General features: G+C 53.8%; 4 protein-coding genes across 11 annotated transcripts; 3 read left to right on the plus strand and 1 right to left on the minus strand.

Moving 5' to 3' along the window:
* Positions 1–21,786: 21,786 nt before the first annotated feature.
* Positions 21,787–48,449, minus strand: PGPEP1 (pyroglutamyl-peptidase I). Of its 6 annotated transcripts, XM_074939455.1 has the most exons (7): positions 48,365–48,442; positions 44,905–44,957; positions 36,537–37,827; positions 35,810–35,954; positions 31,939–32,055; positions 29,962–30,194; positions 21,787–28,039 (listed from the first exon to the last, which is right to left on the minus strand). In XM_074939455.1, exons 4-7 carry the CDS (start codon positions 35,813–35,815, stop codon positions 27,847–27,849), a joined length of 549 nt encoding a protein of 182 aa, XP_074795556.1. In that variant the 5' UTR covers positions 35,816–35,954; positions 36,537–37,827; positions 44,905–44,957; positions 48,365–48,442; the 3' UTR covers positions 21,787–27,846. The 6 variants fall into 6 exon arrangements, with proteins under 6 accessions (XP_074795556.1, XP_074795558.1, XP_074795555.1 ...); XM_074939457.1 differs by lacking the exon at positions 35,810–35,954; XM_074939454.1 differs by having other exon boundaries at positions 35,810–37,827.
* A 261-nt stretch (positions 48,450–48,710) lies between these two features.
* Positions 48,711–67,233, plus strand: LSM4 (LSM4 homolog, U6 small nuclear RNA and mRNA degradation associated). Of its 3 annotated transcripts, none has more exons than XM_074939460.1 (5): positions 48,711–49,033; positions 59,892–59,933; positions 61,714–61,812; positions 63,624–63,807; positions 66,558–67,233. In XM_074939460.1, exons 2-5 carry the CDS (start codon positions 59,931–59,933, stop codon positions 66,644–66,646), a joined length of 375 nt encoding a protein of 124 aa, XP_074795561.1. In that variant the 5' UTR covers positions 48,711–49,033; positions 59,892–59,930; the 3' UTR covers positions 66,647–67,233. The 3 variants fall into 3 exon arrangements, with proteins under 3 accessions (XP_074795561.1, XP_074795559.1, XP_074795560.1); XM_074939458.1 differs by lacking the exon at positions 48,711–49,033 and adding an exon at positions 58,439–58,561; XM_074939459.1 differs by lacking the exon at positions 48,711–49,033 and adding an exon at positions 59,113–59,222.
* Positions 67,234–104,397: 37,164 nt separating this feature from the next.
* Positions 104,398–105,416, plus strand: JUND (JunD proto-oncogene, AP-1 transcription factor subunit). Its single transcript, XM_074939878.1, has one exon. It carries the CDS (start codon positions 104,493–104,495, stop codon positions 105,360–105,362), a length of 870 nt encoding a protein of 289 aa, XP_074795979.1. The 5' UTR covers positions 104,398–104,492; the 3' UTR covers positions 105,363–105,416.
* An 8,362-nt stretch (positions 105,417–113,778) lies between these two features.
* On the plus strand, positions 113,779–125,267 carry CIST1 (colon, intestine and stomach enriched 1). The gene is made up of 4 exons (XM_074939473.1): positions 113,779–113,917; positions 122,395–122,760; positions 123,851–124,011; positions 124,821–125,267. The coding sequence occupies exons 1-4, from the start codon at positions 113,860–113,862 to the stop codon at positions 124,866–124,868; spliced, it is 633 nt and encodes a 210-aa protein (XP_074795574.1). The 5' UTR covers positions 113,779–113,859; the 3' UTR covers positions 124,869–125,267.
* Positions 125,268–139,641: the final 14,374 nt, after the last annotated feature.

The following is a 139,641-nucleotide window of genomic DNA, read 5'->3' on the forward strand; positions in this document are numbered from 1 at the left end:
TGTCGAATAGAGGGGAACGATCACATCCCTCGATCTGCTCGCTATGCCCCTACTTATACATCCCAAAATGCCATTGGCCTTCTTGGCAAGAAGGGCACACTGCTGACTCGTATCCAGCTTCTCGTCCACTGTAACCCCTAGGTCCTTTTCCGCAGAACTGCTGCCGAGCCATTCGGTCCCTAGTCTGTAGCTGTGCATTGGGTTCTTCCGTCCTAAAGGTAGGGTAGGTTGGGTCTGCTCAGTCTGTCCCTGAGCCTGGGGCACTGGGTCCGTACGTGGCCTCTCTGGCCACAGTGATAGCAGCTCAGGTCACGTTGGTCCCCTCGAGCGGGTCGGAGGGGCCCGACACCAGGTGTTCCCCTTTGGAGGGGGTTCTCCATATTTCCCCGCTGGGAGGCCCCATGGTGACTCTCTCTCTGCATCGGGGGGGGCCTGTTCTTTTGGGATTCCTCCCTGCTACCCCCTGACCGACTGTTCACAAACTCGTCGGCCAGCTGCCCTGCGTGCTGGGGGTTCTCGAGCTTTTTGTCCACCAGCCACAGCCTCAGGTCGGAAGGGCACTGTTCATACAGTTGCTCCAGTACGATCAGGTCCAGCAGGTCCTCTTTAGCTTGGGCCCCCGCTGTCCACTTGCGGGCATATCCCTGCATTTGGTTGACCAGTTGTAGGTAGGTGACCTCAGGTGTTTTACGCTGACTCCGGAACCTTCTCCGGTACATCTCGGGGGTCAGCCCAAACTCACGGAGCAGGGCCTGTTTGAACAGTTCGTAGTCCCCTGCCTCCGCCCCTGTCATTCGGCTGTACACCTCCACGGCTTTGGGGTCCAGTAAGGGGGTGAGAAACTGGAGCCTGTCTGCAGGGTCAACCCTGTGCATCTCGCAGGCATTCTCAAAGGCCGTCAGGAAGCTATCTATGTCCTCCCCCTCCTTCCACTGGGCCAGGAAGCACTTATCAAAGCTCCTTGCAGTCTTGGGTCCCCCCTCACTCACCGCAGCCGGGGCCCCACTGCTCCTCAGCCTGGCCAGCTCCAGTTCATGCTGTCTTTGTTTCTCCTTCTCCTGATGTTCCCTCTCCTTCTCCTCCTGCTCATGATGATGTTGTTTTTCATGATCCTCCAGCTCCCTCATTTTCATCTCCCTCTCCCATTCCATCCGCTCCAGGGATGGGGAGCTCCGCCCGGAGGATCCCCTGCTGGCTGCCGGGGTCAGGGCGCCCTCGGTATTCGCTGGGCTTCCCCCAACCGCTCCCCCAGGCCTAGGTAGGAAGGGTCTCTCAGCAGCAGTCTGACCCCTCCCAGCCCAGTCAGGCTCCAGGGCCCACACTGCATCCACCGGGCAGCTTCCCTCAGGGACAGGGATCGGGTCATCCAAACGATCCCTCTCCTCCAACTGGGCAATCAGCTGTTCCTTGGTGGACCTCCCGATGCGCAGCCCCCTCTGCCTGCACAGCTCCACCAGGTCGCTCTTAAGGCATTTAGCGTACATCTCCCTGCTGGCCACTCGCAGGCCGGGCAGCTGTCCATGGTTTCCAGGGAGAACTCCTAGGGTGCCAGTCCTTCTTGAGGTCACCACCTCTTTGCCAAGGTCGAGCTGCAGACTCCTCCGCCCCTGGGACCGCTCGCTGCAATCCCCCGGGGGACCCTGTTACTGCAAAAGTCCTTCTCTCTGGTCACACACTCCCAGGGGTTAACCACCCCCTGAAACCATCTCTCTGACTCTTCAGCACACCTGGTCCCCGTCAATCCCCCTTCGTTTTATTGTTCCCCAGTCACTTACTGCAGGAAGCGCCGTTCATGGGGTGCAGTAGATCCCACCTCTGCCACCAGTTGTCACGGAGTGTGGGGGAGTCTGCGGGAGTCTGCGGCCTGCACCCCTCTTCCTAGGATTCACTGTGACTCTCAGCCAGCCAGTAAAACAGAAGGTTTATTGGACAACAGGAACACAGTCCAAAACAGAGCTTGTGGGTATGACTGAGGGGTCCTGGTTAAGTCCTTCGGGGGGTGGGGGGGCAGGGGGCTTAGACCCCAGCCCTGGGGTTCCCTGCGTTCCACCACCCAGCACCAAACTGAAACCAAAACCCCTCCAGCAGGCTCCCTCCTGCAGCCTTTGTCCAGTTTCCTCAGGCAAAAGTGTTACCTCCCTTCCCCCCCTCCCCCGGCTCAGGGTACAGGCTCTCAGGTCTCCCATCCCCAGTGAAACTCCCCTGCCACATTCCCAGGTCAACACTCCCCCTCCCTGCTGCGTCACAGGGGTTTACAACCAGAAGGGACCAGGAGCTCAGAGCTTCACATCGCCCCAACACTGTAGGAGAAGCCTGATGATCTCTGGTGACTCCTGGCTTCACTGAATAAACGTGGCACATCTGGAAGGTGGGGGGGAATACGTGCCTGTTCTCAGGGGACAAGGGGGATCGGCAGCGATTCAGTCAGACTCTGCTGAAAGGCAAAGGATTGTGACTGAAGCCATGGTCCACACCAGCTGCGATGCACCGAGATGGAGCCGGACAATTCCCTCCACAGAGATTACACTGAACTGGACAAAGCATGAGCCCAGCCCAGCTCCCCACTGCTCAGACCAGGGCAGATGGCTGGGATGGGACTTGGACAGTATGCTCCCTCGGGCGGCGCACGGTGGGCCTGCATCAACCATGGGCCTGGCCTGGGCGCTTGCAAGCAGCAGGAGAGATCACTGAATGGGGGAAATCTCTCAGCTCAGCTCACACGTGGGACAGAACCGCAGAACCACACTAGAAGACAGACACTGACTGAGCAGAGATCTTGGCAGGTTGGTACTGGACATTGCTAGGAAATACACTGGCAGGGGCTTCACTCAGCCCAGGTTGTGGACTCTTCCCCCTGCTTTGAACCTCCAGCTGCTTCAGTTCTAGTTCCTCTGGGCAGAGCAAAATTTGTGGTTGCTGATGAAGCCTCAGAGCCTGCTTCTCCCCTGCCACAACTTCCCTGAGCTCTGGTGAGTTAAAGTGAGAGGAACCAGAGCTCCCAGCCAGCCGCTGCTCTGCTCCACGGCCATTGTCACCAGCAGTGGCACTAGCTGGGCTCCCAGCCCCTTGGGGAGCGTTATTTGGCTGGAGGTTTGAGTGATGGCACTTGTGGGGGTGCAATACTTAGCACCAGGTACGTCTCTTAGGGACGAGGGGGTTTGTGACATTGACATGAACTGTGACCGTATAGATCATTGTTGCAACCAAGGTCCTATAGTTGCACCACATCTTGTACAAAGGAGGTCAAGTAAGGTGTCTACAGCCAGGTTGTAATTTGCTGGTTATGATTATGCTGTCTGTATGTGTGTATCATTTTTGTATTTGAAATTACAAGTACATAGCCAATATTTATATCTCAATGTGTTTGACTCTAAGTAACCTCAATGAAGCATTTGGTCAGCTTCTTGAGAAGGGACTATTCTCAATAAGTGCCCAATCAAGAAACAAACAAACACTTAGCTGACAATGAACTTTGGGAGACACCAATCCACATCTGAGCTTTCCTGGGAACGATCAAAACTAACATGTAAACAATGGTGTCGGCTTGCAAAAAGCTGAATCATTCATGGACATGACTTGCCCAGATGGCTACAGACTCCATCTTGTTGCTGTGACTTTGCACAGAAGAACAAAGGGGTTTCTGCCCACAAGAGAGACTATAAAAGGCCCTGGAAGCCTCTCCATTTTGTCTTCAGCTAGCTTAAGAGATGGCCTCTTCACCCCAAAAAGATTCCTGAAAGAATCTGGGACAAAGGACAGTAACTACAGGGGTGTGAGCGATTGCTGGATCCAGGCCATAAACTACAACGTTGGTCTGTAAAGGATTGGGTGCAGACTAGGAAGGAGTCCAGTCTGTGAAAGAAGCTTACTGGAACATCTCTGAGAGTGATTTACCTGTATTCAGTTTCATACTGTATTTGTCTTAGACTTAAGTGTTTTGTTTTATTTTGCTTGGTAACTTACTTTGTTCTGTCTGTTATTACTTGGAAATACTTAAATCCTACTTTTTATATTTAATAAAAATCACTTTTGTTTATTAATTAACCCAGAGTAAGTAATTAATACCTGGGGGAGCAAACAGGTGTGTATATCTCTATCAGTGTTATAGAGGGCGGACAATTTATGAGTTTACCATGTATAAGCTTTTTACAGAGTAAAACGGATTTATTTGGGGTTTGGATCCCATTGGGAGCTGGGTGTCTGGGTGCTAGAGACAGGAGCACTTGCTAAGCGCTTTTCAGTTAAGTCTGCAGCTTTGGGGGCGTGGGTCAGACCGTGGGTCTGTGTTTGCAGCAGGTTAGGGTGTCTGGCTTAACAAGTCAGGGTTCTGGAAGCCCAAACTGGCAGAGAAAACGGGCTCAGAGGTAATCTCAGCACATCAGGTGACAGTCCCAAGGGGTTCTCTGTAACCGAACCTTTCACAGGATTCACCCACAGAAGGCAAAGGGCAGGTACCGGGCAGGAGTTCCCTGACAATGCTGGCCAAGGAGCTGGTGGCAGAGAGGGATGGAGAACAGGTCCAAGGAAGGACAGGGCCTCAGGACAGGGGCTCCCTCCAGTATTTTTGTTCAGGAGACACTGGGCAGTTCAGGGCTCATCGCCCTTGATCACTGAAGGGAACACAGCTTTTGATATGGTCTCCCACAGTATTCTTGCCAGCAAGTTCAAGTATGGGCTGGATGAATGGACTATAAGGTGGATAGAAAGCTGGCTAGATTGTCAGACTCAACGGGTAGTGATCAGTGGCTCCATGTCTAGTTGACAGCCAGTATCAAGCGGAGTGCCCCATGGACCTGCTTTGTTCAACCTCTTTATCAATGATCTGGATGATGGGATTAATTGCACCTTCAGCAAGTTCGCAGATGACACTAAACTGAGGGGAGAGGTAAGGGTAGGGATAGAGTCCAGAGGGACCTAGACAAATTGGAGGACTGGGCCAAAAGAAATCTGAGGAGGTTCAACAAGGACAAGTGCAGAATCCTGCACTTAGGACGGAAGAATCCCATGCACCGCTACAGGCTGGGGACTGACTGGCTAAGCGGCAGTTCTGCAGAAAAGGACCTGGGGATTACAGTGGACGAGAAGCTGGATGAGAGCCAGCAGTGTGCCCTTGTTGCCAAGAAGGCAGACGGCATATTGGGCTGCATTAGTAGGAGCGTTGCCAGCAGATCGAGGGAAGTGATTATTCCCCTCTGTTCGGCACTGGTGAGGCCACACCTGGAGTATTGCATCCAGTTTTGATCCCCCCCACTACAGAAGGGATGTGGACAAATTGGAGAGAGTCCAGCGGAGGGCAATGAAAATGATCAGGGGGCTGGGGCACATGACTTATGAGGAGAGGCTGAGGGAACTGGGGTTATTTAGTCTGCAGAAGAGAAGAGTGAGGGGGGATTTGCTAGCCACTTTCACCTACCTGAAGGGGGGTTCCAAAGAGGATGGATCTAGACTGTTCTCAGTGGTAGCAGATGGCAGAACGAGGAGTAATGGTCTCAAGTTCCAGTGGGGAAGGTTTAGGCTGGATATTAGGAAAAACTTTTTCACTAGGAGGGTGGTAAAACACTGGAATGCGTTACCTAGGGAGGTGGTGGAATCTCCTTCCTTAGACGTTTTTAAGGTCAGGCTTGACAAAGCCCTGGCTGGGATGATTTAATTGGGGATCGGTCCTGCTTTGAGCAGGGGGTTGGACTAGACGACCTCCTGAGGTCCCTTCCCACCCTGATATTCTAGGGTTCTAATGGCAGAGTCTGCAGCATGGGGAGCACCCAGAGCCCTGGCTGCTTAGGGGGCCCCCAAAATAGAAGAGGCAGCACCTTGGGTCTTTGCCCCACCCCATCTCTCGGTTTCAATCTGTGCAGAACAAGCAACGTTTCCTTCCTCCTCTGCCCCTTGCACTGGGCACTCCATTGCCATCCAGCCTCTTCGGGAATCGCCGCGCCTTGGCGATAAATGCAGGTGAAGGAAGGGGAGGCAGGAGGAGATGAAAGGCAGGCCTCCCTTCCCGCTCAAGCCCCATAGCATGGTGACAGTGGAACCCCAAAGCTCCCCACATTTCCTGGGAGTTGGATCTCACAGAGGAGCACGCAGTTTCCAGGCAAACTGGGCCCTGGTTTCACATGAGCTTGGGGAGTTGATGCCTTGGCCTGGAGACCTTTGCCAAGCTTTGGGTTTCTGTGGGTGGCTTGGTGATCTTTACCCGCTTCCATCTGGAAAGGTTTTGCTTCCTTCAAACCCCCAGTCTCAGCACAAAGGCAAGGGGGCCAGGAGCTGCCCATGGAGCAAACCTGAAGGAATCTCTGCATGAAACTCCAGCAGCGAAGCCAACCTGAGTTTCACCAGCCGTAGCATTGGTACGCAGCACGGCGTGGAAGGAAAGTGCTGTGAAGTTCGCCAGCATGTAGCGAGGGAGGTTTCCTGAAATCCCTGGGTGAGTCAAAGGGAAGCTGGAAAGGGGATCTCCACAAGACACCAAGTTCAAGTCCGTTTGCGTGGCAAGCCCTTTGTCATGGGAGGTTAAGAATTTGGGTTACCAGCCCAGCTCCCCAGGGTACAAACAGGCCCTGGGTCACGAGCGGTTTATGTACAACATGGGAAATTCTTATCCATTGAGGTGACAAGCGCTAAATATTTTAGCTCTGTTTTTCAAACCATTTTCTGGCTGCTGAGCTCTGCTCATTGGTCCTAGTGCTTCCTGTCCCATGACAGACGCCTGGTGACTAAAGCCTGGGGCACTTCAAAGTTTACGTCAAGCCAGCTGGTTTCCTCTGAAAGGCTCCAGCCGCTGAAGCGGATTATTTACAATCCGGGATCAGCAATAAAACTTCTGTGTTTTAATAGCTGCATTTGCAATTGCTCAGGGACCAGTTAAGAAATTCCCGCATCTATCCTGACCAGAATGGGAGCCGAGTTATCCTCTTCTGTGATGTGTGCGCACTCATAACGAATCTAGTGTCCTGGATACCCTTCCGCTCCGAGGCCCAGCGGTCTAGGATGTTTGTATCCAGGAGTCAGAGATTTACCCAGCACCATCACCATCTTGTTGGATGCTGATCTTCCGAGTGTGGCTGGGAAACGGGTGGAAGAAAGCAACTCTGCAACTAGTGCACTTGTGAGGGCTGCAGGCAGGACCGGCTAACGCCCTCCCTTCTTTGGGGGGAAAGGTGGTAGTGGAAATAGGGAGATGGCTCTAAAGTTTTGTTCTGATGGAACAGCCCAGTGGCATGTCTGGTACACCCAGGCTAACGGCCTAACGAGCGACGAGAGGGAAGTTCAGAGGGTGCACTCAGATACATCGCAGCTCGCAGGGCCTCAAACACCGGCCGAGCAGGGAAGACTCTAATGAGCTGTGTGCCCCACCAGGATACATTTACCCAGCCTCTCTCCAGTTGGAGTGTTCCCCAGACAAGTGCATTAGAGCTAGGGTTGCTAGGACAGTGAGAGATGACAGAGTGATTCTGCATGCGATGTGGGAGGGGGCTGCTGAGCCGTTACCAAACCCTATTTGCTGTCGAGGGAAGCCGGCCAGGTCTTAACTGGGTCAACAGACTCAAGAGGTCCCCGCAGCTCGTGGAGCAGGTGCAATCAGACAGTCCCAGGAGCTGGTCGAGCCTGTCTTCTGACTAGACAAGAACAGTCTGCAAGGGACAGCGCCGGTTGTGCAAACGGACAACCGTGTGAACCACCACAAAGATCTTCCTCTCTATGAACCTTTCACTGCTCTCACTTGTGTGTCTAAACATACTGCTCAGGGCCAACCCCAGCCCTTCCTCCCGCCTGCCGGGCAGGACGAATCTGCGCCCAGAGGGGTTGTGCTGAACAGAGAGCGATCAGATACCAAACAGGCAGCAATAGGAACAAACACTTAAGTACTTCCCCATTAAATGAAACATAAGCCAGCCATCCACCGTCACTAAACAAACCATTAGCATGTAAAGCAGTTCATGCACTTCGCCAGTGGTTCCAACGTGGTGGGCAGGCCCAGGAGAGCAGGACGTCATTCTTCTAGCCTTCACTCCCATCATGTGCACAGGGCACCTTTCTGCCTTGAGTGCTTCTAGGAGACACGCACCTGCCAACCTTAGGAGATACCAGCTCCGTGGCTGGACAAGGAGCTTATTCCTGGAACCTCCGTGCAGAAGAGACCTGCCTGAATCATAGAATATCAGGGTGGGAAGGGACCTCAGGAGGTCATCTAGTCCAACCCCCTGCTCAAAGCAGGACAAATCCCCAATATTTGCCCCAGATCCCTAAATGGCTCCCTCAAGGATTGAACTCACAACCCTGGGTTTAGCAGGCCAATGCTCAAACCACTGAGCTATCCCTCCCCCGTGGCCGGCTTCTGAACGTTCCCGAGAGCCCGAGGCCACGCAGGAGAGCTCAGCCCTGGAACAGTGACTGCGACAGCTGGCAGGAGGGGACCAGAAGAGCAACGGTAGGAAGCCCGCACCAAAGCCATGCCACACTCAGTCTCCTGGACTCAGCGAGCCGCTCGGATGAGGAGGAAAAGCAGAGAAACCTGGTCATCCCCGAAGCTGGGAACCTCCCTCATTGCAGCCACATGCCCCAGCACGAAGGTGCAAAGGGTGCTAGCTGGAGAGGATCACTGGGCCCGGGAAGTTTGGCCACCTCTGCATTCCCACAGTCACCAGCAGAGCAGTCGGGAAGCCCTGCAAGATGGAGACATTCTAGCAAATAGACTCCCCAAAGACAATGGGAGCCTGGACTCCCTTGATTTCATGGGTAACCCTTCTGCCAGGGATGAGAGCAAGGGCTGGGTCAATACCTAGGGGTTCCTCTTAACACCCAACACAACCAGCTTGAACCCCAGCCAGTGACCTGGGAAAGGAGCCCCTCCCCCAGCACCTCACAGAGATGATACCGCCCCTCGCACAAGCACCGAGGCCAGGTGCAACACAATAAAGGTCTTATTCAAAGGGAAAAGGGGCCCCAGCGGTGATCAGGGAATACAGCACAACACTCAAAAGCACGTGACCCCAGGCAAACAAACACCCACCCCACAGCACGCTGGGCAGTGCCCTCTGCCTCAGTTTCTCACCTTGCGGGGTGAAAATCCAACAAACGAATGTCCCTCAACACACCACTCCCCAGAGCAATTCCTCTGCTGCTGACCCTCTGCACCCGGCTCACCGCTGCCCCGGGCAGTCTCTGCCACCGCCAGTCTGAGGTTCCACGCCGAACCCAGCTCTCAGGGAGAGGGGAACCCTGCCGCCGGTGCAGCTTCTGGCTGGCCTTTTGCTGCAACGCGATCCCCACAGAAGGCCCAGGGCGAAGCCCCCAGACCTGCTCAGCGAGGGAGTTCAGCTCAGGAGAACTGGGCTCTGCTGCGGGGGTAGCTGAACTCGCTGAGTAGCCCAGTTCAGCTGCCCTTTGCTTGTACAATGAGACCAACATTTCATTACCCCGCATGCGAGTAGGAGAGTACTGGGAACTCAGCACCAGCCGACATTGATCCTTTGGGCTCATCTGCTGGGCACTAGGCAGGGCAGGCATGTCTATGCAGACAGGGCCGGTTCCGGAAGTCTTAATACCCCCCGCTCGTCATTAGCCATCGGGGGAGAGCTCATGCAGATACTGTGTACCAATGCAGCAAAACGGGCCCTCAGCATGCTACAGGCTCAACGGGGACCCTGAGTTGTCAGAATAGGAGGCGGCAGCCTGAGCTGGGAAGCGTCTGTGGGTTCATGTGCTGGGGACTTGCAGCTGGCTCTTGCATTGTGCGCAGTTAAAAAGGTTTGGAAGAGCAGGAACCGGCCACGGGGCCACCTAGAGGCACCAACTGGGCTTCACACGGCTCCTTCTGAACTTGACAGCCATTGGGTTTCTTTCGGCTGGAAACGGTCTCGTAAGAGGAGACTGTCTAGTCCCATTGTCACCTGTCTCCAGCCTCTCCCCACTTGCACCGTGACACACCAGAGCTGCAGGAAAGTCTCCAGGGAGGAGGCGGGGGCAAGAGAGGTGGGGAGGGGTGCAGCATCTGCGAAGCAAAGGGTCGCGGCCTGCAGTGACCCGCACCAATTGGAAGGTGCATGTATTCAGTAGAAATGTTTGCTCCAGCACCAGCTATTTGCTGTAGTTTCAGTGAGGGAACGTTATTTTCTTTGACTCTTGGGGAGGTTACACAACTGGCCTCAAAGCATTTATTCAAAGCCTGCATCCGAGTGCCTTAGGCCTAGCAGGCAAGATGCATCTCTGACAGCGGGATATATGGATGAGCATCCACACACAGAGATATTAGGCTATGGCATTGTCTCTCAAGGGAAAAGATAGGGCCCAGGAAGTTTAAAACCAGGCTGGACGAAGCCAAGGGAAGCTGTAATGCAGAGCTGTGCATGGACTTGCAGAGGAACTAGACCACCTACAAGACCTTTCGCAGCTCAAATGTCCATGATCTAGGACTTCAAAGGCCTCTTTGGACTCATTTGTGAAAGGAAAGAAAATAGAAAATGAAGGGACTATGCCCCATGTTTGTATTGACCGGGCAGAGAACTTGGGGTCACATCAGTGGGCATTTTGCCTGCAAGACCACCAGAACTGGGCAGTGAAGGCAGATGTACTCTACTGCGCTTGTCTTCACTCCCTCCCCAGTGAGAGCCATGCCTGATGGACAGAATTCAGATGGAAGCCCACCCTTGCACTTTAGCAGCATGGACACACTTTAGCGCATACTCAATGTGATGCCCTAAAGAATATTCTAAACCCCAGGCTCATGGGGCATCACCCTACCTCCTCCTGAGGAAGGATGTTTCAGTCGAGGAATAAAGCCGTTTTCATGTAATGCTTGAAGCCAAAAGTAGTGAGGCGAGTAACATACAAGAAAGTCCACGCTGCCAAGAGGCAGGAAGACTGTGCTTTGCCTAACAAGACCCCAGATAAGCCTCATGGGCTAGACGCAACTTGGCAGTTTTCTTGGTCTTTTACTGTCCTGTGGATTAATTTACTGGAGGTGGCTTTAGCAGATTCCCTAACTATAATTCTTCTTTAAAACCCCCACAAATTAAAGAACATCTGAGTCTGCAAACTGGTTAGTCTCCTTCACTGCTTGTGAACAGACTAGCAAAGGGTAGAGAGGCCCTGCCCTCTGCCCTCTTGCATAAAGCCGAGGAAAAAGCAGGGGGTGTTTTCACCTTCTGTCCAGAACTATGCGTGAAGAATTAAGGTTTGAGAAACAGAACATTTCTTCCTCCTTTGCCAGCTTGGGAGACAGTTACACTGGAGGTTTTTCTAGCACTTGCTCAGTCATAATGAATCTCCACAATGGAATCCTCGCTGACCTTTAGGCAGTTCTAAAGCAACCAAACAAGATGAATCAAAGTGGGTGCTAAACAGTTTTGTTCCTGCTGCAGCAGGAATCTGTCTGCTTTCTTTTCCTTTCCAGCAGGTTGACAGCGTTTGTCCAAGACAAAGCTTACGCTTTTTCCAAGTGGAACATTTCTCACTTAACCGCACTAGCCATCAAAGAAATTAACTGTACAGTAACCCCCAGCATTCCAGGTCCGTGCAATGCAGAGGAGCATGCTTGAGCTTCCAACCACCAAAAATAGAAATCTTGTCTAATGTGTCCCCTCAGCTGCTGCCTGAAACCCCTTTCTGCTATTAACTCCTTCACACGGGAAGTCTCTTGCAGCCACGGTCAGCAGCGAACGTCCTTCCTGGGCTCTGACTTCGGCCAGGACTGCACCAGAAGGGGTGCTGCGCTGTGCCAGCCCATCCTTAGGATATGCTGTTACAGGAGGCCTTCACTCCCCATCCCCAGGTGTTACTCCTTTTGGGCCTGAGCAGTTAGCCAGCACTGGGGGTGGGGGTGTCTTACAGGCTAGAAGTGGATGCTGGAACAGGTGTTCATTGTATGCAATCTGATTTACTTCCAAAGAATGCATAAAAAGGCCTGATTTGTGCTGTGTTCAGGGAAAGTAGACAGCAGGACCCAGGTTCAAGCCCCTTTCCAGCCAGCCCTTTACCCGAAAGGTCTCTCAGGGTCTTCCCTAGTGGTCTCTTTAGCTTGCCCCTTTCACAGATACACAGCCACCCCAATCTCCCCCTTCCCCTTAGTTATCTGCCATCACGGCCCAGCCACTGCCCAGGCTTGCCAGGCTGGGCCGGGTCTTGAGTGGAGGTTTCCATTGGTTCGGCTATCCGTCAGGAAACAAAGAGACAGTTAATGAGTCTCTCCCTTAGCTGGAACGGCTGGTGCTTCGTAGAATCATTGGCCCACGCAGCCTCCGGCGCTGCTCAGCATAACAAGTCGTCACTCTCATCCCATCTTCCCAAGGATCTGGCAATGCTGAGAGCTCCCCACAGCTGGCTGGAGAGCAGCTGACAAACGCAGCCCAGGCAAGGCCCGGCTGATTGGGATAGGGACGCACTGCCCATCCTAGCCCTCCTTCCATTGACCGTGCTGACACTCCCCCATTTGTTGAACTGGTACGAAGTCTCAGGACTCTGTCTGACCTGGCACATAGCCTAGATCAGCGGTTCTCAACAACTGGTCCCCGGCCTGGCGCCGGTCCCAGAGACCGTTTGGGGACACGTTTGGGAAGGCAGCGAGCCAGTCCCTGGTATCAAAAAAGTTGAGGGACACTGGCCTAGACAACCAGACCGCATCTGTGGAGAAAGGTCATTGTCCACCTCTGACCCTCTAGGAAAGGCTGCCCCTCCCTCCCAGACAAGGACCCGGCCCCAGCAATCCATCATCTCCAGGTCGCTGTAGCACTGTCTGGGGCCAAAGGTGGAAGCCAGGCAGAGGCTCCGGATCATGCAGAACATGGCAGCCAGCCCATCTCCTTGATGGGAGATGCTGCCACGAACACACAGGCTGGGTGCCAGTCTGCTTCCAGGGCCTGGGCCAGATCTCCCAGAGCCATCAGCAGGCCAGCACCCAGCTACCTTAGCAGCCAGGACACCCCCAAGGTGGCCACGCTCCTTTGGGACGACGCAGAGCGCAATGCCCAGGAGTAAGCATGAGAAAGCCAGAGAAACTGCTCTCGGTCACGGCAGCTCGACTGCAGAACCAGCTCCCAGGGGAGGTCAGCGCGGCCCAGAGACCGACCACCCGCTGGCCGTGCTGCAGGCCCCTCCCAGGAAGCTTTCCCCCTGGAGCCAGAACAGCAGGAGACGGGAGGAAGGGAACAAGACAACTAGCGCACGTCACAAAGCGCCGCCTGCTTTGCCTGGGAAGGGATGAGAGCAGAAGACTCCAAGTCAGCCGGGCTCCCGGCCACGAGGATCTATTTACCCACAAGCACTTGGCCACTATGGTCATGCTGCCGTTTGAAAACCCAGCGACAGCCTCAACCGCCGCCGGCAACGCGAGGGAGAGCTGTGGTGCTTTGGGACCAGTCCTGTGGGATATTTTTATTGGGTTGGTAACCCAGCATCTCGGGTGCAGAGATCACCAACTGTAGCCCCACGTGCAACAGCAGGGTCCCTTGGGATGAGCCGAGGATGGAGCCAGGAGCGGAGTCTCTGCATTTCCAGCAGGATTAGCCCAAGGTGACATATTGCGTCTATTCTGCAGTGCGTACACACACGGCTTACCCATTTCCATGGCCGTGTTCCGCTACTGAACTGCATTGCCTGGTTCATTTCTATGCAGAGACTCCAGTCCAGAGCAGACTGGGTAGCTTTGGGCAGGGATTTTCAAAGAAGGGAGGCACCTAAACCCCACAGAATTGAGTGGGAACTCAGTGCATAACTCCCTTAGGCTCCTATGAAATCCCAGCATGGACCCCATGGGCTGGCATACCCTCTCCATCCCCACCTGACAACAGGACAATCCATGATGTTTGAATATTGACTCCTGGAAAACACACAGATAATCATCTCATTCTAAATCCAGTCTGACTGATTAATAACACAGCTGTTCAAGGCTACATGTCAAGTAAGACTGGGGGATCCAACCCAACAGCCAGGGAACAATATAACCCATCATCCACCGCAGTCCTTGCAGCTGTACCAAGAGGTGATGCAGAGTGAGGGAGCTGGCACTGCCAGGGGGCATGCTGTCTCTTTTCTAGATGTAACAAGAGCGCTCCAGTCCCCAGCGACATCGGGCTGGCACCCTTCCACCAGCAAGAAATTCACTGGAAAGAATCAGACTCCATTCAGAAGTTGGAGCCGACAAAGAGCGTACCCTTAAGTACCAGGGCGGAGACAGAGACACACGCCTGCAGAGGGGTGAAGTATTTATCTTTCAGAGAGGACAGGAGCCAGACAATGAAGGTACCTCAGCGGCGTCAGGAAAGTAATGAACAGGCTGTTGAAATGTCACTGCACAGAGCCAAGGAAGAGGCAGAAGTGGGAAATGTACAGTCAAAGCCTGTCTCCCAAGGATGAGCTCAGGAACACTCAGCCCACTGGAACAGGAAGCAAATACCAGGAATTCCTTTCCAGTGCTTCAAAATCTGTCAGTCATCTGGCTGAGCAAGGGATGGGGCCAGAGCCAGTGGCCTGTGAAGCAGGACTGGCTTGCTAGGAGTGAACAGCACTTCAAGTACTTGCAGGCTAAACTCTGTTCCCTGAGGCATGTGCACACACGTACCTCCAGGAACAGGTTTATCAGAAGCTGGGGACCCAAGGAGGCAGGAAATTCCAGCCATTCCCAACTCCAGATCCTATAGCTGTATTTGCCTTATTGAAATCTGGGGAGCCCTTCTCTTACATTGCAAAGAGGGTTTGCACCCTTTGCCTAAGGTCAGCTTTGACTTGCAAGCCAGTGGAGTTTAATGAATAAACCCTCCTCAGTAAAACCCTCAGCTAACAGAATAAAATCCAGCAGGAACCAATGCGCAGGTTCTCCCACTAGCTCCCTGCACCCGCTGCTAGAAATCGACTCAGGATGCACTCCAAAAATCCAGGTAGTTTCCCAGCTAGATGCCCATCTTTATTGGCTTGCTCTTGGGTCACTCCTTCCTCAAAAAAGTATTCTGACTGCAATCTGACCTTATCAGATCTAGTACTGGGACATCATTCCAGAAGCAACACCTTGCAGGAGTGGCTTATCACTTTGTCAAGTAATTTAATTAGAGTGATCTCTGTGTATGCACAGGTTAATCACAGGTTTCAGAGGAGCAGCCGTGTTAGTCTGTATTCGCAAAAAGAAAAGGAGGACTTGTGGCACCTTAGAGACTAACCAATTTAATCGGATGCATCCAATGAAGTGAGCTGTAGCTCACGAAAGCTTATGCTCAAATAAATAAGTTAATCATAGGGTACCAGGGTTGGAAGGGACCTCAGGAGGTCATCTAGTTCAACCCCCTGCTCAAAGCAGGGCCAATCCCCAATTTTTGCCTCAGATCCCAAATGGCCCCCCTCAAGGATTGACCTCACAACCCTGGGTTTAGCAGGCCATTGCTCAAACCACTGAGCTATCCTTCCCCCCTCTACAGACTAAAGTTGCAAGATGGTTGAAGGATCATTGCAAGATGGCTGTGAAGGATAAGAAAAAGTGTTTTAAACTTTGACAAGCAACACTCCAACAGCAGGATTTTCAGAAGTATTCAAAAAAGTCAGAAACATAGCCAAGAAAGAGGAGGCATCTGCTAAGGCTAACGCCATGGAAGGCTTATACGCCCATCTTGAAATGATTGGCAAAGACCCGTGATGGAAACTAAAGACACTGGTAAGATCAAAGTAGAAACACATTACCCAATGGGAACCAGTGGAGAAGTTACTCTGAAAGGTTTCTGAATGAGGAGACTCCAAGAGAACCATGCTGTGGGAGAAAACCAAACAAGGGTCTGATGAGGTCAGTCCTAGAAGCAGCAGGGAGGCATTAAACAATGAGAAATAAGAAAGCTCTCAGCCCCAATGGCATACCAGAAGAAGTACCTGGAGCAAATAGGTGTGAAGATATTGAGACAACTGCCTGGTCGCCTCAGGAGGCATGAGAAGATGCCTACAGAAAGATATTGGTATTAATGTGCTCTAAGAGAAAAGGAGATGTACAAGGTTGTGGTAACTACTGCAGCATTAAACTCATACACCACACAACAAAGATCTGGGAGAAAGTTATTGATAAGACTATGAAGAGAAATAAAGGTCAGCGACAATCAGTTTGGATTTGTGCCAGGCATGGCAACAACAGACGCTATCTTTGCATTAAGATGGCTTGGGGGGCGGGGGGGGGGGAACAGAAAAGAAAACCCTGCACATGGTATTCATTGACCTTGGGAAGACTCTTGACCACATTCCAAAATAAATCTGGTGGTGCATGAGAAAGATTTCTGAAGACATCTCAGACTCATCCAGGACATATGCAAGGGAGATATATTACCACAGGTTGAAGGCCATGTGGAGACACTGAACAGGTTTTAGTAAGGCTTGGCACATGCTGATGCTCAATGCACTTACAGAAAACATCCAGAGAGTGGCACCATGGCTGCGTGCTTTTTGCAGAGGTGTTCATGGGGGGAAAGCAAGGAGGAAGTAGAAGATGATTTCAAGATGGAAGGGCACACTTGAAAGAAATGGGCATGACAATCAGCAGAACTAAATTAGTATATGGTCTGCAGATTTGAGGATACCTTGCAGAGAGACTAGACTAAATTTTGCAGGCCAGCCATTCCAAAGGTAGAGAAATTCCAATAACTGTGTTTGATAGTACAGGATAATGGTGAACTCAAACTTATAAGCAGAACTGGAAAGGCATGGACTAAAAAGGGAGAGAAGTGAGAAGAATGATCTGCGATAGGAGAATGCCTATCGCTTTGACAAGATCTACAAGACAGTAATTAGGCCTGCACTTTTGTATGGCTCCAAATGCTGGGCACTGAGAGACAGCAGCAGATCTTGAATACAGTGGAAATGAAAGTGTTAAGATGGATGCTTGGAGTTACAAGGATGGACCATGCTCAGAATGAATGAGTCGGGAAGTGTGACAGTGGTACCAGCTGTGGAAAAGCTGAGGGAATCCAGGTTTAGATGGTTTGGGTGTGTGAAAAGAAGATCGGAAGAGCATATAGAAAACAGGGTGTTAAACTTAGAAGTGGAGGGTAAAAGAAGGGTTGGAAGACTCAAATCTAGATGGATGGACAGCGTACCAACATGTGCGAGTAGCTGTGGAGTTGCTGAGGCATTGCTTCGAGACAGACCGGAATGGAGGAAGATTTGAAGAGCTGACCCCATATAGATAGGACTAAAGCTAGAAGAAGTAGCTGCAAACTAGTGATTTCCTCTCCAGAGCACTCCCAGTAGCCAAGTATTTGGAGGAAACTGCTGACATTCTCCATTACCTACTCTTTCACTTGCAGCAAGGGGAAGTAACTTGGACAATATATGATGAACTCATTCAAGGCGGTTTGTCATCAGCAACCCACAAGAAGAGACCAGACTGGAAGCACCTAAAAGGTATGTCACTAACAGAAGTAATACAGGCAAATGGGTAACCTCAAGACATCTCAGAAAGAGATGTGGATAGAATTAAAACAAAGTGACCTAATGCAAGTAGTTTGAGAGACTCTAAAGGGAACTTCAAAAGATGGATATTTTTATGTGCCATTTTCCCAGCCCCAAACACGCTCATTTTTAGCTGTTGATCTCAAACTGCTTTACAAAGGAAGGTGATCATTAACCTATTGTACATATGGGGAAACTGAGGCACAGGCAGGGCAAGGGACTTGCCCAAAGTCACGCAGCAAGTAAATGGCAGAATAGAGCCCAGACCTGACACCCACCAGGAGTGGAGACATATGCGAAATTCCACTGTCTGTATAAATGAAGCGCATACCAGCCCAGAGGCTGATGTGTCACTTTTTCATAGATCTTGCAAAAGGAAGAGGCAAAGTTAGTCAGGCTGCTAAGAAAGGCACGTGTAGGTTCATTGGTACTCAGTTCTTCCATAGCACCTTTTATCCAAGGACCTCAGGGAGTCACAGACAAAGGAACCCTTGCAACACTCTTGAGAGCTAGTTAAATCTGCTTCCCATGTTACAGAGAGAGGTCACCATGGCAGGGAGAGAGAGACCTGTCCAGGGCCAGAGAACTAGGGAGAGAACCTACAAATCTTAGCTTCTTACCTCTGCTGTAACCACAGCTCCTCTACATTGAGGCCTTGGGCACGCCCAGGGAAGTCCTAGCAGACTCACCAGGGCTAACCTAGTAACCCTGACCAGCACTAGGATTTGCCTGTGCAGGGACAGAAGAAGTGATGTTCCCAGTTGCTTCTAGTTTCTTGTGGTAACAGATCTGCTCTGATTATGCCTATTCATCACCACCACCTGGCTCTTATCTTCAGATCTCAAAGTGCTGTACAAAAGGTAGTCAGCATTCATCACAGGGATCTTCGTAATAGCTAGAGATTTTTCCAGCTTATGACGTTCCTCAGGCTGAAAGCAGTTCGCTTTCCAGACAAAACGTGGTAGCCCTTGCGTTCCTCCCCATGCCTGTGCTGTGCTACCAGAAGAAAAAGGCACTGCTGTCATGGATTCCTGGGAAAAAAAGCAATTTTCACATAGTTGGATGGTTCAGTCTGGTGAGTGACCCACCCTGTTCTCCAGTCAGGCCAGCAGAGCCTGCTTAGATCGACCACAGGCTGGACGTAGGCAGCATTAGCTTGTTTTAAAACACAGAGCTCGGATCTGGTGCATAGACAGCTTTCCAGTTAATGGGACTTCAAAACTGGCACAGAGTGGGGAGGTTCCAGCACCTGTGCCTAACCTGCATCCCTGGATTAGCTGTACGTTAGCACCATCTAGTGACTTTATCACAACATACAAGCTATCAACGCTGGGTCTACAGATTAACACCCTCCTCCCCGTCCGCCCACCAAAAGCCTCCACCGTTTCGCAGCTGCTGGGGCAGCTCCACGTGCAGCTGCAAGGGTGGCAACACTTGCATGGATCAGCTGTAGTGTTGACTGCCATGTTGTCGAACGCTGCTCAGATTGGGCCACAGAGGTAAGAAGGTTGGTGACCTGTCTACAATAATGCTCCCACAGCTGGTGTGGCTTTAGTCAGAATCAAGAACAGAGCTCAGGGCAGGCAAGGTTTAAAGGAGGATCTGCCCATTTGGTCACCTGGAGTCCTCAAAGTTTCCAGCATTAGCTGTTTGTTTTCAAGAGGCAGTTGGAGTCCATGGGCAATTGGAGGTAGGCATCTAACCAATCGTTTTATGAGCATCTGCAATACCACAGTTCTTCTAACAGGCTATGCAGCCTCCACAAAGGTGTTACTCCAGGACTAGTTTGTCAGATCAAGTACTCTGGAAAAAACCTGACCAAAAATTATAGCAAACCAACGACCAACCCACCCGCTATGGCGGCTTCTCAGATTTTGGTAAACTCATTGTGAAGAATTTGAAGCCCAAAGTAAGAGCCATATTTAAATTCACTGTGTCTAGTTTTTAGTCATGCCTATTTCTTGAATGCATGCTTTGCAGTATACTCTTAAATTCAGCTTAAGAAAAGGTCTGTGGTTGATGGGATGAGCTGGAGGTGTCTCCTTAGAAGTTTCACACACTGCGTATTATTTTGGGATGGTCCCACAGTTTAATTTCAGACAGGAGTTAAAAAGGTGACATTGACGCAAATCCCTTTTTCTCCAGTTTCCTGCCACATTAATGCTACTGAATTCATTTTGTGAAGCTCTTTGAACCCTGGCAGACAGGGGATATGGCTGGCCTTTGTGTATCCTCTCTAAATATCTGTCTAGATATGCTAGACAGGGTGTCTAATGTTACATTCAGTGGTATTCTTTGACGTGCAGAACATTATCTAGGTATTTATACTGCACTCACCATGAGAGGTTTACAGGAAGATGGGAACTAACAGGTGCTCAGTGGAGATTACTTGTATTGGTAGATATAGCTAAGAGGGGTCAGGGTGTATTTGTTTAAAACATTATCCTAGGAAAACTAAGGCAGAGAGATGAATCCTCATCTTTGGGCCAAAGATGGAGATTTGTGGACGTTCCAAACTTGAGGAAGGGAGCTCCAAAAACCTTGGGTCAGCTGCCAAAAAGCCTCCATCAAGTCATTGCCTTGTAAACAAACAATTCTCCTAACTGAATCAATACATCACAACAGTTGCATAACTGGATGTAATAACTAGAACCTCTGCCTATTGGTTCCTGGGATCATCAGTCTCAGAGTGACACATGGCAAGTCTCGGGCTCAGAGAACTGTGCGACTAGATTTCGTCTGCTAAGATTTCATGCTTGCTACTCTTACCATATTGATCCAGCTGCCAAACCTGTGCAAGAATCTTCATAACACTCCCCACTCCCCTGAGGGGAAGGACACTACGCTGGCAAGTGGCCACAAGAGGCATTTTAACGTTGAGAAAGTTGTAAACAAAAGTAAACCATTTTTGCTATGTAACATGCCAGAACCATTTCTACAGATCCCCAGCTTTAGGTCCGATATCACTCCCCTGTAGACCAATGTAAGTTTTCTGAAAAGTCCCACATTACATAGCGCCTAGAACAATGGGGCGCAGATACTACTGTATACACAGAACGATACTGCCAAGCACTCTTCCCTGTAACACTGCACAAAAATCTAAGCTATGCAATGGAAGTTTAAAAACCAAAGTGACTCCAACCATACCAGAGGGCATCCCAGAGAAAGCTCCGGAAGCGTTTGTTAAAGAACACTACACAGCAAAGAATTAACTCGTTTTATTTACTTTTGAAATGTCAGTTTTAAATTTTCAGTTACAGAGTCCAGTCTAGCAATGGCAAGCCGAAAGTGTGTTACTGTTTGGTCATTACAATACAGCCCTTTTGTGACACACTGGATTGTTTGGTTTTACAAGGCACTGCAAGAAAATACTGAGAAAAACAAGCCACAACAAATGTATAACTATAGTTCCAATAGTTCTGATAAGCACACTTGGGGGAGAGACTTGGGGGGAAGATGTTTATCTGATCACAATTAACAGAGAAGGTTCAAAAGTGCTCATCTTGAAAGGCTGAGTGATGCTGCAAATGCATAAACAAGAGACATCTGGACAAGAGAACATGATCTGAAGAAATCTGACCAATAATTCTGCCCGTCTGCTGAAGACCAGTGAACAGCAAGAATGTTGTGTGTGCAGGTGCACTTATACCATGTAGTCTGCTCTCCCTCCCTAGGCCTGGATGTGTTCTGCGAAGGTCTTCGGAGCTCAGGTCAATGCAGAACTTCTATAGAATGTACTCAGATAAGGGGGACACAGACAGGTGGTCAGTGGTTTCTCCCAGTTACAGGTGTCCAGTCTTGCCTCTTCCCTCTGCACCCACGTGCAAATGGCTCATCTATCCCCATGCACCAATAGGCTGCATCCCCAGGGAGCAAAGCCCAAGAAAAGGCACTCCCTGTTTAATCAAAGTTCATACAGGCATTTCAATAAGCTGGTGCAATACAAGACCTGAGCCTGTATTTAAACAGCCCAGTGTTTACCTTCACGGCAGTGTATAATTTCATTTCCCATATTTAATTCTTGTCTACAGCAAGACACCTTGCATTTCATTTTGTTTTAAAATATTTCTTTAAATAGAAGCAGTCTCCATGTTTCCATAGGGAGCACAATTAAGCCCAAGAGTATCCTGTGGGTTTAATTTTTTTGGATATAGCTTTGTTTCTGCTGTGGAGATTCAGTGAAACTGCTGTTTATTTTTACACTGATAATACAGTTCTTTACTATGTCAAGCTGCAAATACTAGTTTTGAAAGGAAAAAGGATATTTCTTCACTGCAAAATGTTAGGATTTCCGGTAAATGCAATGTAACACACTCCACAAGATTTTTATTTGGGGGTGTGTGTGTGTGTGTGTGTGTGTGTGTGTGTGTGTGTGTGTGTGTGTGTGTGTGTGTGTGTGTGTGTGTGTGTGAGAGAGTGTGAGAGAGAGAGATGAGCGATTAGGGGTATTTGATGCAAGCTTTTCAATAAAGTTTTGAAAATATAACAAAACCCAGAATAAGCTAAATTGAATGAAGCCCTATCAAACTGCCCCGCACCCCCCTGGATTTTACTGTAAACCAGCTTTCTACAAACCAGAAGTGAAACAGTCAAAGGCGCTTGGAGGGAAGCTGCTCTATGGAAGCCTATTTGAGAAACACAAATTGATTTAGAGCTATTGTGAATTCAGCTACAACATCCTTGTTGCAAAAGGATTCCTAAAACTGAGAAAAACTGAACTCCATATGTGAATAACACCAACGTGCCTGTTACTCTCCATTACGTCGCGCCTGGACAGGTGGTTTTTAAACACTGCAACTAACTCTTAAGGGAGCCCAATATTGTATCACAAAAATGCATGGTTAGAAAGATTAAACACACTTATGCTACAATTTAAAACCGATTCACAGGTCACCAGTGGGCTGGTGGTGACAGAATACACTCAGGTCGGGAGTTTATTTCGTGGGATAGTTCCTCTTTCACACAAGGCTGTCACCTGCCAGATTAATCGTTCTTTCCCACCTAACCTTTCCCCACTTGGGGTCCAGCCAGGTCTTCGTACAGCGCTTTCTTTATACAGTTCATATCTAGCTATGCTTGCGTGCAATGTTTCACTGAATTACATGTTCAGACACTGAGGATTATTGGTGTTCTATCACATTTAGGAGATTACATTTTTTTTTTTTTTAAACTTTTCATTAAAAAAAAAAAAAAGGATACCAGGAGGCTGTAGTATCAGCTAGAGCCCAGGCCTGGAAGCTCCTGGGTTCTTATCCCAGCTATACCATGGATTCGCTATGCAATCATGTCCAGGGTACTGTTTGCCAGTTGAGTGAGGCACAGAGAGGTTAACACCATGTGGAAGATTAGGCAGACAAAAAAAAAACAAAAAAAACACACATCACTGAAGTCTAAATGCTACATTTGGGACAATTTATAGTTCCCTACTTGACTTATTATAAGCCAAGCACTTACAGTACAAATCCTAAGGCGATACAGAGACGTTGTCATATATCAGACCTTGGCAGCAGCCAATACCCAATGCTTCAGAGGAAGAGCGACAACCCTCCACACTCTGTCATGCCACGTTGCATGACGACAAATCCCTTCGATGCCAGCAGTCAGTTTAATTTTTATTATTCTGAGTTTACATGGTGCCAGTGAAACTGGCCATAGAGCCAGCCCTACCAGCAGCAATGAATTGCAAACACTGAGCTGCATAAAGTGGTATTAATTTTTTTCATTCTAAATGTACTCCCTTTAATTTCACCAAGTCTTATAATTTTGAACCCCCTCAAGCAAGTCCCCTCCTTGTAAAATTGTTCTTTCCAGGCTAAATAATTCCAGTCTTTGCAGTCTCACATCACAACCCTGCTCAATACCTCTAACCATCTTCATTACCTTTTTCAATCTTTCCAGAGGAGGCAGCCAATGCTGGACAATACTCCACATAAATGTGAGCCTTGGATATTTTCTTTTTTTCCATATATCACTCCTTTTCCAAATGCACTCAAACACAAATGGCTGCTGAGCCTTGGGCATCAGTCTTCATTAGTACACCCACAATGACTCCGAGTCCTTATTTTCAGAGAAGCCTTCAAGTTCAGAGTCAGTCAGCACTTCTCTTCCCTGAGAGATAATGGACATTACAGCGTTTTTATTCAAGCTTAATTTCTCCTGCCACTACGGTCACCAATCCCTGAATGAGTTTGAGCGCATCTGGAGTTTCTCAAAAATCGTCCATAGTTTTTATTAACTGAAGCAACTAAGTCTCATCCATAAGTGTCACCAACTCCTTACTCATTTCCTCCCACAAGCTGTGAGTAAGTACATAAAGACACACAAAAAACCTGATCTCTCATTAAAACAAAGTCCACTGAGCTCTCTCTGTTTCTCAGCAAAAAGTGTTAATACAGACAGTGCTGCAATGACTGTTACTAGAATTTCACACATTTTATAAGGTGTACTAGTTATAGGTATCAATTTTAAACTAACCCTCGTTTTTTGTGTTTCCACATTGACTTGCTAGTTTGAAAAATTCTGTAGCTGGCAATGGATCTCCCAGGCAAAGTTCTATTTATTAATGAATTGAGGATGAAGCAGGCAGCAAATATTACCCAAGACAGTAACTAAAGTTTTTGACCATTTGTATGGTGTAATTCCAAACAAAATAGGTCTATATTAGGGAACACGAGTTAATGGGGTTAAAAAAAAATTCAGCAAAAAACCCACAAAAGTATTTAATTTAGGTCAGATTTAAACAAAATGAGTTTAATGTCACAATTAAAAAATCACTATACAAAACTTGGCTAATAAAGTGAGAAACCAACTCTTTAAAGAGGTGATCAACTACTTATTCTCAAAACAAAAGATAAAATAAATTATATTTTCTAGCAAATAAAACTGATCCCATGAAGCTTTATAAAAGCAGACTGTGAGGAAATGCAAACAATTAAAAACACTGCTCACAACAAAGCGAAGCGTATTAGTAGAAATAAGAACTTTGACACGGACATTCAGAGCTCCCATCCCACGCTCCCACTCTCAGAAATCAGTGAAGTTTTTCCCTCAAAGAAGGATTGCGGGAAGGGACCCAAAACGCATTTCTGAAAGGGTGCCTGGCTGGGGAGACTCCACTGACTGAGCAAGCTAATCCTGAATGCAGTTTTATCCTCTAGAAGACACGTCCCTCCTACTTTCTCTGCTCACAGAACTGGACGCTCCTCCTTCCACAGTTTTATACAATATAATCCATTCCGAAACGCGAGTGGATTCCACCGAGCATGGTGCAGTATCAACACTAATAGGGGGCTCTGAGGCTGACCATCTGCAAACTCCATAAGGACTATCTGCACTCAAAGTTACAAGTGAATGTTCAACAGGAAGATGTTGACAGTGTCCTATTTAGAACTGGAAACGCTGACCAAAACGAGACATAAAACTGGTCAACGATCCAGAGGATCGGAGCTGCTCGACTTCCCTTACTGAATTAGGAGGAACGTTCAGCAGACAGGTGGCCCACACAAGCAGATACCTGCCAAGATGAACCAATAAAAGTTTCTGTTTAGGGGCAGCCTCGTCTGTGACTTTCTGGGGACATGCACTACAAGGAACATGGGTTTGTTGATCTGCAGCCCTTTAGGAGACCATCCCATGGAGTTTGAACTCTATGGTCCTTCTCTCTCATTCAGCTGTGGAATTCTGCTTCCATTTTGTTCATAGCCAGGAATCTTTAAGTGGAAATTAAATGGTTTCAGAAATTATGTAAAAGTCAGCTGCTTTATTTAATGGAATATATGAATTCTCTCTTTTGAAGAGGTTCAACAGTTAAGATGCATTTTGGTGATCAGAACTGCTTACCAATAAAAGAGAAAACTACAAGATTACCTCCATTATTCACAAAAATGAGTAAAATCACCAATATTTAAACAAAATATTAAATATAATAAATTACTAAACCGGAAATTGTGATCCGACCTGCCTGCTGAAAGCCTGACAAAGTGCTACTCTGCATCTAATGCACATGAGAGACTGTGCATTGACTTTTAAAGCAAGTTCTATCAGAAAAGCTGTGAAGAACACATGAAGCTATTTCCCCAGAAAACCAATCTTAAGTAACTCAAAAGTGTATCTGAAGATCTCCATGCACTAGCTTCCCAAGCAAAAGAGTGGCCTTAATGCAACTGCAGAAGTCTCCAACCTCTGGCATGCATTCAGATGCTAAGTGGTATTTTCTTTGTCACTACACTTCCTGGTGGGAAGTAGCAGTAAAGTGGCAGCTCTCATTGAGAGATACTGTAGTAGAACCGTTCATAATTAGAGAACTTAAAACATTAACAGATATTTCTAACAGGTTTCAAAACAGTTTAATATCTATTTTAGTAAAAGTATTAGACTAGTCACATAAGTTCTTATTTAAATGGTTCCCTAAAAAGACATGCTAGCTAGTACCAATTTAACCATTACTTTTGTTGTGGCATTACGTACCTTTTACTTACATCACAATTTAGAGTCAAGGTCACATGCTAGCAGTTCAAAGACCTTTTCGAATCTTGGCTAGAACAGAAGACCCATCTTGCCAAGTGCTGCCTTTGGAAATTTTGCAAGGCAAGCGACACTTCAGACCTAGCCTCAATGGCACAAATGAAATCATCTCACCAAAGAGAGGGCACATGGAGACCACCCAGAAATGCCCCTATGGAGTGAAATTTTAAAATACAAGTCTCAGTTTATACATAAGGGCTTTCTTAAAAACTGATAGAATGGGGCCAGGCCCACAACACAGCTTGTGCGGAAAGTTTTGCTGCCCAAGAGGATGCTGCAGCTAGAATGGGGACATTATCTGCCCCGATGCGTCATGCCCCCTACAATTGGTTTTGAGACTAGAACAGACCAGTCAGAAAAGTGCATGTTTGCTACCACTGGGGTGAGTGACCCCGGCAGAGAACCCTGGGTCCTGATTTTCCTAGTGCAGATAGATCACAATTGGTTTGCACTGGTGTAGATAATGGCCAGAAAGGTAAGGCAGTGAAGACAGACTCGTTTTCTCCTGGCTGTAGGCCACTAAAGGAATTATGTTACTTTCGCTGGGAACTGAGCCATGGGACTTGAAACCAGAGCTGCAGGAGAGTCTCTTTGCAGCAGGAACCACTATGTGTAGCCCAGTGGAGCCCCATGGGGGCCCCAAAGGCAATACAGATAATAATGGAAGCCGTGGTACCTTCTGGTCATTCCTTCCCGGTGCCCCAGGAGAAGCACAAACAGAGCTCAGCGCAGGAGTAAACAAGATAATTGCAACTCTGGGTCTGCAGTAAGGGTGGCATTGGGTGGGGCTGAGAGCCTGCTAGCTGTGGGGTGGGGTTGCCTTTCATTCACATTTTAGCATATTTATGTCTATCGCACTAGGAACCTTTTAGAGCACACCAGCAGGGTCTTCAAGGGACAGCTGGAGCACAAGCCACTAGATGTCCTTCTTCCAATCCCTAAACAGAACAGACATTTACAATAAAATAAAAAAAAAGTACAGAGTTGGTCTTAAGGTATGGGGGCAGGGTAAGTTCTAGCATTGAGGTTCTGGGAAAAGAGACCCCTGTGGAAACAGTGGTCACTAGCAAAGCTTTTCCAACCGCTATACGTTTTATTTTACACACATATGAAACGATGTGTTTCGTAAAGGAGGTATATGGTTAGTCTGAGCAAGGAAGGTGGTATTAAGAGCACAATAAAAATAGTTTTTCGGAACTATTTGGTGTGGGTTGGGTGTCTCCCACATACAAAAAGCCATCCCCTCTTTGTACCTCAAGTGCTTCCCATCAAATCAAAACCATGTACCCCTTCTGTTTGCAGCACTATTAAAGTCTTAGACGTCCGCACTAATGCACTGGTATTTTAGGACTGGCAAAAAGATTCAGTGTCCCTCTAAAACAATTATAAATGACTCCCCATCCCGAACAAGAACTGTTTAAAATATAAGCCCAAGATAAGCCCAATCTTCTATGCCAACTGCTTATAGCTATAATTTTACATTAAAACCTTTTTTTTTTTAAATCAGCAAATCTTTTAAATTAAGGACTTCTAATCAGAAGGTGGTATCATCAATTCCCTGCACATGAACTCTGATTCCAGGTGTAAACCTTTTCATCTGCACTGTATTAGACTGCTCAATAGCTGTCACTTGATTTACAGATATCCTCTGTAGAAAACACAGCACACATTTTTCAGCCACTTCAGGAAATAAGTAGTTACAGGTGGTTTAAAAGAAAGACTTGAAATCCTTTCTTGCTTAAGATGAAATTCACACAGGAAGAAAAGAATGTCACAGAATTGCTGGAAGTGGAATTAACTTCCATTCTGAAGTCTCCGATTCTTTTTCTGTACATTTCAGACAGGCTGCTTCCCCAGTACTTAGTAGTGGGGAATATTGTGGAAGTGCAACAGTAGTAGGACTTTTGCCCAGCTTCAGTGTTCATGGCGACAATTGATTTTGCCTTCAGAATGCTCCAAAACATCAAGCATTTCTTCTATGATAGCCTGTAGTGCCCGACCCAGCTGTTCTGCAGTATATGGTTTTCCCAGTGGAGGCACGTGAACAAACGCAGACCTGCCATGGCTCTGGTATAAGGACGTATAGTAAGTGAAATCACAGAGATATCTGTAATTAAAAAAAGTTTGTTTAGTGATAAGCAACAAGTACTGTGAGCAAATGGATACGAATAAATGGAGCATGGGAAGCCCAGCACTAATGGCTTCTGGTGATTAGCAATGGAAAGCGGCTACAGGAGAAGAATGGTTACATTAACCCTGTATTGGCTTCAGTTATTGTCTCAGCAGCAGCCAAACAGCTTTCAGAGCCTTTCATGTCATTCCCATGCCAGCTGTTCTAAAAAACCAAATAACTTCTCCCCAGACAACAAGACATCACTTTTGTAGTTGCTTTACCTGAAGAGCATTGAGGAGATGGCCTTTATTAAGATAGCGGGATGTCACAAGGACCAAAGACCCAATTCTCTGCTGTCCTACACCTTGTGTAGTTACTTACAGCTGAGCACAGTGGGTTAGAATGGTGCCAACTGAGAAAGTCACATGCATGGAAATAAGGCTGGCTCAAGAGGCATAGTTGATTGCTAACTTCAGTGTAACACTTTAGAATTAAGTAATAATTTCATAGAAAGGATTAAAGCATTCCTCTGCATTGCAGACAATCTGTTCCTAAGCATTTATGTGGCCTCAGTGTTCTATTTTAGACAACTGATGGACATGAGCAAAATTAGCATGTTTCTAATTAAGGAAGACAGAAGTGCCTGCAAGCGCTTCAGTCTAACATATTTATCTTCTCGACACCCCTGGGCAGCAGGGCTGTTGTTCCCCATTTGGGGGATGGGGATCTGTGGTACAGACAGACTAAGGGACTTGCCTAAGCTCACATGGGAAGCCTGTGGCAGAAGAGGGTACTGAACTCATGTCCCACAAATTCCAGGCTAGAGCCCTACACTCCAGAACATCCCTTCCTTTGGAAGGCTTTTAAACAAGGAGGGGAAAACATGCAAACATTGAAGAGTTTATAGCTTTGCTTTCTGTAACGAAAGCTGAAGTGGAGAATATCAAAATGCAGATAAAGATAAAGCTGCAGATATTTCAGAAAGTCATTTCAAACAAATATTTCAGCAGTTCTTTGAATACATTGTTAAAATGAAGGAGTTATTTTTGCTATTCTGGGAAAAAGTCATGACAATGTTTAACAGTAAAGCAAAACCACACGATAGCTGTTTCTGCTGCAGCCAGATTGCATTTTTGGTTTAACCCAGTTTCAGAAACTCTACTCCCCCAGTAAGAACACTGATAATTATCTAACTGGACTTCCAGGAAACACAAGGTAAATGCCCCCAAAACATCCCACAGACAAAAAAACCCAGCTGTGATAAGAGCCTTCGGTTGCATCCAACATGTCTGGCTACTACAACATTTTAATGTGTCTCAGTTCCAGGCCCGGGGCTTTGTTTGGTCTGTGAATGGTGGATAATATTCTGGTTTAAACCTAGGGATAACAACTGTTGCAAGATCTCCAGATAAACATTCTTCTTGTTTTCTATTGTGGTGTTAATGAAAGAGAAACTAAGTCCAGTTCCGATGCTTCACACAAAACTGTTAAAATGGAGTTAAGGTTGAGAGCGCATATCAGTATTTTACCCTAAGTTACATTACAATGATGTTTCAATTATAAACCTAGGAAATTCACAGTTAAGGTTAAAACTTTAAATGCAGACACGTTCAGATACGGAAATACAATTAGGGCATCTGAACAACCTTACCTCTGTCTTCTAGTGACACCATGCACTAACCATAGGCTTAGGAGTATGACATTTTCTCTTCATAGTCCCAGATTAAATTAAATTCATTTTAAAAGACAAATTAGGATTTCTTTCCCCACCCCCACTCCCTGGGTGAAGGGATGGAAGTGCTGACCCCATTAAAAGTGAGAGGCCCAGAAACTCTGTCATCCCCATTAGTTTAGCACAAATGGAACATACACCGCAGCATGAATCGGTTTCACTACTGATCATTATGATCCCGTACCTGCCAGCATCCTTGGATATAGTAACCGTGACATCAAGACCCAACGTTGAGACTCTCTTGCAAACTGCATCCATGTCAATAATTGAATCGATGCATTCTGGGCCACCTTCTACACAACACTGAGAGCCTGGGCAGAAACGGCAGTTGTCCAAGCCTTTGTATCCTACGTTATGCCCACATTTTTCCAGTGTTACGGTTGTAGCCATACCTGATACACCCACATGAACCACCAACTGCAAAGAAAAAAACCCAAAACAAATTAGTTAGCTAAAATTGGTGGTGGGAGGGAAGAGGAGAGGGGGGAAGACAGTAACCCCGGGGGCATTCTCATGCTATGCTGATGGGGCCACATTAAAACCCAGAGAGTTCCAGTAGAACCTCAGAGTTGCAAACAGACCAGTCAACCATGCATTTTGTTTGAAACCAGAAGTATGTAATCAAGCAGCAGCAGATACCGCCTTGCCCCCACCCCGCAAAAAACCACCAAATACAGTACTGTGTTAAATGTAAACTACTAAAAAAAACGGGAACGTTTAAAAAAAGATTTGACAAAGTAAGGAAACTGTTTCTGTGCTTGCTTCATTTAAATTAAGATGGTTAAAAGCAGCATTTTTATTCTGCACAGTAAAGTTTCAAAGTGGTATTCAGTCAATGTTCAGATGTAAACTTTTGAAAGAACCATAATGTTGTGATCAGAGTTATGACAACCTCCATTCCCGAGGTGTCCGTAACTCTGAGGTTCTACTGTAGTTCATAAGCCAATGAAGTCTTGGGTCCAATGTGAAACGGATTCTACTTGTGTCTGTAACTCCTAGTGAGAGTTTTATTTCACACCAGGCAAAAGGAAGGTTGGCATGAATGGCAGAATCTGCTCGGGAGAAGCTTGCTACTGGAAGAGGCAAGGTGGCACAGATTAGTCCTAAGGTGCCTAGCCCTAGCCAGCCCTTTTCAATGCCTGTCCAGCAACCACTACTGCTGGGCAGTGCTCTCCATTTTGAGGTGTAGAATTCTTCAAACAAAAGCGGTGCTTTGGAAACCATGGGCTATCCAAAGGCCTCTGTATTGACTTTATAAGTGTTCTATGTATCTTTATGGGCTGCCTAGTGATGGCATTCCTGGCTAAACGGGTAAGATATAGGTTTCCTGAAGCAACCAAAGTACTGGGGTGTAATTAGTGAAAATTCCCAATGCTGAAACAGAGCAGGTGGTAATGCTTGTGGCAGTTCATCCCCTGGGAAATAGCACTCCAACTGCTTTGAGTTGGTTCAAGGGCCTAACAGAGAAAGAACTTGGAGCTGTGCAAGATGTCAGCTCTGGCCTGGGCAGAGGGCCACAGACACTACTTGTGAACTGACGGGCATGAAGATAGGTCTAACAGAATCAGGTCCTGCAGGAGGACCTCAAGTATTTTAGAATCTACCAGCCCTTCCATGTGAAAGATGGGTGATCACCTGGTAGGGCGGGCATGCATATAACAGGTTTGTTTCTCAGATGCGTTTTCTCTAAAATGATTTCATTCTGAACACACAGTACTTGGCTTTATGAAAGCTGGCTAATCACTGGATAGCTTTGTCATTGCCCTTGAGAGAATGGAACTACAAGTGATGAGCTGAAGTCAGATCTGTGGAGGTGATTAATGAATTGTAAGGATCTGCAGCCCAGGAGCAGATTGCATGATTCTGCCCTGAGAACAGCGGCAGCTAGAGGCTTGAACCCAAGGCGGGCTGCCCTCAAGGAGGCCATGTAGACATCAGTTGTGCAGGGATTCAGGAACTGACACTACTAACCAGGGCTCTATTTTAAGCTGTACAATTGTCCAAATTCACAAGTTTCTGTCAAAAGGAAAGATCTGTCAAATCAAAATTTTAAATCAAGATACATCAGAAGTTTGATTTTGCATTAGGAACATCAGCCCATGGTTGTAAGGATCCGTCAGTTTACGATCATCTATTCCATCTTGCTTTGGATTTTACTCACTTGTGGACTGTGTTTTTTCCACAATGCAGGAATTAGTCTTTGTACTGTTTGGTATTCAACTGGGATTTCATATACATACAGATCCACACCATCTCCCAAGCCAAGCTTCTCCAGCTCCTAAGAACAGGAAAAAAGTAAATATCAAAATATCAGACATTTATGCTGGAAAGTCTATTGCTGGGCCAGCCTTCAAGTGTGCTTTATGCTATCCTGCAGGAGAGAGCTCAGTCTGGCTTCCTTGCCTCTGGACAGATGGGAGGAGAACCACCATGAGGTTTCCAGTGCCCAAGTTAAAGTGAGACAAAAGAAATGACCTTTCTATTCTTCCTCTGTTGGCCATTGGTAGAAGTGACACAGCATTCCATAGCAAGCTCTGCACCTGCCCTAAGGAGAGGCTCTCTCCATAGCAGTTAGCTGGGCAGGGGGAAAGCAATCATAACTGGGCTGAAGGGACAGTGAGAAATTATCTTTCCATCAACAATATTAGAAATCCACAGATAGGACCTTTTATCATACAGATTCTGACCTATGCAGAAAGTTAAATTCCTTAGTTAAACCCGGACAGGTTGCAGACAGTGCCTCACATCAAAAAGTAACTTCATGTCTGTGCCATTTTTCTTAGCTATATTATTTTCAGGAATATGTAATGATATCTTGCTTCTTTCAAGTGGTTTGCATTATACATAGAAAGCACCACAGATCATGCTATTCACAGAATAAGTCTTTCTAGTCACCCTAGATAGGAAGAACGAATATGCAAGTTTTCATCCTTGCCTGCATGTGAGAAGGTCAGCAACTCCTCTCTAGTGAAAAGTAGCACCCGTCAGATTGCTTTTTTGTTAATCTTTATAGGGAATTACAAAACTCCTCATATGGAAAACTGAAGCAGCATCAGCACAGATCACTCAATATATTTATGGGTTTTACTTTCACTTTGGCAGGATTAAAAATACAGCCTTAAACTTTAACATGGAAAAGGAGTTTATTTGATGTCTTCACCTATACTGTACCATCCAGCATATTTGTACTTAATTTTGCAACAGCGACTTTTAATTTCTGATTCAAATATTGCACTGTCACTCCTCTAAAAATATTGGCTAAGAGTCCTCTCTGACTATTTTAAATATTTGGACACCAACTGAATTTCAGTTGAACAAACATCCAGCATCGAATTTTTTCCTACACAAGAGTGAAAGTGGCAGTTCTGTGGCATGCTTAGTACTAGCTAATATGATGCTCTGTTAAAGCAGAGAATGTTCAGGTAAAGAGATGATAGCTAGCTAGGAAATACATCCTGCTGCACTGGGAAGCAGTGCCAGAGCCATCACAGCAAGACACTGAAAACTTAGAGCACTGTGGCTAAATGCGACAGGAACAAGTTTCCCAGATGATTAAATAGTACAAGTGGGAATCTGGTCACTTTGTGTAGTAGGATTAGACAGCATAAATCCCTATGCAATAACAGAGAAATATAACCTTTAGGAGCATCTAAAAATAAAAACTTGGAGCATAAAGACACATGGAAGTGCTTGAGCCACGCTGTGACATTCAAACACTTGAAGGAAACAATTGTTGTTTACTTTAGGATTTCAGGTATCTTTCCCCCATTCCACTAAGGAGAGCGGTAAAACACACATCCCACAGGTGCCTAACCAATCAGTACACATACTGCAAGTCGTCACGTGCATTACATTTTCACCATCCCCCTCCCGTAAGCATGAAGGGCTACATATAGTCCCCCCATTCAACCAGTGGGTATGACAACAATTAGTGTTACTCCAAGGCAAACAGACATGGTGGATGCCCAACCCCTTGGTATATCTGACTCCTCTACGTGTCTCCAGACCCAGGCCATGGGACCACTTTAAGGAATGCTTCGCTTGTACTTCTACAGCATCCTTCACTCAAGGATCCCAGGCTTTACCAACAGCTAATTCAGTCTCACAAACACACCTGTGACACATGGAAGGGCAGTAAGGTCCCCACTTTAGAGACTGGGAAATTCATGCAGCAATATGCAACCTCGAGCAATTCAATCAGCATGCTAGTGGCAGAGCCGGGAGTAGAATCCAATTCACTAGACACCTAGCAGAATTTTAAAGACAAAGCCATCCTCCTCCTCTGATCATCATCGGGATAACGAGTGGCTTGAAAATATGTTGTCATGCTTGTCCAAACATGGTTTGGGACAATAGAGAACCCATAAAAACTGATATCCTGATTGCACTAACACTTTAATAACCCCTTTGCTTTAACAGGTATTGTTTCAGAGGGCCCTGCTGTTTCAATATATTTTGGTTTGATAGATTAATAAAATATTAGGATAAATGAGTGTTAAGTCCATTTATTTTATCATTTAGTGCATTGTAAATGTATCCCTTTTGACATGTTTATAAAAGAATAAACATCACTATTTGCACAGCTTTTGGCTCGTTGCACTGAATTTTATACAGGTTTGCTAAGACAGCTACATAGTATTGTTTGTGTTGTGGGACATACATATTTTAAATTGGAATCTGAGTGGATGGTAGAGCTTGGAGTTCCCCAAGAGCTAGAGTGAATATCCCTTTACTCATAAGTTAACATGTTCAAAAGCATTCTAATCCATGGTGGTGATTTAACGGTTTTTGAAATGCAAAAGGTAGAATGTGACTTCACTGACTACCCTTGAGGTGTTCACTTCTCGTCATATCAAAGTTGTGCGTTTGGGGTTGTGTATGGGAGGGGTATTGGAGTTTAGCACAAAGCAACCACTTATTTGCTGATCTGGGCACTACAAAAATGAATTGCTCACTTTGCATGTGGAAAAAACAAGTAAAAAAAAAGGAGACAATGTACTGAAATGCGTTTTAAAAAAAGGAGTTCCATCGGCTGGCTATGGGGTTAGTTTTAGGAGAGAGCAGAAGGGTGGTTTCTATACTTCCATAGGATTTGTAGGTTTACTATAAATCAATGAAATTATATTTCCACAAAGCCATATAGAATCAGCATTGCCGCCGAATTGGACAGCTGGCTAGAGTCCCATCTTCTGAATTTAGAGTATCTGGATTATAATTTTAGTCAAGATTAATGGCCCAGAATACAAACATGTATGCAATCATAATTTTTACAGAATTTATGCCCTCTGTGCAGCAAAACAGACTGCTTACTTTATTTTAGAATATTTATTTCAACTTGCAGATGAGAGGAAGGGTCTCAAATATTAAAAAAAAGTAAGACATTAGCTGCAACTGAATTTCTTAAAAATTCTGTTGAATTTAATCTATTTATTCAAATGCAGGATTAGACTTTCTGCTGTAGTCAAAACTTTGTCCTATGACAATCTTAATCAGACAAACAGAAGCCAGACAGCAGACTATAACGAAATTCAGACACCAGAGACACACTAACCTTCCCAATTGCCCAGAGGCAGGGAGAAGAGGAAAAAAAGTTGAGTACCACATTACTTGGTTTGAAGTACAAAGACACTAAACCTGTGGGAGCAACTCAATGAGGCCCTCCAAGAGCAGCTTAGTACATGGAGGCTTTAGAAGTTTGGGAGAGAGTAATACTGCACCATAATTTATGGCTACTTTTTGCAACATCCTAGTAATAACTGATTCTTTAAAGTTGCACCACTTCATTGAATTCTTTATTTATGCATTAAGATACCAGTATTAAAACTTGTATGCAAGTGCACAGGGTAACTGCATCCTCCACATGCTTAGGGAACTACTAAAGGAAGAAAGGGACTGACTTTGGTTATTTTAAACATTAAGGTTTAGAAATACAGCCTTAATCATTTACCTCTGGGTATTATGAAAGTTGGAAACCCAGACAGCCAGGACAGCTACAGGGTGAAGTGTAACAACTGCTCATAAGCAACACTCACAATCATTCTTTATTTGTACTGCCAGCGTGTCTGTATCCATCTGTCGTCTCTTGTCTTATAGTTGGATTGTAAACTCCTGTGGGTTCTGTGTGTATACAGTGCCTAGCACAACAGGATCCTGGTCCATGACTAGGGCTCCAAGGTGCTATGGTAATACAAATAAAGAATACAGTTTTATCACATACAGACATTCACGGAGTTGAAGATCACTGGCTTTGTGCCAAACAATACTCCAAAGGGCTGTGAGGATCTACTGCATATCTTGCATGTCACTGCTTGCTTCTTCCTGTGTATACAATTGGATAAGTGAGGGATCCATGCTGACTGAAGACATACATTGGGAGCTCTGTCGATACTAAAACCATCTCAATACAATGAGCAGAGAATCGGGGCTCTAGTCTGGTCTTAGTTACTTCCAAAGTGATACACAGAAGTAGCTCTATGCAAAATGTCCAGAACATTAGAAATCTGGGGCAGGGATAGAAATGGATAATTTGCATTCCTCAGAGTAGGCCTGTCAGGTACACAAGAGATGATTGTGCATATCTAGGAGAAGGCAACTAGCCCCAGCTAGCAAGTTACCTGTTTTCTAAGCATTAGCTGAAAACCTCGGAGAAGCTGAGTGTGCAAGTTCAAGTTGCCCCCAAGCTTCTCTTTACCTTGTGATTTGCACTTACTCTACAGGTCACCACTGGCCTTGCTGAGCATTACAGAGTCTTAGTATTACCTGGCTGAACAGGTCTTGAGCAGCCTCTCCAGTTTATGAGGGACAAACAGGTTTTTCTTTGACACTAGGCCAGCAGGTCATCTCTCTACTTGTTTCTTCTTTCAAACGTGTATGTGGCCAGTGCGGGTAAAGGGGTCCCAGTTTGCCTTAGTGTCTTTTCTCCAGTACCTCAATGGCGCATGGGATATTGAACCTGTCTCTTCTCAAGGGAGTGTTCCCTCAAAGAGCAGGTGTTTACTACACTTTTCAATTGCCTTAATAAAACCAAACAGAACTCCAGAGCTCAATGATCTGTTCTCTTGATCTTGGCAGCTGTGAAGTTCCTTTGGAAGCTCTTGTCCCATTTCCAGAGTGTTCAGTGGCACCCAAAGCAAGGGGCCAGGAAGGCAGAAGTTGCAGCACCAGCATGGAGTCCGTACATTATTCTGAAGCTGTTCTACCGGTGTCAATTCCATTGAGCATTACCACTTGCACTATTCTTTTTTTTTTGCTTCACATAATGATGAGGGGGTTTGGAAGGAATCCTCATATCTTAAATCTGTATTGGTTTCCAGCTCACCCAAAATTTCAGTAAAGGGTGGAGTATGCAGGCAGTGCAAGGTGTCACCGTGCACCCAGGAAGTTGCATTTATTTGGTAGCATAATGTGCAGCCTATATTATTGTAGTTTAAGACACTGCGCTGAAGTTAGGAGAGGTTTTTCAAGGGGATTCATAAGGATAGACAATAAAAAGCGTGCTCGGGCCAGTTTCTTTTAAACTTTTGTGGGAAACTCTGCAAGTACCAGCTAGACCCTTGGCCAGAGGCCTCTTTGAGGTTAATTAGGGAAGGGGGAGGATGAATGCTTCAATCAAAGAAAGAACAGAGAACAGTATTGTTTAAATACAACTTGTAGTGAAAATTCTCTCCAAATCCAGCATAAGGTCTTGCCTGTTTTCCAGCTCTCATAGTTGTAAGATTACTTTTATCTAGTCCTTTATAGTGGAAATTGTTCATAGCTCAGCTATGGTACGCAGTATCTCCATTCATCTAGTTTACTCTATGGTCGATTGCCAAACACACTAGTTTGGCCTCTCTTCTCTCTTGCTCTTCTGCTGTCACCTCTGTATGGATGCATTCCAGTCTTACCATCAAGATTTCAGTCAGGTGCTTGCTCATATGGTACGTCGGACTTTAACAGTTTAGCCCAGAATGGAACTGGCTCATCAGAAGTGAAACCATCAATTCCAGAGCCCTCAAACCCCAAACATCCTGAGAACTGTAGGGAGGGACACGCACAAGATTTGAAGCCTCTGAAAAAAGGAAGAGATTTACGTAAGCAAGCTCAAAAGCTGAGCTCCAAACCTATACTATATGTTTGGTTTAGGAGCCTTACCACAGATTACACTGGGGAGCATTTTCAGAAGCTGCTAAGAGTCTTCAGAATCTGACTGACTTTCAGTAGGACATAGGCAGCATCTTCATTTGGAAAAAAGTCAGTGCGCATAACTCTAGTTAGCTATCTCCTGGAACAATCCTAGTGCAGACAAGATACTTCGCAGTTTGCGTGAGTTCCCATGTGAGTGGAAGGTTAACTACAAACTGCCTTGTCAGTACTGGGACTTTATCTAGTTAACTAGAGTTAAGACTACACATCTTTCTCCTAATGGCAAAGGCTTAGGCACTTTTGAAAATGTTACCCATTGCTCTTTAAACAAAAGGAGTGACAGAAAAGTCATCAGCATCCCAGAACTTTATCCTTAGGTCCTTCTTCCCCCTCCACCCCCACAAGAATGAGGTGACCAGTATTTTTCTTTTGGAACACACAATTACAAGTAGTGAGATACTTTGTATCACATCTGTTTTTATTACTGATCCTGTATTTTGCTTGGAAAGATCACTGACTTTTAGGTCTTTAGATTTTCACAAGTTGATACACAGTTAAAACATCTATTCCTGTGCTTTTCTGCAGATGTGTATCAGTTAAAGAGTACAATTCTACTCTTGCCAAGATCATACACTGCTAACTCCAATTAGTGCTCGAGTAGGAGTTACATGTGCGTGTCAAGAAAATGACTTGTTAGGATATAGATATTCAGCCCTGTCGGTAAAGGCCTGTACTTTAAGAATTTAGGTGTATTCTTATCACTTGGCTAGTTAGCGGTATAAAAGAAAGAATCAAAATCACTGTCTGCCAGTGTAAGGTCCTTCTCTTACTGTGACAGTCTGAGGCCCTGTTCTTAGATTAAGGCCTTTGGCTAAGCAGCAGAGGCAGCCATGAGCTGGGAAGCGAACGGTCACATCCTCACATTCCAAACTAGTCACATTGAAATCAGGTGCTATTGGGCTGTTTGGAATACAATCCTGTCCTGATAGTGCCTATCACCTCCAGAGAAAGGGAAGTGCCTAGAAGATGTAAAAGGAAACTTAGTTTGATAGCATCCTGTCTGGCAAGAACTCACTTATCAATACTGGGATGTGAAATCCTCACTTCTGTATTGTTTCGTCATTATAGTTCCCACTTTGCTATTGTTTGTCTGTATAATCTGTCTGGTTCTGTGATTGTTCCTGTCTGCTGTATAATTAATTTTGCTGGGTGTAAACTAATTAAGGTGGTGGGATATAATTGGTTACATAATCATGTTACAATATGTTAGGATTGGTTAGTTAAATTTCAGGAAAATGATTGGTTAAGGTATAGCTAAGCCGAACTCAAGTTTTACTATATAGTCTGCAGTCAATCAGGAAGTGAGGGGGTGAGTGTGTGGGTGGGAGAGATGGGAACAGGGAATGGGGATAAGGAAATTGGAATAATGTTTTGCTAAGGGCAGGAATGGGAACAGGGACACAGGTGTAAGGCTCTGTGGTGTCAGAGCTGGGAAGGAGGATACTAAGGAAGGAAACTGGAATCATGCTTGCTGGAAGTTCACCCCAATAAACATCGAATTGTTTGCACCTTTGGACTTCGGGTATTGTTGCTCTCTGTTCATGCGAGAAGGACCAGGGAAGTAAGTAGATGAAGGAATAAGCCCCCTAACAACTTTCAACTCACAGTCCAAGAGCTATTATTTTAATTGTTTTCAGGAGTCCATGCTGCTGTTCTTACAACACCAACCTGCTCTCAGATGGGTTACACATTTAAGGATTACTATAAAAGAACGTCTTTAGCAGTTTCACTCTCCAAATCCTTTTTCCCTTTTGCAGTTTTAGTTCCTGATACTGCAATCAGAGCAACGAGAGCAGACCCTTGTGGAGGTTCCAGGCATTATTCTGTGGGGTACTTTTTTTAAAAAAAATCTCTTTTGCTCCCCAATTATAGTTGCAAACTTTTCAATTTTATGAAGTGTGCACTTTTAAAAATAACTGTTTAAGCACTCATACTTCTATTACATTTTGGGCTACATCTAAAACATGCTTTGAAGAAGACTGCTGGCCCAGACTTTCACAAGTGAATATCGATTTTGCGTGCCTGACTTGAAATTCCTTAAATGGGCAAGAGGGTGAGTGGTCAGAGTATTCTGGAAATGAGGCTCATTTAGATGGTGCCTCTTGTGGGCAGCTAAAAATTGTTAATTGCTTTTAAAATCATGGCCTTTGCAGAATCCCCCTAGCTTCCTGTTATTTAAAAAAAAATTAAGCTATCCACAGACTGAATAGTGTATATTCAAGGAATTATTTTCAGACAAAGAGGGTTAGAGCATTAGGGCTAAACGTATGTTTCAATGGAATCTCTAACACTCCAACCAATATTACTTTCAAAAAGTTCTGTACCTCGTAAAAAACCCAAACATTAATATCTCTGGAAACAAACCATTAATTTACACAATCCACTCAAAAAGCTTTGCTCCTAAAATTTGCAAAAATATACACAAAGGTCAAGATAAATTACTGAGATTATGAAATGCTATTTTCAACAATGCTTGGTAATTCATCTTAATCTTTGAACATATTTTTGCAAGTTGTAGAGGGCAAAGCTGTGTTTGAGAAACCTGTGTAAACTGGGCCAGGTAAAGTGAACGAAGGATTATGTGTCAGCAAGGAGCAGGCTGGATACCTTAATTGTTTATTTCTACACTTTTAAAAAAAAAACAACCCAACGTTAAAACATCTGGATTCTTTTAAATGAAGAAAGCAATATTGTTTGGGTCTTAGCCAAACTCTTTAAGAAGGGTTTTTGAGTGAGCATCTTCGCATATAGGGCCCCCAGCAGCAAAGCACTACTCTGACAGCTCTTATGAAGCTCCAGCTCTACTTGGACTTTTCAGGCCAAGCCATTTTAGAGATGTGAGCCATAAAACCTTAGGAAAATTTTCAAAGCTCCTTAACTTTTACAACTCCTTTTCTGATAGTTACTAAACACACCAGAAAAATTCTAATGAGGGATGAGATGAAGCATGTAAAATTTCAGGAAGATTGGTTTCTTTGCGAAAACCTGGGTGGAGAAGCATTTGAAACATCTGGCCAGTAATAGGAAGCTAACGTAAACATTAACTGTGAAGTTTAGAGAGAGACTGCTTTACAATACAGCAGTATTTCCTCTATATTGTAACCTGACTGTCAACATTTCATGTCATCCTCTAGTTAACAGTGCTGTTACGTCCTTTATTGGAGTTCTAGACACATGGAGAAAATTTACGCATGTATGGAGGGACACAGCTGTTGCCCGCCCGCCCCCCCCCCCTTCCCCAAAACAAGATTACTAATAGACCCAGAAAAGATAAGAGTCAGACCTGCTGGTCCATGAAAGTCTAGCAAGAACAGTGATAAATCACTTGCTGTAGCTTTGAGGGCAAGTCTGATATTAAAGGTTTGCTGTATTGATTAGCATCTGAAGCATGCAGACATTCACTACTAGAGACAGATGCTAAGTAATGTTTCATCATATCTTCTTTACCCTAGTCTACTTTCAAAATTGTAGGTATTTTACTTGGTGCATCAATGAAATAAGTAACTACACAATATTAAAGCAATACTGAAATAAGTCCGTCTTTTATCTAACACCTAGCAATTCTCTCTATCACCACTCCTAAGAGTACGGAAAGATACTAAATGCTGAGTCTCTACAGTTATGAGATGTGCCCGTACTGCACCTCGCTCAACCCTACATGTTAGACTGAATGCTCCAGGCTGTAACTTGCAGCTGGAAGCATTTAAAGGCCAACTTCTCTGCTCTCTATCCGCATTTATATTAAATGTAGTTTTACAAATTCACAACTAACATTTTACCAAATAGCACACACGCACTTCTATTCAATAATAAAAATGTCCTTTGGCCCCCAGACAACTTATTATCTACAGCCTTGTATACCTGACAAATATAGAAAAAAAAAAAAAACATGTTTGACCCATTCCCTGACCCCTCAACAATGGACCTCTTTGTGAGCCTTTAATATCCTTATCAGGTCTGTCTAGACACGCTGACAGCAATTGTCCCTAGTAATGTCAAAATGCACTCTGACCCTTCTTCTCATCCTCCAGCTCAGTCAAACACTTCAATGGGATGGACCCAGGAGCCAATTAGCTTCACAGTCCATAGGGCACACCTGTGTCTAGGCTGATCTGCACATCTTTGTACAGAAAACAGGGTATTTTATACCAGGGAGAAAGCCATTATGTTTAAGTAAATAGGAAAGTGATGTCAATGACAGTTTTTTTAAAGCTCCCCTGAATGAAAACTTGTCTTCACCTCTCACCCAAAGTGAGAAAATAAAAACATCCAAAAATAAAAATTTCAAACAATTTAGTACATACAGAGTGTTCTATATACATGGACAGCAGGTTTTTAATGAAGTCTCAAGACATTAAACAAAAATAAGCATTTTGAAAAAAATATATATATCAGCGCCTAAGTTACTACTCTTAAAAGACATATTTTATATATACATTGTGTGTGTATATATATATATATACACACACACACACAGAGTCTAGTGTCTAATTTCTGTCCTAGAATCTTATTTATAGGATCAGCCTCTCCCCGTGCATACAAAAGCACAAAACAATTAAAGTCTTAGCACTATTAAAATGCTGCAGTGACTAGTTTCAAGATATCGATATTTTACCAAATGTTAGCAATAATTTAGCTTTCAAGACCAAGTGACCATATTAGAAAGTCACTGCAGTCTGAGAAAAAAAAATCATATTTGTCTTCAACATACAAAACCAAAAAAGGATTGGAAAGAAGAAAAACAGAATTTTATCCTCAGGATGCAGGATAATATAAGATCTAATAAACCAGAACTAGCTTAGCCCTAAAGCTAGGGAGGATTTACAAAGATTGTTTAATTGATTTTTCTTCTATTAAAATGCAGATCACACTCTCTGGGATTCAGAAACTCAGACACATGTCTTTGTGTCCACTCAGCTCCATGAAGTCCCCTGTCTGAAACTCGCACAATGCCCAACTTGCACGTGTTCAAAGACATGCTGTTCCTTTTTTGTCTGGGCCTCTCAGGACTGGAGTAGAGTTGGGAAATGCAAATCCCCTACACATTGGTTGAAAGTTTAATTTTTAGGATTTTAGTCACAATCTACCACAAGTAATTAAAAAATCCTGTCAAAGAACAGGCTTACAGTACAGCCAGCACACGTACAGCTATAACTCAGCAACGTATGTGTAAAACTCAAAGGATAGTTTTACATATTCAGAACAAATTTAACCTACATTAAAAAGGAGCTTCTCTAATAAAATGTACATGATTACTCTACCAACGATGGAACTGATCACAATCACCAGTGCCTTAAACTGAGGGAGTGGAGGTGATTGTCTCTTCCCTTAACCCAGATTATGTATTTACTTTTACTACACGTCACAGAACAGTGGCCACCAATTCTGTTTTTTCTTGTCCCAGATCCCCATTATTTAGCCTCTGCCCCCCATTACAGCTACCTTTATTAGGGATAACTGTCCTTATGCCAACCATAAACGAACAAGGACCAGTCAGCCCTACTATAGAACATCAGATTACAGTAACTGCAGTTTTCTATACACAGCCTGTCTTTTCTACAACCTGAAGTTGAGTGAACCCTCAGACATTCTTGTCAACTGCTGGAAATGGCCCACCTTGATCATCACTACAAAAGCCCCCCCCCCCCCCCTTTTGCTGGTAATAGCTCACCTTAAGTGATCACTCTGGTTACAGTGTGTATGGTAACACCCATTGTTTCATGTTCTCTATGTATATAAATCTCCCCACTGTATTTTCCACTGAACGCATCCGATGAAGTGAACTATAGCTCACGAAAGCTTATGCTCAAATAAATTGGTTAGTCTCTAAGGTGCCACAAGTCCTCCTTTTCCTCCCTCAGGAGTACATCCAGCTCCAACAGTTCAAGGAATCAAAGGTTTGATCTCCTTATAACAGTGCATTAGACATCTGGCCAGCCCTCCATTACTTGGCTATAATTGATTATAGTTTGTGATTTAATTTAAAAGCATTCTGAAAAATACATTAGTCCCAGAACACTGAGCCGGGTGGGGACTTGGTGAGAAAAAACACAGGTCTAATTCCTTGGGCAAAAGTACTGAAATGTATCCTTAACTTTCACTTGACTTGTCAACTGTCTCCAATAACAAAGAATTTGGATAATGCAGTAGTACTGTCACAAATTAATGCTGTTACGGGATACTGCAAAACATGCAGAATATTTTAATTCACTGTTGGTGAGAGTTTGATTTCTTGATGACATCTAGTGTGAATATATCAGCATTGTAAGCGTACACAGTGAGATAATGTAAGAACAGATGCTTATGAAGATATGCAGACCATGAATGGCATAAGTTTCCTACGTAATGATTTGATCTGAGAACAGTTTGTGCCTCATCAATAAATAGCAGTGCTTTAAAAACCATTCTCATTCTGTACCTGTATCCACAGGGATGTTACATGTTATCCCCATTTCACAATGAGGAAAACACTGAGCTTAGGTGACTTACCCAAGGCCATTATTCATGGCAGAACTGGGATCAGAACTCATGCATTTCTTAAACCAAAACCTGTGCTCCCTCCTTTGCACACTGCAACCGCTAAGGAAGATTTCAGGTTATTTCTGAGGAATTATAAAATCTAGCTCTCTTCCCTCTGTGGGGGGAGGATAACAGAAAAACTTCTACAATGTTCAGAGTTATCCTGTGAATTCTTTGTTTTGATTAACTATATTAACTCAGCCTTACAAAATTTGACTTGTCCAGAACACATTTTTTGATGAGTGAACAAAATATATAATTTGATTGATCATTGGAGTGTCTGGGCCTCAACTGGTAAATTTCAGGAACAATTTCTGCAAGGCTCTATAACAGATTCACAAATTCTAACTTTTTTTAAAAACGGGACATATCAGCACAGCACTTTCTTGGAACATGCCAACTGTGTTTTAATATGCGTTGTTACCTGAACTGCAATCCAGCTGGCGTTAACAGCATGTTCTCCAAATGGGCCAAACCCTGAAACAGAAATAAAGATTTAGTGATGAAATCATTATTGCAGGCCTGACTGGACAGAGGTGCAAACTGATTTGCGCTTTTCTGTTTTAAATGTGCGCAAGGGAAACTACTTATGGATACCACAATGATTTCTTTGAATACCAAATTCTTGCTCATTTACATTCAAGTACTCAAATCCTTTCCGCCTTCCAAAAGTATCTGACTTATATTATATAACACCCTTTTATGTCTTTTGAATGAAAATAGACAAAATATTGAAGATGATTTCAATTCAATAGGTTGTCTAAATAAAAAACTCCCTCCCTCTTCTGACAGTCTGGGGAAAAAACAAAAAACCCCAAACAAAGTTACAAATTTTCTGTTCTTCGTTCCCAGTTGAAATCATCCCGTTCCACAACTGTCAGAGTCCACAACAAATCCCTCTACAAATATACAAGCAAATTAGCATACCTACTAATTTGCATCTCCTCTCTCAAGTCTTAATTAAGATTTCCATCATCACTGTTATATTTTAACAGGAAGTTAAACAGAATACTGCTGATGATCCCTACACAAATAAGCACAAAGGTTATGATAGTTCTATACAAAACACTTGCACGGAGCCTAAATTTTCTAATGAATAACTTATGGTTAACTAGTAACCCACAATACAGTAGTTTTTACTGAGCAAGCATTTTCTCACTATTGTACCACCACAAAAGTAAGGCAATTCAGCGACGTGCAAAGTTATGCCACTATAGTTTAAATTAACTTGCAGAATTGATTTGTGAGCCTAGAGTGCTTGTGAAAACACACAAGAAGTCTTGTTCAGCTAAAGAAAATGCCTTAGGGGTATAAAGAATGCTGTCATTATTATGATAATATTCAGTTTGCTGTGAATAGTGAGTGACATTTCAGGTTATACTGTATACAGCTATACTAGTGATTAGCTCTCTGTGTGGTCAAACAGAAATTCTACTTAAAAAACCCACAAAAAACCAAAAACACCTATGTATAATCTAACCAGTGTCACACTCAAATTTCAGTTCTTTAAAAAAAAAAAAAAAAAAAAATCTTGGTAAGCTTTCCACAAGACTGACCTGCAGGGGTCCTATCTGTGCAGGCCTAACCTCCATAAGATAACAGTCATCAGAGGCGGTAGCATACTGGCAAATAGTGAAAAGCAGCACAATGCTGACAAATCATTTCATTAGTCAACTCAATGACAGTAAAAGAAACTACTATCCAAAGATGACCAGAAACATTTCTTGAGTTCTGTAACAAGTCTAGCTACAAACCAAATTCCCTGTTCAGTGGCAATTCTAAAGGTGCTCAGTGTGGCTTAATGCTCTGATTCTGCATCAGTTGCCCACACATGCCACACTGGCCTTTTGCTCTTCTGACCCAATAGAAAAGGTGTACAGGGATTCGTTCTCTTGCCCTATGTCCTTTATGGAAGAAGCTCAACTGAGCATGCCCAAGACTTCTTCGACATCCACACTGAAGGGGCCTCTTCCAAGGCTAATTAGCACTAAAGCCAGCTGCAGAGATCTTTATAGGATTCTCTCTTTAAACAGTTCTAAAAAACAAAACACACACACGCACACACCCCTACTGAGTGCGTATCGCCAACAGAAGGAGGTGGAAGCAATATCATTTCCCAGACTTTTAAAAAGAGAGCTTAAAAAGAGAACATGACAGCTGTACACGGATTACCGCAGTGGCAAACATGGGTCTAAGGCAAGTTAACGTCTGTCAAAATTGGACTCCATAAACGTGCAGTACCAAAGCAGAAAGTGCTGCGAGACGTGGAAACTTCACCAACACAACTTTTCTTTTTAGGCCTTTGATCAAGGAATTGAGGAGTGGTGGAGGCGGACACTTCGCTGCATACACTGACTGGGTTGACAAAGCCAGAACTGCCACCTTCCTAGGTCTCAGTAACGTAGAAACCCTTGCCTCCAATTCAAATCACTCTGCTGCAGCAACAAAACCCCTTACCATCCCCTGCCTTCCCAATAAGACAAACAACCTCAACTTCAGCTACACAGGGAGCACTGAATAGTTTAATTGAGTTCCCCATTTGTCACAGAGCTGCCTTCCCCACAAATCAAACTGCTCTCCCCTTTGTATCCTTAGGAAAAGATTCTGACAAGCGCTCGCCTGCTATGTAAGGGCCTTTCATTCCTTCGCTTGCTTCCCCACTTCACTCTCCCAGGCGCAGTTATTTTGGTAACACTTTTGGCTTCGTTTCCCCAGGGGATGGGGCATGCCCGGGTGTAAACGCCTCTGCACGCCCGCCAGCTTTCCAGTGCTCCCCACGCTGCTTTGGGTGAATTTACTTTTAATTCACAAGATTGTTCTCCCCATGTCCCAAACCTGCAGCAAGACCTTGAGCAGGGAGCCCAGGCTGGAAAAGTGAGCCCCCCCCCCCAGCCCCACCGGCTCCCCCCCCAGCCCCACCGGCTCCCCCTCCCCAAAGACGTCCCCCCCCCAGCCCCACCGGCTCCCCTCCCCAAAGACGTCCCCCCCCCCCAGCCCCACCCCCCAAAGACGTCCCCCCCCCCAGCCCCACCGGCTCCCCCTCCCCAAAGACGTCCCCCCCCCCCAGCCCCACCGGCTCCCCCTCCCCAAAGACGTCCCCCCCCCCCAGCCCCACCGGCTCCCCCTCCCCAAAGACGTCCCCCCCCCCCCAGCCCCACCGGCTCCCCCTCCCCAAAGACGTCCCCCCCCCCCCAGCCCCACCGGCTCCCCCTCCCCAAAGACGTCCCCCCCCCCCCAGCCCCACCGGCTCCCCCTCCCCAAAGACGTCCCCCCCCCCCAGCCCCACCGGCTCCCCCTCCCCAAAGACGTCCCCCCCCCCCAGCCCCACCGGCTCCCCCTCCCCAAAGACGTCCCCCCCCCCCAGCCCCACCGGCTCCCCCTCCCCAAAGACGTTCCCCCCCCCCAGCCCCACCGGCTCCCCCTCCCCAAAGACGTCCCCCCCCCCTCAGCCCCACCGGCTCCCCCCCCCAGCCCCACCGGCTCCCCCTCCCCAAAGACGTCCCCCCCCCCTCAGCCCCACCGGCTCCCCCCCCTCAGCCCCACCGGCTCCCCCTCCCCAAAGCCGTCCCCCCCCTCAGCCCCACCGGCTCCCCCTCCCCAAAGCCGTCCCCCCCCTCAGCCCCACCGGCTCCCCCTCCCCAAAGCCGTCCCCCCCCCCTCAGCCCCACCGGCTCCCCCTCCCCAAAGCCGTCCCCCCCCCCTCAGCCCCACCGGCTCCCCCTCCCCAAAGCCGTCCCCCCCCCCTCAGCCCCACCGGCTCCCCCTCCCCAAAGCCGTCCCCCCCCCTTCAGCCCCACCGGCTCCCCCTCCCCAAAGCCGTGCCGTCCCCCGCCGGCTCCCCGCGAGAGGCGGGCTGGAGGGGCACTCCGCCTGCCCCCGCTTACCCGTCACCACCACCGGCCGCCGCAGAGGCTCCATCTCGGCTCCGCCGCTGCTCCCGGCCGCCCGGAGAGTGACTGGGAGCCGCGCCCCCGCGCCCCGCCCCCCACGTGACCACACCCGTTGCTCGCGGCCGCCCAGGGGCACAGAGCGGAGGCCGCCCAGGGGCAGAGCGGCCCCAGCGGGGCACTTCCGTCAGCTCTGGTATTCCAAACCGGAAGCTGCTCTTTATTCCCCCGGCCGCCGGGGCTGAGGCGCCCGGCCCAGCCTGATCCCGCACCCAGCCCCGGGCCCGCGCAGGCCGAGCTCGGCCCGCCCGCTGTCAGCGCCGGCCCAGGCACGCCTTGCGCTGTGCCCCGCCAAGGGACTTGAACCTTTGAGCGTCTCCTGCTGAAATCGCCCGCAGGCCTCGTGGGCGGCCCGGGCCACCCGCGCTTTTCCCGGCCAGCGCACTGGTGACTTTACTGCGCGGTCCGCTCCTCCCTGCAGCACCGTTCCTTTAACATCTTACCGCTAGCAACTCCCAGCGGAGAATTTAACAGGGAAGGCACTGAAAACGCTGCCTCGGCCTGCTGTTTGATTGCCATACAAGCTTTTGGAAACAAAGCCAGTTACTGAAATCCAAGGATCTGGCTTGCTAGAAAGGATAAAACGTCACCTGAACCAGCAGAAAGGTCTGTATACGTACACCAAACTAACGCACGTAATGGAGCTGAGTGGTGGTTGGGGTGACCGCTGGCAAGGTTGGATATTCTCACCGACTCGACCCGTTTTTGCCTTTTTCTGAGCTTCTTCCTGTTGCCGGCACCCAGTGCCGAGAGGCTGAACAACAGCTGGGGTTGGTTCGCTACCCGGCGTGCTACACCCAATAATCGCAACCGGGTGGAGAAGGAGAAAAGTTTATTTGAAGCTTCAAAAAGGTACAGGGAGATTTGAATCTCAAATCCTGTACCCAGAGCAGGAAGTTACACAGGCTTTTATACATCCTTTTTCCCAGCATACTTATCCAATAGCAAGCTGCCCCAAGTATCCATATAGCCAGCCAATCCAGTTCCCAGCTAATTCCCTTGTTCTCTGTATCATTTCTTAAACCATACATAAAGCTGCTTTATTCAGCATTGTTCTTCCATAGCTCCCCTGTGTGGCCTTGCTTAGTTTCAGGCAGTCTGACTCCGCAGCATATTGTTGCAGATTCTCAGCATAACTGCTGTGTGTGCCTCCAGGCGGGGGGGCCAAGGACACTTGGGCCTAGTACGCAGAGCTGCTGCGAGTGCCTCCAGGCGGGAGGGGGGCCAAGGACACTTGGGCCTAGTGCGAGGGGGCTTCATCGACACTCGTGGTCTTCCATCCCCTCGAGTTACCTGGTGGCCATGCCCCAGTGTCCCCAACAACTCCCCCCCTTTGAGAACACTCAACAGCCTTGGCTCTGAGTTTTCTCACTTGGGCTACTTATTTCTTTACAATAGGACTTTGCATAAGCACTTTGTGATAGTCCTGAAGAGAATGACTTATTAACTTCTGCAAAAGGGCCCTAACACATGATACTGCACAGCATAATACCAAAAAGAAAACGAGTACTTGTGGCACCTTAGAGACTAACCAATTTATTTGAGCATAAGCTTTCGTGAGCTGTAAATTGGTTAGTCTCTAAGGTGCCACAAGTACTCCTTTTCTTTTTGCGAATACAGACTAACACACCTGTTACTCTGAAACCTAGCATAATACCAGTAATACAAGCAATACAGGAAAGAGACGTTTCAATAGCAGGCTAAATAAACCACCAAGCCAAGACAACAAACCCCAGCCTGAAAACAAGGTTTGCAACCAATCGCTCTCGGGGGCAGTATAGACAACCTGTGCTCCGGCTCGGGCATGGGCCTCAGCCTGAACCAGCTTTTCATAGATCTCATAACTGCTATAATTTACATATACACAACATCGGGTCCGACGAGGGCACAAACCCCTCCTTGGGATGCCAAGAGATAGTCCAAAGCCAGCCTGTTTTGGAGGGAAAACGTCCTGAGCTGCTGTACCTCTTTATTTAATGTTTTTACTGCCGACCCTAAATCACTAACCGAGTCCTCTAACTCTAAGGCCACTTTCTCAAGTACCATTTGCAGCCTTACAGTATAGCGGCCTATGCATGCCATGGCTGGCCCGGAAAACAGTGGCGCTATTCCCAGTACAGAGCACCCTATAAGCTTCTTGGTTGTGAGGGAATTCTTCATATTGCCCTCCAATGCTGTAGTCAGTCGCCGCAGGGTCTTTTCTCGTGACTCAACAGAGGTGTCTCGGGCATTTCTAATCTTTCCTTTGGGCAGTGTGGCAGTTATTGACAGATGAGGAACTCCATGAGCTATATAACAGCTACCTGTCCAGTTGGCTGGCAGCACCTTGTAAGTCTTTCGGCCGCATACAAAACAGTGACCCTGTAGGGCCCAGTAAGCACTGTTTTTTAAGGGGATTCCTGGGATATTTAGGGCTGCTTTTCCAAACAGTTCATATGCCCCTAAGGGGGCATCCCATCCTCCTGATTGGGTACAAGTGGGGGCGTTTCTAATTGTGCCGTTCAAATTACACTCGCCATAGTGACCACTACAAACCCACCATTGGCTTGCTACATTGGAGATATTAACTGGACAGCAAGTTATCTTTCCAAACCCCTCTTTTGTGGTAAGATTATTTGTAAGAGTTTCCCTAAAAGGGGAGGAACCATTACACCCACACTGTTGACCTCCCCTGTTGGTCTTTATCCAATACCCATCAGCCCACTGTGTAATAACACAGGAGCTTTTTCCCACAGGATGCCCATAGTGATCAGATTGGTTTCGGGTAAAACATAACACTCCCTCAGTGAGTACTGCAACTGAATACTCCTGGTCCTGATAGGTGGCTTGCTGTAAAGAGGTCTTATTCCAGAACGGCGAGTCCGTTCTTTCCTGCTCTTTGGTGGTGGCTAATTCTGCTAGGGTCAGGGGCAGCATGTCAAGGGGCATTCCCGTTTTGGGGGACAGTGGAGTTGGAGCACATACCCAACAATCAGTCTGGTTTGTTAAAGTAGCAACATGGTGCGCAAGCGAAACAAAGGAGTTATGCTCCTGATATGCACAATTTGGAAATACCAATACAGAGAATAACAATGTTACCCAATTAATTATCACCAGAGTCTTCCCAAACCAGGGCCTCCAGTACCTGGGTGGGCCCATTTTAGCATTAAGGTGCCCGCTATTTGTGTCTTTTAAACAGTAGCTTTAGCCCGAGATCGTCACTAGATGAGGACAGCAGGTTGGACGGTCCACTGTTCTGCTGACGAGGGGGCGGGTACTGCCTTCAGACAAGAGTGATGGATCCAGTTCTTGTGTCCCTCGATCTTTGCCGCTGTATGGGAGATCAGCAGGACGGTATAGGGTCCTTTCCACTTTTCCTGGAGAGGCTCGTCTTTCCAGGTACGAACAAGCACAGAGTCACCGGACTGTAAGGAGTGGAAGGGAGTGTCCAAGGGGAGAGGCTGGGAATCCTTGGTTTACCTGTGAAGAGACAAGAGAACAGCAGACAGGGAACACATATACTGTGACAAAAACCCATTACCCAACTCCCATTCCCCTGACAGAACCGGGGTGCCATTCATAGGCCATGCCCTTCCAAACATAATTTCAAAGGGACTGAGCCCTAATCTACCCTTTGGGAGAACGCGGATATGGAGTAGGACGAGGGGCAAAGCATCAGGCCATCGCAGTGAGGCTTCTTGGCACACTTTTGAGAGATGCCGTTTAAGGGTCTGATTGATACGCTCCACTACACCACTGGCTTGCGGTCTCCAGGGCGTATGGAGTTTCCAGGGGATCTGTAAGGCATGTGAGATGCTTTGAATGATTTTTGACGTGAAGTGTGTCCCGCTGTCAGATTCCATCCACAGGGGGAGTCCAAAGCGAGGAATGATCTCCTTAACAAACTTGAGGGCCACTGTTCTGGCAGTGCAGTTACGGCATGGGAAGGCTTCTGGCCATCCGCTGAACCGATCCACTATAACAAGGAGATATTTGAACCCTTGGGTCCGGGGAAACTCAGTAAAGTCTATTTGCCACACTTGTCCAGGGCCCGGAGTGGGTTCTAGGGCAGCTGGTGGCACAGGATGTCCCAGTCAGGGGTTATTCTTTTGGCAGACTAAGCAGTCCGCTTGTACCTGGGCAGCCAGGGGTCGGAGTCCGGAAGTGATAAAGTATTTTCCCATTAGTTGGATAAGTGCTTCCCTGCCAGCATGAGTGGTTTGATGTAGTTTCTGCAGCACTGGCTGGATTAGGCCCTTTGGTAAGAGGACCTTCCCTTCTGGGGAATGGAGCCATCCCTCCTTTTCCCGGAGACCGAGTTTGTCAGTTAGCTGTCTCTCCTCCCCAGAATACTGAGGGGTTGGAAGCTCCCCTACTGATGGGATAAGGGCATGCATATGGGCGTTCTCAGTCTGAGGGGATGGCAGGGTGGCAGCATGCTTAGCCTCTCTATCTGCCCGGGCATTACCTCTGGCCACATCTTGATCCTCCCTTTGATGGGCTTTACAGTGTACCACCGCCACTTCCAAGGGAAGTTGTACGGCTTCTAGGAGCCGGAGGATTTGGGGCCCGTTCTTGACTGGGGAGCCTTGGGCTGTCAGCATTCCCCTTTGCTTCCATAGGCCAGCATGAGCATGCAGCACATCAAAAGCATACTTTGAATCAGTAAAAATGTTGACCTGCTTTCCTTTTGACAGTTCAAGTGCACGGGTCAGGGCTATTAGTTTGGCAAGCTGGGCAGAGGTCCCAGCAGGCAAACCTTCAGCTTCCACAGTGTCATGGAGGGTCACAAGAGCATAACTCACCCTCCTTTGTCCATCTATTACAGTACTGCTACCATCAGTGTACCACTCATAATCTGCATTTGGGAGCGGTACATCCTTTAAATCCGGACGGCTGGAGTACTGGACATCTATGATCTCTAAACAGTCATGTTTCTGTTCCTCTGTTTCTGGCAAGAGAGTGGCTGGGTTAAGGGAGGGGCAAGGCTGTAAGGTGACTTCAGAGTTCTCTAACAGCTTAGCCTGGTACCGAGCAATCCGAGCCTGGGTAAGCCAAAGCCCTCCCTTTGCATCCAATAAGGCTCGGACCATATGGGGAGTATAGATTTGCATAACCCCTCCCAATGTTAGCTTCTCGGCTTCCTCAAGCACAAGGGCAGTAGCTGCAACCGCCTGTAAACATGCCGGCCAACCTTTTGCAACCTGATCCAGTTGCTTAGAAAAATAAGCCACGGGACGTCTCCATGCTCCTAACAGCTGTGTAAGCACTCCTAGGGCCACCCCCCTTTGTTCATGTACATACAACTGAAACGGCTTAGAGAGATCCGGCAGGCCCAGAGCCGGGGCTTCCATCAATTTTCTTTTCAGGATTTTAAATGCCCTGTCAGCCTCTGGGGTCCAATAGAAGGGGTCACGATCTGCTTCTTTTACACAGTCTTACAGGGGTTTAGTCCACAGTCCAAACTCTGGGATCCATATCCTGCAAAAGCCTGCCATACCCAGAAATGCCCTGAGCCGCTTACGAGTGCTTGGGGTAGGAACTTGACAGATAGCTTCCTTTCTTTCGCTTGAAAGCTGACGCTCCCCTTGCCGTATGTGAAACCCGAGGTATCGTACCTCTGGGAGGGCGATTTGAGCCTTACTCCGTGCTACCCGATATCCCCGGAGTCCAATAAAATTCAGGAGGCTCACGGTGGCTTTAAGGCAGGGGGTTTGGCCCACAGTGGCAATTAACAAATCATCTACATACTGCAGAAGGGAGGGCCTCCTCATTATCCCACTCCTCTAGGTCCCTGGCCAGAGCCTGGCCAAAGAGGGTGGGGGAGTTTTTAAATCCCTGGGCCAACACTGTCCAGCAAAGTTGCTTTTTAACCCTTTTTCAGTCCTCCCACTCGAAGGAGAAGATCTCCTGTGACGGGGTGGCAACTGGGATGGTAAAGAAAGCATCTTTCAGATCAAGGACTGAAAAATGGGTATACTGTCTCCCTATAGAAGCCAATAAGGTGTACGGGTTAGGGACAAGAGGGTGCAGAGTCTTAACCCGTTCATTGACTGCCCTTAGGTCCTGTACCAGCCGATACGTGCCATCAGGCTTCTGTACGGGTAGAATGGGAGTGTTCCAGGCTGACTGACATTCCCGGAGAATACCATACATTAGGAATCGATCTATAGTTTCCTGTAAACCTTCTCTGGCTTCCCTCTTGATTGGATACTGTTTTACTTGCACTGGGCCTTTCCCTGGTATGAGCTGAATAGTAATGGGGGTCTGGTGGGTGGCCTTTCCTGGAATCCCTGATGCCCACACGAGGGTACACCTGGTCTTCCAACGGGCTCCATTCTGGGGCTTGCATGGCTGAGGGCTCAACTGCAAGGGTCATGATCCATGCATTCTCAGGGGGTAAGGTAAGGGTTATTTCATCCTCAGTAAAATGCAGGGTGGCACCGAGGCGACAAAGCAGATCCCGTCCCAGCGGAGGTGTTGGACACTCAGGGAGGTACACCAGCTTGTGGGATATAGTCCTGTTTTCCAAAGCGCATTCCACTGGGGCATACACTGGGCACTTGGTGTCCCTGCCTGTGGCTCCCACCACAGTAAGGGAATCTGCTACTGGCAACTGAAGAGGTTGATTTATGGCAGTTCGGGCCGCTCCAGAGTCCACTAAAAAATTTATTTCTGAGCTTCCCACCCGCATCTTTACTCGGGGTTCCGGGGGTAGGATGATCCGTCTCCCCTGACACCGCTATTCCTGTTCTTCTATCGCCATCATAGAGGTACCCCCCCTTTCCTTCTTGTTTGGGCACTCATTCTTCCAGTGTCCCTCTTGCCTACACAGGGCACACTGATTGCGCCCCAGTCGTCTCTCCCGCGGGCCTGGACGTCTGCGTCCACGGCCCCTTCCTTCTCGTTCACTTCCCTTCGTGCCTGCCTGCACCGCCGCTACTATCAATCTCACTTGCTTCTTCTCCTTCTCCATTTCTCTTAAACTATACACTCGATTTGCTGCTTCTAAAATCTGTGCCATGGTCATACCCATCAAATCCTCCTTTTTCTGTAGCTTTCTCTTAATGTCAGGGGCTGCCCTGCTTGTAAATACTCCTTTAATAATTGCCTCAGTTTGTGGATCATTAGGATCTGCATTGATATACTGTCGGATCGTGTCTCGAATGCGCTGTAAAAAGGCTCTAGGGCTTTCCTTTGGATCCTGCATTACTTCATATGGCTTTGCCCAATTATTATGTCGGACAGCCAAGTGACGGAGTCCATGCAAAAGCAACTCCTTATAGGAGGTAAGGCGGGTCATATCCCCATGATCATTTGGATCCCACCTGGGGTCTGCTCGGGGGACTTGTGCATCCGGGTCAGGGACATTAATATGATCCCGGTCGTACCGTCTCTGCGCCTCCTCCCTTGCCTTGTACACAACCTGTTGTCTTTCAACCTCAGACAATAAGGTTCGCAGGAGGATGTTACAATCATCCCAGTCCGGCTTGTGACTACTGAGGCACCCCTCAAAGACTGATATAAACCTGCTTGGGTTGGTGGAAAACTCTCCTGCCTGTGCTTTGAAAGCAGCCAAATCCACAGGATTAAAGGGCACATGAGTATAAACCTGCATAGTCGTGGCCGGGCGCCTGTCCGATCCAGACTGGGCGACTTTAGTTTCGGTGATTAAGGGGTATAGGCCAACCATTGGGGACTTACAAGGAGTGGGTGTAGGGGCCGAAGGGGACACCGGCTCTGCCATTACAGTGGGGGTGGGGGTCTGGGGACTAACATTAGCTGCTACCGAACCAGTCGGAGTCAGATTACAGTGCTGTAAAATATCTGGTCGAGTACATAAAGTCAGAAACAAATGCACATACATATGTTCATTCCATTTCCTTGTTCTCTGACAGAACAGGAGTAACTGAAGGATCGTGTTGTAATTAATTGACCCTCCTGGTGGCCACCACTCCTGGTCCTCTAGTTGATATTGAGGCCAGTCAACTGTACAGAATTGTTTTAATTGGCTCTTAGTCATTGGATCTGCACCAAATACCTTCCAGTTTGCTAGAATGCACTCTAGGGGCGTACACCGTGCCTTAACCCCTGAGCTCTGTCCCTGTCCCATACCTACAGGGTAACTCTGGGCGTCCCCAGGTTCCAACAGAGCATACAATCCTGATTTCAAAAGGTTCCTACCTTATCCAAGGGACTAGTTCTTCACCGTCATCCACAACTGCAAGGGACCAGTTCTTCACCGTCGTCCACCACAACTGCTTCTCCACTATATGAGTGCGTTGCACCGTTGTGCCCTCCGGGGTCGATCAAATCGCGTCTCCTCCGAGGCCCCCGATGAACTCACCGGTGTGCGCTGGGCGTCGGTTCTCGCCGCAATCCTCGACCTCCAGGAGGGGTCCGGGCAAGGCTAAATTGCAGCCTCCGCCCACCCAGGGACGCCAAAAGCTGTTGCCGGCACCCAGTGCCGAGAGGCTGAACAACAGCTTGAGTTGGTTTGGTACCCGGTGTGCTACACCCAATAATCACAACGGGGTGGAGAAGCAGAAAAGTTTATTTGAAGCTTCAAAAAGGTACAGGGAGATTTGAATCTCAAATCCTGTACCCAGAGCAGGAAGTTACACAGGCTTTTATACATCCTTTTTTCCAGCATACTTATCCAATAGCAAGCTGCCCCAAGTATCCATATAGCCAGCCAATCCAGTTCCCAGCTAGTTCCCTTGTTCTCTGTATCATTTCTTAAACCATACATAAAGCTGCTTTATTCAGCATTGTTCTTCCATATCTCCCCTGTGTGGCCTTGCTTAGTTTCAGGCAGTCTGACTCCGCAGCATATTGTTGCAGATTCTCAGCATAACTGCTGTGTGTGCCTCCAGGCGGGGGGGCCAAGGACACTTGGGCCTAGTACGCAGAGCTGCTGCGAATGCCTCCAGGCGGGAGGGGGGCCAAGGACACCTGGGCTTAGTGCGAGGGGGCTTCATCGACACTCGTGGTCTTCCATCCCCTCGAGTTACCTGGTGGCCATGCCCCAGTATCCCCAACATTCCCCTTCCCCACACTTGTACTAGAATCTGGGAATTAAAGTATCAACAGGGTCTGCTATTTTTACTGCTGTGCTATATGATGTGACACCACCTAGTCACTGATTGCATTTGCAGGTAAATTCTTGAATATCCATCTGTGTACTGAAGTTCAGTTTTTTGTCACTGTAAGGAAATTACCATGGTCATGACTTTTAGGAAGAAATACAAAATGTCTCTGTACAAGCAATCCAGGGAATTATACATCCTGAATTAGCTGGTTGGCTACAGGGGAACATGATCAATCTTATTAGGAGCTGGGAATAAGCCATCATAAGCAATGTAAAATGCACCCACATATCACACTGATAGATCTGGATGTGCCTCTCTCAACCTACTCTAAGCCACATTCCAAGGTCCACACTGTAAAGCCAAGTCATCCCCTCAGTTGTTACCTTTTATTAACAAAGAATTTAATAAAGTTCACCTCAAACATTTTCCTAGACTTGCCTAGGGGATCTTACATCAGGACTGCTTTGCTCACATGCTAAACCATCTCTTTGAAAGGAAGAAAGTGTTCCTCTTACTTCCCTTATATGCTGGTGGGAAGTGAACCACCTGCCTCAGTGAGTCAGTAGAGCCCACTTAACCCTTTAGCTGCAGGATCAACACCTGCAAACCAGGTGGGGTGTTTTGGGTGAACCGTGGTGTTGAGTTCTGGGAAGTGGGCGGGCAGAAGCCCTCCATGGGCTAATACTGTTCCAATAAATAAAGGGGCTAAATAGTTCACTGGGAGATATGCTAATAAAGCAGCTGTGCCGATTCCGTGTGTGCAGGACGTATGTGCAGCCCTCAAAGAATTAACGGGATGCACTGGGTCCAATTTTCACCTCTCCCTTTTTCAGTCATGTAAGTTAATGGTTTTGGGGTAGCATTACTCATTCAATAACCCAATCTAATGTTTTAAAACGAAAGAGAAAGGGACACTAGGGGGCACAGTGCCCCCTTCCTGGGTTTCTAGGGTGTGAGCTGCTGCTCGATGCAGTAGCATTGTATGGCTCACGTTCAGGGGGACGGGAGGAGAGGACATAGGAAGGCTGGATGGACACTAGCCAGTTTAGGCCTCAGTCCTGCAGTAAGCTCTGCGAGGGTGGACTTCCGCAGCTGCCCAGAGCCCCGCTGCTCACCACAGTGCCCTGTAGACGCCGCCAGCGCAGGACGGGAAACGGCGATGGGGAAACGAGGGACGTGTCTCATGGCGGCCAGTGACGGGTCACCCCATCCCGGAGGAGCTGTGGTTGACCGCAGCGGCGGGGGGCGGGACGGAGCCCGGCGGGGGCAGGCGGCGCGGCAGGAGCGGGGCGCTCTCCAGACCAGGGGCTCCCACGCGGGGGGTCGCGCGGTTATTGCGCGGGGGGCCGGGAGCGCTCAGCCTCCCCCCGCCCCGCCTGGACAAGGGCGTGAAGCGCGAGCGCCCGGCGCGGGGGCCGCAGAGGCGGGGCTCTGGCTGGCGCGCCGCGCCGCACGGCATGGTGGGTAACGCAGCCCCCCTCCTCCGGGGGGCGCGGGGCATTGTGGGGAATGGGGACGCCCCGCGCCGTTCCGCCCTTGGCGCGCGCCGCTCTTTCGCGGCTCTGTCGTAAAACGGCGGCCGTCGCTGGGCGGCCCGAGCGGAGGGCTGGGCCGGCGGCGGAGTGGCGCGCGGCAGCAGCAGCAGCGGCGGTTTGGGCGGCGGGGCTCGCGCGGCCGGAGCAGGAGGCGGACGGGAGCGAGCGCCCGGGCCGAGCGGGAGGATGGTGAGGCGCGGGGGGAGGGGCTGAAAGGGAGCGCGCGGGCTGGGGGGGGAGGGGAAGAGGAAGGCGCGTGGCCCTGGTGCAGGGCCGCCCCAGCGCTACCGTAATACACCTAATAGCGCCAACAGCTATTGCAGCGCCTATTTCCCGCCAGGGTCCAGGGGCTCTGCGGCACTACCGTAGTTCACCTAATAGCGTACAGCTCCTAGCATAATGGGCCCCTGGGCTGTGGCTGGAGAGGGTCCTGGGTGCTACTGGGAGACACCTACACCACTGACATGTGCAGCACCTGGCACTGCGGGCTCTTAGATGCTACTGTGATCATGCCCCGGGCAGGTCAGTGTGCGGGGCTGTGGTGCAGTAGATGCTGGGGGCGCTAGCGGTGTGTGGCTTGGCTTCCCTGGCATGGGGTGCTGTTTACGGGGGAGGGGGCGTCTGGGCGAAACTCGGTTCCTGCTGTGCTTTACCTGACGCTCAAAGGTCAGTTTGAGTGGTAGGAGCTCATGTGGCATTTATCTGGGAAAATGGTTCTTACTCCTCCCTGCAAAGTGAAACACAGTCCTCTTGTGCTTGGTAATAAATTCGTGGCTAAAATAACTCTGTAAATGGACTGTTTTATCCTCTGTTTTGCTGACATGTTTCTCAGGCTTATCCTCTTTCCTTCTGTTCTAGCTTCCTTTATCCCTGTTGAAGACTGCACAGAACCACCCTATGGTGAGTAGCAAGGATACTTCCTACAAGCGATGCTTGCAATCCTTATGAAGCTTCTTGAGTCACCAGGTCAGGGTCTGTATGTTGGAGGGTAGGGAGGTGAATTTGGAAGCCCTAAAGAAGTGAGTGCTTTAGATGTATTTTCTGTATCTTCCATGTGCTGCAGCCAGAATGTAGTGTGGTGGCCCTTTTTTTGGTGTCTTATTAACGTAGTGTAAAGTAAACTTTCCTAATCTTGTGAGTGACTTTTTATGAAATAAGATTAGAATTAGACATAGCAGAGATTCTAAGCAGGTCAGATGCGTTTTTCACTACTCTCAATTTAACAGAAGCCTTACTGTTTTAAAGGTGAGTCTTTGGGCTGTCGCTCATCGCTTGTTTTCATTTAAAACCAATAGTCACGTAAGTTAACAAAGCACCTAGTGTGTTTGTGCAGCAGCTACTTCACAGAGCTTTCTAAGGGCATTGCAGCTATTCTGGAACTGCTAGCACAATAATATCCAAAGTACCTTTACGTTAGGAAGGCGGTCTGTATATGAGTGTTAGAAAGATCCCATTGTAGTCACTGCCTGGTCACTGTTAAAAAATTCACACAATAAATTGGTCCGGGAATTATGGCTGCGTAGACAGGTAGATAGGGCCAGCTGATGCTTATTATCGAACTCTGTTAACTGTTTTTTAATTCCTTTGTGTGTTCGTCTTTGATTGTGAGCTTTTCAGGGCAGAATCTGCATCTTTGTATGTATGTGGAGAGATCAGGCACGTTGTGGGTGTTACTGGAATGCAGACGATAAAAAATGTAAAACTATTAGCAAAACTTATTTGCAAAGAGAACAGAACAGTTGCTGCACAAATGCAGATCTCATGCAGCATCATTTGGAGCTTACTTAGGACTTAGTTTTTTTTCTTTTGTGTTTTGGGGGCATTTTCCTCACTTTTTCAGAGTAAGTGAGGGAAGATGGAGGATACTCACAAAACTTAGGGGCCAGATATTTTGTTCCAGTAGCACTCTTATTCCTCCTGTTTTCTCTTTTATTTATTGGGGGGGGGGTGGTTTCTGAGAGGGTCCCCTGGCCTCTGGCTGCTTTATCTATATTCCTCTTAGTGTGTCTTGCTGACTTGAGTCTAAACTGCCCCAAGCAGCAGAGGAAAACAATCTCTTGGTCACGTTAAAATGTAACCTGAAGTATTTAAATTCAATGAACCTGGTGGTCCCAGTACAGTTCCCTGTGGGCAGTAACCCTTTGTGTCAAACTGTACAGGCAATCTGTCACAACTGCAAGTCACTGTTGCAGAGTGGATCAGGGCCCAAGTGGTGCTGGATACAAAGTTGTCTCTGTCCTGTAGAGAGGGCGTCCTTTTCCATTCTGGTTGCAGGTAATAATGCAGGCAGGGCCGCTAGAATTTTGAGGTGGGATTAAAACGCAGTAGTAGTCTTTTATCCTAAAGCTTGAGTAGCAAAAAAAAAAAGTTCCTAGCACACCTTGGGTTTTATTCTCCCTGTTCCTGTACAACTCCCTTTGACAGGAGGTAGCTCTCCTATATGCATGTAATGTGGGGTGGATATACCTCTTGGTGTGTCTCTTGTTTATTGCCTAAATTATACCATATGGACTGATTTGGAAGTTCACTTCCTCTTGTACAGTCTTACACTGTGACTACGCTTCTCTTGCCCATATATGCTCTTAGGTAATATTTGAATCAATTATCCCCTGAAATTGTCTGCTCTTGAGAATTTCACAGTTGCTGGTTATTGTATTTGACTTTCTCCATTGTCTCTCAGTTGGTGGAATTGAAAAATGGTGAAACGTACAATGGTCACCTAGTGAGTTGCGATAACTGGATGAACATCAACCTAAGAGAAGTCATCTGCACATCAAGGGTAAGGTTGACAATTTTAGATTACACTGTCAGGTGCCCCATGCCAGGAACCCCCAGTCTGACTCTGGCTGGCTGTGATAGCTGCTGCCTGGCCATCATTCTGTGTTCTCCCTTTAGTGGGTTACCGCTCTGTAAGAGATGTTTGGTGAGAACTAGCCTGTTCGGGCTGTTCCCACTGACATGGTATTTGTGCATTATGCTCAGTAATAGTGTTTAATGTCTATGTAGAAGTGAGGAGAACCTTCTCTTAAATGCAGATAATTGTTTGCAAGGGCAAAGAAACAAAATATGGTCAAACACCAGTGAGTAAAACAGTTTGCAGGGAATCACAGGAATCAAAATTAACCAGACTGGGCAACGGGAGGAATCATCTTCTACGGAGTAAGTGCTTTTCATTTCCAAATCAAGAGGTAATGGGGCTCAAGGAGAGAAGGGGGAGGAGGCATTGTGGAGATTTCCAGAGAGGCTGAATCTGAACTGATGATAGCCTGCTGTCGAGTCAGGGTTGTCCAATATACGAAAGTACCATTTTGGTTAACCATGCATGCTATGTAACAGAGCTTATGGCAGAGGTCCCCAAAATGTAGGGCACACCCCGCTGGGGGGGGGTTGCGGAGAAACATTTGGTGGGGGGGGCTGGCCCTGCCCCTATGGAGGATGGGGAGGTAGCGCCACCCAGACCCACTCTGCTCTGGCCCTATCCCCTGGCTCCAGCCTCTCCCACTAGCCATGGCTCAGTTCCTGGCCCCAGCCGCAACCCCCACACTCCGTGGCTTGGGCAGGGGGGGTGACCCTGAAAAGTTTGGGGACCACTGGCTTAAAGCCAAGCTTAGTGCACCTTTCCTAGACACTAGTGTAACCGTGATCATGTTCTGCTTAATGTTTTGTTTGACTTGCTTCTTTTTTCCTGTGTCTGATAAACTGCTTTTGTTTAAGAGAACTGGAATCTGTTTTTTACCTATATTAAATTGTGGTTAGATGGTGTCTGATGCTTTGGACACTGGCGGCAGGTAAAGCCTGGAGTACAGGTAGTGAGCTGTTAGAGCACCTGGCTGAGGGCAAAAGGGTTTCCAGTGTCCCCCTCTCTCTATCCCTGCCTCTCATAGTACTGCAAAGAAGCTTGTAGTGGTCAAAGTGAGCCCATAGAGTGCTACACAGCTGGACGCATGCCTGGCTGGGTTACACCCACGTGGTTCATGTGGCTCATCCTGCCTGGCTGCCTTTTTAATCCCCCTCCAGTCGTGCAGTAGGAAAACATCAATAGACAAGCCCAGACTTAGAAAAATACACCCAGGATACAGTCAAGCCAGCCTCAGCTGGCCCTGCTGATCTCTGGTTAGTTGAATGGTATTAATGGCAATGGCCACTAGATGGCATGGGGCTGTATCTGGAGGATCTGGCTCTAAACTAGTTAGTTTGTTTACTTCTGTGAGTACAGAAACAAGGAAGTGAAGGGAGACTGGCTCAGTCGTTTCTTGTGTTTTGAGCCAAAGTCTAGTTAGGAGGATCCAAGGCCAAGGGTGGGGGCAGCAGTAAGCTAAACGGGAGCAAGTGTTGTTAACACAGGGAGCTATCCCTGAATAACCCCATGTGTGGACAAAACTTTAGTGGCAGGTGTACAATCTCTCTCTCCTTCTCCCCCCCCCCCCCCCCACCCCACCAAGGCATGTATTTGTATTAGAGAAACCATTTATGCTGACAATAAATATATGGTAACATTTTCAAAGTGACTTAGGCACTTCTGAGTCAAAGACGTAAGAGCACATGTGCACTGACGCACCTGCTCTGCCCTAACATGCTTCTCCCCAACAGGACGGAGACAAATTCTGGAGAATGCCAGAGTGTTACATTCGCGGCAGCACAATTAAATATTTGCGTATCCCAGATGAAATCATTGACATGGTGAAGGAGGAGGTGGTGTCAAAGGGCAGAGGCCGTGGTGGCATGCAGCAGCAGAAACAACAGAAAGGCCGAGGAGGTGGAGGTGCTGGGCGAGGTAATGGTCCTGTTCGCTCTTCTGCTTGCAGTGGAGTGCCTAGGCTTCTGTCTTAAGCAAATTTCTTGTACGTGTAACTGTTGTTGTTCCTCAGTTTTAAACTAATAGTGCTGTGTGGTGTGAGACACTGGAATGAGTCCTACAAAAGAACCAACTAAGGAGGAATAAGTCCTTTGCCTTGTTCACAAACATGCCTGTAAGGCAGGTGAATACAAAGGGAAGGGCAGGAACTGTTCCTTTCTGTTTATTGGAGTTGGGTAGGAGCTTAACAAATAAGTAAGTCCCTTAACTTGGCTGGGTCAGACTCCTTCCAAACAAGCTGTGGCCCATTTGTGTAATCGCTCTGTCCCTCTCAGCACAAACCTCATGTGAAATCTCCTTCGTTAGCAAATCAGTTTGGGGGCCCGAGTGAATGTTCTATCTGAATATGCACTGGGTTCTGACCAGTGGGGGGAGGGGAAGCCTCTTTCCAGTGCAGGGCTCAGGTGATGCACTCTAGTCTGCTTAAGAGAAGCACATCTGGCCGTCCCTTTGGGAAGTCTTTGCATTACTTATAAGAGATCTAGCTGCTGACTCTTTGTTTCACTTGCTGACTGTTTGGAGCATTCTCACCCTTCCAGCTGAAGGCTTCATGGTTGTTAAAAGGTGATCCCTTGAAAACCACCCTAGAAATCAGTGTAGGGTGCAACGATCATAGAGGGGCTGCCCCAATCCCAGGATCCTATCACTGTTGGTCATTCCTTATCCTCCTGCTTCTTGTCTCCCACCCCTGAGGCCAGCTGCAGCTTTGGCCAAACCTATGGGATTCACTCAGTGTTGCTTCTTACTCAGCCAAAGAGTTGCTCTTGAGCCAGGGTCTGAAGCTTCTCCTAAGGACAGTCCTGGACCTCACGTTTATTCTGTTACATCAAAATGTGAGGTGGCCTTTGGCCACCTGTGACACACAACTAGCTCTCTGTGCACCAATAGCTGAAGAGAGAGATTGGCTGGCTGTTGTTTGGATGGAGCAGCCTTAAAAGCTTGTCACCAGAACCATTTCCTATCTTAGTGATCACACAAGTAATTGCAACAGTGGTTGCAATGAGTTTGGCAGTTTCAGATTTGAACTGGAGAGCTTGTGAAGGGGACTCTGTTTGCAAAAGCAGCATCCCTAGGAATGTCAATAGACTCCCAGAGGAACAAAGCTAGGGTTTCTGCTGCTCTTGCTTAGCCTCTAAAAGCCTTCGAAATGCAAAAGTGACCTTCAGAAATCTGAAGGCGCCTTTATTTCTCTTCCCTCCACTCCGGTGACCACAGTACTTGGCATTGCCGCTTCTGGATGCGGTGGGTTCGACAAACATTTTGCATGAAATATTCCCTCCAGGCCTTGTGCCATCGCTGTATCCGCCTGGTGGAGAGCAGAGTCGATTTCTCCTCTTGAGGTAGAGGAGTTCCCTGCTGCTTTGATGTGTAACTTTAATTAACTTAGGGAATATTTTACAGTTGCTGTCGCATTAGTTAATCAGCTGAAAGGCTTTTGTTACTGCGGCACAGAAAGGGTGACACAGTTTGCTAAGGAGCTAGCAGGCAGGAGCAAAGCTATAACTGGGCACACAATTAATATCAAGAAGAATGACCCTTTCAGCAATTCGTGGTCTCTTGCTCCTGGCCAGCAGGAGGGGGCACTGCAGTCCACATCTTCAGCCGCTTGGGGGAAGGAGGCCTCTCCTCCTTTCAAGCCAGCAGTGTGGCTAACTTTAATCACCTGAACAGTCCATGGGCTGCAAAGAGCCCAGCTGCATGGATAGGCTGTAGAGCAGGGGTCCCCAAACTAGTACATGCCCCACCAGTGGCATGCGAGTTTGGTGTCCCTTCCCAACAGTTTAAGAAGGTTGGGAGCCGCTGCTCTAGAGCCAGCTGTGACCTGGCTTTGTGGGCCCTAAGGAAGCTGCTTGTGCCTGGTTGTGTGCAGGGGTGTAAGCAGAGTGAATCCCAGAGCACCCCTATCTCCAGCACACCACAGTAATCCTACCAGAAGGTCAGTCTGGAGGAGCTCCCTGGCAGCATGTTCATGCTGATTTAGCTTTAGTTTGGTGAGCAGTGCTCTGGAAAGAGGTGGAATTGGGGCCACGCTACAAGGCTGCTCCATGTTGCTGATGCCCTGACCAAAGCACCCCAATCATGAGTGCCTTCTGGGTCAGTATGCTGTGTGCAAACTGAGGCAAGTCTGATGGGTAGATAGGCAAGGTAATAACACAGTGGGATACTCTTGTCCCATTTTGTAACTGGCGTATCTTTGAAGTGAGTCACTTTCTCCATCAAATTGATTTCTGCGTCCTTGTTGGTGTGTCTTTTTTTTTTTTTTTTTTCTTTGCCTATGGTAGAATTTGCTAATCTCACTAAATGACTGATACATTGGTCTAGTTTTTAAATCAATGTACTGGACAACTTATTTTGAAAATTGTAACTTTTAATTTGTGATCCTGGTGCATTCTACTAGTAACCACTGCAGTGAATATCTTGCTAACAGTCTTTGCAGGGTGAGATCTGACAGCACTCTGCTGCTAAGTCAAGAGAGGTTACGTGGTTTTATTGTAAAAAGTAGTGTTGTGGATTAGCAAGGTGTAGGTTTTAAGGTTCTTCTATCACCTCATTTGAGAACCCTGGGAAAGGAGTGTACCAGTCAGGCAAAGCATGTGTGACTGTATTGCACCCAGACTATACACTGGAGGTTACCGCTGACTTATTCTTTCACTGCTCTTCTTCCCCAGGAGTGTTTGGTGGTCGTGGCCGAGGGATACCAGGGAGTGGAAGAGGGCAGCAGGAAAAGAAGCCAGGCAGACAATCTGCAAAGCAATGAGGCTCTGTCTGTACCTTTGCCAGAGACAGTGTTGGGAGGTTATCTGGTTTTGTCACCTCCGGATTGCCATATGTATAAAGGTGTTAGATTTCTAAACTTCAATTAATCAAGCTAAACAAGCTCTGAATCATCATGCACCTTGTCAGTCCCTCCGATCCTAGTCTGCTGGTAAAGCTAGGGTAATTGCTGTCACTTTTTTTAGCCAGTAAATCCATAATCGGAAAGATTTGGGTTCTCTTTTCAGTTTGGTAAAGGAGGTGACTTCAGTAGACTGTCTCCTGAGAAGAGTTACATTCTGTTTAATTCTTCAGGCTCACTATATTTTTAATACACACACAAATGTTGTCCCTTGTATGTTTTAAGAACTTGTGTAAACATTTTGAGGACAGTTTGATTTTGTTCTTTGTTTTATACTTGAAACCAGATTTGGTAGGTTTTTACATCTGTTGCATACATAACATTTTAGTTAGAAACATTGAAATTGAGGACATTGTATCTTTGCTTAAGAGCTGTCTCAAAGAGTCTCTTTTTTTTTTTTTTAAATCCTTTTTTTACTAGCCCTCTGTTTCTGATGAGGCAGTTCTCTCTCTATCTCTCCCTCCCCCATGCCTTGGACCATAGGCCAAGGGGAAAACACTCTTGGGTTGTGTGATTAAAAACTGAAAATAATAAACCAATTACTACAAGTTCTCAAATCACATCGCTAATTCCTGGCTTTCTCTGGTTTGTTACTGTATGTGAATTTCACATTGGGAAGTCCTGAGGTACTAGTACCAAAAGGCTAACAGCTTTTTTTACACTATATATAATCCATTGGGTCAGAACTACTCAAATTAAAAATGAATATTTCATTGGCTTATGCGCGTGTGCTATTCTGAATTCTCCATGGTAAGTGAGTTTCCCAAATACTGATATTTTTTTATATTTAAGACTGTGGATGAAACTTTTCCTTTGTAAATGGGTTGAAATGCCAATGCACCACTTCATCTTCAGATTACTTTTTATTTGAGAGAGGATTGAATAGTGAGGTAAGAGGAGGATTTGCTTTGACTAACCTTTAACCCTAACCTCACTCTGGAGACTGACTTGTCTGAAATAAGACTGGCTTTTTTTCTCCCTCCCAAGCTTGCTTCTTGCTAGATGACATGTAGAGATTAATTTCATTAACAGTATCTGGCATTTCTAAGCCTCCTGTAAGAATCTATGCTTAGTTTTTTATCCTGGAGCCACTAGTGAAAAGGGGGAAATCCTGGCCCTGCTGAAGTTACTGGGAATTCCCCGTTGGCTTCAGTGAGGACAGGATTTCCCCATTGACTTCAGCAGTGCCAGGATTTTCCCCAGTCTTCAGCCCCAGTGGTTGCAATGTTCCCTGAATGAGAAGTACTCCTAGAATAGACCTGACCAGTTCAGACTTTTGGCGTGGAGGTAGATGCTGTAGGCTTTTGCCTCAGCTATTTCTTGTCTTGAAAGACTTAAGTAGTTTAATTTTTTGAAAAATATTACAGGTAGCTTACCCTTCCGCTCTTGGTGAGAACACAGTTTCCTTTTGAAAGGGGTATCCGTGTTCATGTCCACTCTTATGCCCTCAATTGCCTCTTCTGAACAAGAGCAAACAAGTGAAGAACATGCTTTTATATATACATTTTTTTTAATTCTTACCTTATTGAACCAGTCCAGTGCTAAATTGTGAGTGGAATAAATTCATTGTTAACCTGTAGAAAATTATTCTTGCCTGCTGTCTGCAACAAAGCTGGGCCTTGGTGAAGACCTTTGCATCTCTGTTTTAGACAATTGGTTAATTTTTTATAAATTGGTGTTATCACCAAAAAACCCCAAACCCCTCCCCAGTTGACTGGCTAAAATGCCCATCTTTAAACCCCGCTGTACGTTTTAATTGGTTATGTTTGATCACTGGAGCCTGTGGATCTTCTGATCCCTTGGAGCAAAAGTGGCGAGAGAGGTTCAGATGCAGCCAAGTCTCCTCCTGCCAAGGGCACAGACCGCGCACATGGAAATGGGGACCTGCTCTAGATGCTCTATTTGGAAATAAATGTCACTCCGGCACTCGAACAAAAAGCAAGTTGGGCCACATGCCAGTTTTTCCCCTTTAACGTTCTGCTCCCCTCCCTTCCCCATCCCTGCTCAAGCCAGGAGACTTTAAGTGCCGCCGCTGCCTCAGTGAAAGAGGAAACAAGGGCTGCGAAGGGTAGTTCTTAGTGTCACTAGCGTAGGGAGTAAAGGTCTGGTCTGGCCAGACACGGCGCAGTTGCAACAGGCAGCTCTTTGACTTCAGCTCAGAGTAGCATCCCGCTAACCTCTCCTTCGGCGGCTCCGAACGGCCGGGAAGGCTTGACCCTGGAAGGCCATCAAGAGGTGCTGCTGGCATTTCATTACAGAAGGGGAGTTCCTCCTTCCCCGCCCTCTTTCGCTTCTCCTTGGGAATATTTCAGGCCTTACCTAATGTATGCATGTCCTGCCTTCTGCAAAGGAGCTGTTATCTGCAGGACGACTAGATGTAATTTTATTAAGATGATGTTGAAGGAAAAAGAAAATGGTACAGAGTTTAAGCATAGAAGTTTCTGGTTATCAGGGATTAAGGTACAGATTATCAAGGGGTGTGAAATTCGGTTTAGGAACGGGTGGCTTAAGGAATACATAATCTGCAGTCTCCCTGATTGGGGGTAAAAGGTTAATGGGTCAAAGTACAGACATTGAGATATGGGGGTATGTTGTCCATATAATGGCTATGTTCAGGTGTGGAGTATAATGAGTGGATACGATGATGAGGATGGATTTACCCTCATTTGGTGAGATTTAATGTTCGGTGAGTTTATGGTTCCAGTTCATATGGTCCAATGGAAAAAAAGTCTCTCAGTCCCTTTCCCATAGTTGATGCACGACGTTGTACTGGCTCACACCTCCTGGTACTGTCGGTGGCCGGTGATGTGTTTGATGTAGATGTCCCTGGACCATTGGATGGTGTCTGAGACCATGAGGTGCCACATGAGCCGTGCGTAGTGTCGACCGATCCCACAGGTCCACAGCACACGCTCGTTGCAGGGGTCCCAAGCGCCCAGGGCTCTGACAATCAGGACATCCATCTGCACCTTGTAGCCCTTAGCTCTCAGGGTGTCAGCCAGGGGCTTTCCAGCTTACGAGCTCGGGCTTCGTGGAAGGCCGGGGTCCTGTTCTCGAAGGAGACTGCGACGTCGACGAGGATGATCTTTTTCTGGGCCTCGTCGGTGACTGATGCATTAGCAGTGTACATCTCTACTGTACGTGTATCGTCTCTCCTGCCCGCTATCCTCTTTGCAATGGGGGTGCAAGGTGGGTGACAGAACGGTGTCAGAGTAGTCACAGTAAGTCCATAGCAGTGTGAGGAAAAGCTGAGACCAGGCAGAAGAATCAAGGGGGCAGGGGCAGGAGCTGCAGCAAAGGAGGGAAGTTGTCAGAATTGCTCATGAGGCTGGGATGCAGCCAGAGTCGTAAACCTGTCTGCTCACAGTGGGGGTGGGGAGCCACGGTAGCCACAGGGAGAAGTGTGCAGTCAGAGCCGGTTCCTGCAGCTGCCCCTTTCCCATGAACAGGGTGTTCTAAGGAGCCTGCAGTTGCTACTCTGTAGGGTGTTGGCTGTCCAGTGGAACCTGCTATTCCACCACCACCACCCCCTTTTCTCTCCCGGGTCTATTGACTCTGAGTTTCCCTTTCCCTAAAATACAATTATTCTCTTTTTTCCACAGTCCAGCTGTGTGGCAAGGGCAACCCCTTGTTCTGAAACACAGTTGTGTGTATTTATGGGGCAAGTGTTTACACTAGGAACACATGATCTCTCTTTAGCAGAACGCTTATTTTGCACAGCGTAAACAGCTCTCTGTTGACTCTGAGCAGCTCTGACTCATAACTTCTGTGCCTTCAGCTGGAAGACAGCATAGGAATAGTTACACAGGAGAAGCCTGCAGCCCAGAGGGAGTGGCTGCAGAAATATTTTAGGGCTGTGTTAAGCAACTAAAAATACACTTTGAATCCTCTTCCTCCTCCTTCCCTTCCTTTCTAAATTTCAGATTGTTCCATGTGCCTCCATCAGGCTGTTGGGAATGGCTGACAGCTCCTCACTGGCTGAGGCTTTCCCTCCAGAATTCAGAGCCACGTTCTCTGGAAGGAAATAAGAATTTAAAAGCGTGTGCTGTCTCTGAGCTGCCGCTTCCCTTTGAGTCTTGCCTTGCTCGTGGTGGGTGAATCCCAGCAGGGGTTAATTCTCCTTCCCAGGCTCGCTAGCCCCAGCTGAGGGCGTCTCGCTGCTACACAGTTGAGGAGTCATTAACCGGGTGAGGAGCACAACCCCATGCAACCTGCCTTCTGGCACGAGCAGCAGGTGCTTTCCACACCTTCTCCTCCCTGCCAGCTCCAGAGGCCATCCTCTAGAAAGGTGGGGAGTTGGATGGAGCCTGTCTTAGCCCAGGTGAGACTCTCCGCACTGCTGTGTGGGAGCTGGCTCTGCAGAGCTTGGGCCTTGTACTCCGAGCATTGGCTGCCCCTCCCTTCCCGCAGGCAAAGAAATGAGACCATGGGCTGGCCAGGGGAATAATGGATGGGCTCCTGCCTCAGGTGCTAGCCCTACTGTTGTGATGGAGAGGAAGGAGAGTGCCCAGGGCACTAGCGTGGGATTCAGGAGCGCTGGGTCACTTTTTGTTCTGTGCCAAAGCTTCCCGTGGTGACCTTGGGCCAGTCCCTTAGCCTCTCTGCCTCAGTTCCCCTCTGTAACTCAGGCACAGTAGCACTGCCCTGTCTCGGGGGTCACTGCAAGATGGCATTACAGTGTGCAAGATGCCCATACTATGGTGATAAAGGCCAGAAAAGTTCCTTAAACGGATTCAGTTCCAAGCCAAGCTCTGCATCAGGGCCCAGGGCGAGGTCTGTCTGTTCGGGCAGGGAAGAGCCCCCCTGGCCAACGCAGGAGCAGGTCCTGCTTGCGCCAAGGGGCCTCTGCTGGCAGCTACACAGAGCCCTGTAACCGCAGCTCCAGCCATCAGCAGCCCTGAGATGGGCTGCCCCCTCTTGCAGTGCATCAGTGGGTTCCTGGCCCTGAGCCAGGGCCCGCAGGGAAAGAGCTTATCCTAACAAGCCCATCATCAATCCTCCTCTTCGCCCCGCTGGGGCAGGGACAGAGGAGCTGGGCTGGAGAGCTGTGCTGCTTAGTTCAGGGGTCGCGGTTGCAGAGAGCCGAAGAGCACGTCTGAGCCACCTGTCTGCGTGTGCGACGTTAACCGTGCAGCCGCGCTGCTCTGCGCAAGCAGAGGGGCCTGGACCTTATAGCTAGGGCCTGCGGAGAGCGGAGTCCAGCCCGCAAATACCTGCGTGTCCTCCGCCACCGCCAGCCAGACCCCTCTGCCTTTTCTGGGTGAGCCACTGCTGACTGGCTGCCCCTGCCCTCTGTCAAACACACGCCACCTCCCCCTGGCCGTGGTCACATGCCAGCCCCCTGCAGCGACTGCTTGCCCAGGGCAGGGAGATCAGGAAGCTTATGAGTGTGGCCAAAGACACTCTGCAGCTGGAAGCAGCACCCCTGCCCAGCTTGTTCTCTGCTGGCACTGCACAGATCACAGCATGGGGACAGCTGGGGAAGAGGCCTTGTACAGTAGGGGTGACCAGGGCCCAAGCTTGCCTGAGACTGAGGTGTCTAGAAGTTAGAATGGTGCCCTGGGATAAGGAGGGTGTTAACGTATTTGCAGAGGGCATCTAGCATCATACATCTATTAATCAGCACATGCTGGGCCTACAGCTCAGGCCCCTGGAGCTTCCCTCGCAGGAGTTGGTGGCTTTCACGAGAGCCGCTCCATCCTTGCACTCTGCGAGCTGGTGGAGGAGATCGTCACTAGGGATAGCTGAATTCCCCTCTGCCCCAGGAGCATCGCACCCAGGAACACAACCCTTTGTTGGTGTTGCACCGGGACCCGCAGTGATAAGTTCTTCCCATGCGTTGGGTGTTTGACAGGCGCCAGTGAGCCGCAGCCTGTCCTGCAGCCGGAGCCCGTGGGGCTAGCGGTGCAGGGCCCTTGGAACGGAGGTGTTTACATTAGCAGGTGGAATGATATGAACCCTCTGTGTGCTGGAGCCAGCTCCAAGGTAATCAAATGCTTTACATCTCCAAAGCACTTGGAAGTCCAGCTGGGAGGCTAATGGTTTCATCACCATCAAAGGAACAGCAGGAGTTGGGTCAGGGTCCATCTGTGCTCACTCAAACCACAGTGGCTGGGCCAGAGAGCACAGATTCTGCCTTGTCCATGGGAAAACCAGACCTCTCCATTCTCCTCCCATGATATCCAGGTTTCGCTCCGATACCAGCGGGACAGCACACCCAGGGGAGAGGTTTTGGAGCCGGATGAGCGCAGAGCCATTGTATGTCTCCTCAGTGCAGGGGCAGAATTCTTCTCCAACTACTACAAGATAAATATAGCTAGCAGGTGGCAGAGCAAAAGTGTGACTAAGTGGGTACGCGTGAGCTCTGGGCTGCTCTGGCTCCAGGAATAGCATGTGAGGCATCAATTCGATTTGGGAGACTCCAAACATGGCTGTAGCTCCTATGGTCTATGGATAAGAAGGCGGCTCCTCCCATAGGGCTTCCCATGGCCCTAACACAGCTGGGAAAATCCTTTGTTGGAGTTCTCAGGTCGCCTGCCCCACAAGGCACTTGGGGAACCAGGAGGGGGACTGAAGGGCCGTCCGAATAAAATACACATTAATCAAACACATCGAGTGCTAAGCTGCCTGTAAGCTGCTTACCAGGCGGGTGTGTCTGCCATGCCACAAGGAGCCTTAGAAAGACTAGTTGACCCTGTTCCAGATCAGTGGACATGGCCGTCGCCCTGGGGTGGTGAGAGGCACAGAGAGCGGCAAGGCAGGTAATTGGCTGCACTTCGTTTTTTCAGGAGAAAGGTTTTAGAAAACAGCAAGTCGCTGAGTGTTGCTGAGAACCGGGTTTGGCCAAGGCTAAGGGGTGTACTTGGGTAGCTCCCCCTGCATGGAACTCCCATTGACTCTGCAGACCAGGGTCTGGGAATCGACCCCAGAGAAGGTGAGTGCAGATGACAATGGGATTTCCACTCGGCAGCGATGAAAACTTGGCAGCAACGAGCCGCTCTGGGAACGAGGGCTCTGTATGAAATGGCTGCATCCCAGGGCAACTCCAGAACCTGCCTACTCCTCAGCGGCTGCCTGCATAGCCCCGCAGTGGTGCGCCTCTGGCCGAGGGAATTGGTTTGGGAGCTGCACTGCGGCAGCAGAGATGTGGCTGAAGGGCGGCAGGCTGTGGGCCAGCATGATGCTCTGGAACTTCTGGAACGGACTTTCAGCCAACCTCCCTTGCCCAGGGATTGCCCCTTCCAGGAGCTGGCCCTGGGAGCAAGGAGTGCGGTCACTCACTGGGCCACGGGGACGGATCCGATGGAGACGCTGGAGGTCGAATGGATGTGTTGACAAAGTCTAGATGTCACGGAGTCCCCAGGCGATGCTCTGGAACTGCTCCCTACGAAGCCAGGCAGGACTCTGGGGAAGTCTCCTCTCTGGGAGCAGCCTGTCTGCAGGACACACAGCTCACCCAGCTTCCACCTTCCTGGGTCTGACCTCGGAGCCTTCAGCATCCTCTGCCCCTCCGTGCGCTTCCCACAGCAAGTCCACCCAGGTGGGGTCTTGGGAAAGCCAGAGGGTCCTGCCCCCCAACTTCGCAGTCAGACGTGACTCTCAGCCAGCCAGTAACACAGAAGGTTTATTAGACGACAGGAACATGGTCTAAAACAGAGGTTGTAGGTGCAGAGAACAGGACCCCTCAGCTGGGTCCATTTTGGGGGGGGTGTGACCCAGACAACCCCGTCTGTACTTCACTCCATGTCCCCAGCCAGCCCCAAACTGAAAGTCCCTCCAGCCCCTCCTCCTCTGGGCTTTGTCCCTTTCCCAGGCCAGGAGGTCACCTGATTCCTTTGTTCTCCAACCCTTTAGCTCTTACCTTGCAGGGGGGAAGGGCCCAGGCCATCAGTTGCCAGGAAACAGGGTGTTGGCCATTCTCTGTGTCCAGACCCCTGCAAGTACCTGCCCTCTAGGGCTCTGCAATAATCATACACCCTTACCCCACCACCTAGATACTTAAGAACTGCATAGGGGAAACTGAGGCACCCCCACACTATTCAGAGGAAACTTTAAGAACAGTCCCACTTCGTCACACTAGAGAAGGCCAAATAAGTGGCGGATTCGTTCTCTCTCTTGCGAGGGTGATGGCAGCCCGGCACTGCACAGGGGGGCTGCCCACCTCCATCTCCCAGGGCTTTTCCTCCTCTGACAACTCCAAGGCCAGGACCATTGCTCTCAGAAAGGATGTGGACTACCCCTGGCAGCCGAGCTGGAGGCCCTGGGTCTCACGACAACCTTTCCTGTCAGGCCAAACCCAACAGCCCAAATCTGCCCAGGAAGTAGAGATTGCAAGGCGTCCCCGTGGTACCCAGTTGCCATGGCTACTAGCTGCTGCCTTGATTCCTCTCAGGGGATGTGGACACTGCAATCAACCGCGCAGCTGGCCCATGTCAGCTGACTGGGGCTCGCAGGTCTGGGGCTTAGGGGGTGTAACGTTGCAGTGTAGCTCTCCAGGCTCTGGGACCCCGCAAGGGAGAGGGTCCCAGAGCCCAGGCCTGACCCCAAACGTCTACACTGCAATTTTATAGCCCCACAGCCCGAGCCCAGGTCAGCCGCGAGTGGGCTATTGCAGTGTGGATGTCCCCTAAAAGGTTAGCTGGAAAGACCTCTATTAATAAGCGCATGCTGGTGTTGCAGCTGATCCCCAGCCTAGGAAGGCCAGGCACTGCTCCCAGCCCTGGCTGCTGGCCAGCCCCCTTCCACTGAGGCCCAGAGTTTGGTTCGCTCCGCTCTGGAACTCATTAAAGCACCACAACCTCTCATTCAGCCTCCTTGCAGCCTGGACTCCAGGAGCAAGGCAGTCTGGGGGGCCCCTCAGGTGGAGCAGGAGGGCACCTGATGCTGCTCGCCCAGGGCTGGTTCTTTGTGGGTGGGGACGTGGGCCTGCAGCCAGGAAGCCACCCAGGGCAAGGAACAGCCACGTCAGGCAGCGGGGTGGGGCTGTTTGCTTTGCTGACATCGCCGGGGCCAGCAGCTCCAGCTGGCAATTTGTGGGGTGTAGAGCAAACAGCCTCGCAATGGGAGGCTGCATGGAAACCAGCGGGGCAGGCTGCTGGAAAGTGGCCCACTGGGCACCTCGGGTGGGCAAAGCAGCTTGGCACCAGCCAGAACCATTTCAGTGTGGAGACAAACCAATTCAAGGGACAGGGACTCGAGCGGGCCCTGCGAAGAGGCTCCACAGAGGGCCACCAAGGGACGCCTGGTGGGGAGCCTCCCCCATGCACGGGGCCTCTTCTCCCCCCCGGAGGGAGTCGCTGACTGTGTTTCCTCAGGATGGAAAGTCTGAACCTGCTCATCTGGCAGCACCAGCCCCGCCCCTGTAATTATGGGGCCTGTGGAGCCTCCCTGGGATGTGGGTGTGGGTGGAAACTCGGGGATGGGTTAAAGCAGGAGAACAGTGGTGCGTGAGGGGAGGAGCCCCCTGCCATCGGTCCCTGCACTTCCCACCCCCAGTCTGACCCGAGTACATGGAGGAGCCCATCAATGCCACCTTGGGCCGGGACGGGTCAGCCGTGAGCATCCCGACTACCTGTTGGGGCACAGCGCAAGCTGCTCTTCCCCACAGCCCCCACGGACCCCCTCCTGCCTTGCTCCCTTCCGCACCCAGGTGGCTAGGGCTGCTGCCCGCCTTCCAACCCTGAGCAAACAGGCCAGACCCTGAGCTCAGAGGTCGTACAGATTCACAGCGGAGTAGCTGAGACGGGAACCTGGACCCTGGGGCTGGCGTGCACCGGGATCTTTTCCCTCCCTCCCTGGCTGTCAGCTCACTGCCCGCTTTAGCCCTCACACACAACGGGCCAGAATCGTCCCTTGTGAGCATCACCGCAGTGGTGAGATGCTGAGCTGGCTGGCTGGGCAGGGGGCTGCTGCTGGCGCTGTGGGCTCTGAGAGGGGGCTCGCGCCAGCCCCTGAGCTCTGTCATGCTCTGCTGATATGTATGCAATTCACTGCTGTGCAGTCCGAAACATAAATCCTGTTTCCCAGGGCCCCTGCGAGGGCCCAGGCTGGGCCGGTGTTGGGGAGGCAAAGAATTTTCCAGGGTGTGTGGGGTGTGGGAGCAGCTGCCTCGGCACTCGGCGAGGGTGCAGCAATACAATCTCACATCCACCCAGCCCCTCAACAATGCACTTGCCAGGGTCGGCTGCCAGGCCGGCTGTGAACGGGGAGGAGGCGAGTACAGCTGCAGCTCAGCTTCCAGATGGAAAACGGCGACTCGCCTGCATGTTAGAGGACAAAATGTCGTGAGAGGGGCCTCGAGGGGCACAGCCCAGCCCAGCCCATGGAGTTCCCAGAACCAGGCCCATGCTTGGGCAGCCACAGCTAGGTGCTGAAATGAAACTGGCCTGGCTTCCAAAGGGGCTGCTCACCCGCAGCTTCCCTGGGCCCCATTGGGAGCAGTAGGTGCAGAGCCTCTGAGAATCAGGCTGCTTTTGGTTAGGTGCCTGAATGGCCTCAGGGCAGAGAGGGAGGTGCCCAAGTAGGAAAATCTTGGTCAATTTTCTAGGAGTGTGTGACAAAGTGGGACTGTTCTTAATGTTTCCTCTGAATACTGTAGGGGTGCCTCAGTTTCCCCTATGCATTTCTTAAGTCTCTAGGTGGTGTGATAAGGGGGTGTAATTGTTGCAGAGCAAAGGGCCAAGGTACATAAATGGCCAACACTCTGTCTCCTGGCAACTGATGGCCTGGGCCCTTCCCCCCTGCAAGGTGAGAGCTAAAGGGCTGGAGAACAAAGGAATCCGGTGCCCTCCTGGCCCGGGAAAGGGTCAAAGCCCAGAGGAGGAGGGGCTGGAGCGTGAGTCAGTTGGGGCTGGCTGGGGATGAGGAGTCAAGGGCAGACGTGGCTGTCTGGCTCACTGCCCCCCAAAATGGACCCGGCTGAGGGGTCCCGTTCTCTGCACCTACAAGCTCTGTGTTAGACCATGTCCCTGTCGTCTAATAAACCTTCTGTGTTACTGGCTGCCTGAGAGTCCCGTCTGACTGTGGAGTTGGGGGGCAGGACCCTCTGGCTTCCCCAGGACCCCGCCTGGGCGGACTCGCTGTGGGAAGCGCACGGCGGGGCAGAGGAGGCTGAATGCTCCGAGGTCAGACCCAGGAAGGGGGAAGCCGGGTGAGCTGTGTGTCCTGCAGACAGGCTGCTCCCAGAGAGGAGACTTCCCCAGAGTCCTGCCTGGCTTCGTAGGGAGCAGCTCCAGAGCTTGGCCCAGGGACGCCGGGGCAGAGTTCACAGAGCTCACCACTCCCAGCTCGGGCCAGGGCTCCCAGCAGAGCTCGGAGCGCAGAGCAGCCTTGGCCCTGTGCCATCAATCATTTACCTGTGTGTGCGCTGGGTGACGTCAGCGTTGCCATGGCACCAGTGAAGTCCTTTCTATTCGGCGCTCACAGGCTCTCCCCACGCGCAAACCAGCTCGCGGGAGACATTTATTTTTACCACGTCCTATGACAGACGGGAAGTAAATTTATCCCTCGCTCCCCTACGTGGCACTGCCATTAACCCTGACAGCCCTGGCCTGGGGCGCCCTGCCACTCTCCTGCCCTCCCTATGCTTGCAGACTCTTCGTTTGCCCCTAAGCTGAGTTTCAAAGGGCCTAGGGGGCTGTTGGCCGGGGGCTCAGCTGTGCGGGGATCGCAGGAGGCTGGGCGGACCCCGGAGCCTGCCTGCGGGTCCTCGACAGCTGTCGCAGAACGGAGCTCGGGCACAAACACTTGGCGCACGATTCAATGTGACTATTTCACATGAGATGCACGCCCGAGGCAAGGCCGATTTCCCTCTCCCCGGGGGCAGGGGCTCTATGCATGGCACTTGCCCTGCTGCTGTCCCGTGCTCTGCAGGGACTGGGCTTGGAGAAGCAGAGGCCTGCATCCTCCAGGGCAGCTGCTCCAGCACGGTTCCCCAGCCCTGACTGCATGGCCCAGTGGGGTGAGCAGGGAGGAGGCGGTGTGGGCGGAGGTTGTAGGCAGATGGCATGGGGAGCAGGCAGACGTGGCCTGAGAGTGGGGCAGTTTGAAGGGCTGCAGCCTCAGAGGGTGCCGGGGAGCACTGTCAGCACGGGTCAGGAGGGTATTTGTCCTGTCACCGGATTTACCACAGCTTAACCCACCTGTTGCCTGGGTGGAGACTGTGACAACTGCACCAGGTGCAGCCAGAAGCCCATACAGGACCTGCTCTGCCTTCCAGCAACTCCCCAGGTGGGACCCTGCAGTCACCATGCGGGGGGAGGGAGCATGGGGCTGGGAGTGAGGGCTCCTGGGTTCTATTACCAGCTCTGCCGACTGCTGCTGACTAGCTGTGCCTCAGTTTCCCCAGCTGTGGCTCCCTCCCCTCGAGCAGTGGAATGCGCTCGGCTCAAGTCTGCCTTATTCTCCCATGCTGTCCCAAGGCCTGAATGACTCCACAGGAAACCATTCCCTTCTCCCAGCTGCGTTCTGTCGCCGAACCAGCTCCCAGCTCTGCTGCAGCAGCCGTGCCAGGGCTGCCCATGTGGATGCCCAGACTCAGGGAACCAGAGAAGCTGGTCATGGCTCTGCCAGTGGCAGGGGACACCGCAGTCCTGAGGAGGCCACACTGAGGTACTGGGGGTTCTTGGCTGTGTGACACCCTCTCCTCTCGACACACAATTTCATCTGCAGCCCCCCTTTAGTCTCCCCAATTCTCCCCACAGCGGCTGCCCACCAGCTTGGCCCCTGCTCCCCCAGGACGCTCTCACTGCCACCCCCAGCCTGCTGAGCTGGTGGGGGAGGGTTGGTGCCACAGGCCCAGCCTCGGGGCTCTAGGCCAGTCACCGATGCACCTGTGGGACAGCGGATGGCGCTGGGTGGTGGGAGAAATTGCTGTCCTCTGCAGTTCTCTAGCCCCCCTCCCCCCTGGGAAGGCCTGGGTTGACTGTCCCCATCTCTGGTGCCTGGCAACCCCTTAGGCTTGGCCTGCAAGGGGCTCCCCGGGGGAGGGACACAGTCACTAGAATGGCCGTGGACAGGATCCGCCGCCGCTGATTGCACCCCCAATAAACAGCCCCCGTAAGCGAGTGGTCTCCATCCCCTCACCAAGCCCCCCAGAGCTAAAGGGCTGGATGGTGAGGCCAGCGCAGCAGCAGGAGCCTGGGGGGGCAGTGCTGCATCCCAGCCCCATCCAGGACGTGAGCTCACCGGCCCGAGGCCTGCGGATGCAGCTGGGGAGCCGGGCGAAGGGGCTGGCGGCCTGGCATGCTTGGACAGTGGGGTGATGGCAAGCACCAGCCTGGCCCCTGAACTGCACGTTTGGCTTCTGAAAAGCAGCGAGTGACGCAGCGACCTGGGGGTGGGAGCGATGGGGATGTGTCAGCGGGGCCAGCTGGGGCTCCCGCAGGGGTGTGACCTCACCGCACTCACTGACCGCAGGGACAGCAGCTGGGCGGGCTGCGCATCTCGCTGCGGGGGGGCTGGCGTAATGCGGCCTGGGGTAGCAGGGGGGACTGGGAGACATGGGCTGGGGCAGAAGGACCCAGTTCATGTCACGCGTGTCCTCAGCCAGAGGGAGGGTTGCTGGGACGTGAGGAGAGGATTCTGGATGAAAGCCAGCTGGCTTTCCCTTCCCACCCCCGGTGCCAGGCAGCTGGGCCCATGCTGAGTCCTGGCACTGCCATTCAGAGCCGGGCCAGGGGCCTTTCTTGGCCCAGGTCCCCCACTGGCCGACAGGGGGCCTTGTATTCATTTTAAAGGGAGCTGTCAGATGCCCCCTCTGTCAGTGCCCTCTGGGTGCCCCGGCTGGAGCATGCTGGAGCATCCCTGTGCTCCCCGCCCCGCCAGGCCGGTGGGACAATGGGGAGAGCCAGGAGTCCCCAAACCTGGGCGGGGATTTGTGCTTGTAACGGGTCAGGGAGCCAGGTGGGTGCTGTGGGGCTCCGGCGAGGCCTGGTGCGGGGGGCGCTCTGCTGACAGAGGCTCCCTGTGGCTCCAGCATTACTGCTCGAATCGTGCGGTGCCCAGTCTAGTCAACAGAGCCGGGGGGGTCAGAGCTGGGCCCCAGGAGCAAGCGAGGTGCTTAGTTTCGGCTGCCCTAGCCCAGGCTCTCTGTTTCCACTCGCTCAGTCAAACCTTCTCAGAAATGACCTCCTCTCATCTTCAATCCATTTGCATATTTTCCGTCCCGCAGTGCTTTGCCTTTATTAATGGTGCTTCGCATCCAGCCTGTGGACGGTGGGCCCTGCCCTGGGCAGGCTGCACCTGGGGCTGAGCTCTGCGGTGCCAGAGGGGGTCATAAACACCTGGACTGGAGCTGGTCTGCTGGGTTCTGGGACTCGCTGCTCGGGGATAATGCGGCTGCTGCAGGAGCACCAGGCCCGGTGTTGGTATGGACTGTATGGACGTGCTTGCTGCTGAGAGCCGGACAGTGCTTTGAGCCTCCTGCCCCCCAGCCAGCTGGTGCCATCCCCACTGTATCGCAGGGAGGCCCAGGGAGGAGCAGCTTTCCCAGCGGTAGAACCAGGAGGCCCGGCCGTCTGCTCTGACGGCTAGATGTCGCTCCCCACCGGAGCCAGGACTAGACTCCCGGGTTCCGGTTCCCAGCTCCACGCTCTGGCAGCAGCCCACTGGGTCTCTGGGGGAGTTCTAGGCTTCTCTGCTGCTCTGCGCCTCCCCCGAACTCCTGGGCCCAGCCTTGCCCCAGTGCTTAGGGTGCAAGCTAGGGTGTGGGAGGCTTGGATTCAGGTCCTTGCGCCACCCAGGCTCCCCGCTCAGCTCCCATCCTAGCCCAGCCCTGCCTCAGGGGGCAGGGGGATGAATGCGTCCCTGCCGGGGGGCTCGGATGGGAGGGGGCTGTCCCGGTACAGATAGGCTCCCTGCACAGGCTGGGCTCTGGGCTGGGACCAATGCAGCTTGGGCCCTTCCGGGAGGGTGTGGGGGGACATGGGGTTTGGTTCTGTGGCTGGTGGGGGGCGGGGTTCTCTGGCCCACAGGGGCTGCTAAGTGAGGGGGAAACCACAGGCATGGCTGTGCCCTAATTGCTGCGACAACTAATTGGAAAGGACTAATCGCCATGGCAACGCAGCCTGTGCTGATTGGGTGAGGCTGAAGCACTGACATCCAGGGAGATGCGGCCGCAGGGCTGGTGCCGGGGGACGGGGCTGTGTGACGAGGGCCCCAGCACCCTGCCTGCTGCCCCCCCCCCCCACCTCTGGCGTGGAGCTGAGGGGCGTCCTCCCACCCCCGCGCTGGCTGCCTGGCCCCAGACGCCCTGGGACCTCCGTCGCTGCGGCCACGGCTGCTGAGTTGTCATCCAGACAATTTCTTCTGCCGCGCACCGCGCCGGGACCTGGAAACGGGCGCCGCGTGGGCCCAGCTGCTCTGCACGGGGGCAGAGCTGGGAGGGAGGGGCCCTACGCGCTGGGTGCTCCCCGCGGGTAAAATAACCGTGTTGGGGCCTAACACAGAGCAGGGCGGGCAGTTCAGGGCACCCTTAACCACGTCGCTCTGCCCAGCCGTCATGTCCCAGGGCGCGTGGAACGGCTCATCCCCCTCCAGCTTACGGCAATTCCCCCAGTGCTGCGTGCTCTGCCATGGGCCTGGAGCGCCCTCGACTTGCCCCTACTGGTGACCATATTTCCCAAAGGGAAAACAGGACACCACATGGGGTAGTCTGAGTCCCCTCTTCCCCGCACAGGGCTGGCCCAAGTCGCTCGCCCGAGCCCCCCTCCCTGTGCGAGACTGGGGCTGGGCTCACTGCTTGTCCTAGCCCTGCCTGCCCCCCTGCCTGAGGTTGGCATCGCCACTCGCCCCCCTGCATGTTCCTCTGCACCCCACATTTTTGACAAAACGGGGCATTTGTCCTATTTGCTCTGCCCAACTGATCAAGTCGACAAGCAACCGGGACAAATGCCCACAAAGTTGGGACAGCCGGGACAGGGCTTAAAAAAGGGACTGTCCCGGCCAAAATGGGAAGTACGGTCACGCTACTGCTGGGGGATTGGCTGGCAGTGTGGAGCACCCGTGGTGCCCCGAGCGGGGTGTGCCTGGGCTGAGCCATGCGGACATACCCAGGCTTCGTCGGAGCCGCTGGGAAACGAGCAGCCGTGGCTGCCGCGCAGAGCAACCCACTGCCCCACTTTCTTATTCTATCCCCAGCCCTGCAACTGCTGGGCCAGGCTCTGTTCCCTCCTCCCCCAGGAGGACATGGGGGGCTCTTTGCCTTTACACTCCCCACATTCTGGGGCTTGCTAGGGGCCTGCTTGGCCTGTGTAAGGTAGAGCAGCCTCAGGGCTACGGTAACTCCTACTATGCTTCCCAGGGCCAGCCCAGGGGCAGTCTGCGGAGCAGCGGAGGGAGGGCTGGCTGCCCGGCTGGGCCTCAGTGGGGACTGTTGCTGGAGGGCAGCCCCTTCCAGGAGGTTCCTCCCGCAGCAGGAGCGGAGTCTGGAGACAGAAATACCAGGGGGCTTCCTATTAATGACCCAGGATCACTTGAACCTGCTGTCCCATGTGGAGCAGGCCCATCCAGTACAGCTGGCCACACTCCTGCCCACCCTGGGTCCTGATGTGGGCCCCCCAGCTCCCCAGTAGAGACAGGCAGCTTTGGTGAATTTCCAATCAGGGAACTGTCCCTAGAGATGGGGAGGGGCCGGGAACAGCACCTGTTTGTGCTCTGCAGCAACACACCACCCCTCAGCGTCCCTTGTTACTGGACGCAGTCACCCAGCTGTGGTGCTGTTGGGGAGATGGGTCACCCCAGCAGCCCAGGCCTATCTGCCACCACCAGAACCTCCGGGGCCGTTCAGCAGGTCGGAGCAGCTCCTGAGCCCGAGGAGAGCGCCCATCCCGGGGGATGCAGGACAGCAGAGAACCTGGCCTGGGCCGGAGGGACTCTGGTGTCTGAATGGGGAGTGGTGTTTCCCCGGCCTGGCCCGGGCGGTTTGCTGCTGCACTGGGCTGGAGGAGAAGCTGCTTTGCCCTTCTCCCCGCAGGAGAGGCGCTCGCTCGGTCCGTGCAGCGGGTTGTTATTAACACCCAGGAGAGGCTGCTGGGGGCTGGGCCAGCCCTGCTGCTCCCACCAAGGTCAGGATGACTCAGCCCCATGGGTGGCTGCTGCCCTGTGTCCGTGGGAGTGTGTGGGGAGACAAATCAGTGATGGGCAGTTATTAGCCTCACCGGCCACCACAGCCATGCCGTTTCCCTATTGCCAAGGGGGGACCCCCCCTCAGTCATGCAGTGGGTTTATGCCTGAGTCAGGACTGGAACCCAGGAGTCCTGGTGCCTACGTCAGCGCTCATTTCCCTCGGCCATGGTGCCGCCTAATCTACTGACCCCAGCCCCAGCCTGCGCCTTGTGAGGCTCCCCAGGCCGGGAATAACCCCGACGGGCTGGATGCTGCAGCATTGCTGGCAGCAGAGGCCCCCACACCTGGCTCAGCCTCGCTCCTGCCAAGCTGCCGGGGCACAAACACGCTCACTTAGGGAAGGAGGAAACCCGACACCGTTTCACAATCTCCCTGCACCACATCCGGCGCTGGCATGGTGACCACGTGGCTCGCCCTGCTGGGAACAGGCCTCTGCCAGGCTCCCCACCTGCCTTCTGGAACTGAGCTGGGCACCCAAAGCCCACCTCGCCAAGGCCGTCCAAGGGCCGGCGCTGGTTGGCATAGCCTGAGGCGGACTGCGGCTGTCCTGTCTGCCCACGCAGGCATCTCATGCAGGACACTGGGGCCAGTCACATCTGAGGGAGGGGCATCCCCTGTATTCCAGGAGGGATTTTGCAGTCACTGGGGTGGAACTTGATGAAAGGCACCTGGGGCATGAGGGAAACTGAGTCACAGCCCACACAGAGCTCATCCACAGGGGGCCATTGGCAGAACCAATGGATCCAGGCTGGGCAGAGCCAGACCCGCTCCCTTCACTCACTGGGTCCCTGGGGCCAGCGCTAGGAGGACTGCGGGGAGGCACCTCTGCTCCCAGCCCAGAGCGGGCCAATGGAGTGTCGTGGCAGAACTGCCCCTCCTGCGGCTGTCACCAGGGGCTGGGGCACAACGCACCACGGCTGCGGCCTGATCGCTCTGCTGGGACGGGCTGTTCCCAGCCTTGCCCGGGCATTGCCTCCTCCCCAGGCCCTTCTTCTGTGTGTCCCCCCTCTTCTCTCTGGTTTTGGAGCTTGCTTTTCCCTTGGCCCCCCCAGCTCCTGCCCTGTGCGTCTCTGCAGCCCGACCATCCCCCTGCACCTGGCTCATGCAGCCTCCCCACCCCCCGGCTCATCTGCTCTTGGCCCTCATCCCACTGGGCTGCTGTTTCTCCCACAGGCATCTTGGGTGCCCCCTGCCACAATGCCCTCCCCGCCCTGATCCGGAGGGCCACAGCCCGCCCTGCCTTCACTTCCCCCCCGCCCCGAGCCGCACACAACGCCGCCAGCGGGGAGCGGCTGGGGACAGAGGCAGGCGGGCATCGCCGAGACGTGCAGCGTGGTGTATCGCCCCCACCCCGCCCTTAGACTGCGAGCGCCACGGCAGGGCTGTGTGCATGGGCAGCGCCCCCAACGCAGAGTGGGCACTACCAGGCTATGGGAAATAATGCCTCCGACCCACGCGTCACAGACTGCGCCACCAACAGACCCCCCCAGCCCGACCCTGAGCCCCACCCCCCACTCCAGCGCGCTGCAGAACACGCTGCGTGTTCCAAACCAGTCGTGGAAACAGCCCGGCGGCGCTTTCCACACCCCCTGCGGTGGTTGCACAAGGACGGCCGCTCATTGAGAAAGAGCCTGAGCTGCTGTCCTGGGGTTGCCGGGCTCCCGCATGGGGGTGGCGGGTGCCCGAGCCAGTAACCCCCGGCTTGGGCAGGTGCCGCTCCAGGGAGGGAGCGCGCGAGGTCAGATTCCCCTTCCCCAGTGCTCCCTGGCCCCCGTCCCGTGGTGCCTAGGCCCCGGTGTGCCCGCGCTCCCCTGACAGGGCCATGGCCTGGGCCAGGACTGCGCAGGGAGGTCACCGCACGAACGAGGACGCTGTGCCTGACGTCTCGATGCAGATGGAGGGGCCCCCCTGGGGCCAGCCCCTCCTCTCCCGCAGGCTCTGGGGGGGAGGTGGCCGCTGAGGAGGTGTTGCAATAGCGAGTCTCAGGCGGGGCTGGCCTCCTGCACTAGGCCGGTTCCCTGTGCCCAAGCGCTCCGCTGCTCCCACCCGCCTCCGCGACGGCCCCGGTTACAGCCCTTGTGCCGGCAAATCCCGTCAGCTCTGCAGAGGTGGAGCCGCCGTGCGTCCCAGCCCACCGGAGCTTCCGGTGCTGCTGGGAATGGCGCGCCCCCCACCCCTGCCAGCGGGACCAGGCCCGCGGGGTGCATACCAACTGACTCTGTCCGGGGCGGAGTGGTGCGCGCTTCGAAATGGCACCCCCCATCTGATACCAGACAAAACCCGGCCGGTTCTGGCTCAGTCCCGGAGGGGGCCACACATTAGAACGGCAGGACTGGTCGGGTTCCCCCCGGGCGAATGGCCTGCCTAGGCTGGGGCTGGACTTGGCTGGGCAGCCCTGGAATGTGCCCTATAGAAGACCCTGCAGTAGAAAGACAGTTGCTGGAAATGGCACTGGCCCCCCCAGCTCCAGACAGGGCTGGTCCTGGCGGCCCAGGATGATGCTAGGGGGCCTGTGCTCCAGGGAGCGGGATTGGGACGCTCTCCCCACACAGTCAGTGCAGACCCCAGCTGCTAGGGCCTGTCCTGGAAGCCACGTGTTCTGACCAGGGGGAGTCCTTCGGGATCCCTGGGGCTGTTCCCAAGAGGCAAGGGGCTAGCTCTGGCATCCTGGTCAAGCTCCAGCTCAAGGCCATGTGACTCCCAGTGGTTTCAGCTGGTGCTGGGGGTCGGGGGGTGGACACCGCGCAGGGGAGAGGGGATGTTCTGTTCTGGGGTAGATGGAAGGGGATTAGAGGGTTCGTGTGGAGCGGAGGTTAGCACAGGATGGTGAGAGTCAGGACTCCTGGATTCTGTTCTCCCGCTGACCTCCTGGGGGACACTGGGCAAATGAGATCACCTCACCGCTGTGTGCCTCGGTTTCCCCATTTGCAAAGTAGGGTTGATAATGAGGTTCATGGGGGGTGGTCGCAGCTAATTAAGACTGAGTGTTGGTATCACTGGCTACGTTTGTTTCCAAGCTGTGCACCAGACCCGACGTGCCCCCTCTCTGCCACGTGGGGGGCATGTTCTCCACTGAGCTGTCCCCTTTGCCGGGCTGCCACTCCCAGCGCACCGGGCCGCTCACGCTCTCCATCCCAGCACTGCAGCTTCCCCTTTCACAGCCCAGGCGGCCGTTATTTTTAGAACCTGGAGGGATTTTTTGCAGATACTGTTGACGAGATGAAAGGGCAGAGGATGCGAGTCATAGTGAATGTGCTGAGCAGGCCCTGTCGTGCTCCTAGCTCACAGGGCAGGCTGGGTTACGGTAAATGGTGCAGCTTCCTACAGGGGGAAAGGACCCGTCTGGGCTCACCGCCAAACCCACTGCCGCTGCTCGCACACACGTGCGCCCGGGAGCCTGCCCAGGCAGAGCCCTGAACTGCTCCCTCAGCTTAGCTCGGCCCTGCCGGGGGTCCCAGAGATACAGCGCCCAGCACGGCTCAGCTCCTCAGCCCCGAGGTGCCAGCGTAAGGGGGGTTGCATCACAGACCTCTCTGGGCAAGGGGGGGCCTGAGGGACCCATGGTTTGTGCAGAGGCTGTTATTCCAGCTAGGGACAGACTGCCCCACGGAGGGACCCGGCGAGTGGGGTTCCTGCAGGGGAGGGGAGCCGCACTTTGTTGTCAATGCCAGTTCTTCACAGGGCCCTTCGGGATAGGGAAGAGTGACCCTGAACCCCACCCCATGCCTCTGCCGAATAACAGGAGCAGGCGAAGGGCCCTCAGCTGTCCTGCAGCCTCTGCACCCAGCGCAGCCCGTAACTGGGGGCGGGGGGGGATGCGATGGGGTCTGCAGGCCCATGTAGTGCTGCTGACGCACCCCCCACCATCATCAGCCCCCCCCCCATTCACCCAGTCACGCTTCTCCCCATTACTGGGGCATTTGGTTCAGCCTCACTGCAAAGTCTAGCCAACGTGGATAAATGTCCTGCAGAGATTATGCTGAGACCATACAACTCAGTGCACATGTGACCTGATCAGGACTGGAGCCCAGGCCTCCAGGGCTATCACACCTGCACCCAAGCCTGGCTTGCTCTCGGTAGGAGGGTCAGGGCTGGAGGAAGGGAGGGAAGGTGCTGGAGGCAAAGGTTTTCCTAAGGAACTCCCCAAATCTCCTGCAGAGGCACACAGGAAACAGGCCCTGTGGGGCTGCAGGGTGAGCCACAGACAGAGGGGCCCCTGCAACTGCCCCGGGAGGCTCCTCCACGTGGTAAACTGCCTCCCGCAAGCTGTGTGCTGCATGCCTGCAGCTGGAGGGCAAGACGGGCCAGCAGAAAGGGACCCAAACGAGCAGAGAACGCGGGGCAGCAGGCACGTGCAGCAGGGCCTCGCCACCACCCAAGGCAAGGCCCGAGCCAAGGCCCCTGCAGCCCTGGCGTTCGCCTCTGCCCAGGGCCTTCGCTGGCACAGTGCTCACAGCCTCAGAAGACGGCTGCAGCAAGGGGGGGGTTAATTCTCTGCGGCAGCACGGAGATTTGACAGCGGGCCCGACTCTCCTGGCACTCAGCCCCCTGCTCCCTCCCTGCGCTCAGCATCTCCTGGCCGGACGATCACCACGGATCCACCAGCAAGGGCCTGGGGTCAGTGGGGAAAGGCCCCGGTTGCTGGCTCGCGAACCCCTGGCTCCCAGCACCGCCACGACAGGCCAGCCGGGGATCCGGCACCAATTAGTCTGCGTGTGACCCAGGAGAGGGCAGAGCCCCAGCCTGCCCCCCGCATCGCCGGCTTTCCTGGGAGGGAGGCTGAGGGCAGCCGGAGTGTGGCTGGGCCATGTGATTCCAATTACAGCCAGGCTCTGGCTTGTGTTACGAGTGCCCCCCCCGCGCGCGAGGGGACGCGATTTGCAGTTGGAATCGATCATGATCATCGTGTCTCATGTCCGGAGCCAGGGCCCTAGGACCGGCCCCCCTCGCCGGGGGAGGGGCTGCCCACGGGAACTGGGTCACAGCCGGAAAGTGGAACCGTGAAATCCTGGTGTGGACGTTTCCCCCTTCCAGCTTCCTTTCCAGGAGAGCCGGAGCAGGGTGTGCCCCCCCGGGGTGGGGAGAGCATGTGTCTGTGCACACGCACGCAGCGGGGGGCATGATGTAGCTCTGTGGCTGCGTGCGCATAAGCCTCTGTGTGTGTGTGCATGTCTCAGGGTGTGTGGGTGTGTGTGTGTGTCTCCGGATGTGTGTGCGTATCTCGGGGGGGGTGCATGTGTGTGTGTGTGCGTCTCAGGGGTGTGTGTGTGTGCGCGCGCATGTCTCGGCTGTGTGTGTGTGCGTGCGTGTGCATGTCTCGGCTGTGTGTGTGTGCGCATGTGTGTGTGTGTGTCTCCAGATGTGTGTGCATGTCTCAGAGTGTGTGTGTATTTGTGCGAGCACATCTCAGGGTGTGTGTGTCTCAGTGTGTGTGTGCATGTCTCAGGGTGTGTGTGTGTGTGTGTGCATGTTTGTGTGTCTCCAGATGTGTGTGCATGTCTCACGGTGTGTGTGCATGTGTGTGTGTGTGTGTGAGCATGTCTCAGGGTGTGTGTGTGCATGTCTGTGCATGTCTCGGGATGTGTGCATGTGTGTGTGCATGTATCAGGGTGTGTGTGTGTTTGTGCGAGTACATCTCTGGGGGTGTGTGCATGTGTGCGTGTGTGTCTGTTGATGTGTGTGCATATCTCAGGGGGTGTGTGCATGTGTGGGTGCGTGTCTCGGGGGGGTGTGCGCATGTGTCTCAGGGTGTGCATGTATGTGTGTGTGTGCATGTTTTGTGTGTGTGTGTGTGTGTGCCTCAGGGTGTGTGTGTGTGTGTGTGCATGTTTCGGGGGGGTGTGTGTGCATGCATCTCAGGGGGTGTGTTTGTGTATGTGTGCATGTATGTGTCTCCGGATGTGTGTGTGCCTTGGGGGTGTGTGTGCGTGTCTCAGGGTGTGTGTGTGCATGTCTCGGGGGTGTGTGCGTGTCTCAGGGTGTGTGTGTGTGTCTCGGGGTGTGTTTGTGTGTGTGTGTGCATGTCTCAGGGTGTATTTGTGTGTGTGTGTGTGTGTCTCAGGGTGTGTGTGTGTGTCTCGGGGTGTGTGTGTGTGAGGGTGTGTGTGTGCATGTCTCGGAGTGTGTGTGTGCGTGTGCATGTCTCGGGGTATGTGTATGTGTGTGTGCATGTCTCGGGGGTGTGTGTACATGTCTCAGTGGGTGTGTGCATGTCTCGGGGGAGGTGTATGTGTGTCTTGGGGTGTGTGTGTGCATGTCTCGGGATGTGTGTGTCTCAGGGTGTGTGTGTCTTGGGGTGTATGTGCGTGTCTCGGGGGAGGTGTGTGTGTGTCTCAGGGAGGCGTGTGCATGTCTGGGGGGTGTGTCTCGGGGTGTGTGTGCATGTCTTGGGGGGGGTGTGTGTCTCGGGGTATGTGTGTGTGTCTCGGGGGTGTGTATGTGCGTGTCTCGGGGTGTGTGTGTGTGTCTCGGGGAGGGGTGTATGTGTGTGTGTGCATGTCTCAGGGTGTGTGTGGGGGTGTGTGTGCATGTCTCAATGTGTATGTGTGTGCATGTCTTGGAGTGTGTGTGTGTGCGTGTCTCAGTGTGTGTGTGTCTCAGTGTGTGTGTGTGCATGTCTCGGGGTATGTGTATGTGAGTGTGCGTGTCTCGGGGGTGTGTGTGCGTGTCTCGGGGTGTGTGTATATGTCTCAGTGGGTGTGTATATGTCTCAGTGGGTGTGTGTGTGTCTCGTGGGAGGTGTGTGCGTGTCTCGGGGGAGGTGCGTGTGTGTCTTGGGGGCGTGTGTGTATGTGTCTCAGGAGGTGTGTGTGTGTCTCGGGTTGTGTGTGTCTCAGGGTGTGCGTGTCTCGGGGGAGGTGTGTGCGTGTCTTGGGGGTGTGTGTGTGTCTCAGGGGGTGTGTTTCGGAGGGGGTAAGTGTGTCTCGGGGAGGGGTGTGTGTGCGTGTCTCGAGGGGGTGTGTGTGTCTCAGGGGGTGTGTCTCGGGGGAGGGGTGTGTGTGCGTGTCTCAGGAGGTGTGTGTGTGTCTCGGGTTGTGTGTGTCTTGGGGTGTGCGTGTCTCAGGGGTGGGTGTGTGTCTTGGGGGGGTGTCTCGGGGGTGTGTGTGCGTCTCAGGGGGTGTGTCTCGGGGCGGTGTGCGCGCTTCTTGGGGGAGGTGTGTGCATGTCTCGGGGGTGTGTGTTTGTCTCAGGGGGGTGTCTCGGGGGTGTGTGTGCGTGTCTCAGGGTGTGTGTGTGCGTATCTCGGGGGAGGTGTGTGCGTGTCTCGGGGGGTGTGTGTGTCTCAGGGGGTGTGTCTCGGGGGAGGTGTGTGTGTGTCTCGGAAGGGGTGTGTGTGTCTCGGGGGAGGTGTGTGTGTGTCTCGGAAGGGGTGTGTGTGTCTCGGGGGAGGTGTGCGCGTGTCTCGAGGGTGTGTGTGTGCGTGTCTCGGGGGGTGTGTGTGTCTCAGGGGGTGTGTCTCGGGGGAGGTGTGTGTGTGTCTCGGAAGGGGTGTGTGTGTCTCGGGGGAGGTGTGCGCGTGTCTCGAGGGTGTGTGTGTGTGTGTGCGTGTCTGGGGGGGGCGTCACCGCCAAGCCCCCGCAGCTGCTCTCTGCTCAGCCTCCCCCCGCCGAGCGGCTCCCCTCCCCCGCCCAGCAGGCCCTGGAGCCGGGGCCGCAGCCGGGGAGCGGGGAGACCTTTGTGCCGAAGGGGAAGCGCAGGCCTCGCGCTGGGCCGGGGCCGGGCAGGGGGGCTGCCCCGGTCCCTCCCCAGCCGCGCCGTGCGGCCCCGCTCCGCAGAACGGCTGCTGGGTGGCCGTGCAGCGGCCCCTCCCTTCCCCCCGTGTGCAGGGCAGGCGCTGGCCCCCGAGGCCCCTGGGCCCCCCTCCCGGCTGCCGGGGGTGGGGATCTCATCCGCGGCAAGCGGCGCTCTCCGCCTCCCCCACCGCAGCGCCGAGCCGGGGCCTTGACGTCAGCGGCTGACGCCGATCCACCCCCTCAGCCGCCCGCAGGCCCTGGCCTGGCCATGACGCGGGGCCTGAACTTAACTCCTTCCCCCCCGCAGCGCCCCCCCAGCGAGCCCCTCGCCAGCCCGGGCGGTGCGAGGCGCGGCTGGGAGCCGGCCGCCCATGCGGCCCTGAGAGACCCAGCGCCCCGCGCAGGCCGTGCATCCCAACCGCAGCCCCTCTGGCTCGGGCTCCTCTGCCAGCCAGGGGGGCCTTGTGACGGGGGCTTTGGGGGGCCTTGGGGCAGGCAGGGTTCCCGGGGTGGACATGTGCAGCTGGGCCCCCCGCCCCACGGATCCGCATCCCAATGTGACGCTTGCCCCCATGGCTGGGCCCGCTGCCAGCCCAGCCCTGACCCTGCGTCACTGGGCCCAAGTCCCGGGGCTCCCGGCGCTCACCCCCAGCTCCACGTGCACCCAGCCTGCTAGAGCAGAGGTGGCAAAGCCCCCCGGGGAAGGCGCAGCTGGGACAGGAGAGCTCCTCCCCGCAGGGAGATGCATAGAGCCACTGGCTCCGGCGCCGCCCAGCCCAAAACGATGAGCAAATGGGCCGGGCCGGAAGCCAGTGGACACTAGCACGTGCCGAGCACCCCCCACCCCTCCATTGCTGGGAGCCCTTACGGAGAGGCCAGGTGCCCCCGGGGGGAGCCGGGCGAGTCCTGCTGGCTGGACCCGGGCTGGTCAAACCTTCCCCTGCCAATGGCCCGGGTCTCGCTGGACTCCATCTCCTGCCCCATTAACCGAGCCTCCCGGGGCCCGTGACAAGAGCTGGTTCCCTGGCAGCCCTCCCCAATCAGTACAAGCGGGACTGGTACCATGGGAGCCAGCGGCACCCCCTCCCCAGGCGTCTGCCCTGCTATTCCCCCAGCCCAGGGAGGGAGATGTTTGGAGAAGACCAGGGAGATGGAGCAGGCCTCTGAGCAGGTCAAGACCCACCCCAGGGCCAGGGCAGCATTGTCCCCTGCAGCCTATGCTCCACCTGGGGTCACCAGCACCCGCCCCTTCCCCCTGGCATGGGGGAGGTTGGGAGCCCTGCTCTGCAGCTGTGTGCAGCGGGGCCAGACGTCTCAGATGGTGGCTCTTGGGGGCATGGCAAGGCCGCTCCCCAGCCAGCAGGCAGTGCTCCCAGTGAGCCTGTGTCCTGAGATCCTGACGGGACGCCCACATTCCTCCCTCCTAGCTGGGTCCCTTCGCTCCTCCTCAGCAGCCTCCATCACCGCCTTGGCTTTCCCCAGGGTGGGGTGCTGTGTTCACTGCTGCCCACTGTCACCCCAGCACCCTGGCCTGCTGGGACCTGCTCCCAGCGACCCCCGCTTCTCCCATCAGACGTCTCTTCTTCCCCTTTCCCAGGGTGAAACCCACTGGGTTATTTCCACTCCAAGCTCTGGATCTTCAGCTGGCCCCAAGCAGCATCACTGGAGCCCTGTGGGTTGCCTCCAGCCGGGGATCTCCGTGGTTCCGCCTCTGGCTATTTTGCCATCCTCACTGGTTCTTGCAACTCCTCCCAAATTCATATTATTTGCAAATGCAATGAGATGCTACATACCCCACCCCCGTTGCAGACCATTCATTCAGTTACACAGAGCCACTGAGCCCTGCCAGGCCCCTCCCCGGACCCACTGCAGTAGGTTGCCATTCCTCCCATCTGCTTTGTTTCCAGCTCTCCAGCCAATTCTCAGTCCCTTGGCCAGTGCTTGGAGCCAGGCCAGAGCCAGTACATGGTTTAGGGAGGCTTGTTTTAGACACTGCTCCAGTTCTGAGTGTCGCCAGAGGGGAAAGGGCAGGTTTGATTGGCACTTTGGAGCAGCCCCTTGACGTGAAAGTGTGCTTTCCTGGGAAGGTCAGTGACCGTTGGATCCAGCTTTAAACCCACCTGGCTGTTTATTCCTCCAGGCTCAGGGACAAGTCTCTGCTGGTTGGTTTTGTGCATTCACCAGGCTGTTCTCAGCACCGGCGGCAGAGTCAGAAATGATGGCTTTGCACAAGCGTGGTCACTGGTGTTGCACGACTAGCAGTGATAACGTGCTGAGGGCTGGCCCTCGTGGGGGGCACTTACACAGTGTCTCTGGGACTGGCGTGGGAGGGAGGTTTGTACAATTGGGCCCTTATTGTGAAATAAGTGTTCTGTTCTTTTACCGGATCCCACTTTTCCCTCCGCTCATTTGCTCAGAGAGGGGCCATGGGGCAGCAGCATGCAGCAGCAGCAGGCTTTACCAAGGCAAATCGTTGGCTGCAGCACCTGGAGGCTGCTGGCCTGCCCGGCTCAGATGGGCCAGCCGTGCCTGCACCCCGCAGTTGTGGTCAGGCTGGTGACTGGATCTTTTCTCTCTCCTCAGGTGTCCGCTCAGAGCAGGCCAAGGGGATTCTGAGGCCTGCTGCAGACCGTATGTGTGAGGACTCTGACGAGCAAAGGGCACCAGCCGTGCACAAATCAAGGGGAGCTAAATTCTGCCAGGGTGGTATCACGTTCCGTGCTGTGAGCAGCTGCCATCTCTCCCCCTCTCTGAAGTGCACAGACCTATTGCTGCTCTCTCCGTGGGATCTGGAGGATGCCGGAGAACGGCCCTTGGTCCTTAAATCGGGAACTCTGCATTGCAACCCTCCCAGTGCTGCGGTCCCGCGCTATGACGCACGAGCAGCATGCGGCCCTTGGGTTCCAGGGAGGGGGCTGGCTCTTTGCAGTGCGGTGAGCAAGGCCAGATTCCCTCCACCTGGGAACCGTGGGGCAATGTGAACATTCTTGCTGCAAAACAGGAAGTGAAATCAACTGTCTCATGGAAGCCAGAGAGCGCCAAAGCCTGGAGAGGAAGTTGGTTTGTTATTCGAATGTTTCTGTCTCTGATAAAGTGCAGGGCTGGGCGTCACAGGCCAACCCCCTCCCTGTGGGAGCCTCCTCTCCCTCTGTGCTGAGTCCTGAGCAGCAGGCTGAGAGCAGCTCACCAGTCTGACCTCGTGAGCTGGAGGGTGGGGGAGGAGAGAGGGCTCTAGGCACAGGAGCTGCTCCCCTGGCACAAGTCAGCCCTGCAGATCCGGGCTGGGGAAGGGAGGCAGGGGAGCCTGCTGCAGGGTTGAGAGTTATTTATCTAGATTTAAACACAAGGAGGAAGCTGCTTCATCATTGCCCTGGTTGCCCTGGTGATTCCTGGGAATCCCAATCCACAGAGGAACAAGCACTCAGCAGTATGGCTGTACTCACACACAACCAGAGCCAGCTAGTGTAGACAGCCACAGCCCAGCCCCTGCCTGCCCCACGCCCTCACCGGGACCGGCTGTGCAGTGTGGCCTGAGGGCAGCTGCTCTGGGCCAAGGGGTCAGCAAATTCCCAAGCACGGGATTCTTGGGGTGACAGCCCTGCCAGGGGCTCCCCTCCCATCTCCTTCACAGGGGGCAGGGGGAGCAGATCCAGCTGGAGCTTGACTTTGACAGCTGCATGGAGAATGAGGCCGGGCCCAAAATCTCCCACAAGGGGACTGCGATTACCTAGGCCTGGTCCTTTGGCCTCTCCCCCAGCTCAGCTGCGGTGGTCTCAGCCAGCTGGCTCTCACCCCGCAGTCCCAGCCAGACACTGGCTCGGTGCTCAGCTGGGCAGCCTGGGCCAGATGAGGCAGAGCCATAAAGCTGGGTGCGGTCTCTGTACTGAGCACACCGCACCCCATGGCTCCCCACTCCCCCTCCTAATGCTGAACCGTGACCACAGCTCTCACCTGGGCTCTCCCCAAAGGCAGAGAGAGCAGCCGCTGGAGGGCCACCTCCCACCCTAGGACCCACCAGGTATGGCAGTCAGACCTAGCGCTGGCTCTGCCAGCCTGGGCTTTCAGGGGACTCCTGTGCGCTGGGACAAGGCCCCTCCCCGCTCTCCAGAGCAGCAAGTTAGACTCCAGCACTCAGCACCTCAGCACCAGTCCAAGGGGAGTTTTGCTGGTGAGCTCAGGGGACTCGGGTTTCCAGAAGTGCTGGAGCCCCAGGAGCTCACGCTGACTTCAGTGGCAGAGGCCCTCGCTCCGCACCTCTGGAAATCAAGCCCTCCTCCTGCAAACTCTTGGAGCAGGGAATATGCTGTTGGCCTTCCCCTTGGCCTCCCAGCTCCGGCACTGGGGAAGAAGTTGGTGTGCGATGCTGTGGTTGGCTTTGCTTTTGGTTTCTTGGAGTCCTTCAGAAACTCCCTGATGACTAGGCAGAGGTTGCAGCATTCCCGCCTCCTGCTGTTTTCTTCCTGGGTAACCTGATCCCAAAGAATCTGCATGGGTTTAGCATTCCCAGCTGGTACTTCCCACAGCCTGATCAGATAGTCACCACTCACCAGGTCCTTTGTTCCCCCAGCTGCATTCTTATGCCTCAAGAACTTGGCCTTGCTTGGCACCCTCTCCTGGGCTGTAACTTCCAGTGGCCTTGAGCTAACGTTTCCTGAATAGTTTATTTACCTTAGAAAACAAAGCCCCCGTCTATGGATTCTATGTAGCTTGACCAGTGCAATTGATCCTGTCTCACTGGGCTGTGTCTGGAAAAAGGCAACACACCTAGATTTGCAAACCATACGCTGGCCATGTGCTGACAAGGCTGCCCTGTATTCCCAGCATTCCCGCTAGGAATAAAGGGGAGCAGATGGTCAGATCTTCTAGCTGGGGGGATCAAATTACAGTGAGTTAATTGACTGGACTGAAAGCCTGACCTTGCTGGAGATCTCTCTCCTGTGGTTACCAGCCTGCTGGGAGAGGAGAGACCAGAGTGGTGGGCAGCTACTGTGGGATATCGCCTGCCTCTGCGCCCACACAATGATCTTCACGCAGGGATGCTGCATGTTGTTGCCCATGGACGGCCTCTGGGGAAGGTGACTGAGTCATTTCTGGTGTCTCCGGACTGCTCTGACAAGGGAGCACCCGTGGGGTGTGGGAAGGTTGCCCCTTGTCGCAATGCACATCCTAGTCCATCTCCCCTGGGGAGGAGCGAAAGTGAGAGCTGGACAGAGAGGAGACAGCAGAGCATAGAGAAGGAGAGCAGCCCCCTCCCCCCCCGTTCTGCTTCTGTTCCCCCATCTCCCCTCCCCAGCCTGTCTTCCCTTCCTCCCCACCTTGCTGCTTTCTCCTCTTTGCCCCTTCCACCCCCACATTTCTTACCCTCCCCCTCTGGCTGAGCATTTCCCCTCCATTCCCCACTGAGCCCTGGCCCCTCTGCACAGCGGGGGACCCTCCACATGGGAAAAGCCCTCCAGGGAGGAGGAGCCCCATCTCTGTGTGCATTGTCTCCAGGATTGTCACAGCTGGGCAGGGACGGGTGCTGTGCTGGGACATGGGGGCCCAATGGGCTGGGCAGGAGGTGGGCACCCTCCCTAGTCAGCAGAGCCAAGTCATGAGAGAGTTGTAAAACCAGGCTCGGAAGGACCCCTTTAATTCTAACCCTGCCTGGGGCCTGCACATCTCAGCTGGGATGGCTTGAAAACAGCTTTGGGATGCTGTCTGGGCATCTTGTGACAATTGCCAAGCCCCGTGACGCCAGCTCTCAGCCTTCATGGCTGTTCTGTAAATCCCCAGGTATACAGAGCTGGAAACACTGACAGGCATTGCTACGGGGGCAGGAGGGGGCAGCGCTTGGAGCACACGGACCCCCTAGGGCCGCACATCAGCGGCTCACTCTGTATGGGTGTGAATGGAAAGGACTGTAAGCTGTGAAGCTTTATTAGGGCTTTGCAGGGACCTGGGAGTGAGATCATGAGGCACCAACGTACAGACAGACGTGACCTAATGCTAACAATCCAAAACTTAAAGTATGAGGTAAGCAAAGCGGGGCTGGTATCTGTCCGGAGCCGAAAGCAAAGCAGCGGCAAGGGGTGAGGCAGATGTCACCTCTGTGATGCACAGGCAAGATGGGGCTGTGGTTCCAGAATGAGAGTTTTCTGAGATCTTCCCCTGGACTTTCTGCTGCATGCCCTGATGGCGACCCGGGCTCCAGGGATTTCGTCCTGCAGCCTCAGCCTTGGCACTCTGGCATGTCCACTTGACCTTTGCAATCTGCCTCAAACGTGGGGAAATCGCTTGGTTTTCCCCTCTCGAGTGGCATGCAAACAAGACTTGCCGAGCGCCGTGCTCAAGCTGCGGCCTGGCAGTCAGGAGCCTGCTGAGGTACAAAGGAGACTCCTGCCGAAGGCCGTGCGGATTGTTATTTATTGTGCACCCTTCCCCTTGCTCCTGGCTTTATGCAGCAGGACAGTATAAAGCTCACAACTGATAAAGAAAAACTCCCTCAGCTCTCTCAGGAGTAACCTTCCGCCCTGCCTGGCAATGGGCTGGATCCTACAGTCCTGCTAGCATGGTGCAGCGCTTCTCAGCTGTTCTGGGGCATCAGGCGGGTTTTCTGGACTGCCCGAGGCTGAGCCAACTGGCACTTCCTGCTCCCCTTCCTTAAACTTGCATCACATGATTCTTACTATGCCAAAGGCCTGGCCCTGTGCTTCCTGCATCCTTGGGCTCTGCTCAGTCAGGGACAGATCCCACTGTTCCCTACACCCGGGGAGGGCCCTTGGAAGGCTGAGGGGGGTAACTCTGCTGCACACTGGGGAGCAGCAGCCAGGTCCCTGCTTTACTTGGGGGCTCAGAGAATTAATTTTTAAAATTAGGCTGAACTAATGGCAACTCTGCTGAGCAACACAAAGCCGTGGGTGAAATCCTGGCCCGGGGAAGTCCATGGGTGTTTTGCCACTGCAGTGGGGCCAGGATGTCACCCTAGGAGTCGGCAGCCATTCTGCCCTGGCTGGTCGCATGCTCTCCTACCCCAGGGTGCTGTTCTGTTCTGTGGGGTCACCGTGGGACCACACATTCCTGGAAAAAGTCTGAATTCCAGGCTGAGGTTTAGTGCTCTCCTTCAGTGTATTTCCACTGTCTTGCCTCCGAGCACCATGGGCGTGCCGGGGATATGGGGCGAACCTGTTGGATATGGATATGGATATGGGCAAACCCGGGGATCTGAGGCTAGCACAGAGAACCTGCAGCGATAGCTCCCCAGATCTGGCCCCAGTGAAGGGCAGAGGCAGAGCCCTGGCAATGCCAGGAGACAGGCAAGGATGAGAGACTGTATCAGCCTGAGGCTTGTGTTACAGGCGCTCGGCCCATATGAGAATGTTCCTTTGCACCTACACAAAAGATGACAGGCAGCTGAGCCGTGTGTCAGCCCTGCACACGCACTGGGGTTCCCGGAGGGTTGATCTGGAGTTGTGTGTAGATATATCTAGTTGTCCAGGCCTGCTATTTTGGAGTGGCTCAGAACAACTCGACCCACCAAGGCATTTTGGTCTGGAAAATCATGCTTTGAAATAGCAGAGACATTGTACTTAAGTTGGCCAGATAGCTGCAGTCTGAGCGCGCAGAGTCCCTATACACTGGAATGGGGCCAAGCCCTGGCATGGCAAGGGCTGCCGTGGCTGCGATGTGTGCCGCCCTATGGCAACCCAATTACAGAGCCCACACGAAACGAGGCCACAATTAGCTTCACAGAGCCTGTCGCAATGTGAGAACGAAAACAACTTCCAGGCAAGTTGGAACACCATGAAACCCAGGGCAATGAAAACAGCTGCCTCTGTGCAGGGAAGAGCAAGTCCCATCCGCACTGTGCTGTGCTGCTCAGAGGTGAGTGTCCTTGACTAAGCAGAACAACTGGGCACCAAACACTCCCCCACTCTCTGTCACTGACTCACATTGTGGCCTTGGCCAGGTCAGTTAATCTCTGTCCCATGTCTGTACAATGGAGATTAGCCCCAGACCAGTCACCGGCCACGCAGGGAAGTGCGGAGGATTTGCACTGGTACGGCGTATGCAGGATCCTCAGGGTATGCCTGCACTGGTGCTGGGAACAAGCCTCCCAGCCCGGGCAGACAGACTCGCATTCACTTGGCCTGCGCTAATGTGCTAAAAACAGCAGCGTGGACCCTGCAGTTTGGGCAGCTGCTTGGGCTAGCACTCGAGCTCAGACTTAGGGGGTTGGGTGAGCTGGAGCGTCCGAGCAGCAACGTCCACCCGGCTATTTGTAGTGCACTCACTCGTGTCTGGGACGCTCGCTCGCCACGGCGGGATGGCCATCCTGGAGCGTTCACAATGCCAGGGGCTGCGGCACATCCCATAAGCCTGGGTTAGCTATTCTGTCTTTGGAGCTAGACTGCTGAAAGACGTACGCCCATTGCCGAAGATGCTAGGGGCTTCCACGGTCATTAAAAACTACAGTTCATCACCTTGCACCTTCCACATGGTCCTGCCAACAACTTGCTGTGAAAAAGCCATTCCTGAACTTTACAGCTATTGAACGTAGAAACTCAGAGGCAGCTTCCCCAACCGGTAACCTGAGCCACAAGCCTTAACGTCCTGCCCACATGGCCAGACTCAGGCAAAGGCCTCGCACCACGCCCCAAGGTTAGCAAACGCGGGCTCTGGGGGCCAGCAGGGAAGCAAGAGGCAGAGTCAAGGGGCCTCTGTTGAGGATGGCCTGTCAGCAGCTGCCAGATGTTCACATCTAGGGTCTGAGAGCAGGAGCACCTCGGCTGACCTTGGCGGCGCAGGGGGACAGAGGCGGTACTCAGAGCCCAAACCATATAAGGCCATAAAGCTCCTCTGGGAGACTTTCTGGGCTGAAAGGCCTGGGGCTGAATTGTAGTGGGGCCCCACTGACAAGCAGAAATTGGTTCTGTGATGGGTGAGAGAGGAGTCCTTTACACCTGATGTTTTCTGAGCGCTCAGGATACAATCAGGACATTCAGCAGCAGGCTGGGCCATAAGGCCAGAGGGGACAGATGAAACTGCAAGAGGACTCACAACAAATGTCCTCAGAAAGCTCTGATTGCCCTTGGGGGGAGAGCTCAACAGCCCTGGGGCTCACTTCAGGTTTCTGTCTTAGGTCAGCTCATGCTTCAGCATTTCAGCCAGCCACCTGCAGGGCTCAGGAAGGGATCCCCCCACGGGATTCTGGGGGAGGAGGGTTGAGCTCCTTCCGCTGAAGAATCACAGGGATGGAGCTGGGACATTGGACGGGCAGGGCCGGGCTCTGGGGTGACGCTGAGCATTGTCTCTCAGGTGCTGGGCTGGCTGGTTCTTGGTCACGTGCTCAGGGTCTAATTGGTCACCATGTGTGGGGTCAGGCAGGAATTTTCCCCCAGGTCAGACCAGCAGAGACCTTTGGGAGGGGGGCGTTACCTTCCTCTGCAGCGTGGGGTGCGGGTTGCTTGCCTGGATTATCTGGGTGTATCTCACAATCATTTCCCTGCCCCTGCGGGGCCTTGGGCACATCTCGATCCCTCCTGCTCTCGGCCTGTGGCACATACAGCCTAGCCTCCTGCAGGCTCATCTCGGCTGGTGGGGCTAGGGGCCCGCACTGTACAGGAGCTCAGACTAGAGGATCCAGTGCCTTCGGCTTGTGGGCTCCAGCCCACGTGTTTGTGCCAAATCACGGCCTGGTGGGGGGAAGGGCTGTGTACAATAATTTATTGCCAATAAATACAAAATTAAATTAAAATATTGGTGACGGTCTGAGTGCCACTACACTCTGCCTGCTGGAAGCCAGCCACCCCTGCTGCCTGGGTTGCTATGCAGATTCCTTTAGGGCACAAACATCACCAGTTTGGGCAGGAATAAACTTGTATTAGCTGGTGAGGGTTTGTATGAACCCAGATCTGCCACTCAAGCTTCTACGTGCTTGGAAAAGAGGCCAGGCCTCCCCGAAACCTGGTGGAGGAAAAGGGCTGCCTCCACCCCTACCTATCTGAATGCTGTTTCTGTTTTTCATCCCCAAACTAGTTACACTTCATTTTTAATAGAGCCCTGTAATATTAACCCTTCCCTGCCTCATCTCGCACTCCAGCACAGGCACAAACAGCCCAGAGCCAGCATCTCCGCTTTGGGCTCTGTGAATTTCTGAGGTGGAGCAGGTCCGGGGAGCCCACTGCTTCTGACCGGGCGTTTTGCTGTCGCCCTCAGCGGGTACTGGATTGAGGATTTGGATTGCAGAGAGGAGCATAGAAAAGTTATGTGCAAAACTTTGGAATACAGAAACTTTGAAGAAAATGCTGATTCGGCCACTGATTCTGTGGAAGTGGCCAAGTCGGACGTCCTTCCAGTTCATTTCCAGCGTTGTCCCCCTTGGTGCTGCATTAACCCTCTGCTGAACACACAGCTCTCCAGGAGCATCCCCCCCATCCCAAGAGACCTTGCATTGGGACAACTTCCTCCAGTCAAGCAGAGGCGCATGACAAAGGCAGGGCCGCTCCTTGGGGGCTGCACGTGCTGCCTCCGCAGCAATCCCAGCCAGGTCTGGGCTGCAGGGGGACTTTGCTCCCTCTGTCTCCTGGAGTCAGGGGAGCAAATACAGCCTTGTTTAAATGAAAGAAAGTCCAGTTGCTTTTCCACAGTCGTCTGCTTGTGCCACCCTTGTGCAGCGCCCACGGTGAGCTAATCTCTTACCATCTGGTCACAATTAACGATAAAGTAGGAAATCATTCTCCAGCCCAGCCGGTATCTACAGATACTGAATGGGGGAATCACAACCGTCTCCAATTTTTTCTATTCTTATCGCAAATGGCAAAGGCCTATCTTGGTTTCCAGCAAGTAAGGAGTTAATTCTGCGCTTGGCCCCCACCCAGGTGTCTCAGATGAAGTAAGGAGGCAGGCGGGGAGTGAAGGCCCAATCAGGAAATGGTCTATAAAGCAGCTGACAGCCTGGGCTAGAAGCTTGACTGCTGGCCCTGGAGTGAGAAGGTGGGTTTCTCTGGTATGAGGTGATGCTCATAGGCTGAAAACTGAAGCTTTGGTGAAAACTCTTTGTGAGTGAAGGGTTTGTTTTGCCACGGAGCTAGCTGACCCTGCCTGTTTGCACAAATGGGTATTTTCTGGGGTAATTTTATATGGAGCTTTAATTGCTCTGTTCTTAAGGGACTGCTGAAATCTCAGCTCTTCAAATACCCTCCCCCAGCAACTGCATCCAACTAGGTAATTCCATGTCCCTAGACCTCCTCCCCCAGAATCAGCCTGTAATGAACAAGTGCCTGCCCTGACCCACCACATGGCTTTCCAGCCTGGCAACAGTTCAGTGTAGTCTTCATTTATACCAGTGTGTTACCATGGAGAAGGTAATTAAGTCAAAACATCCCCTCTGCTAAGGTGAGGTTTGGATTCGACTGTAGGGCACCTGCTTCCTCCTTGAGACAGGGAGGAGGGGACATGCCATTGATGCTCGGTACCCAAAGGGGGCCTGATGCCGAGATGGGCTGAGCTGCCCCACTGTTTGTGGAAGCTAATGGGGTGCAGGAGTGACAGGTCCAGTATTGGGGGGGCTGGAACCCCTTGGTGTCATTGCAGCGGGGTTCTAGTGGGTGGGTGCTGGGTGGCATAGGTGCAGGAGGGACAGGTCCAGTCCCAGGGGGCTGCAACCCCTTGGCACTATTGCAGGGGGCTCTAGCGGGTGGGTGCTAATGGGGTGCAGGAGGGACAGCCCCAGTCTTGGGGGGCTGCAACCCCTTGTTGTCATTGTGGGGGGGCTCTACCAGGTGGGTGGTGTGGGTGCTAATGGGGTGCAGGGAGGGACAGCCCCAGTCCTGGGGGGCTGCAAGCCCTTGGCATCACTGGGGGGCTCTAGCGGGTGGGTGCTGAGGGGGTGCAGGTGGGACAGGTCCAGTTCTGGGGGGCTGCAAGCCCTCGGTGTCGTTGCAGGGGGCTCTAGCAGGCGGGTGCTAATGGGGTGCAGGAGGGACAGGGCCAGTCCTGGGGGGCTGCAACCCCTTGGCGTTGCTGTGGGGGGCTCTACCAGATGGGTGCTGGGCGGCGTGGGTGCTAATGGGGTGCAGGCGGGACAGGGCCAGTCCTGGGGGGCTGCACGCCCTCGGCGTCGTTGGGGGGGCTCCAGCGGGCGGGTGCCGCGGTTTGGCAGGAGGCTGGGTGCCAGGGGCTGCAGGGCGGGTGCCTGGATCCCCGCGGGACCCCCGGCGCCGCAGCTGCGGGCTCGGGGCGGGCTCGGCTCCCAGCGCGCCGACAACCACCCCGGGCCGGGCCCGCGCGCCCACACCCCGTGACCCCGCCCCCTATGACATCAACCCAGGGGGCTCCGCGCTGTTGTGCCGTTTACAGGCCGGTCGCCGTGGTGACGGGGGCGGCCGTGGAGGGAGGGGCTTCGTGGCCGTGCCCCGCCCCCATGCAAATGTGCCCCGACCAGAACGTCATCTGCAGCCAATCCCGGCCGCACGCGGTGACCTCATCGGGCTGGCGCTGGGTATTTAAGGCGGCGCGGGGCGCCCCCCCCCCCCGACGCGTGTATGCGAGAGCGCGGAGCGGAGCGCGGGCCGCATCGAGAGTGTAACGCCCGGGGCCGCTGCAGCCGGACCGGGACCGGCCCCCCCCCCCCGCACGGGGGCACCCCCAGCGGGACCGGCCGCCCCCGCGCCCGGTCCCCCCAGCGCAGCCTGCTGCAGCCGGCGCCGGAGGCTCGGCCCGGCGCCCCGCGGGCGCAGCCGCCCGGCGCCCCCCGCAGCCGGCGGGGGAGGATGGAAACACCCTTCTACCATGACGATGTGTTGAGCGCCTCGGCCCCGTCCCGCGGCGGCAGCAGCAGCGGCCTCCCCCGGCCCTTCCCCGGCGGCAGCATGATGAAGAAGGACGGGCTCGGGCTCAGCGACCAGGTGGTGGCCACCCTGAAGGCGCCCGGCCAGCCACTCCACCCGCTGCGGGGCGCGGCCGGCGGGGGCGAGGGCCCGGCCCTGCTGAGCTCCGCCGAGCTGGGGCTGCTGAAGCTGGGCTCGCCCGAGCTCGAGCGGCTCATCATCCAGTCCAACGGGCTGGTCACCACCACGCCGACCAGCAGCCAGTTCCTCTACCCCAAGGTGACGGCCAGCGAGGAGCAGGAGTTCGCCGAGGGCTTCGTCAAGGCGCTGGAGGACCTGCACAAGCAGAACCAGCTGGGGGCGGGCGGCGGCGGCGCCGCCGGGGGGCCGCCCGGGGACCTGCCCCCCGCCGCCAGCCTGGCCCAGCCGCCGCCGCCGCCCCCCGAGCCGCCGGTCTACGCCAACCTGAGCAGCTACCCCGGCACGACGGTGAACTACGCCACCGAGACCGTGCCCTACCCGCCGCCGCCCGGGCTGGGGGGCGCCCCGCCGCATCCGCGCCTCCAGCCGCCGCCGCCGCTCAAGGACGAGCCGCAGATCGTGCCCGAGGTGCCCAGCTTCGGCGAGAGCCCGCCGCTGTCGCCCATCGACATGGACACGCAGGAGCGCATCAAGGCGGAGCGCAAGCGGCTGCGGAACCGCATCGCCGCCTCCAAGTGCCGCAAGAGGAAGCTGGAGCGGATCTCGCGGCTGGAGGAGAAGGTGAAGAGCCTCAAGAGCCAGAACACCGAGCTGGCCTCCACCGCCAGCCTGCTGCGCGAGCAGGTGGCGCAGCTCAAGCAGAAGGTGCTGAGCCACGTCAACAGCGGCTGCCAGCTCCTGCCGCAGCAGCACCAGGTGCCGGCCTACTGAGCGCGCCGGGGCCGGGGCGCACCCGGGGGCCTGCGCCGCGCGAGGGGCGCGCACAGCGGACCGTGCCCGCTGCCCGTAGCGGGGCTGTGCGCGCCCGGGGCGCCTGAACTCAGCCGGGGCCCTCGGTGCGGGGACGCTGCGGACGCACCTGCGGGGCGCCAGACAGGCCCGGGGCCGCTGTCTCCCGGGCTGCGGGAGCAGAGGGGGCGCTGGTCCGGGCGCTGCAAGACTCGGGAGGGGCCTCTGCCTTGCAGGGGGGCTGTGGGCGCAATGGCAAAGTCGGGGGGGGGGGGGGCTCGGTCAGCCGGGACCCGTATCTCCTACCGAGCGCTCCGGCGCGGACTCCTGCCCTCGCCAGGGCTCGGACAAGCTCGGACCCCCGGCTCCGAGCGCACGAATCCAAGAGACTGCAGAGTTACCCAGGTTCCGCCTCTGCGGAGCCGGGCCTGGGGCGGCCCCAGGCGATAAGCTCCAGTGTTCTGTTGTTTGAAGTGTTTTTGCTCTATTTATGTTTATACTGGGCCCAATGTTCCTCCCCCTTGTTCTATGCTCCACATTCCAGTGTGCAGTAAAGTCTTGTGCCAGGAGCTGTGTCTGCTGTCTCTCTCCGGGGGGGGGGTGTGTGTGTGTAAAGCCAGCCACCAGCTCTGCCTAATCGGAGCTGGGTTGGCTGTTGCTTGCTGGGCGCTGGCCTGGCTGGTGCTCCCCAAGGCAGAGGGAAGGAGGCTGCCCCCCCCTTCCCTGACCTAACTACTCCTTGCAGAAGGGAGGAGAAGCTGCGCTGAGCTCCAGTTATGGGGTGGAGGTGTCCTGTGGTCAAGCGCGCCCCCTCCTGCCCATTGTGGAAACTACATCTGTGCACCCCCACAGGAAGAAGCTTCCCCTGCTGAGAGTAGGGCTTGGCCCTGGAAGCATCTATCGCAGGTGACTATCCTTGGGGGAACGAGGGGTTTAAACAGCAGCTTGTGGTGGTGTGCTCTGAAATGCTAGACACCATAATTGGGGCAATTCCTTGTAAGGACACCTGGGCCAGTTGCAAGTCAGTGTGTTCGTTTCAGGCTGCCCTTTCCCTGCTGGTTAGTTGTGGTGGTGGCGGCTGCTGGAGTCTAGCTGTTCTGTGAGTTAATAGACAGGCCTCAAAGGGGTGACTGGGGGCAAAAAATGAACTGTCAGGTTCTTGGGTCCATCACCCGTGGCACTTGTCTTGGCCTGGCGTGCACAAAGAGGGGTAGAAAGAAGGAAATGAGTTGAGAGAGAAAATGGAAGTGAAAGGGGCTGCTGGGTTTCTTAAAACCCTATGACTAGGCAAACTTCTAGCTAATTGTAATTGACAGCTCTGCAACTTTCTTCTTGGAAATGAACTTAAGCCCTAAACAAGTAGGTTGCCTTGGCCAGTGGCTTGTGATACTAGATTACAGGAAAGGTCCAAAATATTTTACCCAAGTGGCAGCTCTGCCTTGCTAAGATTTGCAGCAAACTGGTCAAGAGCTTAAAGGAAAATGCCTTTTTCAAAGTGTAAAACAGTGTCAAAGATTGGGTCAGACGAAACTTTCACACTGAGGTGTCTTAGTATCTGACAGTACCACAGCGGGGTTGGTGGTTTCTAGAAGGGATAATCTTGCAAAATCAAGACCGCAACAGCTCATTAGGTGAGTTGTGGTCTAGGCTCTAATTTTACAAGTCTAAGTCACATTGAATTTTATCCACTTGGTGTGTGACTGCATGTGGGCCTGGTGTGGGGCCACTCATACAGGGCTGTTTACTGAAGGAGCACAAGGAAGGGTCTCGTTGTTGTTTTTCAAGGTTAACTTGATCATGCTCAGGTTGGTTTTCATCGGGCCAGGAAAATGGATGGTGAAATACTCTAATGGTAAAGCTCAGGGTGAGAGGAGTCCTCTAACTTTTCCACAGTGGTCTGAGATCCTTTAAAAACTAGCCACTTTTAATAGGACTGAAATGGGGTGTGTACAGCTTAATGGTACTTGGTTGTGCAATGCTAGGCCCAGAGCTGGCTGGCTGTCACTGATACTTGTGCATAATCTAAATGGTGAACAACCGGTGAGGTGGATTCCAGCTCTGCTCAGGCCCTAGGGGGAAATAAAAACAAACCTTTGCCAATGGGAAAGGCGGCATTCGTAGGAGCTTTATTTTCAGCATTCCAAGACAGTGTTGTAAAATGTTTAAAGAATGTGTCCTTAAAGGCTGCACTTTGTTGTGGGAGCAAGGAACCAGTTGTGTCTCCTGCCTGGTCTTTACTGTAGCAGATAACCCCCAACTTCTGTTCCCAACCCTGTGTTGACATCAGGAATGACGCTGAGCCAGGAATGAAGTGAACAAAAGAGCAGTATTCGTTTGAGTGCTGTTCCCAAGTGGTGACGCCCACACTTGGCAGGAGGAGCCATTCTCCAAGTAATGACTTGTCTAGGGAAGCCAGCTGGTGCAGTGGGTCTGGTACTGGCCTGCTGGGGGGTGCCACCTCCTGAATGGCCTGTGCCCCCGGCCCTCATCGCTGCTTGGCTTGGCAGGTTGCATGCATTAGGTGGTGCAGCTGGACACCTTTCAGGGACTCTTCAAAACCAGGAGCCTGAGGTGCCCAATCTGAGTTCACTATCAAGAACGAGAACGGATGCCAGATCAGCGTCATGCAGCCTTTAATCACAGAGATCTTTGTTTTCTGTGTGTGTCTAAAAACAACTACTCAACACCAGAACCACTGTGCTTCCCTGGAACGAGAAACTGAGGGTGACAAACCACGTTGTTCCTAACAACTTGGTGCAACGTGTACATTGGCTGGAAGATTCTAAACCCTGGCAGCAAGTCAGCGGGGGAAGACTTCCCCTGGGAAGAGGGGGAAGGTGGTGTAAAGCTCTTATAATTTATGCTGGGAGATTGCTTGGCACTGAGTCTTTTCCTCGTTTGTCTAAACAGGCAACAAAACTGAGGGGAATAAAAACTTATTTGCAGCCAATATACATTAAACCTCAAAGCTAGCCCAGAGCAGGGACTCCGCTTCCCAGCCCCAGCCAGCGGTCCCCACGCTGAGAACAGCTTGCATAGGATAAAATGGCTGGAAAGTCTCCTTTTGGGTTTTGCCTGGAAAGGCTGGGGAAGAAATCGTGCTGGCTGGATTTCCCTAACTGCTTAGTTTGCAGGTGCTGGGGTCAGACTAATCCCCACCCTGCTAAAGGCTTTTCTCAGACTGAGTGAAATAGCCTAAAAAGTGGTTTTTGTCCATGCTTCTGGCCTGAAGCCAACCTGAAACAAGGGATGGTGGAACTAAACACCCTGCTTGGGAGCCAGACTCCTCTCTCCTCTTTCTCCCCCCCCCCCCCCCCCGGTTCCTCTGGGCCCCAGAGTCTCACTCACTGCACTGGGGAGTCAGCCCCAAATGCATGGTCTGGGTGTAGCATTCAGGCGCTCAACAGTGGTAACCTTGATTGAAGGGAAGCACGGCTGAGACCCTGTCCTTTGAGCTGGGCCCCTGGCCCTGGCTTTGCATCTCAGCAAAATTGTTGAGGGGTCAGCTCATGCCCCACAGCCTGAGACCCTGGAGCCTCTGCCTCCCTCCTGCTGCTGGTTCTCCCCTTGCTCTCCCTCGCCTTCATCTCCCGTCTGCTGCTGGCGCTGCCCTGGGCTGAGTTGCTTCATTCTCTCCACCTGCTATGGCCCTGTGGGGTTCAAAGTGCTCCCTTCCCATCTGCCTACCCACCCGCGAGCCACGGACCTGGGCTTTCCCACTGCCCCTCTGTCCCATTGCTGTCCATGGGGCACCAGCCAAAGTGCTCTGCTACCTGGACAGCTGCAGAGAGGGAAAGCTGTGTCTTCCTTCCCCCACCATGCACAGGCAGGTAGCACACTGATACTCCTGCCTCTCCTTTGGCAGTCTGGGCTGTCCATCCCACCTCCCGCTTGTGGGAGCATCCACCCTGCTGCCTGTGGTGATTGGTGTTACGTTGGCAGCCCCAGTCCTGTGTTCTAGTGAAAGCAGCCCTAACCAGTGGGGAGGGGCCAGGCCCTGCCCCAGAGCATCTGATGGCACCAGGTCCACTCCCCTCAGCCTCAGCAGCCACAGAATGGAGTGCACGTTCCAGCTCTCCCACCCTTTGGAAGCAGTGGTGAAGGGCCAGGTGTCCCGGCGTCCCCGGGCGATGCTCTGGAGCTGCTCCCTACGAAGCCAGCCAGGACTCTGGGGAAGTCTCCTCTCTGCGAGCAGCCTGTCGGCAGGACACACAGCTCACCCGGCTTCCCCCTTCCTGGGTCTGACCTCAGAGAATTCAGCATCCTCTGCCCCTCCGTGTGCTTCCCACAGCGAGTCCGCTCAGGCAGGGTCCTGGGGAAGCCAGAGGGTCCTGCCCCCCAACTCCGCAGTCAGACGGGACTCTCAGCCAGCCAGGAAAACAGAGGTTTATTAGACAACAGGAACATGGTCTAAAACAGAGCTTGTAGGTGCAGAGAACAGGACCCCTCAGGTGGGTCTATTTTGGGGGGCAGTGAGCCAGGCAACCCCGTCTGCACTTCACTCCATGTCCCCAGCCAGACCCAAACTGACCCCCTCTCCTGCTCCTCCTCCTCTGGGCTTTGTCCCTTTCCCAGGCCAAAGGGCACCTGACCTCTTTGTCTTCAACCCTTTAGCTCTCACCTTGCAGGGGGGAAGGGCCCAGGCCATCAGTTGCCAGGAAACAGGGTGTTGGCCATTGTCTGTGTCCAGATCCCTGCACGTACCTGCCCTCTAGGGCTCTGCAATGATCATACACCCTTACCCCACCACCTAGAAACTTAAGAACTGCATTGGGGAAACTGAGGCACTCCCACACTATTCAGAGAAAACATTAAGAACAGCCCCACTTTGTCACACCAGGTTTGTGTGTGCACTGGCAGGTGGGCAGCAGGGGGAGGGGAGCTGGGGGGCACTCAGGGAAACCCAGCACCCACAGCATGGGATTGCCCAGGCACCTGGCAGAGCAGCTGGGTCTGGACTCTCTAGGGGCTGGCCTTGGGGGGAGCTGAGGGACTTGTCAGGGTGACTGTTGAATGACAAGAAGACCCCAGGGAAGGGAAGGATGGGCTGGGGACAGGAGCCGGTGTGGCTTCCTCTTGCCCTCCACAGAGATGCTGCAGGGTGAGGTCAGGTTTAGGGGTATGTGGTCAGATAGAAGGGGCAGGGCTATCATCTCTTCTTTCCCCCCCCCCCCAAAACCCAGGGGACATGGCAGTGAATAGTGACACTGTCAGGTGCCTGCTCTCCTCACATACAGGCACAGGGCAGAACTGCTCCTGCAGGACCCCAGGGCTGCACAGAAGGCCTGGCCCTGCTTGCAGGTGCTTTGCTCTTTCACATCCATGCATGTAGCAGGTGACGCCTCCTGCTGGGGGGCAAGCGCCTCTCCCAGTGCACTGACTGGCTAGGCTGCAATGGGTGTTTTCCTCATAAATCCACCCCCCCCTTTCCCTGCCCCTTTGACAGTGGCATGGCATCCTTTTAAACACAGCGGTGACTTCCCTGTATGCATCCCATGTAGGCCCAGTGCAATGGGGGGGGGGGAGGGGGGGAAGGGGGGAGGAGGGAAGAGGACATTTTAATGCTGCCCCCCCCCCCCCCAACTATCTTCAAGGGATCCAAAATTGTCAGGCCAAAGCACGTAGGGGGTTATCCAGGGTCAAGGATCGGAACAGCTGCAAATGGGAGAGTCTTCAGTCTCCATGTAAATTATAAATCACAGCAAAATACTGACACAGAAGCCAAATCACCAAAGCTTTTGTAAACCCCTAAAAGCCCAGATTCCACAGAGCTCTGCCTAGCCCCTGGGCTCCTCGCAGGGTGCTTATTTTTGAAATGGTGACATCCAGGGTCCCAGAATACCCACTTGCCCCCCCCAGTAATGGACCCCTAGAACCAGCCCTGCCCCAGCCTAGCACTGGCCCTGACTCGCCATGGGACCCTGGGGGCAGGGGGCTCCAGCTAGGATCAGTTAGTTGATGGCTGGCTGGAGGCTTGACCCCATGAAGCAGGACACGGTGGTGAAGTTCCTGTTCAAATGGTCACACGGGGCTGGTCACTGTGGCCGTCTGCCTTTGAACTCAGCACAACATCGCCCTGCTAAAGGAGACGGGGCTGGTTCCAGAGTCCGCATTCCCTCTTTGTGCTGGATCAGCTCCAGGGTCATGGGCTGGGGAAGGCACCACGTGTGGAGTCAGCGCATATGGGGTGCTGCCTTAAGCTACTCCCTGCTGATGTGGGGCCTGGCTTTCCCGAGTGCAGAGCCCCCGCGCTGCCAGCCGGAACTGGGGGCTGCAGGCCCTTAGTGCTGCAGAGATGAGGGGACCTGTCACACCTCGAAGCTGCTGTCTGAGAAGCACGGGGCTAGTCACACGGATACTGACCTCCTTTGTAAAGCGCTTTCAAATCTGCTGCAGAAGAGCACTAGAGAAGAGCTGCTGGGTAGCACCAGGATTACGTGGGGGAATGCAGCCCAGTGATCTGAGGAAGGGGGTTCAGGCTCTGCTCTGTTTATAGAAATAGCTGGGTCCTCTATTGAAGCTACCTCTGGGGTGGAGCACAATGGCTTTTGGACAGCACTGAGTGACACTGCACAAGGGTTCAGGCAGGAAGAAGATGACCGGTCATCTCTACAGGTTTCAGAGTAGCAGCCGTGTTAGTCTGTATCTGCAAAAAGAAAAGGAGGACTTGTGGCACCTTAGAGACTAACCAATTTATTTGAGCATAAGCTTTCGTGAGCTGCATCTGATGAAGTGAGCTGTAGCTCACAAGCCGAGTCCCACTCTGCTATGAGCTGTGTGTTCCTGGCCTGAGGCTCTGACCCACAGCTTAGGGAAGACAGTGGGAGTATGGGGGTGGGGGGGGACTTTGGCTCAACCCTTAGGAATGCAGATAAAATACCCCTGTTAAAACAGCCGATGAGCTTCAGACTTCAGACATGGCTAGATGGCAGAGCTAGTAGCTGAAGTCCCCCTTTGCATGCAGCAATGCTGTGCCCTGTTTGCCCCCTCGCTGTCCCGGGCTGTGTGGAGGTGTGGGGGAGCTCTGGGGCAGCCAGCAGGCTGCGGTTTGTGGGGAGGAAGCATTCCTCCCAGCCTTGCATAAACATTTTTCCTAATCCCTGGTACATTGTTCTGCCTGGATGCCATTCAGAATCACAGACCCAAGAGGAAGCCTCTCGCCTTTGGCTGGGACTGTTTGTTGTGAGTTGCCTGATCAAAAATGTCCAGCACCGACCCACAATGCTTTTCCCTTGCAGGCAGGGCTGTGGCACTGGGCCGGCTTGGTGAGAGCTGGGCCTGGGGTTGTGCCATGTGGATGGGAGTGGAGGAAGCTCAGTGTCCCAGTCTCTGCCACTCACTGCTCTAGGTCAGGTCTCTCCAGCCACCCTTCACAGCCAGGCTCTGCCATGTACTGGCCATTCCTCACGTAACTGCTGGCACGGGACCTGCCAGGGCCTCTGGTGCCTCTCTAAGCTGTCTCCAGTGTCCTTTCGGGCAGGGGGCCGAGCCCCTGAAGTGAGTGACAGCCAGGAACCATGATGCCTATGCTTTCTCCCCTCCCCGCAGGGCCCAGGCAAGGCCAGGAGAGCACCCCTGAGCAAGGGCTTGAGCCCTGAACCTTAGGGAGGGGGCTCAAGGAATCTAGGCAGCTGCTGGTCCAAAGAGCACCAGAGTGAGAAATAACCCACTTAACAACTCTGGCTACCCCTGCCCCAGGAAGGGAGCAGACAGGAAACAGCTTTGGGATAGGCTGGGGCAGGACACACTGAGCTTGCTGGCCACACCTGGTGTCACCCAGGGGTTTGGGAAATGGAGGGAGCTGGGAAGGACCTGGGGGTGACGCCAGCTCTGGATAACGGGCTTTGGAAGGGGAAGCTTTGGCTGCCTGCGCATACTAATGATGCGGAAACTGAGGCACAGAGTGGGGAAGTGACTTGCCCAAGGTCATAGAATAAATTAGTAGCAGAGCTGGGACTAGACGCCAGGAGTCCGGGCAGGAAATAAGGGGTGCATGTTTAACAGGCTGGGTAACTAGCCACTGGAACAATTTACTGAAGGGCGGGGGGCAGCCTGGCCATGGCCGTGGCAATGTTTAAAGCGGGATCCGCTGCTTTCCCAAAAGCTCTGCTCCGGGACTGACTGTGGGAAGGGCTCTGGCCTGCGCTTGGCAGCAGCTCAGCTGAGAGGACACCAGTGGCCACCTGGCATCGCTCTAACCACTAGTCCCCACTCTCCTCCCGCAGCGGGGACCAGAACCCCGCAGTCCCCAGCCCCCTGGGGTGCGGCCCGGGCGAGGGGCCCTGTCCCGGCTGGTGTCTGGCTCTCGCCGGGTGCGGGCGCCGCTCCGGGCCCTGGCTGGGGGCGGGAGCGGCCCGGGCTGAGCGGCTGCCCCGGCGGCCGGTCTCCGCCCAGGTGCGGCGGGGCTGGAGCCCGGGGCGGCGCCGCCTGCGTGGCAGGATCCCGGCAGGTGTCCGGGAGCCGGAGCGGCGCCGCCAGCATGGCCCGGGGGACGCGCTGGCTGCTGATCGGCTGCGGCTTGTGCCTGGCGCTCGCAGGTGAGGGGCAGCCCTGGGGGGCAGGTCCCGCCCGGAGGGAGTCCCGGGGTCTGCCGCCCCCCCCCCCGCACATCAGGGGCTCCTTCCTTCCTGCTCCCCGGGGAGAGGGGACAGCCGGGGGGGGGTTCTGATGAGTTAATGCAGGGTCAGCATTAACCGTCCGTGGGGGGGGAGTGAAGAAACTTTCTAATCCTAAAGCTTCTCGGGTCTAGGTGCTGGTCACCCCAGGGAGAGTCGGGCTCGTCGGGAAGGTTCCCAGACTGTGCCCTGGGGCCAGGCAGATTCCCCACCCCCCTTCCTGCACCAGTATCCAGTGCTCTCGAGCCAGACCCCTCCTCCCCCCGGGGTGCTGGACCAGCGTGTACTGTGGGGGTGCTGGGAGCCATTGAACCAAACTGTAACCCCTGGATATGATGGGAACCCCTTCGAGCCAGGGGGTGCGGCAGCCCCCCCAGCTCCAGCACCAATCCCCCAACCCCCCAGTTTGTGTGAGTGCCCTGTGCTGCAGGGTGCATGTGTTCTTGAAACCAAATGGGGGGGGGGTTCAGAAAGTCACCGTAGAGTTAGTTACCCCAGGGCTGTGAGGTGGGGGCAAGTGTCCCCCCCCGCAGTGCCCCCCAGCGCTAAACCAGTGACACTTCAGGCCAGCAGCCCTGTGTGTTTGTTACAGGACACTGGCAAGTGGAGCTGGCGCCCTGCAGGCTCGCTGGGCTCAGATGCAGACAAACCCGCTTGGCCGGTTGCAAAGGCTCAATGTGCTTGGCCTGTCCCTTTTATTAACAAATTCCTGACTATCCCGGTCCCCAGCTTGGACCCTGGGCCTTCCTCCTGGTGCTTGAACACGGAAGGGCAGAGCTAGGCCTGTAATGCAGCGGGTCTGACAGCAGGACTCGTTCGGCTCCTGTCTTCCTGGTGGTGGAGGTTTGCCATATTTGCCCATTGGCTGGGAATCCTGCCTCCGGCAGCCACCATGTGCATGGCCCCGCGTAGTCTGTAGTGGTTGCTACAGAGCACAAGCTGCATGGAATATCTAGCTCCCCTAGCTCCGGGGACCACCCCCCTCCAAGGGCAGTGGTGCCTGCCTGGGGCTCACGGCGTCCACTGACTCCCTTGACGCCTTCGAGGAGCAGTGGGCGCTGTCCGGGGTCCTCTGCTCGGTGTCCCGTCCGGTTCCCTTTGTTTGACCCTTTGACCGCTTCACCCGCCCACTTCCTGGATCCCAATAAGGCTGACGGCTGTGAGCTGTCACGAGGGCAGAGAACTGTCCCTCTCATTGCACTGGGCAGCTCTGAAGTGCCGTGAAAGAGCTGTCTTATTAACCCTTTCGTGGCTGACCGTTGCTGCAGAAACTGCTCTGCTCCTCCATCTCTGTCCTGGGCCTGGGAGCTGAGACCCATCGCGGATTCTGGGGTGCAGAGCCAGGCATGGACGGACTCTGCTCCCCATGGAGAGGGGGTTCCCCTCCCTAAACCGGGCCGCTTTCCGCCCCTTCCCCAGGGAAAAGGCCTTGGGCACTGAACACGGCTTGGGCTGCACAGCTCCGTGGTGCTGGGACGAATCCGTCTCCTCCGGGAGAGGGGCAGTGTGGAGACTGCAGCAAGGATGGCACGTAACCTGCTCTGCAGCTGCTGCTCTGAGGGCTCCCTGGACCTGCGGCAGGATTCCCTCCACAGCACTCTAGGGGGCGCTGCTGCAGGGTGGGGATGGGGAACGCTCTTCCCACGAGGCCTCCGCAGGGCCTGGGCCCTGCCATCTGCCACACGCTGGAGTGTAACACCCCCACCCCTGGGCCGTGCCCCGATGACGGAGCAAACCTGCTGCATGCACTGGGCTTCCTGGGCCACTGCCTCTGGCCTCTTGCCAGGTTGCTGGCCGTGTCCTTGTGCCCCCTTCTGGAATGGGGCTCTCCGTCACTCCGTACGTGTGCCAGGCTTGGGCTCAGTAAAGCCAGGCTGAGGGGCAGCAGAGCTGGCCGTGTGCCTGGCCGCTACAATGCCATGGAGCCCTTGGCCATAAGGGGGCAGCACTGCACAGAGCCCTCTCTGTCCTAGGGCTGGGATGAGTGGGGCTAGGGCTCCCTCCAGCTCTGTCCGGTGCAGGGACAGTGGTTACTGGCTCATGGATTAAGGCCAGAGGAGACACAATGCTCGAGGCTGACCCCCTGCATAGCACAGGCCGGGGAACCTCCTGCAGTGGTTCCTGCACCCGGCCCGGAACGTCAGGTGGAGCTCGGGAGGAGCTCTTGGGGAAAGCTGCCCAGTCTCGATTTATAGCTGCTGAATGACCGAGAATGCAGCACATCCCCTGGGCCTGACCCGGGCAGTCCCCCGCCCTGTGAAATACAAGCTCCTTCTGTCCAGCCTGAATTCGTTTAGCTTCAGCTTCCAGCCACTGCCTCTCATTCTGCTTTTGCCTGCTAGATTCCAGCCCCCCGCTGTCAGAAATCTTTCCCCGCGTAGGAGCTTGTTGGCCGATCAAGCCCCCTAAGGCTGAACAGCTGTCTCCCCCCCTTTGTCCTCCCCCCTTGTCTCCCCCCCCCCTTTGTCTCCCACTACAGAGCAGATTTTCCAAACCTTGAGTTGCTCTTGTGACTCTTCTGAGACCTTTCAATTTGCACTGTCCCCACTGCCGTCCAGGGATCGTCTCACCAGGGCCGTGCACAACGCCGGCCGCACGTCGGGCTGCATGAGATTTTTCTGCCCCGCTGAAGTGACTGTCAAAGTTCCCGGCTTTGGTACCAAGCAGTGCCTGCAGCTCTCTTGGTGATGGGGGGGGCATTCGTCTGATGCAGCCAGAGCCAGCCCAGGGCTTCCCGCTGCCTTTCGCAGGTGCCTCCTGGCAACAGAAGGTCTTGCGGATTCTGTTTCCTCTGTCCTGCGTCTCACCTCCTCCCTTCCCCCCCCACGCAGGTTCTCTGCCCTGCCCACCCACCCGCAGCCCATTGCATGGAACCAACCTGCCCTATCTCCCAAGTCTCAAAATTCATTTCTCCCAACACCAAGGAACAAACGCTCCCACTCGCTCTCCTGTGACTCCTCAGTGGCTTTCCTAGCTGGAATGCTGCCTCTAATGGTGCTGCTGAGCTCCCCTCCAGCATCGTCATCCCACGTGCTCGGTGTTTAATTAAAGCCTTGGCAGGCCCCAGGCCGGGAGTGTGCAAGGCTCTGAGCTCGGGCAGTGGCTTGGTACGCTCCGCCAGGGATACCATCCTGGAATCCTAATGTGGCAGGTGGGTCTCTCGTGAATGAGCCATCACGTGAATGGCAAAGCCCCTTACCAAGGCATGCGTTGGCTGGCGTGGTTTACGGGTCAGAGGTCGGGAGTGAATTTCCTGGGGCCTAGCTCTAGGCAGGCCCGGGGCTGCAGGGCAGTCTGTGGGGCTAAGGCACTGGAACGGGGCTTCAGTTCTTTGGGTCTCACCCAACCTTCCCAGGTGAGCGTGGTGGAAGCACCTAATCTCTGTGCCTTGCTCCCGCTCTGTGAGATGGGGCTAAGACACTGTCCCAGGCTGCTCGTACTGCGGGCTCAGCGAGGGCCTCCAGATTTCCTGGCAGCGGAACTGCCTGACACTTAGCGGCCCTGGACAGCTGCTGCTCTCAGCTGCCTTCCCCTAGTTGGATTTAAACTTTTAACATGAAAGTACCCAAACTTTCTTCTGGCTCCGCCTTGCTCCCATGATGGATGTGGCAGCCGTTTAATGGGGTTAGGGCTTCTGGCACAGTCATGGCATTTAAAAATGGAGTAATAATTCCTTGTGTCTGGAAGGGCTGGCGGAGCCTTAACAACCTTGCAAATAAATGGGGTTGTATTTAGGAACTGAAAACCCTCCAGGCTAAAACAAGCAATGGCTCGTTATCCTTTCTGAAACTGAAGGGAGATCGGGTGTAGGAGGCACCACTCCAGAAATGAGTCATTTCGAACAGGAAATTAGCACTTGCCTTAGATCCTACCCAGAAACAGGGCCTCCCGCTGGTTTGTCTACCTGTAAGGTGTTGGAAGGGCAGGTTGTTGACTTGATGCCTGTGCTAGGGGACCAGTGTGAAGGAAACTGCTGTAGCCTAAACTCCCGAGGGACAGTTTACTCTTAAAGCTGTCAAATTGCCGGGGGTGGCCTCTTGTTCACCTCAAGGTGGCCTCCTAATGAACAGACTGAGTTAACTTCTTCTCACAAGGCACAGTCAGCCTGTGGAACTCACTGCCAGGGGATGTTATGAAAGCCAAAAATATAACTGGGTTCAGAAAAAAACTAGAGCAGTTCCTGGAGGATGGACCCATCAGTGGCTGTTAGAGCATGGGGTTGGGTTCCTGCCCATCCTGGCTGAGGGTCCCTGAACCTCTGACGGCCACATGCTGGGACTGGACGACGGGGGCTGGATCACCCGGTAATTGCTCTGGTCTGTTCATTCCCTTGGAAGCACCTGGCACTGGCCACTGTCAGAGACAGGACACTGGGCGCGATGGACGGTTGGTCTGACCCAGTGTGGCCGTTCTTGCAATCTTAACTGAGTGCAGAGATGCATCTGACAGGGCTCGAGCTTGGTGCAGAGATCACAGGAGGCCTTGGAGGGTAGCTGAGAGCACCGATGGATCTCCTATGAAATGCAGACACTGCCTCCCCTTCAGTTCTTCAGGAGCTGTGAGAGTGGGGGTGTGCGGCAGTGCCAGGGACGTGCACCCTGGATTGGCAGCCCTGCGGGTCACAGACTCCAGGAGGCCAAATACAGATGCCTGGGCAAACAGGTCTTGTTTTCATAGCAATGAAAGGAGACTCCAGATCTCCCCATCCAGCTCGTTTTCCAGTGAGCTGGAGCTTTGGGGTGTGAGTGAAACATTCTGGGGGGGCCTAAATATTCCCTCTCAAAATCCACCAGTTCTGCCACCTAGGTGCACCTGTATCTGCCCTAAGTGGGCCATGGTCACCCTTCCTGGGGGTCCTACATAACCAGAATCCTGTTCATTAAAATTTGGGTACCCTTCAGCTGGCAAGTCCCAGGGCCCTGGCCGCTCTGCTGCAGGGTGGGGACAGGCCACTCACACAGCCAACAGGGCAGCAACTTGGGAATAGCAAATGTGATGGTGCGGATAAAGCGGGCGGGTACATATTGACTTTGCATCAGCCAGGAGGGTGGGGCGCAGCGTGGGTGGAGGATCGGATACCTGTTCCCAGCTGTGCACACAACAAGACAGGTGTCTCCCCCCTAGTCTGTACCTGCCGGGGAAATGGGAGCATGTTACACATCTGCGAGCTTCAGCAGGGCTAGGGGCTGGAGGGACCTGTAGCCGTTTGCACAGCACTCACTGCTGCTCTAGGGGGGGCTGGGGACAGCGGGGCACCCAAGGCAGGTGACTTGCCCCAGGCCCCCAGGGAGTCAGTGAATTAGAATCTGGGCATTCCTGGCTCCCAGTCTTGTGCTCAGGCCTCTCAACCCTGAGCCCCTGTGTTCTTGTGGGGAAAACGTCCAAGGAACCAGTTTCAGGATTGAGTTGCTGGCAGGGAGGCCAAGAGGCTGGGTGAATTTCTCTACTTTGCGGGGGTTGGGGAGAGACTAGGCACTTCCCTATGGAGAACAAGAACAATCCCGTGCCATGAGATGGGGCAGAAACCACCCCTGGCAGCCTGGGGCTTGGAAGAAACTGCTCTAGGGACAAGCTATTTCAGGGCTGCTCCTCGGAGGCTTCTTGTACCTCCCTCTGAAAAGCCACGGGGCTGGCCCCAGGGCACTGGCCTGGATGGAGCGTGGCCTGTTCTGGTCGATGGATCGAGGCCGTGGCTGAGTGGCCCGCGCGCTCCTTGTTCTTACCTGCACGGGCCTCGGCCCCCCGCCGGCTCTGGGAATCCTCGCAGCAGCTGGTCAGGTGCAGGAGCAGTGGCGCCTGTTGCCACCCCTTGTGTGGGGCACAGAGCCCGTGGTGCTGAGAGGGGGAGGAAGGGGTCACGGCAGCCCACTCTCCAGCTTGTCTCCTCTGCAGCCTGGGGCTGGTCCTTTAAATCTTGTGCAGCATCTGTGTCCTCGTCCCAGGGAGGAAACGCCCCCTCCCCAAGCACGGGGCTCATGGCGCAGCCTCCAGGGAACTCGCGTCTGTGGGGTGCTGAATGCCGTGACAGGGGCAATGTGGGGCTCTGGGAGCAGTGGGGAGGGCTGGGGTTTTCCCTGCTAGTGAAGGTGCCTACGGCCATGCCCATGGGGCCCCAGGCAGTGCTCCTGGGGGGATGGGGAGAGGAGCTGCAGGCCAGAGGCTGTGCCCAGCTAGTCGCCTGGCTACCCGGGGGCATTTCCCCTTGGGCTGGGAGAGGCAGGATTTTGCTGATTAAACCTCCCTCCATTCCCCTGCCCATCACAGCCCTGGGGGCTTTCCTGTCCCATCAGCCCGGGCAGTCACTCCCAGCAAAGGGGGTGGGGGGTGTCTAGTGCCACTCCTGGGCACGCTCCAGCTGGGAGCACTCACACACACACACACCCGCCTCTGCATACACACACTCCTGAATCCCCGCAGCATCCCTAGGAAGCCTCGTTATCCCACAGCAAGGCCCTGGCTTCCCCCCACAGCGTCAAGGACATTCACAATGGCAGAACTACTAGCTGTGGTTTGTAACATATCGTTTAAATCAGAGGTAATCCCGGCAATTACAGGCTGGTAAATCTGACTTCTTTACTATAGTTTCAGCCAGTTTGCCCGGTACTGAACAAAATTGTCAGACACAGATGAACATAATTTGTTGGGGAAGAGTCAACATGGTTTTTGTAAAGGGAAATCATGCCTCACCAATCTACTATAATTCTTTGAGGGAGTCAACAAGCTTGTGTACAAGGGGGACCCAGTGGATATAGTGTACTTAGATTTTCAGAAAGCCTTTGACAAGGTCCCTCACCAAAGGCTCTTAAGCAAGTCAGCTGTCATGGGATAAGAGGGAAGGTCCTCTCATGGATTGGTAACTGGTTAAAAGATAGGAAACAAAGGGTAGGAATAAATGGTCAATTTTCAGAATGGAGAGAGGTAAATAGCGATGTCCCCCAGGGGTTTGTACTGGGACCAGGCCTATTCAACATATTCATAAATGACCTGGAAAAGGGGGTAAACAGTGAGGTGGCAAAATTTGCAGATGATACAAAACTAGTCAAGTTAGTTAAGTCCCAGGCAGACTGCAAAGATGTACAAAAGGATCTCTCAAAACTGGGTGACTGGGCAACAAAATGGCAGATGAAATTAAATGTTGATAAATGCAAAGTCATGCACATTGGAAAACAGAATCCCAACTATACATACAAAATGATGGGATCTAAATTAGCTGTTACCACTCAAGAGAGAGCTTGGAGTCATGGTGGAGAGTTCTCTGCAAACATCCACTCAATGCGCAGCGGCCGTCACAAAAGCGAAAGAATGTTGGGCATCGTTAAGAAAGGGAGAGATAATAGGACAGAAAATATCCTGTTGCCTCTGTATAAATCCATGGGAGGCCCACAGCTTGACTATTGCATGCAGATGTGGTCGCCCCATCTCAGAAATCTATAGTGGAATTGGAAAAGGTTCAGAAAAGGGCAACAAAAATGATTAGGGGCATGAAACAGCTTCCATATGAGGAGAGATTAATAAGACTGGGACTTTTCAGCTTGGAAAAGAGACGGCTAAGGGGAGATATGATAGAGGTCTATAAAATCAACGCAGCCTTTGTGCCATGGCAAGGGCAGCTGCTGCCCCTGGGGAGCCAGCCCTGAGACCACAGCCTGTCCCTGCAGGGCGCAGAGCTGCTGTCTGTCTGGGATGCCGGCCTGCCTCCCTCAGCAGCAAGGCCAGAGCCCAGCCTGGCAGCATTTCCATGACAGCCTGAGGCCGGATGGTGTCGTTGAGCAGCCTCTGCCCCCAGGAAGGGCTGAACTGGCAGGGCAGTGCTGGGCGTCTCAGGCTGAGGTGATGCCCTGGAGCAGGGGGGCAGCCTGCAGACAGAGCCCTGGGACCCCCCTCCAGGCAGTGGATCTCAGCTGGGGCAGGAGGCGCTAGGAATGCAGACAACAAGCCATGAGATGAGTTAAAAGTTACGAGACTCCACAAACGCTGGGCTCCCTTTAGTGAGTGGCGAGGGGCACACGGTTCCATTTCAAGCTTGTCCCGACCCGCGGGCTGAGCTCCTCGCTGGACCCCGCAAGTGTCTCCTAAGGGCTCGTCTCCAGCAGCCTGGACTCAAACACCAGGTAGCGGGAAAGCTGCTAACAGGCTAGGAAAGGCCCTTGGGGACAGGGGCAGAGGTCCCAGGCTGATGCTAGCATGAACGTGATCTGACATGGGGGCCCTCGGCTTACTGGCTTATCTGCAAACACACCCTTGCCACCGGGCCTCCCCTCCTAGTGCTGGGATCATCCTGGGCCGAGCGGGGTGAGCTGGGAATGCCCCCGCAGCACTGGGGTATCACGGAGCACAGCACCCTCGGCTTGAGTGAAATCTTCAGAGCAACCCTGGTAACTCTGATTCCCCTTCCTCAGTGAGGGACCTTACTGCCACGACTGCCTCCCAACCAATCACGTCCAGCCAGCACCCCGCCACCGCGAGTACACCACCGCAGAGCTCCCCGTCTGCGTCCAGCCAGCACCCCGCCACCGCGAGTACACCACCGCAGAGCTCCCTGGCTGCCTCCGGAGACACCTCCCTTCCCGCTGCCCCGGCCGACAGCACCACTGCATCCACGCAGTACAGAACCACAGCAGCAGCTCCAGCCTCGTCCAGAAACCCAGAATCTGCTTCCAGCCCGCCCCTGTCCCCAGCCAGCCCCGGTCACACCTACACCTCCAGTACTCCTGCTGAGACCCACACGACTGAGCCCAACAATGGCACAACGGCCAGTGGCTCGGGTAAGAACCGGGGTGCGGGGATGTGCAGCCTCTTTTAACGGGGCGAGAGGCACCAGGCAAAAGGCTCTGCAGGCCTCTGGCCCCAGGACAGGAGCAGCCCAGCGGTAACAAGGCAGGCTTGCCTCCCCTGCCCCCGGGGAACCCCCTGAGTCCTTGGCATCTCCCCAGAGCCTGCCACCAGGGGAGGCTGGTGCTCACCCTGGGCTTTGGCAAAGGATGGCAGTGGTCAGTCACTTCCACCCTCCATATGGCAGCCCCGAGCCCTGGAGCCAGCCAGCGCCTCTAAGGCGAGCCGTTGTCACTGCCCTCAGGCCACGGAGCCACACTGGCCGCTACGGGGCTCCCAGGGCCGCCCTGCACCAAGCACTGGTCACGGGACAGGCCTGCCGACTGCGGGGTGTGCGCGTGCGGGCGCGCAGGGTGGGTGAGGCTCATGGGTTTCCTGACCGAGCCCTTCAGCGGGGGTCGCTGTCTAGCTGTCACCACCAGATGGCGCAGCGGTCCCAGGCCTCAAGGTGGAGGAGACAGGTGTTCCAGCGAAGTGGGTGGGTACCTGGGCGGGTGAGATGCCCGATCACATGGGCAGCGCCCTCCTGGCTCCTCTGTGCCCTGCCCCACGGAGCGTCTCCTAGGTGTGTGCAGTTATATCTGTAGAGCAGAACGCCTGGCCCCACCGGAAATCGCACAAAAGGATTAGAACAATCCCCAGCTGTAGGAGCTCGGGGGTCTCTGCCTGGCGTTTCTGTGCCTGGGGGTCCCTTTTCCCAACTCCTCAGACCCAGAAGCAAGAGAAACTCTCATTTAAAAAGTAAAAAAAAACAAAGCTGCAGATCTGCAATCCCGGGGCTCCGGGGGCCTCTCCTGAGACTCGCCAGAGCTGGCAGCGCAGAGCTGGTCTCCAGCCTCTCCCCACCCCACAGTGCAACTCCTGACCCCCAGCCGGGGCCCAGTCCTGCAGCCAGGGTGTCCTCTGCCCCGTCATGGACACGTGTAGTCTCAGTGGGGGGAGCCGGGGCCGCTGAGCAGGGTTCTCGGCCGCGTGGCTGCAGGGCCGGGGAGGTGTCTAAGCCGAGCGCTCTGTCCCCTCCAGAGGTGCCTGACCCGGAGCAGCCCACGCTCTCCCAGAGCCCCGGTCTGGTGGCTGTGATCTGCATCTTCGTGGCCGTCCTGCTCATTGCCGCTGGCGTGGTGGTGGTGAAGCTCTGCCACAGGAGGGAGCCGGCATTCAGGAAGCTGGATGAGGTGCCCATGGTGCGTAGCTCTGCAGAGGACATGGCCCCGGTCCCTGCCCGCTGTCCGTGCGTCTGTCCCAGCCTGTAGCAGGTCCTCGCATCTCTGCCCTGCTATTGCAGCATCCCACAGAGGGGCAGGGGCAGAACGAGCTGCCCCCTCCTCCACTGAGGCTCCTGCCTCTGGGCCCCAGCCAAAAGTGAGCTGCTGCTGGGGCCTGCGTGTCTTGGCAGGGCCCGGGCCCGGGAGCCCTGCTGTCCAGTGGCTGGGGAGACCTCTGTGCTGCCCCAAGCCCCCCTCCGGGGAGGGGTGTTGGTGTGAAGTGTGGGCAGAGGGCTCCCCAGTCTGCAAGCGGCCGGGGCTCACCAGGAGCAGGTTAGCCCATGTCGCTCACCGGCCCCGCTGGAGCAGCGGGCTGGAGGGGCTGCTCAGGAGAAGGCTGGTCTGTGTACAGCCGCCAGAGAGCCTGAAGGACAGGGTGGGGTTAAATGGGGGCGAGGGCTGGGCACAGGTCGGGCGTCCCCCCGCCGGCCCGTGGGGCGCTCAGACGGCACGGTGCTTGTTCCCGCGGAGATGGGCTGCAGGGTGACACAGCGCCGATCTGGGTGCTGCTGTCTGTGCCCGGGGCCAGGCCAATCCGCCAGCGGTAACAGCCCGAGGCCGTAGCGCCCTGGGGGAGGGCCGGGGGGGGGCAGTTCCTGGCCCAGCCCCACCACTGCTGTGCTCCAGGGCATTGCCTCAGGCGTTCCCCTCGCTGCCCTCCACCTGTGGGGCTCTTCCTGACTCTCTGAGTGGCCCTGGGTGCTCACCCTCTGCTCTCTCCTTCACAGGGGAAGATGACCGAAGACTCGCCCTTCGCTCGCTACCCTCCAAAATAAGGGGCGTCTCCTCCGGCCCTGGCTGGAGCTGAGCCCAGCCTCGTGCCAGGGTAGGAATCCGCACATCTGTCCTGGCCACTCCAGCACCTCCCGGCCCGGCCTGGGTAAAGCTCCCCTCCTGCTCAGGGACTGCGCGGGAATAAAGAGGCTGCTGGTTCTGCTGGTCTCCGCTCCTGCTGCCCCGCACAGCTCTCCCCACAGCCGCGAGGGGGCAGGGGCGCCGTGGACTCTGCATGGGCTGCACTCACCCTCCCGTGTGGCTTTGGCTAAAAGCAGCAGCGTCCCCCTCCCCCTGCACTATCAGCTCTGCACTGCCATGGGGGGCACCAGTTGCCAGACAGAGACCCAGGCCGGGAGAGGGAGCCTGTCTCCTCTATCGCCCCACACCGGATCCAACCCAGGAGGCCTGGCCCGTCTTCACATGTGCTGCAGCTGCCCTGGCCTGGGCGCTGGCTGCTTGTCTCCATTGAGAACCGTGTCCCCACCCACCACTAGTGTCCCCTTGGCAGCGTGAGCCCTGGGCCGCGTGCTGTGCTCCTTGGCTGAGCCGCACGGAGGGGGCTGCGTGGGGGCTGGACACCACTGAGGAGCCACCCGCGGGGCTGAGGTTCCCTGGCCTGGGGCTCAGCTGGGAGCAGCCCAGCCGGCGCCTGGCTCTGGAGTCACTCTGGAGCGATCCGAACTCAGGGCCGGGCACCAGGGAGCAACACAGTGAGTCCTGCTCCAGTTCTAGCCACGGGCAGGAACTCTCCTGCTGGAGCGGGGGAGCCTCCCACTAGCCAAGTAAAAGGGAGACATGCCTGCATCGCACCCAGCTGAGCTCCGGCCTTCGGCGTGGGCCCTGCCCCCCGTGCACCTGCCCTGGCTTCCAGCTCCTCTGGTACCTGCTTCCCATGGCGTCTCCCGCTTGCTCCTCTGGGGGAAACTGCCCCTTTAAATCTGGGAGAGGCCTGCGGCTGCAGCCCTGGGTCTGCCCTGGGTAATTGCTTGTTTGCTGGTGCCCATCACTCAGCCCAGGCCCCAAAGAATCCACTGCACGAGCTTTCTTGCCAGCCCTGCAGGGAAGGCGAGGCTGTCGGCAGAACCAAACCACCTGGCATCTACCTCAGCTGAGCAGGCCTGGCATACTAGGGGGCCATGGGTCTGAGCCATCCCTGGGCTCCGGCTGCTCTACGGGGTCCTGGCCTCACTACTCTGGGTACATTACTACAGCGAGCCCCCCGCCAGCCCCTCCTCACCATGCTGGCTCCCTGCGGCGCTGGTGCCTGCCTGGGTGTCACGGAGTCCCTGGGCGATGCTCTGGAGCTGCTCCCCATGAAGCCAGTCAGGACTCTGGGGAAGTCTCCTCTCTGGGAGCAGCCTGTCTGCAGGACACACAGCTCACCCGGCTCCACCTTCCTGGGTCTGACCTCGGAGCATTCAGCCTCCTCTGTCCCTCCGTGCACTTCCCACAGCGAGTCCGCCCAGGCGGGGTCCTGGGGAAGCCAGAGGGTCCTGCCCCCCAACTCCGCAGTCAGATGGGACTCTCAGCCAGCCAGTAAAACAGAAGGTTTATTAGACGACAGGAACATGGTCTAAACCAGAGCTTGTAGGTGCAGAGAACAGGACCCCTCAGCTGGGTCCATTCTGGGGGGCAGTGAGCCAGACAACCACGTCTGCACTTCATTCCATGTCCCCAACCAGCCCCAAACTGAAAGTCCCTCCAGCCCCTCCTCCTCTGGGCTTTGTCCCTTTCCCGGGCTAGGAGGTCACCTGATTCCTTTGTTCTCCAACCCTTTAGCTCTCACCTTGCAGGGGGGAAGGGCCCAGGCCATCAGTTGCCAGGAAACAGGGTGTCGGCCATTCTCTGTGTCCAGACCCCTGCACACACCTGCCCTCTAGGGCTCTGCAATGATCATACACCCTTACCCCCCCACCTAGATACTTACGAACTGCATAGGGGAAACTGAGGCACCCCCACACTATTCAGAGGAAACATTAAGAACGGTCCCACTTCATCACACTGGGGTTCCCAGGAGCTGCCTCGCGCTGTTCTCATGGCCCAGGATAATTGCAAATCTACTGCAGATGCCTCAGGCGGGGGAGCCCTGGGAACTGCCCCTCCCCAGATCCAGCGGTGGGGCAAGGGGGGGTTCCCTGACACGGGCTGACGTTCACTTTCCAAGCCCAGTTCCTAGGCATAGTGCTGGTCTCTGGCCCCTGATCTGAGCCCCTGGCCCAGGGCAAAGCGGGCACCTGGTGGCATCTATCCAGGCAGGGTTCCACTGGGGTTGGACAGGACACACAGGCTGAGCGACAGCCCCAGGGCTGCGGGGCCCAGCAAGTTCGTAGCTGGGATTGACGACAGCTTCAGGGGGCAGAAAGGAGGGGCAGCTGCCCCCTTTGTGCAGACCATGCTGGCCAGAGAGCGCCGAGGCCTTCGGGTCTGGGTCGAGCCCAGCGTGTTGTGCTGGGAGTGCAGCTGGGCAGGAGACTTTTGCACCAGGCTCCCTCCCAGAGTCTCCCGGCTCAGCGTTTCCCTCCAGCTGGGGCCCGGGCTCTGCCCCTTGTTTCTGGACTAGTGTCCCAGGGCGGCTGGCCAGGCAGCCATGGGCCTCCTGAATAGCAGAGGGTGAGAACTAGGAATTAGCGCTGAGAACGAAGCCTCTGGCTCTCCCAGACCTGTTTCCTTGTCTAATGCGTCAGCGGGCTGGGGCTCCATCTTCGTCCCAGGCGCAAGGACCCCGAGCCCCCATCGGTGGGTACAGGAGGCTCGGGGGGCCTCACAAGGCCCAGCAGTGGTGCACTGCAGCTGTGGCCATGTCCTCAGGCGTGTGACCCCCCACGGCAGCATGGCTGTTCCCAGCCCTCGGCTCCGAGGCTGGGAACTGCAGGGGAGGAGGGGGGCTGGAGCTCAGCCCAGCCTGGGGGCAGTGGGCTGTTTTAATGAAGTGCGGTGACCAGGGCAGGAACATGCCTGGCTGCTCACAGCTGGATTTGGGCAGTAAATCAAACCAGGAGAAAATTAAATTTCCCCCAAGAAAATAGTTTGTGCTGGAACTTGGCTTTCATCTGGCCACGCACGTGGGGGAGCCCGGAGCAGAGGCAGCTAGGAGGACAGGCAATTTCCTGGACCAGGGTCAGACAGGGCTCTGCGGCCTTATCTCTGGTTGACATCGAGCTGGGAATAGTGTGGCAGGAGCCCAGCTGCCCCCACGCCCACCCCTCACCCTGGTATGGGCAGGGTGCTGCACAGAGGGGCACAGGGACCTGCCTGAGGATGGTCACAATCCCTCTGCTCACTGCTGGTTAACAACTGCGTAACCCTCTCCTGTTCCCTGTGCCTCGGCTTTACTGCCCCTGGTCCTTGCTGCTGCTGGGCTGGGCACAGTGCCGTGTTACCGCCGGGCTGCCACAGTGGCCTGGTCCTACAGGAATCTCTCCGCCGGGGATTTTCGTTCCTCTGGCTCGCGGGGCAGTGCTGGCTCCCGGCATTTCACTGCGGCGCTGAACTCCACGTCTCTGTGAACAATGGCTCCAGGGAGCAGTGCTGGGGCCCAGTAGGGGGCGCTCTCCCTGCTCAGCTGTTACAAGTCCACACCCCAGCTCTGGGGGGCTCTGGGGTTTTGCACAGCTCGAGGCGCCAGTTCCCAGCCCGTAATGCAGGTGTGTCACGCCGCAGGGCACCTAAAAGGCTGCCCTTTGTTTCTGGCTACTCCAAAGCAGCCGTCAGCCCCTGCTGGGGCCTGGGATGGGTCAGCCCCTCTGACCAACAGGAGCAAGGCTGGGTGAGCACTTTATGCTTGTGCATTGCTGGGCGGGGGCTGTCACCCAGGGCAGTTTCTGCCCCATGCCCAGATGCACTTCCTGCCCTGGGCGGTGTTGTTGGGTGCTGTTAAACAGCTGCCAAATCCCAGCCCAGAGGGGGCTGCATGTCACTACTGGGGGAGGTGGGCCCTGGCTGTAGGAAAGCCCTTCAGGGATTTAAAGGTGCTATGGAAAGGGAGGGAGCGAATGTCCCAGTGCTGTGATAGGGGCTTCTGAGCTGGGTGCTCCCATCCCCCTTGTGGGGTTAAAACCCTTGGGCCTGGTACCCTGCAGCCCTGGCCCCAGCTGCACTGCTGTATTCCCGAGTGACACAAAGCAGCCGGGGCAGCAGAGCTGTGCTTCACCTCACATGCCCTGAGAAAGCATCGCTGGTGGTCAGCTTCAGCCAGCCCCATGTGATGTTCCAGCTGCTGAGCAGGGTCCTGGCTGTGTCACACCAGCGGGGAGTGCTTGGGAGCGGAGAGACGCTCACGCAGAGCACCCAGGTGTCTCCAGCACCCTGTGTCGTGCTGCAATTGCAAAGTGCTCCTGGCCAGGTGCCTGCTGGTTATTTATCTCAAACGAGCCACCCTGGGGAAGGTGACACAGAGTCACGCTGCACTGAGCTGGGCGGCTCTGCTCACTTGTGTGTGATTCCGGAGCGAATCCCACGCTCACTGGTGTAATGAGTCTTCAGGGCGACATTTCCTCCCGTGCAGACGCTCCCTTCCCTGGGCGAGGCCTCTGCCAGGACCAGCTGTTCCCTCCTCCTGCAGGGGGACCGCCTCGTTCTGCTCCAGCCCCTGGGCCCGCGGGATGTTAGCGCCAGGTGAGAGTGAATGCCGCAGCTCTCCAGCCAGCTGGCATGGCTGCCTTGGTGCCAGGCCTGGGAGGGGTGGCTCTGGGAACGTACCAACCTGCGTATGGATTGTGCTTTGGCCTGGTTCCCACCAAGTATTTATTTCCCCATTTGCAAGTTAACTGCCCTGGAGGGCCGAAGGTCCTCAGTCTGGTGACTCTTGTTTCGGGCTGCAGGCTCCCAGCCAATAGGGAGCCAGCCCCTCCCAAGGGGCCAGGTAGCTTCCCCCCCGCTGGAAAATCCCCAAGGAAACCATGTTGAGGTTGAGCTGCTTGGAGTCAATGGGCTTTGTTAGTTCCAACCAGCCGTGGTAAAATAAACCCCAAGAGCTAAGGCCCGTGCGGGACCACAGCGGCCTGGGCATGACACCGGCTGCACGGAGCCTGGTGGCTTGCCCGGGACAGGGGCTGTTGTGCAGCGTGTGGTCACAAGCAGGCCCTTGCTCCAGTCTCGCTGGATGGCAGCGCCAACTCCTAGTGAACTCGAGGGGTAAGGCCAGGTGTAAACTGGTTTCAGTCCAGCCCAAGGTGCAGCGTGATGGGGTGTGTAAAGATGTGTGTGAGGATCCCTAGACACTAGCCTTGTCCACACACACCCTGCACTGCATGATCCGAACATGGTTTCGAACCAGTTTAGTCAAAGCAGCCATGTGGACGCCCTTGCTGGCCTGAGCTATTCCGTTTAAGTCCAGTGGGAGGTGGCTGCACACAAGCTGCACCGGTTTAACTGAGCCAGGCTCAAACCCACCGTTAGTGGATGCAGGTCAGGCCTGGGTGCAACACCCCTGATGTGATGCCAGCTCATCCCTGGAGTGGAGTCTGCCCCCGTGGCCTCCCCCTCGTGTCTCTGCTGAGCTCGGCACGTGGCCGTGCAGGCGACCCCTCTCGCCAGGTCAGTGCTGAGGGCGAGAGGGAGGGCTCTGACCACGCTCTGGGGGAGCCGGCAGAGCGCGGTTCTCTGGCCAGTGAGGCTCCAGAGGAGACCCCGGGGGCAGCGGGAGGGGAAGCTGCCGGGCGCCTGCTCCATGGGGGTGAGACGCCCCAATCCAGGGACAGCTTAAAGGCAAAGGACGTGTTGCTGGGGCTGCTCTGTGCTGGCCCTGGGTGAGGGGCCATGGGGGCTCCGGCAGCTGGGCTTTCGCAGAGATGGTGGCTGCAGGGAACCGCTCTCTGCACAAGGGGCAGCTGGCCTGGCAAGTCTCAGTGTAAAAAGCGACTCCAGGGGCAAAGGCTGAGCGGGGGCGTTGGGTTTCACTCGCTCAGCCCCCTGCAGTCACTCCTCCCGAACGGGTGCCCCGGGGCGACGTGCACTCATCCCTTGGCTTTGCAGTGTAACCAGTAGAGCGCCCGGCCCCTCCCTGCGCAGAGGAAACTTTGCCAGGTCTCTCAGGACACACGTAAATCAAAGTGGGTAGCAAACATGCAAATGCACAGAAAGCAAACGCCTTCCTCCGGCTGCCGGAGGGCGGGCTGGCACACGTGAGGGTCTGTGTTACCGCAGCTCTGGGCCGTCTGCAGGGTCTCTGCTCTGAGTGGGAAGCATTGTCATCTAGGCAGCGAAGAGTTAAGGGACCGCAGAAAAGTGCAGAGAAAGCTGCATGTTAATATTGCTTGCTCCAGACCGTGCAATTGCCCGCTGGATCACATGCAGACGGTTTGCTAAATACTTCCCCTCTGCTTGCTCCGGCGGCCCACGGACAGACTCGGCGTCCCTGCCCTGCTGGCAGCCACTCAGCGTAAGTCTCTGCGGGCGTGGGGCTAGCGCAGGCAGGTGGGAACGTGGCTTTTGTTCAAAACTCAAATAACAGCGGGCAAAGCTTGTGCGTCGTAGAGTCTTGGGGGCAGGGATCCCTGAGATTCTGCGGGGCACTCAGCCAGGCCTTGTGCGAGGGGCCCTGGCTGGTTCGAGGTGTACTTGGTGGCAGTGGGTTTGCGTGTTAAGTGCCCGGCGTGTGGAGTAGTGCCCGGGGCAGTCGTTAGCAGCTCTGACTTGCCTGGAATTTCTGGGCTCCCTCGCTCCTCTGCGACCTTGGCTGGCAGCGTTGCCGGCATGTGCCATGCAGCTGGGCTGCGGCGCATGGGGTGTGTGGACAGGAGGGCGGCTGCCCCTCTGGTGGGTGTTCCGGATTAGCGCCAGGCTCTCAGGTTGTGCTACCAGCCAGGGCAGGGGCCCGTCAGGAGGCTGCGGGTCAAACCTTCTCGCCCCTGCCAAGGCCAGAAGGTCCCACTGTGATCACCCAGGCTGACGTCCAGAGAACTGCCCCCCGGTGATTCCCAGAGCCCAGCCGTCCGGTGGGATCCAACATCCCTGGAGAGCTGGGCAGAGGCGGGTCTGTGCTCTGAGGCAGAGCAGCTGGAGCTCCCAGGCCACAAGCAGAGATCCCTCCGTCACCTTCTGTCACGGAGTCCCCGGGCGATGCTCTGGAACTGCTCCCTACAAAGCCAGTCAGGACTCTGGGGAAGTCTCCTCTCTGGGAGCAGCCTGTCTGCAGGACACACAGCTCACCCAGCTTCCACCTTCCTGGGTCTGACCTCGGAGCATTCAGCATCCTCTGCCCCTCCGTGCGCTTCCCACAGCGAGTCCGCCCAGGCGGGGTCCTGGGGAAGCCAGAGGGTCTTGCCCCCCAACTACGCAGACAGATGGGACTCTCAGCCAGCCAGTAAAACAGAAGGTTTATTAGACGACAGGAACATGGTCTAAACCAGAGCGTGTAGGTGCAGAGAACAGGACCCCTCAGCCGGGTCCATTTTGGGGGGCAGTGAGCCAGACAATCACGTCTGCACTTCACTCCATGTCCCCAACCAGACCCAAACTGCAACTCCCTCCAGCCCCCCCCTCCTCTGGGCTTTGTCCCTTTCCCAGGCCAGGAGGGCACCTGATCTCTTTGTCTTCAACCCTTTAGCTCTCACCTTGCAGGGGGGAAGGGCCCAGGCCATCAGTTGCCAGGAAACAGGCTGTCGGCCATTCTCTGTGTCCAGACCCCTGCACACACCTGCCCTCTAGGGCTCTGCAACGATCATACACCCTTATCCCACCCCTAGATACTTAAGAACTGCATAGGGGAAACTGAGGCACTCCCACAATATTCAGAGGAAACATTAAGAACAGTCCCACTTTGTCACACCTTCCCGTCAAGGTGGCTTCTTCGCTCTGGGGGCTGCAGGGCCAGGTGGGCGTCTGCCACTCCTGGCCTATGGGCTCGGGATGGAGGGGCTGCAGGCAGGAAGTCTGGCGGGGCTTTCCCTGCCCACCCTATTGGGACGGGGTCCCACAGCACAGAGGGTGCCTCTGTCACCCCCATAGGGGAGGCAGGACTGGAATAACGGGGGGCTGCCATTGGAGTTGAGGGGCATCAGCAGAGCTGTGAGGCGGCAGTCTGCACCATTCCTGGCTCCAGACCCCACTGGTTTAGACCGGAGAGAACAAGCTCTTCCCCTAAGGCCCCCCGCTGCAGGCCAGCTCCCCCACCCAGCCCTGGCTAAAGGCCTGTCAGGCTCTGCTACAGCCTGAAGCTGCACCTCAAAGACAGCCCGATGCCTGGACGAGCAGCCGCAGACGTGCCCCAGTCTGACAGCAGCTCCTGTAGGGACTTGCAGGGCCAGCCCCTGGGAGCTGGTTCTCAGCAGCCACAGAGGTGGCAGCCCGTGCCCTGCTGCCTTGCGCTGAGCCTGGGGGTTCCCTGGGATCCCCCCTAGCCCCTGCTAGCAGCAGCAGTTGGGAGTCACATGCGGCTCCCAGCCTGTCAGGCCCCTCCCAGCCCTGGGTGTTCCCGATATTCCCCAGCCAGGGTTCAATGGTCTGAAGTCGTCGGGGCGTTCACAGCAAGGGTCCTCCTGGGGGCCTGGGCTGAGCTGTGAACACCTGCAGGGCGCAGGGACCTGGCCCTCCGTACCCCTCCGGTGCCGTCCCGCCTGCCTGACTCTGCCGCAGGGAAGCTCTGGGATCTGGAGCTGGAACAACCTCCCCCTGCCAGGGCCCCGTAGGAGGAGGGCGCAGTAGAAGGAAGGTGGTGCCATTCCCTCTCCCGCCAGGTCAAGGTTGGTTATCAATGCCCCAGAGAGGGAATGAAATAGCAGCCAAGTTCTGGGCCAGATGGCTTGGCCTGCTGCCAAGCGCGGCCCGTTCCCGGGGCAGGCTGGGGCCCAGAGCTGGCTGAGGATTGCTCGGCATCGCGGCCCTTTGCCCTCATTCTCCCAGGCCCGGAATTTAATCATCCCCTGGTGTGGGGGGGAGATTTATACAGCCCTGGGGCCGTGAGAGAGACTCCGGCTCAGCCTTCGCTGTGCTGCAGGGGAGCGTTTGGCTGGTGAAGGACAGATGCCCCCTCCATGCTGCTGGGGGCTGGGGCTGACCAGGCTGGGGGATGATGCCAGCTGCCACAGGGCCCTCAGCTGCAATTGACACTCTCACAGGAGCGAGTCTTTATCGCCTTGTTCAGGGGTGGGCAAACTGTTTGGCCCGAGGGCCACATCGGGGTTGCAAAACAGTATGGAGGGCCGGGTAGGGAAGGCTGTGCCTCCCCAAACAGCCTGGCCTCTGCCCCCATCCGCCCCCTCCCACTTCCCATCCCCTGACTGCCCCCCTCAGAATGCCCCACCCATCCAACCCCCCTGCTCCTTGTCCCCTGACCGCCTCCTCCCCAGACCCCCTGCCCTAACTGCACCCCCAAGGACCCCACCCCCGATCTAATCCCCCCTGCTCCCTGTCCCCCCTTCCAGGACCCCCTGACTCCTGGGACCCCACCCCCATCCAACTCCCCCGCTCCCTGTACCCCCCCCCTTCCAGGACCCCCTGACTCTCAGGACCCCACCCCCTATCCAACCCCCCCTGCTCCCTGTCTCCTGACCACCTCTGCCCCATCGTCCCCTGTCTCCTTACTGCCCCCTGGGATCTCCTGCCCCTTATCCAATCCCCCACCCCCACCCCCACCCCTCTGCCCTGTCCACTCTGCTGTGCCAGGCGTCCAGACCCTGCGGTGCTGGGGACAAGGCCCCAGCCTCCAATGGGGCAAGGATCAGCTGGCGCCGTCCCGCCAGACGCAGCCTCCCCCCGCTCACTCTTTCTGTTTGATCCCCCACAAATGAACATACAAGAAATGTCTCCAAAAGAGCAGGAGGTGACACCTCCCCCCTTGGCACTGCCTGACCCCAGGCATGTGGGGCTCACCGGGGCTCCATCCCCTCCTGCTCCAGGTCTCTGACGATCAGAGTTTTGCAGGTGGACGTGAGCAAAACCTTGCCCTCCGCCCCGGGCACAGGCTGAAGCCAAAGGCCCAGGGTTGGTGTAGCTGGGGCAGCCGTGACTCTGGCCGCGTTGGGAGGTCTCCTTTCAGCAGCTCCCAGGTCCCAGAGAGGCCCACCGAGCCCTGGGTGATGGTTTGCCACCTGGGTGGCGCTGGCCCTGACTGGGGCGGTCACCTGGTTTCGCTGTGCTGAGAGGCCGGGAGCTGCCCTGACTGGAGGCGCTTTGCCCCCACCCCGGGGTGCTGGCTGGGAGGGCTCTATCGATGAGGAGGGTTCAAATTAGGGGGCCAGTGGCTGGAGTCTTGCTATCAGCTCAGCTGGGGCCCGACAGGGCAGGTATCCTGCAGCGGGGGGTGATCTACCCCCTCCCCCTCAGCACCCTTCAGTGCCTCCCCATCGCTCCGGGCTCGAGCACCTGCAGGTCTGGCTTCCACTTCCCAGCCGTCCCCTGCCTGCCGCCCCAGATCCAGTGCGGGGCGGGCGAGACCCTGCACTAGAGCTGAGGGCAGGACCCGCCGAAGGCAAAAGCCGTGAGAAGCCCTGACCCTCTCCTCCTCCTTTGGTTGCAGGGAAGGACCGGGGCCAGCTGGAGCAGGGGCCAGGATGAGGCGGAGTCGGACAGCCCTGTCCTTCCTGAGCATGGAGGTGAGCGCCGCTGGAGGCCGGCGGGGGTAGGGCACCCCACTGGGAACCCAGCTGGCCAAGCGGAGTGGATCCCGGTCACGCTGTGCAGCCCAGGCGGCATCTGGGGCTGGGGCCGGCAGTGCTGCTCGGGACTATAGCCCGGATGCTGCAGGAACCGGCCAGACGGGCCCCAGCGCGGGGAGGGGAAAAGGGTCAATGCTGCTAGCAAAAGGAGCAGGGGGGTGGGGGGGCTGACGTTGGGGAGGGGACAAGCAGCACAGACCCCAGGTGGGAGACGGTTGTGGGGCCTGTAATCCCTAACCAGGGGGCGAGGGGTGGGGCGGCTGGTGCAAGTGTCAGCGTCGTACCCACCCCAGGCTGGGGGGAAGTGGCCTCTGGTTCATTTGGCTGCTGTGTCCCTGTGGTGCACCTTGCATGTTGCTGGCCTAGCTGAGACCGGGGCTGGTCCCCCTCCCCAGCCCAGCTCCCCGGGTCTGGATGAGCTTTTCTGCGTGTGCCGGGGCGGAGAGCGAGGCTGAGAGCCTCCTCGGAGCAGCACTGCCCCCAGCCGTGCCTAGTCTCTGCCTCAGGAAGGAAGGAAGGAAACTTTCCCCATCTCACGGCCTTTGCTAGCGAGCCACCAAGCAAGCGTTCGTCCCCAGCCCTGAGCGCCTGCCCCAGCTGCTCAGGGGGCCTCACAGAGCCCCCGGCGCTGGGACGGACAGTGGCAGCTGCATCCTCCCTTCACGTCTGACCCAGTCTCATAAGCAAACTGTGGCATGTGGGTCCAGATAAAGTGACTGAGGTGTGTGCATGACTGGCCCCAAGACAGAACTTCGGGGGTTACCGGTGGTTCGCTGTCTAGCTGGGAGGTGCATCGAGTGGGTCCCACAGAGACCAGGCCTGGCTATGTTCATTAGTGACATGGCTAATGGAGTGGAGAGTTTGCTGATAAGAGCTGCAGATAACATAAAGCAGAGAGAAAAGGAGGACTTGTGGCACCTTAGAGACTAACCAATTTATTTGAGCATAAGCTTTCCTGAGCTACATCCGATGAAGCGAGCTGTAGCTCACGAAAGCTTATGCTCAAATAAATTGGTTAGTCTCTAAGGTGCCACAAGTCCTCCTGTTCTTTTTGCAAATACAGACTAACACGGCTGTTACTCTGAAACCTGTCATAAAGCAGAGAGGGGTTGCAAGCATTTGGGAGGACAGGAAAATTGGAGACTTGGACGAATTGGTCTGAATCCAACAAGATGGAACTCCATAAAGACAAGGGCAAAGTGTGTCACTTAGGAAGGACAAATTAGCTAATTAATGTGGAGATATACTTATCTCTTAGAGCTGGAAGGGACCTTGAAAGGTCATCAAGTCCAGTCCCCTGCCTTCACAGTAGGACCAAGTGCCATCCCTTATTTTTGCCCCAGATCTCTAAATGGCCCCCTCAAGGATTGAACTCAACTCTGGGTTTAGCAGGCCAATGTTCAAACCACTGAGCTGTCCCTCCCCCCAAACAATCACGTGCATAGCTACAAACCGGGACTAACTGGCGAGGTGGGAGAGCTGCGGAGCAGGATCACAAAGGGAACGAGTCAGCGATGTGGTGCAGTTGTGACAAAGGCTAAGCTCGTTCTGGGGTGTATTGGCAGCAGTGTGGTATTAAGACACGGGAGGCCATTGGCCTGGTTTACTCAGCACTGGCGAGGCCTCAGCTGAGTCCTGCGTCCAGTTCTCGGTGCTGCACGTTAGGAAAGATGGGGACAAACGGGAGAGTCTGGAGGAGCGCGACAAAGCTCATCACAGCGTTAGAAATCCTGAGGTTAAAAAAGGTTAAAAACCCTGGGTGTGTCCAGTCTGGAGAAAAGCAGTCCGAGGCAGGACCTGGTACCCGTCTGCAAATCTGTGAAGGGCTGATTGTGGCTGATTGTTCTGTGAGGCAGCCGAAGGTAGGATGTGGAGTAACAGGCTCAGTCTGCAGCCCTGGAGATGTAGCTTAGAAATGAGGAAACACTTTCTAACGGAGGGAGATGAGCCCTGAAACAGGCTCCCCAGAGAGGTGGTGGAATCCCCGTCTTCGGAGGGGTTTAAGACCAGGCTGGACAAGCCTCTGTCAGGGCTGGTCTGGGTTTACTTGGTCTCAGCTCAGCGACCTCTCGAGTCCCTCCCAGCTCGACACTTCTGTGATTCTATGTGATGAGCAAATCCTGGGGCCCAGGAACTGCCGCGTGGAGAGTGCCACGGTGGTGGCTGTGGCTTGGGGTAACAGCTTCCTCCCCTCCCTGCTAATGGGCCTCTGCCCTCACGCCCCATGCACTAGTGACCTATGGGCATCTGAGCATGTCCTGGGGGCTGGCTCTGGCCGGCATGTGGCATCTGGCTTGCTCTGTGGTCCCGTGCTGCTAGCTAGGGGTTTAGGTTCCTGCGCTACGCAGAGCCTGGCAGGGGCCAGCCCAGCGCTGCGGTTGGGTTTGGCCAGGGTGGGGTGAGGTTCCCGAGTGCCTGCTCTCACACGGCTGCACTCAGCTCGGCTTAGCGCCTGCTGGGGGCTCCACCAGGTACAACTGACCACAGGTGCCCGCCTGGTTAGAGATTTAGCGCCAGCTCCTGCTGCTTCATTAACCTGAGAGGGCTCCTAATGCGAGAGCTGCTGACCCGCAGCCCCGTGCTGCAGCAAACAAGCCCCAGCATGCTCCGGCTGCGCCTCCGTCTCCGCTCCAGCGGCTTTCGGCTGGGGGCATTAGAGCACCTGGACTAAAAGCCACTTTGCTTGTTTGGATCCTGCGGTTCCCTGGTTACGGCTCAAGGAGCCAACACACAGCAGGTGGGCGCCGCTAGCCAGCTCCCTGCCCACTCGCAGTCTGTCAAGTGGCAGGAAATTCCCCCTGCCTTGGTGTGAGCCCAGCCCTGCAGCACCCCCGGGCCCCTCGCACACCACTCCCTGCTGGGACCCGGGTTCTCCCCTCTCCCTCGCCAGGCGTGCGAGGGGGCGCTGGAGGAAAGGCAGCAGCATCCCCGGCACTGGGAGTCGGCTATCGAGCTCCCTTGAAATGAACATGACCGTGAGCATGAGAGGCACATTCTCCCCACCTTCCCAAGCTGGCCCACCTGCTGCCGCTCCAGGGCACTAATAACCGAGATTAGAGCACTTAGCGGGAGTTAATTATGCCCCTAATGGGCAGTTAATTATTATTATTCCTGGGATAATTGTACATTCGGCCCCTAGAGGATTTTCCACTGCGCTGGCCACCTCCGAGGCTGGTGCCTTGTGACCCCTGACCCAGCTCTCACCAAACGGCCACTGCTTTGCACCTGGCATGGGGGGCAGGCTGGGGGGTGAGGAGAGGCTCTCTGAGGCCTGCCAGTGGATCAGCCCTGGTAGTGTGTGGGATGCACCATGCTGGCACCATGCTGGCCCCAAAACATTCAATTTAAAATCTAAAAAACTTCAACCCCTCACCCTCCCCCCAGCCGAGATTTTACCCTGAAAAGGGAGATGTGCCAGGGCCTCCCTAGAGTCCACAGACTGCGCTATTCCCATTGATTTTCTATGGAAGGTGTCCAGATACCCTGGTGATGGGTGACGGGATAAACCTCTTAGCTGGAGTGAGAGAGCCCAACCCACTTGCTTCGGGAATGAGACACCCTCCCACTGCAAATGCAGCTTCACCATGGGGGGCTCCCCTCCCAACCCGCACAGCAGCTGTGTGCCCCACTGCACCCAGGGACTGCGCGCGCCACTCTGCTCCCCAGCTCCCCCTGCTCCGGCCCTGCCTGACTCCAGGAAGCTCTTTCCTTAGGTGCCAGGGCGCTGCCCCCCTTTATTCCTCCCTGTGCCCAGACCGGGCTCCTTACTCACCATAGCTCAGCGCGGCTCTGCCGGGAGCCAGCCGCACCCTGCCCTAACCCTAACCCGAGCTCCCTCTGGCCATTAACCTCCTTGGTGCAGCGGCTCCTGGCCAGAGCTCGTGGCACAGGGAAAGGACCACTCCTGCCACAGCCCGTCTCCTCGGAGCTAAAGGGAGGGGCATGATCCAGTGAGCTGCTGCTGAGTGAGACCGCCCTGGGCCCAGGAAAGCAGCCCCTGCACACAGGCTGTGGCCCCTGGATGGGGGTGGGCAGGGGACGCGTCGCTACCCACCCCGGTGAGAAGCTGGCTGTGGCCATGCTGCAGCATGTAGCTACAGGGCTCAGTGGAAGGCGGCAGTGAAAGGCGGGGAGGCCATGGGGCGAGTGGGCGAGCTGGGGGGTACAGCTTGACCGA

This window comes from Natator depressus, chromosome 25 (assembly GCF_965152275.1).
Source record: "Natator depressus isolate rNatDep1 chromosome 25, rNatDep2.hap1, whole genome shotgun sequence".
Taxonomy (NCBI): Eukaryota; Metazoa; Chordata; order Testudines; family Cheloniidae; genus Natator; species Natator depressus.

Excerpts from the sequence above, each read along its gene's own strand:
- PGPEP1 (XM_074939452.1), bottom strand. The coding sequence starts at position 48,398 with ATGGAGCCTCTGCGGCGGCCGGTGGTGGTGACGG. Across the intron at positions 32,056-44,904 it reads CCAGCTGGATTGCAGTTCAG|GAGCTGGAGAAGCTTGGCTT; the intron begins GTAACAACGCAT and ends TCCTGTTCTTAG. Across the intron at positions 28,040-29,961 it reads ATATCCAAGGATGCTGGCAG|ATATCTCTGTGATTTCACTT; the intron begins GTACGGGATCAT and ends TTTTAATTACAG.
- LSM4 (XM_074939458.1), top strand. The coding sequence starts at position 58,481 with ATGGCTCACGTTCAGGGGGACGGGAGGAGAGGACATAGGAAGGCTGGA. Across the intron at positions 58,562-59,891 it reads GTTTAGGCCTCAGTCCTGCA|CTTCCTTTATCCCTGTTGAA; the intron begins GTAAGCTCTGCG and ends CTTCTGTTCTAG. Across the intron at positions 61,813-63,623 it reads AAGTCATCTGCACATCAAGG|GACGGAGACAAATTCTGGAG; the intron begins GTAAGGTTGACA and ends TCTCCCCAACAG.
- JUND (XM_074939878.1), top strand. The coding sequence starts at position 104,493 with ATGATGAAGAAGGACGGGCTCGGGCTCAGCGACCAGGTGGTGGCCACC.
- CIST1 (XM_074939473.1), top strand. The coding sequence starts at position 113,860 with ATGGCCCGGGGGACGCGCTGGCTGCTGATCGGCTGCGGCTTGTGCCTG. Across the intron at positions 113,918-122,394 it reads CTTGTGCCTGGCGCTCGCAG|TGAGGGACCTTACTGCCACG; the intron begins GTGAGGGGCAGC and ends CCCCTTCCTCAG. Across the intron at positions 122,761-123,850 it reads CACAACGGCCAGTGGCTCGG|AGGTGCCTGACCCGGAGCAG; the intron begins GTAAGAACCGGG and ends TGTCCCCTCCAG.